The sequence below is a fragment of the Pinus tabuliformis genome, chromosome 3_2, assembly GCF_031772625.1.
Source record: "Pinus tabuliformis cultivar Carrire ecotype Pingquan chromosome 3_2, CPIR1, whole genome shotgun sequence".
NCBI classification, from domain to species: domain Eukaryota; kingdom Viridiplantae; phylum Streptophyta; class Pinopsida; order Pinales; family Pinaceae; genus Pinus; species Pinus tabuliformis.
In genome coordinates this window covers 829,296,081-829,440,259 of record NC_142302.1, presented here as the reverse complement: position 1 = coordinate 829,440,259, position 144,179 = coordinate 829,296,081, and the positions used below count along the sequence as shown (strand labels likewise).

Sequence of the window (144,179 nt, the reverse complement as noted above, 5' to 3'; positions counted from 1 at the left end):
GTTTGGCTTCTCTTGGCTTGCAGAAAAGATAAAATAATAATAACAGGGCATCAGGGGAATTGTTGTCAAGGTGGAGATTGTTTAGATTTTCTGTTTGGAGCAAAATAGGAAAAAATCTCAGCTGATGACAACAATAGAATTCAGCTCCTAGATTAGCTCCAGGTTGTTGGGAGGGAGTTAATTCCTCCTATATTTGATGTGAGGGAGTTAATGAGGCTGTTAGATTCTCTATACTATATAACAGGCAACCATTCGGATGGTTTGCTGAGAGGGTGAGAGTTTTATGAGGTTTTCATTATGTAATCTCCAATTTGATTAATAAATTCCTGATGCTATGTTTGGTGGACGTAGCCCAGATTGGTTGGGTGAACCACGTTAAAAACTGTGTTTACTGTGCATGATTAATTCTACTGTGTGTTTATTTTGTTTGATGTGCCTCTGGATTCCAACACCTCGAAACTGTTTATGTCATCCCCGATGTTGAATTGACTTAAACCGATGAGAAAACAAAGCTTCAAGATAAATACATAGAAATATATTCTGAGATGTACAGAAATTAGGAAGCTAATGCAGAGGTAATGTAAATGTACATGACTGTGTGGCAAGGTATTAAATCTTGCCCATAAATTTTGTTCTCAAATCTCGATTCACATTAATCCCTGATTTTGTACTTAGAAGATTTCGGGAATACTTTCGGTTGATATGAATTCGTGTTTTCGTATTGAAGACGAGCTCCATAAGAAATCGGAAACATTTTCAAAATACATCCCTTTTTTTTTTTAAATACAAAATATTGTAACCTGGCCAGATAAATATGTAAACCAAAAAAAATATAACTTTTTTTTGTATGTTAATAATAATATTATTATTTATAATGAGTAACTCATTGATAATATAGGTAAGTAATTCAATTAAAAGAGTTTTTAAAATTTAGGAACTGATCATGATAGTATGGGAGAGTAGCTTGCAGAGTTTATATGTAGGCTATCTATTGACATACTTTTATGAACCTTTTATAGTGTTTTATATTTAAATCATTCATAGATATTATTTATTTTAAAAAGTATTATTTAATATTATAATAATAATCACAAATATACATGAAATAACATGTTTTAGTGTAGTTAATTTTTTTTGAAATTTAGATTCGCGTTATGATATCGTAGACTTGAAAAATGGCAAGTTGTTTAAATTAGTTTACATTGTATTTATACCATTTAAATTTTAATATGGTTCAAAAATGAATGATGTAATATTTATTATGTAATTATAATTATGCCGTAAGGCGTTCCCTCTGAGATAAACTTTCCTCCTTGCCCTCGTGTCATCTCTCTGCTTCGTCCGATGAAGTGTTAGACGATACGAGTGTCTCCAGCCGTTGATTCAATAATCGAGTTTAGAGGTGTGGCCGTTGGTGTATGCGTTGGGCATGCATCTTATCACGCGTTTATGGTGGCTAACTCATCCAGCGGTAACTTCATCACCAGGTTCCAGATCAACGGACAATAGAACCGAAGGATGGTGAAAAGTCGAGCCAAGGCCACCTCCATCTCACGCCTCTGGGCCATCCAGGAAGACCTCTGGAAGAACCTTTATTTTTCATACAAAGTGGCCTTCGTTGGACTTTCAGGCAGTGGTTTCAGGTAGAACCGAAGGCTGCACAGGTCGGGCGAAGAGGCGGAGAGATGAGGGGCCGAGGCCGGGCAATGGAACACAGCGCAGGATCTGATAAAATGGCTTCAAGTAAAAGACGCGAGGAGGCGCCTCGGCTTGGTCCGTGGAGCCACCAATATCAAGAAACACCCCTTGATTTCAAGAACATTAATTGGGCGAAACCCTGCTTTTCTCTACACATATTCAATGTTTGCAGTTGCAGTTTCCTGTGCACACCATAAATACACAATTCCACTGCCATCCTCCATTTTATTCAAATGCCATATCTGAGATTATCAAGCAATATTTGATTTAAAAATCATGTTACTGCACAAAGAGAAACTAGACTCTGCCCCTTTCAGATGGCCTAGGGTTTGTAAGTCAGTGCAGACAGAAGAAGAATCAAGGGGTCATGTGCCTGCAAGCGCCCACAGTGCTTTAACTTTGCCTCCCTGGATTTCCACTAGAAGTTCATCAGCATCCCCCAAAGAAATTGGGGGCTATTTCAGTTGGAATCTTTCTCATTTAAACAGAGAATCGATTGAAGTCTTTGAGGGTTCTCTGCAGCGAGAAAATATGAATGACTACCAGGATGAGGATATAATTGAATTGAATGCACACGAAGCTGAATTCTTTCCTATAATTCTGGCAACCAAATCCAATAGCCTTGATCAATTAGCCCATCATTCATTGACAGCCCCCAATCCCATGTGGTTCCTGAGCTGAAGGTTTCGGCTCCATCCAACTCGTTTCCCGGGCTTTGTATAGAGAAAAACTCTGACAATAATGTTATCGATTCGGCAGAAGATGAAGATCATTCAATTGAGAATGGCAATGTCGAAATTACACCGATGCCTTTCGGTCCTGCAAAAATGGCCTGGACAAATTCACTTTGGGGTGTATTTTCTTGTAGTTGCCTGGGCAAATGTTTTGCGGCAAATCGTTGAAACAACAGATGGAAAAGGTCAAGCAACCAGTGCCGGCAATTATGCGACAGAGCAAAGATGAGAAACTATGCTATAACATTCTCAATCATATTCAGATGTAACATTCTCAATCAAATATGTATGAATTGAACCAATTTGCGAGCCAATTTAAATTGATGTTGTTAGATTTAGCAATCTAGATATGTACGATTAGTTGAAGATATGCAATGTTGCCAACATGTCTCTGTTTATTGAGGTAGAATGGTCAAGCAAGCAAAGCTGAAGGAAAAAGAGGCAATTAAGAAGAAAGAAAGAAATGAACAGAAGAGATGGAACAGAAATGGCTGGAACAGGAACTAAAAAGGGAGAAGATGAAACAGGTTAGTTGAATTCTTATAAAAGAATGCAAGCTTTAAAAGATAATGTTTGGAGCTTTTACTAACATTTCTTATTGCAATTTTAAGAAAACGAACAAGCTCATGCTCAGAATGAAGCTATTATTCAAGTAAGATTTTCAGGCCACACTGCTTTCTTTGATTGCTTGTCAAAATAGATTTGCATCATTTTTAATCCAAAAGTTTGTTGTTCTTCACACTTGGAAAACTTTTGTGCCTTACTAATTGTAGGAAAATTAGGAGAATGTCTCTTACAATCTCCTTGCCATTTCAAAAGATCATTAAGCTTTCACTTTGTTTCATCATAATCGTTCTCGATATAATCAAATCATTTATGAAAACATCAACCTATTTCTTTGTAGCTTGCACTTTGTCCAAATGATCACAAAGTAATTGTTGTGCGTGCTATAGCAGCTATTAGCATGCAATCTTTTGCTGGTTTTGTTTCTTCGGTGGTTGAATGATCTTGTATCAAAGTTGGACAAGGAGGTTATGTATTTGTTTCTATTCTAGTTTGGGATGATCCGGATAATCTGTCTCTACATTTAGTATCACTTTCTGGACTTTTCTTCTACCCTCAAATCATGTTATGTATTGAGAATCTTTATATTTTCTTAATATAAATCTATGATGGTTTTTTCTTCTGAAAAAAATAGCAGCTGATTGATGTTTTGGGCTTCATGCTTAAATTTGGTGAGATCAATTACATTAGCCTCAAACAATTTTATTCGCTCCATCAAATCTTTCATCTCTGTCTCCTTCTGTTTCATTTCAAGTTGGAACTGACTCTTAATCTAATTGATTTCAACTTTAGTCTGTTCACAATCCCATTCTAGATGATGACTTTTATCATATTTTTGTTTGATCAATTGCTTGACCATTACTTCCTTGTATATGTTAGCATTAGCATAAGCTCCTATATATTGAGCCAATTATTCAAATTCTTCCTCAGGTGTGGATGATCCTTTCAAAACTACTTCTAAGGATATTGTTGAAGCACTAGTTATTGACAATCCTTGTGTTTCAATTATCTTTCTCTTTTTTCTGCTTCTTTTCACTACAAATTTTTGTTTAAGGCTATAGAAGACTTCAATTGGATGCATTTCCTGTATCTCAAATTGAGACACATGAGAAAGTTCTGGAATCTTTTTAGAAGAAGGAAATACACTGATAAGTGTCTTAGCAATCAAATTAGGATCAGAGAGAGAAGTTTCTGAAGTGTTCACTAGAGATAACTCCATCTGCCACATCTTGGTATCCTTGTTAGGAAAATTTGTCTCAGCTTGTTCATTGCCTATCTATTTAATAGGTTCTAAAGTTATGCTTTCAAATATGTGGGAATACTCAATAGTTTCACTACCCGTAGTCTTCTCAGAAATTATGTTTTTAGGAGGATCTTGCTTAGGAAGATCAAAAGGAACTTTTTTGCTTTTCTTTATAAGTGATTAATTTTGTAAAGGAACTATTTGTTTTGAGGTTTTTTGTGAAGTAGTTCCCTGTACTAGTAGGTTTTTAGGAGAAGTTATTGTACATTTGATTTTTCAGGGGAGATGCCTTAAGCTGAAGGGCTGAAGGATTTTGTCATAATTGGTTCTCCTGTTGTTTGTTGTAGACTTGATGGTAATGAAAAACCTCTATTATCTCTCAAAACTATAAAATTTGAATAATAACTTGGAGATTTCTCCTTCACCCTTCTTGACACTTCTTGATAACTAGAAGCTCCTTTAAATATATCATCATACATGGAATCCTCATGCAAATATTTCTTAATACCAACATTAGTAATAACCTTTTCAATCACTCTATGCGGATCATGAAGTTTCAAAGGAATGGTGGATAAATTCAAAGCATTAAAATGAATATTTTCCTTTTAGCGTGTTGAAAATTCACACGAGAATAAATGCCAATATAAATTTGGAATTCAAGACATACTCTTTTTGATGACCTTTTTAACTCAAGAGTAATCTCGGTTCCTACTCTCTGATAATCCACCTCTCTCCATAGAAGTCGGCCTGATATATAAAGGGGTAAAATGTGAGGTAGGCTGAGACAACCAATTACTCTTATATAGGTGAAGTTTTCCTCAATATACCAATAGCTAATTCTTTCGAGAAAATCCATGGTGACTTGTGACATTCTAGATGGTTTCCTGTCAAATAGGGACTAATAAAACCAAATGATGACGTTATGGAATATTTGGTAGAAATGCTCATAATAATTTTCCTCCCATAATTGGCTATGGTAATTTGAATAAGAAGAGGCTTTACAGGTGTCCATTTCCAACCCATTGTTTAAAAAGAAGTAGTAAGACATATGGCATCCATTATATATCCAGACATATAGAAAGGGGAGTTATGTGTAGTGGTTTGGCCTTTTCAAAAATTGAGGACATGTTGTGCAGTATTATTTGATAAAATTTTGACCCAATTGAAAATCATACCTTTTGCATTTCTCTGGATGAGAGGGACCTAGTCTAGGGGAAAATGTGAGGCATTCTTTAAGCCATAGAGTCTACAAAATATGACAAAATATAGTTAAAAGCGAATTTAGAGAGGCAATGGTATACTAGAAAATAGACTCTTCCTTTTCTTTACTAGGGTCTCTTCTCCATTCCTTTATCAAACCAGACAAAGATTTGTGTGCCTCTATGCATTCTTCTTTAACAAAACTCTGAACGAAAACATGATCGTACTTAATTTGGGGATTTGATAGTTTATGCATACCATGAATATATGTTAATAAGGCAGGGGAATTGACATTGAAAGAGTTAGATTGTTATCAACTATGACATGCCTGAGTTTGCAGATACTTATTTGCACAGGGTTGGAAGGACTGGACGGTTTGGCACAAAGGGTCTTGCAATTACCTTTGTTTCTTCTGCTTCTTCATCAGAGGAGGATGTGCTGAAGCAGGTTCAAGAACGTTTTGCAGTTGATATCAAGGCACTCCCAGCACATATAGAAGCATCAACATACATGCCATCATGGCCATCGAAATCTGCTCTGGTGTCTGCAATAATTATCCTTCTCATTCATCTCCCTATGCGGATCATGAAGTTTCAAAGAAATGGTGGATAAATTCAAAGCATTAAAATGAATATTTTCCTTTTAGCGTGTTGAAAATTCACATGAGAATAAATGCCAATATAAATTTGGAATTCAAGACATACTCTTTTTGATGACCTTTTTAACTCAAGAGTAATCTCGGTTCCTACTCTCTGATAATCCACCTCTCTCCATAGAAGTCGGCCTGATATATAAAGGGGTAAAATGTGAGGTAGGCTGAGACAACCAATTACTCTTATATAAGTGAAGTTTTCCTCAATATACCAATAGCTAATTCTTTCGAGAAAATCCATGGTGACTTGTGACATTCTAGATGGTTTCCTGTCAAATAGGGACTAATAAAACCAAATGATGACGTTATGGAATATTTGGTAGAAATGCTCATAATAATTTTCCTCCCATAATTGGCTATGGTAATTTGAATAAGAAGAGGCTGGTCCTCTCCTGCTGTAAGTAGTAGATCTGCACTTGGGCTTATGTGCATGTGTCGTGAATAAATCTGCCTAATAGTTCTATAAATGAGTTATTGAAATTTGAAATCAAAATATCAACCATGGTTTTCTGCTGGAGCCCTAAGCTTTGAAACGCAAAATTAAAATCAAACTAATAGCCAACACATAAAGAAAAACAGTGGTCTAAGTTGCATGGAAATGATGGATCTGTCAGAGTTTTTGAAAAGTCAGGATCTGGATGTGGGGAAATGGGGTGTGTGTGAGAGAGAGAGTGAATCATAAACATAGAAAATTCAGATCTCTGAAAACATTATGTTCGAAATTGATTATTGTTCTCAAATATATATATATATATATATATATATATATATATATATATATATCACTATGATAAACATAGAAAATTCAGAATCTTTGAAAACGTTATGCTCTGGATTTTTCTCACAAACTCAGAAATGCAGACTGCTACAAAATCTCAGATTTGTATGTTCTAGGATGGGAGGATGGTCTATTTTGTAGGGAGAAATTATGGTTTTAGGGTGTGAGTCTAATGGAGTTTCTTGCAAAGGAAGTCTGTTGATTTTTGACCGTGCTCATTTACTATTTGATTTCCATCAAACTATTGATGAGAGAAGCAGAACTTGCAGGGTCGTTAATTGGAATGAAAAAAAAGAGGGATTGGTCCTTGCTATGCAAGCAAGGCAATCCGGAATGGTATTCGGGTAAGTGATTTGAGGCGGGAAGAAGATTTTGGTTGAAGGCGGCCAGGCGACCATGTTAGATGTCGATTTTGGAACTTATCCATTTGTCACTTCTTCTAATCCATCTGCCGGTGGAATCTGTACTGGACTTGGTATTGCTCCAAAACATATTGGTGATATGATTGGTGTGGTATGTGAGATGATTTTTTATTAACTTGCATATGCAAATTCATGCAAGTTAAAGTTCTAATGAAAATTGGATTCATCAAGAAAGTTTTAAAAATTTACTGATGATTAACCACGGTTTTGATCTGCAGGCTAAAGCGTACACAACAAGAGTTGGTTCAGGTCCTTACTTGACAGAACTCTTGGATGAAGCGGGTGAAGATCTTCGATCAGCTGGACATGAATATGGCACCACAACTGGCCGGCCTCGTCGTTGTGGTTGGCTAGATCTGGTTGCACTTAAATATTCTTATCAAATCAATGGTTTCTCAGCACTTAATCTGACAAAGCTTGACATACTTTCTGGGTTATCTCGAATTAGGCTTGGGATAGCCTATAAAGGGCCTGATGGAAATGTGTTGAAATCTTTTCCTGCGGACCTTGACCTTCTACAAAAAGTAGAGGTACTTTCCTTTTAATTCAGAGCCATGGATCTCAATTACTTAACGGGCAACTTAAAATAGTATGCTTCTATAATTATTATGTATGAGTATTGCAAGTATCTTGAAAAACATTTTGTGATGCATAACAGTTGAAAAAGGGGAACGTCAGGCATAATAAGTGAAAAAATACTGTGATTAGATGTCAGGCCGGCATCTACAAGCCTGTGTTTTGATCTTTAGATTATACGAATACATATATGGTTCAAATCCATAATCAGCAATTGGAGAATCCGAAGACACAATTGAGCAGTGACATCCATAATAACAAAAGAAAATGCCTCCTGTTGTGAGGTTGATGGTGACACAAGGATATATGTAATCAGCACCTTTTCAAAACAAATACGAAAGAAGTGACCATGTTGCAGATTCAGAAAAGCGCATTGGAGCAGTCTGAGCATCCCTATCTGATGTTGTCTGTTTAAGCTTCACATCCTTGTGAGGTTTAATCAGACAGCTTCATTTACGATGATCATTATATCGAGTGCTATGCTGCAATTTCTACCTTTAAAAAATCAGAAATCCACTATTTTAGTACTCTACATTGTATATGTATGAATTAAGGCTTTGGCTCCATAATTTTTGCCTCTTGAACCTTTGACCCTCAATTTGTTCTTGACAACACATTTTTGCATTCTTTTGACTAATAAATTTCATGGATCTAACTGTTAATTTTATACCAGTTTGAGTCTCTCTCAATATATAGTTTTATTTGTATCTTTGTAGATAATATTCTGCATATGTCATATTCCTTTTCCTTGCAGTTTGTTTCTAACATTATGTCATGTCAAGGTTATTTGAAATCTTGTTTCCTTGAGAAAGTTTCTCATTTCAAACTCAAATTTTGATAAAAGCATTTTTCTCTTCTCTGGTACCCAATTCTAATATAACTTGGTCACATGCAGGTTATTTATGAAGATCTGCCTGGATGGCAGGCTAATATATCTAAAGTGAGAAGCTATCAAGACTTACCATCTACTGCTTGCCTCTATGTGGAAAGGATCGAGAGTTTACTTCGAATACTAATCGATTATATTGGTGTTGGGCCAGGCCGTGATGCTTTAATAGTGAAGTAATAGGATCAACAGATTTTAAAGTCATCCCATGGAGTTTGCTCTCCAAGAAGCAGGTCAAAAACACTTTTAATGGCGTAACATTCCCTGGGTCATTTTTGGCTTTTTGTGACTTTTTTATATCAGTCCCTTGTCCAGAACACTTTGGTTAGCCTAAGCAGGAATAAATTCAAGAAATTATAGGCTCTTGTTTTCTACAATGCATGAGCGTTTGATGACAGAGAGGTATTACTAACTTGTCACTGCAAAACTGAAAAAGGGTATGTAACCAACAAATCATACTACCATATCTGAAGAAAAAGCAGCAGCTAAAAAGAGAAATTATACTAATGCATATATAGTTTACTGGCATGATAATGATGTGTTTTCAGATATAAAACACCGTTTGCAGTGGCTGGTAAAATTCAGCTAGTGCAATTGTGTTGGATAATGAAATTTTATATCCTCTCCTAATTTTATGCCACTATTTCACCACTAACTCACAATGTTTCTAGCTGATATTTTCAAGATTCTTGGAATTAGTGTCCAATTAATGCCCAAGGGTCGTAAAAAGGAATGTCAAGCATGTATTAAAAGGTTCATGATGATAATGGGTTCCATGACCAGTGAAGGTATCATCCGAAGATCTTTCTGTCTTTTTCTTTCTGATTTCAAATAGGGAAGAAATCAAATTGCATTGTGGTGAAAATTAGCTTGTGCAAAAGTATTCTATTTTAGGTAAAAGATGTGTTGATCGTCTGAATGGTCAATTTTTGGTTTGGAATGAGGAAGTACAATTTGATGAGGGGCTTGGAAACATTTTAGACACTACAAGAAATTTTTAATGATATTTTGATTATATCAAAACTAGATTTACCGTTCACTTAACTGCCAGAAAATTGTTATTATTTTGACGGAGTATCTGATTTGACAGATGGGAATTGTAAGTGTTTTTAGACCTTTCAACAAAAAAACCAAATTCTTGGAGACCCTTGAACGAAAAGTATTTTTGGTTCTCAACCTTGGAGACCCTTGAACTAAGAGTAGGGTTTCATTATTGGGTACATCTCTAGGTTTGGGGTTATTAACATGTTTCCTCATGTCCTAGAAATACAAATTCTTAGATAAGATGAAGTAATTTTAGTTAATACTTTCAAGGTATTTTTGGTTCTGGACCTTGGAGACCCTTGAACTAAGATTAGGGTTTCATTATTGGTACATCTCTAGGTTTGGGGTTATTAACATGTTTCCTCATGTCCAAGAAATACAAATTCTTAGATAAGATAAAGTAATTTTAGTTAATACGTTGGAACCAAGTAAAGTGGTAAATCTTTATTATTATTATTGTATTTTTAATTTATTTTTCTTATAAATTTATATATTCAAGAGAAATTTTAAAATTTTGTTATATATGTAGTGTAATTAGTTAATATTTTGTTTTTAAAGTTTTATAGGTTTAATTTTTTATTTTTTTATTTCAATTTTTATCATCTCTTTTTTTTAACTCTTTAATTTCTGTTTGATATGATAATGTGATTTAATGATGATATTTTAATGACTTTTTGCTGCTTCTTTCTTCTTTTTTCTTTTTACTTGCCCTTTATATTATTTCGAATTAAATATTTATTTTCTTTTAAATATTTTATAATGTGATTTAATGATGATATTTTAATGACTTTTTGCTTCTTCTTTTTTCTTTTTACTTTCCCTTTATATTATTTCGAAGACAATATTTAGATATTTACGCCGTAAGGTGTTTCCCTCTAAAGTGAACTTCCCTAAAATCCACTTGTCATTCCTGTGTCCCATTAGATTATGTGTAAGACATATGGCATCCATTATATATCCAGACATATAGAAAGGGGAGTTATGTGTAGTGGTTTGGCCTTTTCAAAAATTGAGGACATGTTGTGCAGTATTATTTGATAAAATTTTGACCCAATTGAAAATCATACCTTTTGCATTTCTCTGGATGAGAGGGACCTAGTCTAGGGGAAAATGTGAGGCATTCTTTAAGCCATAGAGTCTACAAAATATGACAAAATATAGTTAAAAGCGAATTTAGAGAGGCAATGGTATACTAGAAAATAGACTCTTCCTTTTCTTTACTAGGGTCTCTTCTCCATTCCTTTATCAAACCAGACAAAGATTTGTGTGCCTCTATGCATTCTTCTTTAACAAAACTCTGAACGAAAACATGATCGTACTTAATTTGGGGATTTGATAGTTTATACATACCATGAATATATGTTAATAAGGCAGGGGAATTGACATTGAAAGAGTTAGATTGTTATCAACTATGACATGCCTGAGTCTGCAGATACTTATTTGCACAGGGTTGGAAGGACTAGACGGTTTGGCACAAAGGGTCTTGCAATTACCTTTGTTTCTTCTGCTTCTTCATCAGAGGAGGATGTGTTGAAGCAGGTTCAAGAACGTTTTGCAGTTGATATCAAGGCACTCCCAGCACATATAGAAGCATCAACATACATGCCATCATGGCCATCGAAATCTGCTCTGGTGTCTGCAATAATTATCCTTCTCATTCATCTCTCTATGCGGATCATGAAGTTTCAAAGGAATGGTGGATAAATTCAAAGCATTAAAATGAATATTTTCCTTTTAGCGTGTTGAAAATTCACACGAGAATAAATGCCAATATAAATTTGGAATTCAAGACATACTCTTTTTGATGACCTTTTTAACTTAAGAGTAATCTCGGTTCCTACTCTCTGATAATCCACCTCTCTCCATAGAAGTCGGCCTGATATATAAAGGGGTAAAATGTGAGGTAGGCTGAGACAACCAATTACTCTTATATAAGTGAAGTTTTCCTCAATATACCAATAGCTAATTCTTTCGAGAAAATCCATGGTGACTTGTGACATTCTAGATGGTTTCCTGTCAAATAGGGACTAATAAAACCAAATGATGACGTTATGGAATATTTGGTAGAAATGCTCATAATAATTTTCCTCCCATAATTGGCTATGGTCATTTGAATAAGAAGAGGCTTTACAGGTGTCCATTTCCAACCCATTGTTTAAAAATAAGTAGTAAGACATATGGCATCCATTATATATCCAGACATATAGAAAGGGGAGTTATGTGTAGTGGTTTGGCCTTTTCAAAAATTGAGGACATGTTGTGCAGTATTATTTGATAAAATTTTGACCCAATTGAAAATCATACCTTTTGCATTTCTCTGGATGAGAGGGACCTAGTCTAGGGGAAAATGTGAGGCATTCTTTAAGCCATAGAGTCTACAAAATATGACAAAATATAGTTAAAAGCGAATTTAGAGAGGCAATGGTATACTAGAAAATAGACTCTTCCTTTTCTTTACTAGGGTCTCTTCTCCATTCCTTTATCAAACCAGACAAAGATTTGTGTGCCTCTATGCATTCTTCTTTAACAAAACTCTGAACGAAAACATGATCGTACTTAATTTGGGGATTTGATAGTTTATACATACCATGAATATATGTTAATAAGGCAGGGGAATTGACATTGAAAGAGTTAGATTATTATCAACTATGACATGCCTGAGTCTGCAGATACTTATTTGCACAGGGTTGGAAGGACTGGACGGTTTGGCACAAAGGGTCTTGCAATTACCTTTGTTTCTTCTGCTTCTTCATCAGAGGAGGATGTGCTGAAGCAGGTTCAAGAACGTTTTGCAGTTGATATCAAGGCACTCCCAGCACATATAGAAGCATCAACATACATGCCATCATGGCCATCGAAATTTGCTCTGGTGTCTGCAATAAATATCCTTCTCATTCATCTCTCTATGCGGATCATGAAGTTTCAAAGGAATGGTGGATAAATTCAAAGCATTAAAATGAATATTTTCCTTTTAGCGTGTTGAAAATTCACACGAGAATAAATGCCAATATAAATTTGGAATTCAAGACATACTCTTTTTGATGACCTTTTTAACTCAAGAGTAATCTTAGTTCCTACTCTCTGATAATCCACCTCTCTCCATAGAAGTCGGCCTGATATATAAAGGGGTAAAATGTGAGGTAGGCTGAGACAACCAATTACTCTTATATAAGTGAAGTTTTCCTCAATATACCAATAGCTAATTCTTTCGAGAAAATCCATGGTGACTTGTGACATTCTAGATGGTTTCCTGTCAAATAGGGACTAATAAAACCAAATGATGACGTTATGGAATATTTGGTAGAAATGCTCATAATAATTTTCCTCCCATAATTGGCTAGGGTAATTTGAATAAGAAGAGGCTTTACAGGTGTCCATTTCCAACCCATTGTTTAAAAAGAAGTAGTAAGACATATGGCATCCATTATATATCCAGACATATAGAAAGGGGAGTTATGTGTAGTGGTTTGGCCTTTTCAAAAATTGAGGACATGTTGTGCAGTATTATTTGATAAAATTTTGACCCAATTGAAAATCATACCTTTTGCATTTCTCTGGATGAGAGGGACCTAGTCTAGGGGAAAATGTGAGGCATTCTTTAAGCCATAGAGTCTACAAAATATGACAAAATATAGTTAAAAGTGAATTTAGAGAGGCAATGGTATACTAGAAAATAGACTCTTCCTTTTCTTTACTAGGGTCTCTTCTCCATTCCTTTATCAAACCAGAAAAAGATTTGTGTGCCTCTATGCATTCTTCTTTAACAAAACTCTGAACGAAAACATGATTGTACTTAATTTGGGGATTTGATAGTTTGTACATACCATGAATATATGTTAATAAGGCAGGGGAATTGACATTGAAAGAGTTAGATTGTTATCAACTATGACATGCCTGAGTCTGCAGATACTTATTTGCACAGGGTTGGAAGGACTGGACGGTTTGGCACAAAGGGTCTTGCAATTACCTTTGTTTCTTCTGCTTCTTCATCAGAGGAGGATGTGCTGAAGCAGGTTCAAGAACGTTTTGCAGTTGATATCAAGGCACTCCCAGCACATATAGAAGCATCAACATACATGCCATCATGGCCATCGAAATCTGCTCTGGTGTCTGCAATAATTATCCTTCTCATTCATCTCAGTTTTGGCATGGTCTGGTTTTGTTTTCTGTTCATAAAAACACAGCAGATTCATAAAATTGAAAGGAACAATGGCCATCAAGGCATTTGTAATAGACCATCACAATTTCAGTCTTATCCACGACTAAGACATATTTGGTTTTTCTATGAGAGCCATGCATGTTTTCTTCTATTTGTCCTAATTATACAAAAACCCATGTTTTGAGCTCCAAATTTTACAACAAATTTGGATTTAGTGCGATTAAAAAGAAATCGATGGGAAAAATGATATATTATCGAGTCATCAAGTCAAGAATGGCCATATCGTCATTTGGTTCTTTTCAATATTCACCAATATTTGGCTTGTTTGTCCTTATGAGAGCCACAGACGTTTTCTATAACAGCTTGTGAATGCTAGGGTTGTATCACAATTGGAGAGTCAGCCCAAAAACGTAGCCCAACAAGGTTTACTCTTTATCCTAGCTAGAATTTCAAGTTTCTACTTATTATTGAGGGTTCATCATGTTGTAGTGTTGCTGGAATTTACCTCAAAATAATGTTTTTATGGAAGTTGGTATATAAGTTGAGTGCAACCATAGTTTCTTTGGGGATGTATAGAGTTGAAGATAATTTTGTTGGCCTTGATCGTGCCATATGCTGTCCTAGTGTTATGACTGTCTTATATTTTAAATGTAGTCAAGAATGGTCATATCATCATTTGGTTCTTTTCAATGTTAACCAATATTTGGTTTGTTTTTCCTTACCAGAGCCACTGACATTTTCTGTAGCAGCCTGTGAATGCTAGGGTTGTATCACAATTGGAGAGTCAGCGCACAAACATAGTTCAACAAGGTTTACTCTTTATTCTAGCCAGAATTTTAAGTTTCTATTTATTCTTTTTAGATGGAATTTATGCATTTCGTTACTGTTGTTCATGTAAGCATATGTACATGTGTAGGTTGTGACCCTGGTGATGAATCTGTTGATGTTGGTGGGGATGAGATGCCTGCAACAAACTTAGCTAGTGTTGATATTGAGAAAGAGATGACAACAGTTAGCATCGAATGTAGTAGCTCACGCAGTGATTATGGATCTTTCTCTAGTGGTATTGTCTTTGGACAGGAATTGAGCCTTTTGATGTTTCTCAAGTGGTGTTCTGTTTTTGAGTTCATTCATTTACTTTGGTCATTCTTTTTTATCAGATTCTATTCTATTTATGACTGTCTTATATTTTAAATGTAGTCAAGAATGGCCATATCGTCATTTGGTTCTTTTCAATATTCACCAATATTTGGCTTGTTTGTCCTTATGAGAGCCACAGACATTTTCTATAACAGCCTGTGAATGCTAGGGTTGTATCACAATTGGAGAGTCAGCCCAAAAACGTAGCCCAACAAGGTTTACTCTTTATTCTAGCTAGAATTTCAAGTTTCTACTTATTCTTTTTAGATGGAATTTCTGCATTTTGTTACTGTTGTTCATGTTAAGATGTACATGTGTAGGTTGTGACCATGGCTCTGTGTTCAAATATGGAATTCGCTACCCAGTTTATGATAAAAAAGAAACACTAGTAAAGAAACAAAATTACACAAAACGCTGACCTATTTCTTCTATATTATTATTTCTTATACCATTGCCTTACGGCGTTTTCTTTGCAACATGTGGTGCAAATGCTAGTTTTAATATTGTTAAAAAATGGTTTATGTAATATTTATGTTTAATTAGTATTTAGGTATTTAGATTATCTTACTAGCTCATTGTTCTAGAAATTCTGATTTTTAGTAGTAATTTTTTTTTGTTGAATTTCAGCACAAGATAAGGAAGCACTTGAGTTGATTTAACTTGGATTGAATCCTAAGAACATTGAAATTAATAACAAAATTTACGGTGCCATGTTTTTCTTTGATTAGCTTGGGAATTTGATAGGTTAACTCGAGAAACATGCATCTTGTAGCAATCTTGTAGCAACTTGTAGCAGTTTGTTTTCAACTTCTTATTCACTCCAAATTCATCGTAGAATAATATTTATAACCTATGAATGGTCGTAGGCCAATTTGTTTGATTTGATACTTGGTAAGGTCGACATTTAGCTTTTACATTGCTCTCTTCTTGAATGTTGATTTCTGCAATTAGTTTGGATTGTCTTTCCACAATTTACATTAAGCAAAGTGCGATTTCCTTCCTGCAAAAGTAATCTAATAATTTCCTTTCCTGAAAAATACAATATATTTTTTTAATGGCATTTCCTTTCTAGCATGAACGATTAAACTTGCTTGTTATCATTTTTCTTTACACTTTTATAAATGTAATAGATTTTATTTATGTCGTTTACTTTCTAGAAAAAGTAGAATAGATTTGCTTATTTTTATTTACCTTTTACAACTTAGGATTGGCATCTTACCTAGATCTTTACTCATTTGAAGTTGTTTCATTTCCTTCTTTTACCTACATCAAAGGGAGTCAGGCTAGGAAGAGGAATGTGTTTGTTGCACATACAATGTTGACCCCTTTTAAGTTTGTTGGAACCCTGGGTTGATAATTGAAGGTTGTAGTCTTAGGATTTGCAGAATTCATGTTGCAATACTCGGGCTCATGACATTCTGGCATCGTTGTCAAGGAAGGTGTCAAGGAAAGAACTCTCTTGTTCTATGAACGATTCCTTCTTTCTTTTATGCATCCATATTTTCTACAAAATAAAAAAAAAAAATTACGTTAGGCACCTTTCATTGCATTTGTATTCCCACTCAAGTTTTTTATATATAAAAAAAAATCTTCAATACCACAAACCCCTCCGCTTAATCATGTGGTCTAATCAGAAGCACATCCCCATCCATTGTTGCAGGTAGAAGGAGAAGAGGTGGCTGAGAAATTGGAAGGAGGCGTGGGGGAGCCTACTTTGTTAACTCATATCAACAAGATATGAACTACCCCTCCTCTTTCAATACAAGCTATAACTCACAAATTCAACCTTGCTATCCACCTAACACCTCACTTTAGTCTCCATGGTCTTATCCTTCCCAATGGGGTTATCCATATTTCCCTCAATATTCATGGTCTTGTCCTCCCCAATATGTCATTCCTCCTTTTCAACCATATCAACACCAATGTCCTTAATGGGTTGATCCATATTTTTCTCAACATCCTCAATATCCTCCATACAAAACTCAATTATACCCATACCATCCACCTCCACAACAATCATAACCATTTGAGAGATCCATTCCCACTCCACTACCTCCACGGCCATTGTCAAACCTAAACAATAAATGAAACCCACTTACAATGTTGACGTACAAAATTTCTAAACAGATCCTCTTGATCTTCATCTTAGATTTTGAAGAATGTTGGAAAAAAAAAAATTCCTGCTACAATTGAAGACCAACATTAAGAAGATGAAGCTACAAAAGAATCATGGACCACATTTGATGGAGAGTAACTATTGGAGCTTAAGATTGAAGTATTCCCAATATTCTTATCATCAAATCCTTTATGTGTTCAAGGGACTAATAGAAAAATAATAGAATTTTTGAATGGCATGGAAGAAAAAGAGATACAAAATGATACATACAAGAACATGAATCAAGGGCATCAAAACTATATTGAACTTTGGTTCCTGACAATCACTAAGTAGGAGCACCACTCTCTTCAATAGCATTTGGCATCATCAAAGTCAAAGCAACTGATCTCTCATATTCTAGTATATATCAAAGCATATATTTCAAACCTACATATGAGTTTATTTTCCATCCTGGTATGTACATGGCTACATTGGAAGTATATATATATATATATATATATATATATATATATATATATATATATATATATATATATATATATATATATATATATATATATATATATATATTTCAACTAAAGTGGGATAGGGAAAAAAAGAAATAAAAGGAAAAAAATTAGGTGAAAACCCCCTTTGAGGCGTTTGATATTGGCTCATTGATTGAAAACCTCTATGAGGCAGTCAATGTGTTGGAAAGAAGAGGAAAAAAAGTGAAAAAGAAGAAGAAGCAAAAAAGTAGGAAATAACACCCTTGGTGAAAGCTTCCTCTGAGGCCCATATGTACACCTACTAGTTAGAAACCTCATTGAGGTAGTTAGTAGGCCTAGGAAAAAAAAATTGAAAAAAATAAAAAAAATATTATTTTCTCCATGTAGGTTCTCTCCAACTTGTGCAATCAACAATAATAAGTTAGCACCATAAGAAGAAGATGATCAGAAATCTAGTCAAGGGAGGTCAAACTTGAGTTTTCACCTCCTTTGACCAGATGCTCCAGTAGGGCCAAGGTTGTGTTAATTCTTCACTTGCATCCATTTCCAACATTCACCCATCATTCCCATGTATTTCTCATTCATTTTCCTCACTGTCCTATAGCTGCTACACGAAAGTTTTGCGTTGCTATAGGATATTCTAGAATTGTAGAAAGACACAGGGCAAAAATTGTTTTAACCACATCTCAAAAACCATGGATCCATTGTCCAAGTTGTTGTATTGGGAGATGCAAAAGGATTATGATAACATGTTTAAAATGTTTCAGCAAATTCCAGTGAATATTTTTTGAGAATTTGTGAGCCATCACCTATGACTCTTCTTCATTTTCTTCAAGATTCAACATCCACTAGCCAAGATGTTTTATGGGGATATGCATAAGGATGATGGAAACATGCTCAAAATTATCTAGGTGAATCCAAACTAATTTTTGAGAGATATGTGTTAAACAAATATCTTACAAGATTATCTCACAACTGTTACATGATTAACACAAAGTGCTACATGGATTTTCTGGATTTTCTACAAGATTGTGATGAGTGGAAAAAGAAGGTAAAATTTGTGTGCTTTCCACTTAGGAACAAGGGTGGGGGGCCACCGTAGCCTCATAATTTATTTTACACACCACCTAACATCTTCTCCACCTTTAGTCCCACTTATGTCCATAAAAAACACTCATTTTCGCACCTTCTTCCACCTCTTCCACCATTGAAAAGGAATTTGACCACTATCAATAGTTTATTCATGAATTACTAATGTTTTTTGAGGAAACACCTAAAGGAAATTTTGATCCTAGAAGGTTTTGTGTGACTGCTAAATGAAGACATAAAGTCTTGTAGCACTCTACACAAATCCTCTAGGACCTTGGCTAGAGCACCAGATTCAAAAGGAAACCGTCATGGAAACACTAGAGGACTACACCTTTTATCTTAAGTTTCTAAAGGATTCCTGTTCTCCAACAAGAAACAACTTCTGATCCACAATAATACCTTAGTCTTGAAGAACCTGAATTATGAAGCCTCAATCAACAAGGAACATCTAAAAAAAATTCTAGCAAAGAAATGCATGGACAAATGGAAATAAGAAGATGACATCTTAGAAGACATCCAAATTAGGCTCATGCCTATTCAAAAATTCCATGCAAGCATCAACTAGTCAATCATTAGCTACAACACTCACATCGAGATCATCTCAGTAGAAGTTTTTCCGCCATCTGAACAAGAGATGTGAAGCAACAACAACAACAACAAAAAGACCTATAATACCTCTAGAAACAAGGCTATCCCAACTAGGACCTCTAGAAAATTATCACATGCAACTTCAGGATCATCAAAGGAATCTTCCACATTTACAACAACATCTTGCACAAAAAAACACTCATGGTAAGGCACGGGTATGCAACTCTTTAACCTCATTGTTCAAACGTATTCTAGCTTGAGAAATTAAAAGTGTGAGAAGGAAAGGTATATTATAGCCAAAATTAATAGCAAGAAGCCTCCTCCTTATCTAGCAGGTCACTTAACCTTTCTCGAAAGGACACCCACACGTGTGGGAGATAAAAGAGAAAAGTAAAAAAAGACTTAAGAAGGTGGGATGTTATCGTGGAGTGAAAAAAGTAGGTGGGGACAACTCAGTTAACTCAAAGTGCTCCAAGTTTATTTTGCATGCAATATCATTAAGGGAAAAAAGATTAAAAAATATAGGTGGGGCCAGCTCACTTAACTCAAAATTTTGCATGCAATGTAGTTTAAAAAAATGTGAAGAATATTTAAAAGAATATGTAAAAATAAAAGTAAAATGGAAGACCCACCACCTCTTAGCATGCAAACCAACTGCTACAATATCCTACAAGCACTGCTGCAGGATACAGATAGGCTTCTATAGGATATAGATAGGCTATTACACGATCCTACAAGTTGCTATAAAAAGCTGGTGAAGTGCTACGGGAAGGAAAATTTCGCTCACAATAGCTATAAGAGCCTCGTCAAGAAAGGAAATAAGAAATAGTTCACTGCATAAGAAGCTATAAAGTCTATAAACCAGTATTGTAGTAATGTTATAGGCTTCTATAGGAAAGTTACAGGGTGTTATACGAAGCTTGGCACTGGAAAAAATTGCTCTCAAGCCCTAAGAAGGAGGAAGGAATCATTGGGGAAATGGTAAGAACAAATTTTCTCACAAATAATTAGCATGAAAACGTGAAGAAATCTCTCAATTCTAAAAAGTATATTGTGTAGATGCCACATTTTTAAATCTGAGTAAGAAAGATCAGTGAATTTATGTCATGAACATGTTATAGTTAAGGATAAAGTGTTTTTTTCTGTAAGGTGAAATATCCCTTCTCCTTAGCATGATGAAAAGAACATTTATTATTCCTCTAAACACTATTACACAAGAAACTTCAAATTTTGTAGCAAATAAAAGGAATTGAGGAAAGGAACATAATGAAAGATGGAAAAAGGCATAAATACTTCTTGAGCCAAAGGTAAAGAAAGAAATGGAAGAGAATGCAAGCTTTCATTCAACATGGAAAACTACATTAGCATGGGATTTCTGAAAATACATTATAGGCATACATTAAGAACAACAAGAAATGGATATGAGTAGGTTTCTCACAGTATGAGAAACATTTTCAGCAGGGGGCATATGATGGGCCTCAAAATTGGATACAAATTAAGGTCGATATAACCTTTCCTAGGCACCTAAAGGGTATATTCAATACCTCCTTCTGCACTTAATAATGTTTTATTAGCTTTAATGAGTTCTTAGGGAGGTTTAGAGATAATTTCTTATTATGTGCCTAATATTATTTATTTTTGTATAATATTGTGAGAATATTGGGAAAATCTTAAGATTTGGAAGATGACATAATATAGGGACTTGTTCCCTACCACAAGATGGACAAATAAATGAATTAAATATCATGAAATCATTGACAAATTTTGGAGCTCCACTAATTGAGAAAATCTAGAGATGTGTTCGCTACTATAGGAGAAGCCAGAACTGAGTGTTCTCTGCTATAGGAGAAGTGAGAACTCATTCTTTAATGAAGATTCGTATTGTTGGGAACCAAATCCACTTTTTGAGGGATTTTAGAGGGGAAATCTACCTCCTTCTGAGGATGGTTCCCCGTCAACTTTTTATAAGTACCAATTCGAATTATCCTCTAGGCGAATATATTTTTTAGTCTTTTTGTGAAGAAACCTTGTTATTTAGCAGTTCTAATTTCATTTCTAGTAGGGATGTACTTGCATTGACTCTAATGATGAAGTTTGATGCCATTTTCTGCTTCTAAGGTTTGGTTTCCTTCATAGGAATCTAAGTATCCTTTGGTTTGAATATTGCAAGAGCCTCAAAGCCTTGCTATACAAATTATTTATCTTCTTTGAATGTTTTGTTCACTTGCATTTCTTATTCTTACATTTCCTATTTATGCAGTTAATATTCATGCTTCATTTTCTATATGTTTGATTGGTTAAATGTTTAAAATATATGGCTTTTTGTGTCATTTATGCAATTACAGGTATGATACATCCTTATAATAGTTATGCAAAGTCATATGCATCATTGAGCTACTTGGATTGGTTAACTAGTTCACAATTTTGGACTTTATGGAAGTATCCTGTAGCAAAATAGTAATAATTTCTACTATGTTAATGAACTTCATTGAAGTTTTTTCCACTAGGATTGAAGCCTAAAAAAATCCAACCTACTAAAAAAATTCACCCCATATCATTTTCACGTGATTAGCTTAAGTATTTGGGTACTTAGATCATCTCACTACATCATTGTTTTAGAATTTCTGGTTTTTAGTAGTTGCTCTGATACCACTTGTTGGGAATCATGATTTCCATTAGACCAACACTCGCAAGTGTTAGTCAACAATTGCATATCCAAAGATAAGGATCCATGAGAGGTGGTTATTCCATGTTGCGAAACACACAGGGAGAATTGGTTTATCGAATGTCCAACAATGTTTATCCCCCTTAAGTTTGTATGAACCCCAGGTTGATAATTAAAATTTGTAGCCTTCGTATTTACATCATTCTTGTTTTAATATTGAGGCTCATCACCATTACCTTCTATCTCTTGTCCATCCTAGCTATTTCAATCTCCTACAACCATGGTATTCCACCCATAATCTTAAAAGATATTTAGGATCTTGAATGGGCCTTTCATTGTGGGTGGAGGGAGTTGCAAAAAGGATTGAAAATAGGGTTTATTTGCATGGTACATGCTCCACAATCCCAAAAGAGATAGGTAGCATGGTTTCATATATCACGTATTCATCAGCAAATCGCTTATTGCAAAAGCCTTGTGGGATTAGATCAAAAATGAAAAATAATCACTAGAGTACAATATGGGAAGTCAAAGATGTTCTTATCATCCATCCAAAATATTTTATTATGTTTGATGGAACAATATTAAATTCATTAATATGGAATAATTCCTAGATAAATGGAACCTTGGTTCCACAACATTAACTTTGGCAAATTAGATGAGGAGAGAAAACTTGGTATTGGGAAGATGCACAGAAATAAGAGCCAAAATTTCAAAAAATTCTCCACCTTCATCAAATCAAACTCAAGCCACTCAAATTGTGGTGGCAAGAAGGTTTCATAGTGTTGGCTCACTTCCCCTTAAAATAATATTTGAATATTCAAAACTCATATCAAAGGCACAACCTAGCATACATCTCTCTCATTCGAGAAATCAATTCTCTTCAATGATATTTTACAAGTTTGGAAAAACCACAACTAATAACATATTTATATTTTAAAGTGGGGATATTAACAATATCGAAAATTTTAGAAGCACGACATGATGACTTATGAGCCCGATTATTTCAACACAAATGTTGCAATCCCGAGGCTATCGATTTAAATTATCAACTCCGTGTTCGTACAAAATTAAGAGGTGTCAACACTATATGTGCAACATGCAATGTGTCCTTCTTTCATTAATCTGATGCAATGAAAGTATGGGGGTTTACGCAGTGCATTATATTAGATATCATTTTGGAATTCAACCGCGTTAAGTAATTCATTCACATATGACCATTTCCATGAGAGGTAGTCGTAACTGACTAATTTCTCATGATTTTTGAATAGTTCACTTAGCACTCATTGCATCGGGTGATGCTCACAGGGGTGAAGAAGTGTTGGGTCCCTATAATACTAGTAATTACCCCATTAATATTGTAGTTGTACCCCTTATTAATATTGTTGTGCCCCTATTATCCCCATATTGTTATTATTGTGCCCCATATAATCCCTCTATTGTTATTTTGTGGCTTTATATTATTATTGTTAGGTCGGTTGGGTTATATTGTGACTCCTTAGACTCCTATATATAGAAAGGAGGTTTTGTTATTTGAATCATCCAAGAATTGTTCATTTATGTAATGTAAAGGAGGTTTCCCCCTCAAAGGGGCTCAATTCTAAGGCGTTGATCTATCTTTTCTAACTTTTTCTTGAGCTGGTTTCATAACATTTGGTATCAGAGCTTTGGATTCTAGGGTTTCGCTACTCCAAACAGGTCATCGTGGAATTTTCGCTATAAATTTTTTTCTGCAATGTTTCAGAAGTTGCAAAAAAAACTCATTTGAGAATAAATCGTGCTGAACCTCGGCTCCAAATTTTAGAGCTGTTCGCACTATATTTGCGGAGATATGATCTGAGGAAGTTGGTCTTTTTGCAGACTCCTGAATTACATTTCAAACAGGTGACCTGGGCAAAAGTGTCATAACTTTATCTCTGGGGATCAGATTGAAATTTCGTCAGAAGGTACAGAAAGAGGACGGACTGTAGTTTCTTGTATGCATTTTTCAGATCCAAAGGTCGAAACAGTGACTCATGGCACGTCGTACAAGTTCGCTCTACTGAACTAGTCTATAATCAAGTCACTGTGGGAGATTTCTCATAACTCTTCCTGGGAGAATCCAATTTGGGTCAGACTTGTGGCATTGGAAAGAGGACACAGAGGGCTACTGCAGTTCACAAATTCAGATCTAGATGATTGGAAAGTACAGTGATACATCAGAGGCAATATCGAGCTCCTACAAAATGAAAAAAGGTGTGTCGATTTTCTTAAATTTTTGCTTAAGCTTGGTTTGAAAATTTATTTTGAAGGAATTCAAAGGGCATAGTAGAGCATTATTATCGGTAACTGATGCCCCGAGGAAAGAAAATGCAAACACCTAGTAAGGAACCTGAAAGCTCTAGCATGACTCATGAAGAAGAGGAAGAAATGCAACATGATATATCAAAATTACAAGACCAAGTGCAACAACTGTCCCTTGCACAAAAAGGAACGGAATCTAAGATGGATGGTTTAAAGAAAGGCGTAGAAGCTAAGATGGATTGTTTAAAGAAAGGTGTAGAAGCTGAGATGAATGACATGGAAGCTAAGATGGATGATTTGAAGATAGATTTGAAGATAGACATGGAAGAATTGAAGATAAATATGAATAAGTTGCTACAAGAAAGGGTCACTAATGGTGAAAGGGTAGTAAAGGAAACTCATGATGAGAACAAAAGAAATGTTAATCATGATTCTATAGACTCTAAAGTTGGATCAAAGACCCATCATATTCCAAAAATCTATATAAGGAAGTTTGATGGCAACGATTCCACAACATGGATATTACAGATGGAGCAATTTCTTGATCTCAATAATGTGCAAAACTCACAAAAGGTACATATTGCAACTTTATATTTGGAACCAAATCAGTTTGTATGGTATCAATGGCTTTGCTCTCGTAAACAATTTATCACTTGGGCAATTTTTACGGAAGAATTGATAGCACATTATGAGGATACAAAAAGCAACACTTTTTTTAGCCAATTGATAAGTCTCAAACAAAAGGGTTCAATAATGGAGCACACTGAGGAGTTCCAAAAATTGAACATAAGGGTAAAATATATTCCAGAGGAGCATAGGATTGATGTGTTCATAGTGTCTTTAAAGGATAATATCCAACATGATGTTCGCCTTTGGGAACCTGATCCATTAGAGAAGGCATTCAGGTTAGCAAGAAAAATGGAAAGCAAAATTATGGCAACCAGGAAGCATACCACTCACAACTATAAAGACGGAAGTGTTGTTGTCGCTAGTCTTCCACAACCTATAAGGTTGACACCACAACAATTGGAAGAAAAAGGAACAAAAGGGCTTTGTTACAGTTGTGATAACAAATACACTAAAGGTCATAAGTGTGCTAAGAAGAAATTATTCTACATAGATTGTGAAGAGGAAGAAGAAACTGAGTAAGAAAGGTCAAAAGAAGAGGATATACTCTAGGAACAAAGCCTAGATAAAGAAGAAATGAATCTGACCATATCTTGTAATGCATTGGTGGGAATTACCACTCCTCAAACCATCAAGATAGAAGGACAAATCAAGAAGAAAAAGGTAATAGTGTTGATTGATTCAGGAAGTACCCACAATTTTATTCATTGTAAGGTAGCAAGAGAATTGAATTGCTTCTTATATCCAGCACCAGAGTGTCAAGTGATGGTTGCAAATGGAGGAACAATAAATTGCTCGAGAAAGTGCCATAATATCAAGCTATCCATGGGAGAATATGTATTGACTAGCTCAATGCTTTCCATTCCAATGGGAGGTGCTGATGTTGTACTAGGAGTCCAATGGGTACAATCCTTGGGTACAATAGCTTTTAATTTTCAAGAACTTTTCATGAAATTTTCTATGGAAGGAAAGGAAGTTGAATTAAGGGGTATTACAAGGAAACCGAGAAAGATAATCAGCTCTAACGGTATGACAAAGCTTCTAAAAAGGGAACGAAGAGGTGTAATTTCACAATTATGTTCGCTAGATGTGTCCACAGTGGAATCATCTATTTCTCCAGATCTCCAAAAAGTCTTGGACAATCATTCCAAGGCATTTGAGACTCCCAAAGGTCTCCCACCTATTCGTGATCATGATCATGCTATTCATCTGATTCCAAGAAGTGTTCCTCCAAACATCAGGCCATACAGATATCCCTATGCCCAAAAGAGTGAAATTGAATGTATGGTTGCAGAAATGCTAGAGGCTGGTATAATTCAACCAAGTCAAAGTTCTTTCTCTGATCCAGTCGTATTGGTGCACAAGAAGGATGGATCATGGCGCATGTGTCCAGATTATATGGAGCTCAACAAGCTCAATATTAAAGATAAGTTTCCCATTCCTGTGATTGATGAATTACTAGATGAATTGCATCGATCAATTTACTTCACCAAGTTGGATATTCGTTTAGGATATCATCAAATCAGAATGAAGATTGAAGACATTCCGAAAACAGCATTTAGAACTCATGAGGGTCATCATGAAGTTTTGGTCATGACTTTTGGCCTTACCAATGCACCTTCAACATTTCAAGGTTTGATGAATTCAATTTTCAAACCATTCCTTAGAAAATTTGTGTTAGTATTTTTTGATGATATACTAATCTACAACAAGTCTTGGAAGGATCATGTTGAACATGTTGACAAGGTGCTACAATGATTGGAGGAGAAACAATTATATGCAAAAAGATCCAAATGTTTCTTTGGAGTACAAGAGGTGGAATATCTGGGTCATATTGTATCTCATGAAGGACTTAAGGTAGACCCTAGCAAAATTAAAGCCACTAAGGAATGGAAAATTCCCACATCCATAGAGCATCTGCGAGGATTTCTCGGGTTGATAGGGTATTATCGCAAGTTTTTTAAGAATTATGGGAGAATAGTAGCACCTCTAACAACATTATTGAAGAAAGATGCATTTTCGTGGACTCCAGAAGCAACAAAGGCATTCGAACATCTTAAAGAGGCAATGTGCCAAGCACCAGTCTTAGCTACACCGGACTTCGCAAAAACCTTTATTGTGGAATGTGATGCTTCAGGAAATGGAATTGGTGCTGTTTTAATGCAAGATGAAAGACCCATTGCTTTTGAAAGTCGTCCAATCAAGGGAAAGTTTTTACATAAAGCTATTTATGATAAGGAAATGTTGGCAATACTCCATGCACTTAAGAAATGGTGACCCTACCTAATGGGAAGACACTTCGAGGTAAAAACGGATCATGATAGCCTTAAATACTTTTTAGAACAAAGATTATCCTCTGAAGAGCAACAAAAGTGGGTCACAAAGATGTTGGGTTATGACTTTGAAATCATCCACAAAAAAGGGAAGCAAAATGTGGTGGCAGATGCACTCTCAAGAAAGGATGAGGATGTGGAAGCATTGTTGTGCGCCATTTCTATTATCCAACCATATTGGATAAACGAAGCAAGGGAGGAATGGAAGAATGACGAAGAAGTTTGGGCACTTATTCGAAAGTTACAACAAGATTCCAGTATGTCTGATACATTTAGCTGGCAAAATGATTCATTATGGTACAAAGATCGCTTATACCTCTCTAAGAATTCCCAGCTAAAACAAAAGATTCTAATGGAATTTCACACTTCTCCCTTAGGAGAGCACTCAGGATTTTTAAAAACTTACCATAGGGTTAAGAAGGAATTTATTTGGGATGGCCTTAAATCATATATTCAAAAGTTTGTGGCGGAATGTTTGGTTTACCAACAAAATAAAGTTGAAACAATTAAGACACCCAGTCTATTACAACCTTTATCCATTCCAATCCAACGTTGGGAGGAGGTTTCAATGGATTTTATCACAGGTTTACCCAAGTCTGAGGGAAAGTGTGTCATCATGGCGGTAGTTGACAGACTTACCAAGTATGCACACTTTTGTGCATTATCACATCCATTTAAAGCCAGTACAGTTTCTACTGCATTTATGGAAACAATTCAAAAGCTACATGGAAACCCAAAGATTATTGTAAGTGACAGAGATCCCATTTTCACTGGAAATTTTTGGACAGAATTATTTTCTTGTCTTGGTACACAGTTAGCTCATAGCTCATCTTATCATCCTCAATCTGATGGGCAAACTGAGATAGTAAACAAATGTTTGGAAGCATATCTTCATTGCTTTGTATCTGATAAACAGACACAATGGGTCAAATGGTTGCCTTTGGTTGAATGGTGGTATAACACTTCCTTCCATACAGCGACAAAAATGTCCCCATTTATGGCACTTTATGGGTATCATCCACCATCCATCACATCATATTTAAGAGAAAATTCTAAGGTTCAAGCAGTGGAACATCACATTGAACATCAACAACAAGTCCTCCAACTCTTAAAGGATAACCTCATGTTGGCACAGAATAGAATGAAACAATAGGCAGATCAACATCGTAGTGAAAGAAATTTTGATGTAGGTGAATGGGTATTCCTACAGCTACAACCATTTAAGAAAATGTCCCTTAAGCAAGCTAAGAAGGATAATAAATTATCACCAAAGTGTTATGGTCCATACAAGGTGTTGCAAAAGATTGGTACTATGGCATACAAATTGGAGCTTCCTGCAGCTTCTCGATTGCACCCAGTTTTCCATGTTTCATGTTTAAAGAAGGTTATAGGCGACAAGCTCTCAGTTCAAGCAATATTGCTAGACCTTGACGAGGAAGGAAAAATTATATTAGAACCGAAAGCAGTCACAGAGACAAGAACTCGACATGTACGAAATTGATCAATTTCGGAGTATCCTATCAAGTGGAAGAACTTATCCGCTAAAGATTCCACATGGGAGGATAAGAATTTTATACAGAAGCATCCAGAACTTCTCAAGCGTTGAGGACAACACTTTTGTGAAGGAGAGGGGCATGTTGGGTCCCTATAATACTAGTAATTACCCCATTACTATTGTAGTTTTACCCCTTATTAATATTGTTGTGCCCCTATTATCCCCATATTGTTATTATTGTGCCCCATAGAATCCCTCTATTGTTATTTTTGTGGCTTTATATTATTATTGTTAGGTTGGCTGGGTTATATTGTGACTCCTTAGACTCCTATATATAGAAAGGAGGTTTTGTCATTTGAATCATCCAAGAATTGTTCATTTATGTAATGTAAAGGAGGTTGGAGGTTTTGTCATTTCAATCATCCAAGAATTGTTCATTTATGTAATGTAAAGGAGGTTTCCCCCTCGAAGAGGCTGAATTCTAAGGCGTTGATCTATCTTTTCTATCTTTTTCTTGAGCTGGTTTCATAACAAGAAGTGGGATTCGAACTAGTGAAATGAATCACATAGTGTCAATCATCACTTCTGGGGCTTTCACCCGGTAACCAGGACTTCCCAGGAGGTCACCCATCCCAGATCGCCTCTGGCTCAAGCGTGCTTAATTGTGGAGTTTTCCCCACAATCAAGCCCACTTCGCTTGCTACCCCATTTGCAAAACCTTAGCAAGTATTGTGCCTCATGAACCATTCAATTAGAGATCCCTTCACTCTTTTTGAATTTAAGTATGGGGGTTTATGCAGTGCATTATATTAGATATCATTTTGGGATTCAACTGCGTTAAGTAAGTCATTCACGTATGACCATTTCCATGACAGGTAGCCATAACTGACTAATTTCTCATGATTTTTGAATAGTCCACTTAGCACTCATTTCATCGGGTGATGCTCACCATAGAAAATTTTAGGGGCGAATGTTCGCCCTTTGGCAAAATTAAGGGGTTTTAAATTTTTAGTGGGCGAATATTTTGTATCATAGTACACTTTTACAAATCACCTCAAATAGTCCACCTTATTTTAAGGGAGAGGGTAAAAAAGGTAAATTTAGCCCTTGAAATTAGGAGTTACAACCTTCCATTCGCCCATTTTCAAGAATAGGTTTTATTTAAGTGAATCCATTCACCCATTTTCGAGAATAGGTTTTATTTAAGTGAATCCTATGGGCCAAAGGCCCAAATACCATATTTATAAAAGAGGCATGGTAAATTAATAAAAATATAAATAAATGAGAGGTATGGTAAATAAATAAAACATTTTTTATATTTACTCCATAAGTCACCTTATATACATGCAAGGGTGTAAACAAATAAAAATATAAGTAAAGTGAAGTTATGGTAAATAAATAAAACGTCTCTTTATACTTACTCAAAAGGTATGGTAAATAAATAAAAATATAAATAAATTAGATGCATGGTAAATAAATAAAAATATAAATAAACTAGACGCATGGTAAATAAATAAAACCTCTTTTTATATTTAGTCCATAACCCTCGTTCTTTTTATGAAGGCTCAAGAAAGAGGTTTTATTTAAGTGAATCCTATGGGCCAAATACCATATTTGTAAAAGAGGTATAGTGAATTAATAAAAATATAAATAAACGAGAGGTATGGTAAACAAATAAAACATTTTTTTATATTTACTCCATAAGTCACCTTATATTTACGAACACTCAAAAAATGTGTTATATTTAGGTGAAACCTATGGGTAAAATACTATGGGACAAATACCATGGACTAGATTGTTATTAATACCATACAAAAAAACATTATTAACCCTGTTAGTATTAATAAAAATAAAAATGGCACATGGTATTGACCCATGGTATTCACCTAGATTGTAGCCTATTTAAATGTGGGAATTAAACCAGCATAGATTCATCTTTACTCTGGATCTACTAACCCCCGAGAGGTATCAAATATCGTGATTCTGATCAAGAGTAAAAATGGATGTTGTAATTTAATGTATGTTAAACATTTTAGCTTGGTTAAAATAAAAAATAAAATAAAAATCAACTATTAATTTTATTAATTTTTATAAATTACTAATAGTAATTTTTAAGCTCCAGGTTTATGATAACCCATGGTATTGACCCATGGTAATACCATGATATTCATGTGAGCATAGACTATTTAAAGGGGAAATTCTATCATCTTAGATCCATCTTAATTCTGGGTCTACCAAGTGCTAAGAGGGATAAATAGATTTCATCCCCCTAAGAGTGGTAGGTGTGGAGTTAAGATGGATATAGGTTGGTTTTTATGATAATCAAGATATTAAATAGACTTAGGAAATTATATTCTAAAAACATCTTAAGGTGAATGGTTAAAGCATAGACATTGGACAAGTATATTTGTATACTTCTGTTTTAAACTGAAACAAATCCAGGGCTAAAAGGAATGGATTGATTACACTAGTCATCCTTCTATAACTTTCCAACATATGCTGGAGTAAACAGATTGTAATTTGGGTAATTTTTCTAATTGCAAACAGGAACATACTTGTGTATTGGCAGGGTGGTTACGAGGTCCCTAGAAGTGATGAATTTGAATTTTTCTTGGTTTTATATATAGTATTAGGTTTTTTCTTATGCTTTCTGTGAATGGCACGGGTGAATTTTATCCTACACCCACTAGGTTATCGATATGTAATTTCAGTCATTTTGATTTGAAAAGATATTTTAAAGAAATGCAATGATTTCATTTTTGTATTCAATAAACACAAGATTTTATAATTGAGTAAAATATTCGCCATGCCTGGTGAGAGATTCGCCAAAAAATTATATATACATATCATATTATTGATAAAATTGCCTTCCATTTTTCCTATATACCATGGAGATTCGCCCATTTATTATACATGTAAATTTAGGGGGGGTTCTTAAAATTTTCCCTGATGCTCACACGGGTGAAGAAGTGGGATTGAAACTAGTGAAATGAATCACATAGCATCAATCATCACTTCCGGGGCTTGCACCCGGTAACCAAGACTTCCCAGGAGGTCACCCATCCCAGATCGCCTCTGGCTCAAGTGCGCTTAACTGTGGAGTTTTCCCCACAATCAAGCCCACTTAGCTTGCTACCCCATTTGCAAAACCTTAGCAAGTATTGTGCCTCATGAAGCCACCCACCACCTATGTATTCCCCTTATACACCCATTCGCCCACTCCTCATAATTCTCACCCTCCTTTGTTACAACTTTACATGTTGCATGTGTTAGGGAATTAGCTGCACTAATTTGTTCTATGGTGACTGAGACTATTGGCCACCTTATTCCTACAAAACCTTCTCTCTTTTGCATTGACACAAATTTATAGCCATAATATGCTCAAGGTAAGAGGTGAAGAATGTTCCATACCTATGCCTACATGATGGTGTGTGGTTTCCTTGATGTCTGCATGCTACTTAAGAAATTGTGGTCGATCTGCTGATTGTTTGGAGGTTCCATTTTCTAGGCTATCTGCTTCATGCTATGACCTTGATTTGAAAAAAACAATTGTATTTTTTTTATAGGCTTCTGACTAAGTGAAATCTGTTGATGCAAGTTCTTCATATGGTGCATCAATCTACTAATTTTAGAGATTAATAGTGATCCTATATCAGTTCCTTAAGAGTTGTGTAGTTGTCGAGGATTAGAAATATGGTCCTTAAATACTTTAGGAACGCTAATTCTTCACTTTGGTGCTGTCAAGTGTCTCCAATTGTGGTTCTGTACGGTTTGAGGAGGATGCTATAGGATTTGATTCTTTCTTGTAGTAGTCACATAGACCCCTCTAATATCATGATAATATTCATGCAATTCATTCAAAATCTTTGATAATTAATGGTGAGCTCATGGGTTGGGACTAGAAGTTTCAGTGGTGGTGAAAACTGTGGAAGAAGGGGTGAAATGGGATTTTTCATGAACAAAGATGATTTTTTGGGTGGAAAAGTGACTAAATGGTGTGGAGGATGGATGATGAAGGTGTGGTAGAATGATATTTTCATTCCCCTAAGGAAAACATAGGATCTGACCTTTCTCTCTATGTTGATCATAATCATGCTTATCTTACAAGAAAAATTTAGACCTTCAATTTCTTTTCACTTTTGGGAGTTTGCTACAAGATGCTTTTGCAGAAAAAATGTGAATAATTCCACATGTTCTTTGTGCATAGGAGGTGAGGATAATTGGTTACTTATACTTCCCTTGGCAGCGCCTTCAAAATTATAGGGTTTTGTGGAAACTAATGCTCAAGACAGGACCTCGTTTTTATCTCTTGGGACAATCCTGTAGCAGATAGAGTGTCTCCTGTAGCACCTATTATGTCTCTTGTAGTAGTTGGTCCTAATCCTATAGCACTTTCTTTTCAACCTTGCAACACCTTTGTAGCATCCTAGGGAACCCCTGATGGTGGCTAGCTTGGCTCTTAATGATGTTGTGGGACCCTCTTTCCATTTTGGGAACAAAATCTTGGTACAAATGAAGTTCAGGCTTGTCCTTTTATTCTTCTTATGGTAGTGGGCTTAGTGTGCTGGTTGAGATGGACACCACCAACCACCTATGTATTCCCCTTATAGACCTGTTGTCCCACTCCTCATAATTCTCACGCTCCTTTCTTGAACTTTTCCATGTTGCATTAGTGAGGGAGTTAGTTTCACTTAAATGTTCTGGGGTGGCTGAGATTGTTGTCCACCTTATTCCTACAAAACCTTCTGTGTTGTGCATTGACAACAAAATTCTAATCATAATATGCTCAAGAGAAGAGGTGAAGAATATTCCATACCTGTGCCTACTTGATGGTATCTGGTTGCCTTGATGTTTGCATGATACTTTAGAAATGGTAGTTGATCTGCTGACGTTTTGGAGGTTCCATTTTCCATGCTAGCTGCTTCATGGTTTGGCCTTGATCTGAATAAAGACATTTTTGTATTTTTTTGATAGGCATGTGACTGAGCGAAATTTGTTGATGCAGGCTCTTCATATGGTGGATCGATCTACTGATGTTAGAGATGAATAGTGACCCTATAGCAGTTTCTTAAGAGTTATGTAACTGCCCAAGGTCACAAAGATGGTCCTTAAATGCTTTAGGATGGCTAAGTCTTCACTTTGGTGTTGTCAAGTGTCTCCCACTGTGGTTCCGTATGGTTTCTGTAAGATTCTACAGGATTGGATTCTTTCTTGTAGTAGTCATATATACCCCTCCAAGACCACAATAATGTTCATGCAATGCATTCAAAATATTTGATAATTCATGGTGAGCTCATGGGTTGCAACTAGAGGTTTCAGTGGTGATGAAAATTGTGGAAGAAGGGGTGAAATGGGATTTTTCATGAAAAAAGATGAATTTTTGAATGGAAAAGTGACTAAATGGTGTGGACGATGGATGAAAGGTGTGGTAGTCTCATATTTTCATTCCCCTAAGGAACACATAGGATCTAATGTCTCTCTCTATGTTGATCACAATCCCGTAGAAATTATGATCGGTCTTGTAGCACTACAAGACAATCTTGTAGCAGACTTGTTTAATCCATATCTCTCAAATGGTAGATTGGATTAACCTAAATGTTTTTGATCATGTTTCTATCATTCTTATGCATCTCCTCGTAAAAAATCATGGCTAATGGATTCATGAATATCGAGAAATTTTATAAATATTAGTAGGTGATGGTGACCAATTTCTCGAAAAGTGTGCACTAGAATATGCTAAAATTTCTTGAGCATGTTACCATCATATTTATACATCTTCCCATGAAATAGCTCAGAAAAATTATGCCTGGTCTTTTAGATATGGTCAAAACAATTTATGCCCTGTGTATTTTGACAGTCATGTAGCAAAACAAAACTTTCTTGTAGCACTTTAGGACAACAAGGAAAATGAATCAGAAAGGCTTGGAAATGATGGTAAATTTCATGGAAATGGATGTGGGTGATGGATTAACATGGCCTTGTTCCCATTGAAGCATTTGGGCAAAGGGGGAGAAAGTCCAATTTTGACTTCCGTTTACTAGCTTTTTTACCAATGTTTTTTTCTTTTGGTGTTAAATTTCTCTTATTGCATGCAAAGGTTGGAGAGAACCCACATTCATTAGAGATAGATACATGGAGAAAATAAATTTTTTATTTTCATTTTTCTTTTGTTCTTTTTTTTTTCCACAGGCCTATTATTTGTCTCAATGAGGTTTTCGACTAGTCGGTCTGCCTAAGCACCTCAGGAGAGGTTTTCACCTAAGATCTTATTTATTTTCTTTTTTAATCCTTTTTTTCCAACCCATTGACCAACTCATGGAGGATTTCAATAAATGAGCCAATATTAGGTGCCTCAAAAGAGGTTTTCACCTGATATTTTATTCTTTTTGTCTTATTTTTCCTTTTTCCATTTTTTATTTCCTTTTTCTATCCTACTCTACTTGAAAGAACAAAACCTATTTCAAGTGTAGGAATAATTACAATGGAGGCATGTGCAAATCAAGATGACAGATAAAATCGTGTGTAGGATCGAAAGATATTCTTTGACATGTACTTGAATATGAGAGACCTACTGCTTTTACTGATATGAGATCAAAAATTGTTGAAGAAGAGCATGTTGCTGCAACTTAATAATTGTCTATAACCATATTTCAACATAGTTGTGATGCCCATAGTCCACTTGCACATTTGGATCTCTTTATGTGTCCTATTATACCATGACATTCAAATATTCCTCTTTTTTCGATTATTCTCTTGAACACATCGAGGGTTTGATAGTAAACACAAGGGACCTTTCTCAATCTTTGATTCTGATGTCTGCTCTTCATCAAGTGTAGCCTATGATTCTTTGGTCTCCTCATTTGAATCTTCTTTTTTTGAATGTTGTCCTTCAATGTAATCAAGAGAATATATTTTTTGCAATACTCTTTCTAACCTAATATTAATTCCATTTAGATCAAAAGGAGTTGTTTGGTTGTTTTGTACCTAAACATTGTAAGTAGGTTGAGTTACTAGAGTGTTTGGGTTTGGAAATGGTGGTACAGGTAGTTGAGTCGGAGTGGATGTTTGAGATGGATGTGGTTGAGGTTGTGGTTGTGGTGGGTGTGTATGGTAGGGATATCATGGAGTTGGGTATGGATTATATCGAGAAGGATATTGTATATTTCTCCCATAAGGTCCTTGCCAACATAGTTTCCAAGATTGGTTTTGGGGTTGAGATGGAGGTTGAAAAGGAAAGGGTGTGTTCCAATTACTTTGAGATGGATGTGCATAACCTTGAAATTGTGAATTAGGTTCTTGCATCATACCAAGTTGACTAGGCTATCATGTTCCTCTTGGAGATACATAATAGAGCTGCTTTGTTGATTGACTTGCTCCACTGTCTTCTTGGTAAAATTCTTTCAACCTTGGTAACGATGGGAAATATTTAGTAGGATGTGATTCTGCATGGATAACACAAATATCAACATCTTCATTTTTATATTTTTGCATTCTTAACACTTCTACTTGTTCAATTAGATAATTGCTAAAAATTTATGTTTTAAAGTTATCAAGTAAATTTCCAAGTTCAGCTTGACTTACTAATGTTGATGTTGATTTACTTAATCTTGTCCTTCCTCTTGATATGTGCTTTCATATTTCACAAATTTCTTCAAATGATAACTGATATACATCACATTTACTCATGAGATCAAGGATATCAATCCACTCATCCCTAATTTTTCTAAGTAAGAGGGTTTTTAGTGTGTCAAATCCTAAATGATGTAATCTTTTGCTCTTAAAATTATACATAAATTTGTCTATTAGATCCTCAAGGCTCTCATCTTATTTTTGATTCATTATAAATATTTATTCTTTAAGATCGTGACCTTTATATTTTTCTAGAAATATATTTTTCATATAATTCCATGATCTTATACAATTAGTACCTAAACTCATGAAATATTTAAGAGTTCTATCCTTCAATGTTGCCAGAAATAATCTCAATTTTTGAGTGTTTAGTAACTAACCATAAGATCTACAAAGGATTTTAAATTCAAAGAGAAAGGTTTCTGGATCCTCTGACCTCATACCATGGAAGTTGGTAAGGAAAGATGGAGGGATGTTATTTAGATGAACATTGATATATGTATATTAAATGTAAAATCCAAGATGATTTTCCTCATTGTCGTCATTTTCATCCATTTCTTCTACCTTCTCTACTGCGTCTTCTTCTTCTACATACAAAAGTGGATGGTGATGTGGTTCTTACTGCACCACGTGATATAATGGTGGGGTTGGTGTTGGAAAAGTATTTTTATTTTTTATTTTGAATAATAATGCTAATGCAATGCAATTTTATGTTTTTCAAATGAAATATGCCTAATGCAATTTTTTGTTTTGTTTTTGCAGAAAGTAAAACAAATGAATCAACTAGGGAAGAAATGAGCCACAATATTGCAACAAGAATGTTGAAATTCCCGAGGCTATCAACTTAAATTATCAACTCGTGGTTCATACAAACTGAAGAGGTGTCGACACTATATGTGCAACATGCAATTTGTCCTTCTTTCATTGATATGATGCATTGAAGTGAATGTCATAAAATCAAAGCCTCAACTAATTGTGGAAATAGAAATGCTGCTCTATTTGTAATAAATGGTAATGATGCTTGCTTAAATGTAAATTCTAATTGTAATTGAAAAAATGTAAACATTAAGATAGAAAAATGTAAATGTTGCATTGAAAGGAAACCTAGTATATGGAATGGAAATAACAATGATTGAAATAGAAGCCATAACTTAAGAATAAAGAAAAAAACTAATCTAACTTGCATGAAGGAAATATCATGTAATCAATCACTACATTCCAAAGAGTTTAGATCCATTGACATAGTTCATTAGATGTGGCAATCAAGAAAAACATTATCGTGCTATCCAATTCATAAATCTCTCCACTAACTGAAATTGCATAGATGAATTGCAATGGAGAAGAGGAAATGCTTAAGAAGTATTTCGTATTACTCAATCATGTATTCAAAGCCTAGGGGTAATTATTCAGGCCTAAGAGGAAAAAACCAAGCTTTTAGAGTGAATATAGTCAAGTTTACATGTGCTACATGACTACTACTCCTCGAGATAACTTGTTGAATCCGCAAGAAAAACAATTTCAAATGAGATGGGAATTTTTTTTTGATAAATTAGAATTTCCTAGGACTCCATTCTGAGTGGAATTACACAAAAATGCCGCTATTAACATGTGCAAAAAAAAATATCAGAAAACTACTACTCTAAAAACTAGAAATTCAAGGATTAGTGAGCTAGTTAGCCTATCAAATTCCTAACCTAATCAAGTGAAAATGATATGGGATAAATTTTCTTATTAAATTGATTTTTTTTATGAATAAATATAAGTATAATCAACTCAAATTAACCTCATTAAAATGTTCCAAAAAATAGCAGGAAATTATTATTATTTTGCTACAAGAGACTTCCAGAAATTCTAGATTTGTGAATTAGTAAATGAGTCCAAGTATCTCAATGATGAATATGAATTTTCAAAGATATTTTAAGTATGAATCATACTTGTTTTTTTTTAAATAACCCACAAAACAACTTCAATCATTTAACCAATGTCACCTACAACAAAGAAGTATGAATAGTAAATGCAGAAATAAGAGATGCCCATAAAAAATACATTCAAAAGAAATAAAGAGATTATACAAGAGGGCTTTGAGGATCCTATGATGGCCAGTCCCAAGGATACTCAGAGTACTGTGAAGGAAATCAAGCTTTAGAAGCTAAAAATGGCACCAAACTTCATTATTTGAATCAATCCAAGTATAGCCCTGTTAGAAATCAAAGTCGAGTTGCTAAATAACAAGTTTTATCCACAAAGAGACTAAAAAATATATGCCTCTAGAGGAAAATTTAAATTGGTAGTTAATTAAAGTGGCGAGGAAGAATTCTCCTTGAAAGGAGACAACTTTCCCCTTTCAAAATCCCTCAAAAAGTGGATCTAGTTTCCAACACTAGGAGTTTGCATTAAATGATAGGGAGCACATTCCTAGATTTTATCAATTATTGGAGCTCCAGAATCTGTTCAATAATTTCATAATATCTTGTTCATTTATTATCCAATATTGGAGCATTCTGTAGCAAGGAGCAAGTCCCTAAATTATTTGAGCCTCAAAATATTCATAATTTGACCAATATTCTCACAATATTCTACAAAAATAAGTAATATTAGGAACACATATGCAATTTTCTCTAAACGTTCCTAATAAGCATATTAAAGCTAAAAATATTCCATCTAATGGAAAAAGAGAGGATTAATATGTTGAAGGATGGTAAGGTGGGCCTTAATTTATGTATAATTTAGAGGCCCATCATACCCCCTGACTAAAAGTGTTGCTCATCCTCTTAGACACTTATTGACCTAAATGTGCCTCACTCATGGCCCTGGTGGCATCCCTGATCTGTCTCATAATTGTCCAACAATTTCCTGTAGCAATATCCTATCTTCCTATAGTATCTTTCTGCCTTCCTCGAGCATCTGTTTTTTCTCCTATAGCATCTTTGTTTCTCATGTATCAGGTCTATTTCTCATGTACCACACCACACAATCTATTATATCTTGACCAAAATTGCACCTCATGTCTAATTTTTTCCTCATACCTTTTTGTAACATCTTCTGAGCCATGGACGCAAGCTAGAAGAGATCAAATATCCCTTGGAAAGCCTCTTTTCATCACTATGGTTTGTGTTCTATTTGATGGTGAATGCCTTCTATTTTGATGGGAAATTTTATAGCATCATTTCATCTCATTCAGGAGGAAGTCTAACGGTATGATAGATCATGTGGTTGGCTTAGGCATGGATTCCATAGATCAACATTCAGTTATCCATTTGGATTCTCTTAATAATTCCATACTTCTAGAAGAATGACTTAGTACCAACCATAGTGATAAGACTCAACTAGGTGAGATGTTAAGGACACTTCCAAAACCAATCCTAACCATGTGATGAGCATACTAGGGCACTTAATGCATGTTAGTTCATTGCAGATGCCTCCATCCTTGGTGAGCATGAGTAGATGTGTTTTGCGGGAGATATGTTTGCTCTCTGTGAATTGATCATGGAGGGATGGTTTGATAATGTATCATTGATTAGTTCAAAACCTAATGATATTTGATCTTTATGAATGGTTGATTTATGTTGATGTGATGCACAAGGATTAGTAATTCTTACTTCCCTTATCCTCAATATAAATATATTGACATAAAATGTTTTCCCTAAATATTTAAAAAACCCATCTTTTTCTTGGTGCCACTTTGGAGGAAATCCCTTTTTAGCAAAAGGTCTAAGAAGTTTTTCTCTTAAAATTTGATAAAAAAAAACATTCTTACTAGACATTTAGATCTCTCAACCTTTCAAGTAGACTCTTATTTTGAAATTTACCTTTCAAGCTCTTACTCTCTACTTACTATCATCTTTGTCTACCTCCAAGGTTATTTTTTAGAAATTTAGGAATATTGAGAGAACCTTTCCCCAGGATAGGGATGGTAAAGAAAGGAAATGGGCTTTCATGGCTTGGGACAATACTTGCAAAACCAAATTTCTTGGTGGATTAGCTTTGAGGGACATTGGAATTCCTAGGAAACCCCTTGGAGAAAAATCTTGGTGGACTTGAGTTTGAAAATAAAAATATGCATTGAATATAGAGGAAACACAACCTATACACATGGAAGGAAATATTAGTGGTTTACTTATTTGTAATACAACTTGGAGAAACATGTTTCTTATCCAAAATTGTAACTTTTGGGAAGTTATAGATGGAAACTTATCTCTTTTTAGGGAAGAGTTGTGGCATGAATGGCCCAAGCTAGGGAAAATATGGGAAACCTAAAATATAAAAAAAATATTCACTCAAGAGAAAGTCATTATGGGTCAATACTAGACTCACTCCTAGGAATAGGGACAATAAAAGAAATGGAAACATTGCTCTCTCTAGCCAATATACCTAAACTAAAATAACAAGAGAATTGAAAGAGAGGAAAATACAAACCAAATAAGGGCCAAATATTCTAAGATGGCGTCATGGTAATTCAAGGAGTTTTGATATGAATAAATCCTATAAAATTCTTTCATGCATGATAGAATAAGATGCCCAAAATGGATCGAAGAAGCTTTGGAGTCTTAAGCTATGGCATAAGATAACTTTATTTCTCTAGTTTCTTATGCTTAACAAAACATTAAGCTTACATAAGCTTCATAGAAAATACTTTCAAGGACCCTCTATATGCCACCTTTATTCTGCCAACCTTGAGACTTCTAAATAGATGTTAGTTTCCTTCTGAGTTATGTGATTGTATTTCTATTGTCTTTCAATAATTAGATCAAAATATAATTAACATTTTATCAACCATAGAGGAATGAATATCTTCCCATTTCTCGAACCCAATACTAAATGTATCTTGAAAATTATTTCTATGGTTTATCTTATGGGAAACATGGAAAGAAAGGAATTGCAAAAAAATTAAAAAAAAATAACTCCCATGGATTTCATTTGGCATTCTATCTTGAATAAAGATTAGAGAAACTATTTTTCTAATCCCCTAGACCATCGAATATTGGGATTGTAATAATGAGGAAAAGTACATTCATTGTCGATTAAATCTCAATCAAAACATGAATTTTCTTCAAGCTCCTTTGTCCCCTCCAACCTCTTCGAACTCCCAACTATTAGCATCTTCAACTCACTGGTGTCCTAAAGCTAAACTTTGATTGGGTCCAAAGGGTAATAGAGGACCGACCATTTTTGGGGGCGCTTTTAGAACAAGTCTTGGTCACATAATCCATATGTACTCATGAGATATCAAGATAGACAATAACAATGTTGTTGAATTATATGCTTTGGAATAAGGATTATTCATTGCTAGAAGAAGCAATTTTCAAAAATTTGTAATAGAAGGGGACCTCAAAAACAATAATTCAGATGACTAGAAATCTCTAATATGACAGACACACTTATAAAGCCTTAAGAATTTGGAGAATTCATTGTAGCTAAGTAAGCATAGCATAAATTTTGGAAGGAATTATAGATGTCATTCTATCCCATGTTTAGAGAAATGGAAATAGAATTGTAAATATATCAGCCAACAAAGGAATCATTCTAAAATTGATACCATGGAGTCAAGCTCGAATAAATACATTCTAGACTACCTGAAAGTATATGTCAAGATATTATAAATTAGAGTCTCATTCCCTAAATTGGGTGCCTGAATGTGGGATCTACATCAAAATCAAAATAAACTAGAGAACATGGATAATCGTTTCAATATTGGCAAGAATATGGAAAGCATCATGTTCACTCCATTCGATGAAGAAAAAGACTCACGACAACCAATCCAAGTAGACTCTATATCTAGATAACATGATCATACCAACTTGCATTTTTGCTATAAGTTTTTACAGTGGAAATGGGATTGGAAATGTGTTTTTTTTAGTTATGTTTATTCTTTAAATGATAGACTTATGGTGTTGGAAATATACAATGTTAAAAATTTGTGACTCTGCTAAAATTTCATTTTCCCTTGAGATGTCGACCTCTCTTAGCTCTATGGCAAGAGTGAGGTTGTTAGTAGAAAGGTAGCCTAGTTATAGTCACTTATAAGGCATGTATTAAAGCTAATCATGTCACTAGTGGAGATTAGAACTTAGGTGGGGAGGATAACAATCATTGTGGCCCTCTCTTAGCTCTATGGCAAGAGTGAGGTTGTTAGTAGTAAGGTAGCCTGGTTATAGTCACTTATAAGGCATGTAGCAAAGCTAATCATGTTAGTAGTGGAGACTAGAACTTATGTGGGGAAGATAACAATCATTGTGGCCAACCATCTGATATCCCAATCAAAAAGTACACTTTTATATATCTTCTCACATTATAAGGAAAACATTAAGCACCATACACTTAACCAATGATCAACTTAGTGCCTTCTCATCTTAACACTTAACTTTCACTAAAATGACATTCAATAAACAACACAAAAGAATCACCAAATCAATCATTAACTCGGTGCATAATGCTTAACATTCGAATGCATTACAGGAAAAACGGCATACTAATATTTTATATGAATTATAATCATAAACTTACATGAATTTATTTCTTGAAATTTTTAAATTACATGTTTATGTTTTTCGTTTTTAATTGCTTACCGTACATTGACTTCTTTGGATGTTTCACGAGTCTGTGGAAATGAAATTAGTAAAATGCCCAGATGGGAGATTCCTATTCTTTCTTCTCTTCTGGAAGGCACTCCTTCGCTGAATACGACTAGTCAGCAAATGAAAAGTTTCCCTTTTTCAATGACCGTGTATCATACGACGCTGGACTTTCTCCGAACGCGTGAATGGACAGCGCAATCGTCGGGAGCTGATAGTGATGTGAACTCTATCCGCTGATCGAAATCATGTTTAGATATTTTCACCAACAGGTAAGGCAGGTTGGAGTAACGTGATTTCTTAAAACCCTAAATACAAAAATTTGTTGAAACGGTTTTTACGTGGATTTTAATCTTTTAATAAAGGCAAGATTTATTCTAACATTAATCATAGTTAGAATCAGATACTATTTACTTACATAATTTGAAAAATTATAATCGTATCCATTTGATGATCTAATAAAGTTTTTTTTTTTACAAAAATAATTTTTAAATTTGAATGTTGTGCTAGATTTTCATAGTTATTTTGTTGGGAATATAGATTAAATAGGCTAAAGTCATTTTGAAATTACTTAAGAAAAAATAAAATAATGATAATGGTTAAAAAATTTACTAATAATAACCAATTTTGTTATAATAAAAAACATAACATGATATCAGAACTAGATTTTCAACCTACCCTACCCTACCCTAGTTACCAAGTCCTTTCGATTTACCCTAGTTACCAAGTCCATTCGATTCACGGATATCCACTGATTTATTAAAGGTCCATGCATAGCGCCGCGTCCTCTAAACCCAAAATTCAACCCAAAATAAATGGCAGTGGAGATGGGATCGGAACTATAACTCGGTAAGATGGGATCCGAATTAAAAATCTTTCATTCGAATTTTTATCTTATATCGGAATTTGAAATCAAACCGGGTAACTATGACCCAGAGCAAATGATTTAAATAATGATAATGATCTTTACTTCAATTTCAAATAAAATAAACTAAGACGATTTCAAGACGGTCAAGACCCGTCGTTCTCGTCGAGCAGAAAAATTAAAAGAGAAAAATCAACTCTTGACTTTGGACTTTTCACCATATAGTTTCTCCACATCTTCGACTCACATGGAGTCCCACCATATGTTGACAATGTGGGAAGGAAGGAATGTGATGCGTGGTAGTAAATAGGCGATAAATATCGATAATGGCTTACATGCTTTTGACAGAGCAAACGGAATGGGCAGAGAGTGATCCTCTTTTTTTCTGTATTTGGCGTTAGGGTTTAAAGGGTTAGGGTTTTCACTATGAAGTGGTTATTCCAAAATGTTTTTTCCCTGCTATTAACATGGTATTGCTTGCAATTTTCGGTTTTCGCCCAAGGCACAACTATTCAGCAGCAATTCTTATCTCCTCACAATGACGCGCGAGCCCGAGTGGGTGTGGAAGCTCTTGTATGGAATAAGACGGTCGCGGCTTACGCACTGGATTATGCAAACCATCGAATAGCAGACTGCGCTCTGCAGCACTCTGGGGGTGAATATGGAGAAAATCTTTACGAAAGCTTCGGAATATCAGACCCCATCGGAAGCGCCGTGTCGGCTTGGGTTAACGAGGGGCAAGACTATAATTACTCTTCCAATTCCTGCGCTGAAGGCAAAGTGTGCGGGCACTATACTCAGGTTGTGTGGAGAAATACGCGGAGGCTGGGCTGCGCTAAAGTAAAATGTACCAACGATTGGAATTTCGTTATCTGCAATTATGACCCACCTGGTAATATTGTTGTTGGACTGCGGCCATATGAAGAAGGTAAGTAAATAAATCGTCATGTCGACCGCCTTCCACGCACGTTTTATTATGAATGCATAAATCGTATGCATTTGGTTGCTAGAGTATAGAAAAATTCGATATCATTGTCTCTGGTTAAAGTAGTATGCTGTAAAATATTTAATGCCGGCTAAACTCGACAAGGGAAAATGTCAAAAAACACTTGGATTAATCTATGTATCTTCAATATGTTCGTCCATATTATATGTCAAGCATATCTTCATGATAAATGATTAAAGGCCAGGGATAGGCGCTTATTCCTTACCTTTTCCGAAGCTGTGCACCTTATCCTTTGCCAAACAGTTTGAAAGGCCAGGGATGAGATTTTATCTCTGGCCTTATTCCCCTCAAGGTCAATGGCTTTGGCAATGTTGTTGACCCGAATTTCCTAGGTTTATTTTTTAAATGGTGCTATTATTAATGTTAGATAATAGAATAATTTATTATAATTTTGTTATTAGACAGGGAAAAATTTATTATAATTTAATTATTAATTAGTAGTGGAGAGATTTATTTCTAATTGTAATTTTCTAATGTAAGCATACATTCTTGTTTTAGAATTATTTGTTGGTGGTCTATAAGTGATAACTTTCACTGGTACTAAATATCTCTAAATTTTAGATGGTAAATCCGTTTTTAATATCTTAAACAGGGGAACTCTTTTCCCATCAAAACTAATTTTAAAACATATTCCAACTATTGAAATTACCCTATTATACCTTTATCATAAAATTTTATTAAATAATTATTTATTTTAAAATAATTGAAATTATTTATATAATTTTATTTGACAAATTTCTAAATATTATAACTTTACTTTCATTTATTTTATTTTATTTTTCGACTTATGAATTCATTTTCACAGTTCTTATAATCTTTAAATGAGCACAGCCCTAGCCCAGTTTTGAAAAAAAATTAACAACTAACCCTCAAGTTTGCACAATTTCTTTATGTCACTGAAAATGAGAATATAAAACTTAGGCCATTTAACTGTCGCCCGCAGAGTTCTTTTAACTGCCAACTATTACTCACAAAAGAGGAAGCGGATAGAATTAACAGCATACTTTCCGCGAAAGAAATAAAAGCATACTGTCAGCGTTATAATGGTACTGGGATTCTTCTGCACGCTGTTTCCTACGACATAAGATCTCTAGATTTTATGTTTAGAGAGTGGGTGTGGGTTTTCCTCTGGCTATTGTTCATTCCTTTACAAATAACAGCAATCCACACGATATCTCTTGAAAACCCAAGGCTGTTTTTTTTCATCCTAAAAAGGCATATATATAATCTTGTCCAAAATTAGATCACAAAACTAGAAAGGTTCAAACCTCACCACTTAACCTCACTACTTAACCATTGAAACATCCTAGGACTGAAAAACCAGGACCTTACCCTTACAAATACTAACGGACGCTTCTGCTAATATCGGTTATGCCGATGGCTTCATATATGGTCTCGATCAGTATTAGCCTTATCTAATCCTTAGTGATTGCTGACGACACTTGAAAGGGGCTCGGAATAAATTTCATAACTGTTCATGTCAATTATACGATTTGAATTTATTCTGATCTGATAAATTATTAAAGCTCGGATAAAAATTAACTCTCAATAAATTAAACAATTTGATATTTAAAAATTAACTTAGAATAAATTACATAATTTGATAAATTACATAATTTGATATTTAATGGGGTTGAGTTATATATATTTATATTTATATATTTCTTAGATTTTTTGGTATCTGAATCTGGTTGAAAATTTTGAGATAAAATCTTGATTTGTGTTATTTAAACTAGTTTTTAAAATATATATAAATTCAACACCCTAAAAAATGTTGAGACACTTAGATTATGCAACAGTAACTCATTAAACTTGTTATTTCAAAAAAAATCTTTAAAAAAAAAGAATTAAAAAAAAAAAAAATTAAAATTCCCCAAAAAAAAATCACACTAAAAACAATGAGACTTAAATTTAAACAAGTATAAATCTAAATCTAATGGTAAACCTACTCCATTAAATATGCTTTTTTAACAGGCTCTACATACCTTGCTTTCGTACCAAACTTTGTTATTACCTAGAATAGTAAATAAGCTTTGCCTTCCGTGAAGGCCACCGTGTCTAGGTGGGAGTTGTCTATAATGCGACTTTTTGGAGATTCCGGTGACGGAATCCGGCTGAAGAAATTGAGGTTAAATCTTCATTTGTTGCAGTTAAAATGGTTTTTTAACTGCATATTTGGATTCAGCACCCTGAAAAGCCCCTGGGACGCTTTCATTGTGCAGAAACTAGCTATCAAACTTGCGATTCCAATAAATTCCCGCCGGATTTCGACCGAAAAAACCCGCCGAAAAAACTTTCAAAAAATCGCGTTATAGACAACTGCGTCTAGGTCGGCCTGTTTTATTCGCTACTCAAATTATTCGCGTTTCACTGATAGAGAATCTAGTTGAAGTTTGTTTTTTTTTCATATATATATCATAAATACTTGTGTTTACCGTTTCGTCATGATATAAAATGTATGTTTGTTGACTCTTTTAGATTTGTTTGAATGGTAATTTGACAGCGCCACCCGGATCAAGAAATTTGACAGCGCCGCCGGCGAATTTGACCAAGCCGCCCAAATCGACGAATTTTCCACGCCCTTTGACACCGTTATCTGGGAATTCGACACATCCTTCCGGTAAAACAACATCGAAAACAGTGTCTATAGTATTGGGAAGCGTCGTCGGAACAGCTCTAATTGTGATGCTGTGCTTGGTATTCCATCGATGTGTACTGTGGAAGAGCTCTGTTAGAACAGGTCAGTATATATGATTGCCTTATATCCTGCCGTTTTATTTTTTTGTTTTTAACAACTTAGTCGGATTCGATCGTCCTGAATAAAACTGTTGTTGTGAATTTAGATGCAAGGAGACATTTTGGGCAAGTCTCTTTTGATTACAAGGTTCTCAGAGATTCGACTGGGAACTTTGACAGAAACAACATGCTTGGCAAAGGAGGCTTCGGTGAAGTTTATAAGGTATAATGTCATAGGTGATTTTGATGCCTTTGTTCAATTATATGATATGTTCATAGATTAATTGTAATGAGTCTGACAATCTGCAGGGAAGACTTCCGGATGGGAGTTATGTTGCCGTTAAAAAATTGAATGGAAAGCAGACTACTCAAGCTGCCGAGGAATTTCTGACGGAAGTGAAGCTCATCAGCAGCGTCCGTCACCGAAATCTTGTTCGTTTACTAGGATGTTGCCAGCGAGGGCACAAACGCTTGCTGGTTTACGAATTTATGCCAAATAACAGTCTGGACAAACATTTGTTCGGTACGTATTTGGTACTAATGCCACTATCTTCAGAATTCATTTCAGAAATCGTGTAACTAGTACTGAGGCTTTGAAATACTATTACTGGTGGTCTGCAGGTGAGATAATAAATGCTTTGAGTTGGGAAATCCGTTTAAATATCATAGCGGGCACAGCTCGAGGCCTTGCATATCTGCACGGGGAATCCGACGTGCGCATTATACACAGAGACATCAAATGCGCAAATATACTTCTCGATGACAACCTTGATCCTAAAATTGCAGATTTTGGATTAGCTAAATTTTTCCCAGAAAGCCAAACACATGTTTCTACAAGAGTCGGAGGAACAATGTAAGTTCAGCAGTTCATTTATTACTTATTTGCAGATGACTTCTGTAAACTATCAAAGCCGGGCATTAATTTGTGTTTTTCACGGATTTGGTATAAGTCAGAGGTTACACTGCACCAGAATACGCTGTTCACGGGCAATTAACTGAAAAAGCTGACGTTTATAGTTATGGGATCATGGTTCTTGAGATCGTGAGTGGGAGAAAATGCGTGGACGCAAGACTACCCGCCCCTCTTCAACTTCTTCTGGAATGGGTGAGTGTCTATTTCAAATAAGTTTTTTATAATTAGGCCGATAGGCCTTTCCTATGCATCAACTTTTACTCAATACAAAAAAGCTCAGAAAAGCAAAGATTTTTGAGGATTTTTATTTTTATTTTTATTTTTTAAATGCAATGTATTATTAATTTATTTTTATAATTTAATTGAAATATAAATTTAAAATTTAAAATTTAGAAATTAGTTTAGATTTATTTTTAGTTGTAAGTTTATTATGTGTTAAGAGGGATTTTTTTTTTGAGGTATTGATTTTTTAAGAGTGAAAAGAGATTTGATTTTTTTTGGCATTTGGTAGATGTAGAGTTAAAATGAATTTAGATTAGTTTAAATATTAACCTTTAAATAACTCACATTACAGAAAAATACCATGGGAAAAAACCATAGATTAAAAATATAATAAGGAAAAACCATGGGTTGGAAAATTTTATATTTTATATTTTAATTTTAATTTGACTAAGTCGAAATGTTAAACATTGTAACATCTCTCTAAAATAATTAAATTCAATTTAAGTCCATGCTAGCTCCCATCATTTTCCTGCTCAAAAGATAGGCGTTCTCAACACCTTAGATACTTCGGCGGGCGTTGCAAGTTTATGACGAAAATCACCTTGAAGATGAGAAAACTGACCTCTTGGAAGTTTTTAATAAGAATGGTTATAGTAGGTCTCAAGGTCTTAAGGCTTTTCAAAATGCTGAAAAGGGTCCTAAGAGTAAGTTGACCCCAAGGATTGGTCTTCCGGTGTTCATCTTCCCTTTATTCAAGGGACAATGGATAAAATCGCTAGGATCTTGAGGAAGCATAAGATTCATTCTTCTTTTAGACCTCTTAACACTATATGAAGTTCTCTTCATTTTGTTAAGGACCCGATTAACCCCAAGGATTAGAAGGGTGTTTATATCATTCCCTGTTCTTGTCGAGCTCCTTATATTGGTGAGACCGGTCGATCCATTAACCAAAGCATTTGTGAACATGCTGCCGACATCAGGCATGGAAGGTCTCGCTCCTCCGCTTTTGTAGAGCATGCAGAAAAAACCAATCATCACATCTCCATTGAAGAGGCTAAGGTCATTGCGAGGATTGACCATTTTCATTATCGTAAATTTAGAGAGGCCTTAGAAATTGAAAAAAAAGACTTGTTAATTTAAATAGAGATGATGGCTGGAGTATCAACAAATGCTAGATTCCTGCGCTTTCTTCCTAAAAAATTATTTTTATTTATTTATAGATTAATTAATTACTTTTTTTTGTTAATCCCCATATTGCTTAGTTTATGACTCTCTTAAATTATTTTTGGTAATATGAATAGGATTAAACCTTAATATTAATATAATATTATATATAATAATATTCATTAATAAGATTATATAGGGTTATGAATCCTTTCTCACCTGAGGGGGGACGTGAAAAAGAGAGTGATGAGGGTTTCGTCGGCAGGAGGACTCGAACCAGGGCAGCCTAAGCCATCGGCCTAGGGTGCTGCAGACTAGACCTCATTTTGGATGACGAAGACTAGGAGGGACGGGGTGGGTCAACAGGTTTTCTGTGGAGATGGTCCATACAATGGCCATGTAGGTTGTGGGTTGGATCCAGGGTGCTCAATCTGCAAGGATCCCAAGGAATATGTTTATTGGGACAAATTTCATCCAACTGAGAGGGTACAGTGGATGATTGCAGAGGAGGTTTTGGGTGGGGATTCTTCCTTCGTTTCTCCCATGAATCTCAGAGGTTTGATCCAGTACAGAAACCCCACCCCTTCCCCCTTTGATCCTTTGTTTACGTAATAGATTATACCCTAAATTATTCATTAATCGAGCATGTCCAAAGGTATGAATCAACAACCCAACTGTATATATTTGTGATGCTTACTGGTGCAAATTTTCATTTTTTCACAAACGCGTAATAGCCAATAGATTTACCTTAAATTATTCAACGTCCAAAGATATCAATCAACAATCCAGCTGTATAGGTATATGTGTGACGTTTACTGGTGCAAATTTTAATTTTTCACAGAAACAGAATCGTTGTATTTTTCACAAAAGCAGAATCGTTGTCAGAGTTTACCAGGAAGAGTTGTTGCAGTGTAAGCCAATATCTCTTCTAAAAAAATTCAACAATTCCAATTTAATAATCCTATCGGCCTCTCTTTGTACCTTTTGGGACAATTGCTAATTTTATTTTCTATAAACTAGCAATGGTCTCAAAATGCGTAAAGAAAAGTTTATAAGTTTTTTAAATGGCATGAGGAACCCATTTGTACATCTTTATGTCATATACCTTATATATTTTAATTTATATAAATATTGTAAAAGATCTTTATCATATATAATATATATATATTATTTCTAAGCTTATATTAAATATATTAATTTAATATATTTTTAATAAAATATTAAAAATAGAGAATGATCACTGTAACAAATTATTATTTAAATTTAATTAAAGTGATTAGATTATAAATTTATAATAGAATTATTATGTTCACAATAAAAATATTATTTTTATATTATAATGTGAGCAAATCTCTTTTTTCAAAATCTCCAAAATTTGACGTAGAAACATCTGTGGGTAAATCTCGTTCCTCCAAAATCTCCAAAATTTGAGGCAGAAATATCAGTGTAAAACAATTTGTATAGTTTGAGTTTGTTGGCTTTAGTGTGAATGGTTTTTAGAATTGAAAAATGGTTGAGAGGGTTGATATGAAAGATACTGTAAGTTGATGATATCACATTATTAATAAGATATAGTTTTATGGGGTTGATAATAGATTATTTTGGTGATTGAAGAGTTATAAAAATATTTTTACAAATTATGATAATGAATAATAAATAGCATTTTCATATTCATACACATTAAAAAAATGATGTACAATATAGTTATGAAAATAAAAATAATAGAGTCTATAGCAATAATTCAATTAGCTATAACAATACTATAAAATTATATATAAATTATGAAATTTAATGTTTAAATTCTCATAGGTTAAGCAAAAAAAATTATCAGTTCAAGGTCGCTTAATAGTCGATGAACCTATTTCAGTTTAAGCAGCACCTAAAGCATCCGAGCCGACACCTGAGCGCGCATCCTTTCTAGTGCCAGAGTAGGGGCCATAGAAGGAGGGTCTGTGACCATAGGGTTGAACTGGACAGTGAGAGCTATAGGTTTTTCCATCCCTCCGTCCTCTATATCTAGTGGTTGAATCGCCAAAACTCATTCTTTTTTGTTCTCCCGCTCCTTCCCTCGTTGAAGTGCACAGTGAGACAACTCCGTTTCACTAACATATCGCTCAGGGAAGGCTGCTCTGCGTAAGGTCCTGGCCCTCACCCTCCTTACAGTCGGGTGAGCGATAAATCGACAGCAGAGTTACAGCATCAGTCGCCTCAAAAAAATTAAACAGAAGTATTGACCAATTTGAAATTAAAATAATGAATATTTGTATATTTAAATTGTCTTCAAGGGCTCTCTGCCAATTAAACTCCGATTTCATTGAAATCTTCAAATCATGTTAATTTAAGTACGAAACCATGCGAACTTCCTGCAAATATAAATTCTGGTATTGTATTCCTTGTTTTGTCACTTATTTATGGAAACTTGCAATGGTATTGTATTTCTTGTTTGGAAATATAAATTCTCGTATTGTATTCTTTGTTCCGTCACTAAGTATTGTATTGTAAACCCTTGATTCTACTAGCATGTTCATCAAATATAACCAAAGTGTTCTATCATCAAGAGCTTCAAAGCTTAAAATTTCACTTTCATTTAACTTAAACACAGCAACAAATCAAAAGTCTTTAATATTGTCTTGGGTGATATCTTATTAGATTTACTATCTATGTTATTGGAAGGGTTAGATCTAAGTGTTATAATAATCTGGGAAAAGGAGAGAGAGTCATCTCCAATCAAAGAAGGATGCTTTAGTATGATGTGATGATAATGATTATTTAGTGAAGTCATATCATTCATTTAAAAATCTATGGATATTATATCCTAGTAAAATGTTCATAAATAAATTCAAATAGAAAAGTAAAACTATTTCTTAAACCAATATAAGTATTTTCCAAATCTTTAACTTTAAAGAGGACAATCTTCTTTATTTCCAACTGCACATTTTGTTATTATATCATATGTCATAAAAATTAAAACTCCATAACTAATAAAGAAATCTAAATTTACCATCATGAAAATCAACTGATTTACTTTTTAATTTAAATATTTAATAACAAAATTACATATAATAATGACAAATATAAGGAAATGAAAATAATTTATTTTTCATATAAAACTAAAATAAAAAATAATTTAAAAATAAAATAAATATCATAATTTTTTTTTAAATATTTTAGAAATAAAAAATAAAAAATATAAATATAAATTTTAATAAAAAAATACTCTATAAAACATATTAATTAAAATTAAAAAAAAAAATGTATAACATTTGCGCTGACTTTAGGTATCAAACAGAGTGAAAATATCCCTTGCAACCCAAGTTAGTAGTGACTCTATTTTTCGCTATGCAATATTTTATTTGAGTCAAACATTTATGGATAACTTTTAGCAATGACGCATCCCTCTCATGGATATTCTATAATATTGAATTTCCTCACTTTCTGAAAAGTAAATATATTGAATTGAACTGAATTGAATCGTATCGTATTGTATTGAATTGTGTTTTATGTAACATTGGTTTTCTTTATACGTGTATCTTAATTAAAAAAATCTCTTAATTTGAAATGGTTTTATTTTAGTTTTGAATTTAATGCAAATTGATGTTCAGTGGGTCAGCGTCTTTAGGTAAAAATTTATCTTCTTTTAGGTTAGAAATAGTTTCATTCTAATTTTAAATTCGTGTAATTTTTTTTTTTTTTTTTTACAAAGTATGAAAATTCAACCTAATAAAATGAATGATTCATGAGTGGGATGTGTCATTCCTAAATGTATAGATTTTTAATTTCATATATATGTATATATAAAATTGTACTGTGCTTTTGTGTATTTATGGGTGGCTCAATAGTAAATATTGGTTTTCCTTACACGTGTATCTTAATTAAAAAAACTATCATTTAGTTTGAAATGGTTTCATTCTAATTTTGAATTTAATGCAAATTGATGTTCAGTTGGTCTATATACCAAATTAAAAATCCATACATTTATGGATAAAGCTTAGGAATGACACATATATTGAATTTTCGCACTTTGTAAAAAAATAAATTACACGAAATTCAAAATTAAAATGAAACCATTTCCAACCTAATTTTTTTTTTTTACCTAATTACACGAATTCAAAACTAAAATAAACCATTTTCAACTTCCAAAAATAAATTTTTACCTAAAGACGCAGACCAACTGAACATCAATTTGCATTAAATTCAAAACTAAAATGAAACCATTTCAAACCAAAAGGTTTTTTTTTTTAATTAAAATACACATATAAGGAAAACCAATGTTTACTATTGAGCACCGTAAATATTCGTTGCCCAGACCAATCATTACGTCAATCGGCATTTGCATTTATTATGGACCATTTGCGGATAGCCGGCTCCGCTGGTTGGGTTGCTTGCGTTCAATGAAAAATCAAATCCAAAAGCGCTCACTGTCTGCGAGTGTCGGATATTCTCCCTTTTTTTTAATTGCATCATGTGTCCCGCTTCTGAATGTCGAATGGTTTTGAACGATATTCTCTCTTTTTCTTAATTGCATCATGTGTCCCGCTTCTGAATCTCCAATGGTTTTGAACGATGCTTCCAAGCTCACGGCAGTGCTCCCAATGGTTCTCATCGTCTTCAGAACTGTTCGGAAGAACAAATTTCTTGATTTTGTAGGTCTGTATTCATTCATCACTTTATTTGCTGCAAGAAATTTCGCATTCGTGCGCTCCATAATGATCTCAGAGAACTTAAATTCTCACTTCTTGAGCTCCCCAATTTTCACTACTCGTGCTCCCCCCTCTTTGAAGGAGGACCCAATTCAATATTTTTCCAAATTTCAATATACTGCATGCCTTTCATTAGTGGAGAAAATTGAAGCTAGAATAATAATTAGCATGGAACGTCCTACGTGGAGGAGAATACCACCTTGATTAAATAGTAAAATGTGGAGCGGTCCCAGTAATTGTACCGAGAGTTGCAGGCATAGAGCTGATGTTAGATAGCTTTGAACACTTTCACGGGGTCCTGCTTTGTGAAGGAGAGGACATTGATCCCTCTTTATAAGGACAAAAATGAGAAGTGCATTGAGGCGTAATAAGCTCCATGTATCATATTCATGGAGTGTGTGATATTTTAATATTTACATATTTGAATGACTATCGCTGTGATGTGATACAAATTGAAATTACTAAATATGTTCAATACTAGTCAATACTCCGACCGAAAGGTGTAAAGAGGGATGGAATTTTTAAATGGAAAAATTTGTACACGAAATTCTATAATCAATGAATATACAAATTATTTAAGATAAACAAATAAAATTATGTTTATAAAAATAGTTATTTTTTTCCAAAATTTTATATTGGAGTAAAAATTTACATAAAATAATATGAAAATCACATAAGTAACAATATAGAAAATACATAAAAGGAATGTTTATATAAACATTAAAATTATTTAAGAAATTGGATGTATCAATTAAATTTGATATTTTTAATACATTAAGTAAATTTGATGAAATTATTAGTATTTTTCATATTAATAAAAATTCATTTAGTTAGTAAGGAATTGAGAAAAAAGAAATACAAAAAGGGATAATATACAACGCCAGTATAGATAATATTGCTTTTGAATTTACTCTGACCCCACATTGCAGGAAATGTGTTGATTGTTGGTCATGGAATTAGCAAGGGGTTAATTGTGAACCAAAATAGTTGGTCATGCAATCGTGTGCCATGAAACTCGATGGCAGAGTCCTGGAGCTACCTTTCGAAAACTAAGTGAGTGGAAACAACGAGTATATCGATGTAATACAATGCTTAGAATAAGGCGAAACAAAAGTCTAACTTCCTTTCAACCCTATTTTTTTTCATAAATCCAACATTCTCCATTGATTAAGAGGCTATCAAAACCCCCTTCACACGGAAAGGAAATATGCCCTCGAACTTTGACATGCCTGTCACCTTATATTTGTTATTGAAATGGAAACCTGGAGTGGATCTTCTAAAATCCTTATACTTCCTCCATGATATTTCCTTCCTAGATCTCAACCTCCATGTTATATCACATTCAATCAGTTTGGACCCTTGAGCATGCAATTAATAGCTAGGGTTGGTGCAATAGAAATAATATCCTCACCAGTGGGCAGTATGGAGTCATGTTGTTTAAATGTGGCATGTTCTACAACAGAGAAAACATTGGACATTATGTTTGATGACTCGAGTCTTGTTGTTTAAATGTGGCATGTTCTACAACAGATAAAACATTGGACATTTTGTTTGATGATTCGAGCTAAGGATGTGGTGGTTGATAAGTTATTGCAATCACTTTGATACCAATACAACAAGCACAAAAAATTAAAGTTAATTTTTGTGACCACTTGAGAATAAAGATATCTCAAGGTATATGTTTTACTTGTCAATAAATATATTCAATTTTTTTCTTAAAGAAAGGCTATTATTTGTTGGTATTTGGAGCCTATAAAAATTAATTAAATCAGAAAGAAAAATACACAATGAGAAAGATGTAGGACATACAAAACTGGAAACCAAATCAAATGTATATTAATTGATCAATCAATGATGTCTAATGTGTACATATTAATACATACAGGAAACAATTGAATTAGTTTCCGGGAGTTTTTGGACTCCAATAACTACCCAAACTGACGCAAGGTTAATCCCGAGGATTAGCTATTTAAAATTCCCCCCTTAATCCAAAGGGAGATACTAAATTCTAAGAACGAGAGCTCAAAATGAAAAAATGCATCTCATCCAAGAGCCGAATGTCTCTCAAAAATGGTTTTTAAGGATACCCATAAACCAAGGTGGGAGAACTCAAAGTCTCAACCAACACAAACTCTAGAACCTCCATAGCGGTTCTCAGAACAACAAAAATGTGGTTTTAAAATAACCACAAACTGTAGAACTATCATAGAAGTTTCTCGAATAATTCCAAACATGGAATTGCTCAATAAACTCGATCAATTCAACTCTGACTCAGGCTCGCTTGACATCTCAAACTCGAACATGTTGTAGACCATCAACCATGGAAGTGCTCAATCAACTCGATCAATTCAACACTAACTCTGGTTCGCTTGGCATATCGAACTTGAACCTGTAATAGACCATCAACCATTCACCCCTTATCGGATATAAGGTGAGAAGTACTCTTTATCACTACAAGTCTGGTCATCGCTTTGGAGCATATTCTTCAGTATGACCTGTAAATCTTCTTGGTTGTTTTCGTCTAATCCCAAGAAGCAATCCATCTGAAATTTACCTTCTCTCTTATTGTAGCCTTCCTCTTCGAACATCTATTTGTATGATGATTTCTCTTTCCATAATTCTCACATGGGTGAAGATGAAAACACCGATCTTTCACATGTCCAACTCCGTTACACTGTTGGCATCAATCAACTTGTTTTGGAACAACACCGTCAAGAAATCCAACACTTCAGAATTGTATAGGTTTAGAAAAATCTGGAATGTGAAAATATACATCCAGAATATCCTCGTTGTAACCCAAACAAATTTTGTGTTTATTGTGTCTAATCTCTTTCCATTGCCTTATGAAAGATTTAGGAATAACAGACTTCTCATAAGAACATTCAGTTGCATTTGCTTTTGAAACCACTGCATTACTTTGATAATTTTCTAACTGATGATTGGGCTCAAACAAACTATTATTCTGAACAAGAACAGGTTCAGAATTCTTCTTTTGTATTTCTTCTCATTGAAACTGTGACTCTAACTCCAAGAATTCAATTTTGCTTTTCGCATTTTTCAAACATGACTGCATGTCAGAGAGTGTGTCCTTCCTGACTTGGACATTGTTATGAATACTGGATGACATTAAATTGTGTAATAACTCCAACAAATCATCGACTTTGGCCATTTTCTTTAGAAATCAACTTTGAAAAAAAGGGTGTCAGCTACCACTGAAAATGCACCCAATATAAAAAAAATTACGATGAATTAACCGAGTTTTGGGTTTAATCGAAAATGCACTCATTTACAAAGAAGATTCAAGAATAAAGAGATTATATAGTTGTAACTACACAAATAGGAACTTTTATCTTTGCTCCATACAATGAATACAATGAAAACTCAAGTTTGTTGTGAGTTATATCCAATATGCATGAGTTGCAAATTTATAAAATAGTGACATGCTCAGGGTTGCCAACTCATGTAAACAAAAATCATGTTCATAACCTCTAAAATACCGAAATCATGTTCACAACCTCCAAAAATATATCCCAAAATTAGTTTTAAAAAAAATATCTTTCAAAATCGCCTCTATAAAAATTTGAACTTGAGACCTTCAATATACCAAATAACTATATAAACTTCACCAACCATAGTTTCATTTCCCCTTCTTGATTTTATATCCATAAAGTCCAAAAACATCTCACTAAATTAGCTTTGAAAAAATATCTTTCAAAATTATCTCTATAAATATTTGAACTTGAGACCTTCAATAAATCAAATAACTATATAATCTTCACTAACCACAATGTCATTTTTCCTTCTTGATTTTATATTCATAAACTCTGTTATTTAAACTTCAACAAAGACAAAATCAAAACTTGATGACATTCCCCAAAAGCTCATTTTCTCCACCTGACGCCAATCAAAATTACTCCATTTAATGAAAATAAAAGAAGGAAGGAGCAAGCCTTACCACTTCTTTTATCTCGGCTCCTTTTACGTAAAGGTTTTTTTTTTTTTTTTTTTTAATTTTTTAATTTTTTCCTTCACATAAAAATTACTTTTTATCTTGGCTCCTTTTACGTAAAGTTCGTTGGTTGACTTTAAACTTTTCGATAGTGAATATTACATATGAACATTATGGCGGCATCCTAAGAGTTACTCCTTACTCCTAGGAATTTTTTATCCCTTTCTCAATTTAAAGAAAACTTTCACAACTTTCTTAAAAATTACCATTCACATTAGAAATTATTATTTAAATAATTTTTAAATTTCACCACAATTTAATCTGAATGTCATTTCTTCCATGCTTACTGACTTCTCCTACGCTATACCTATCTCTGTTGCAAGCTTCGCATAGTCAGTTACTCACTGGTCTGAGATTTCGCTGCAAAATTCTTATAGTCCCCTTCACACTCGGCTACAATCTGCGTCTAACTAATATATAAACTGACAAAATCTCTTTTTTTAAATCTAGGACAATGAGAAAATTGATCACTCTTCAATTAAAAATTTAATTCAAACCACCAAAAAATATATATCTTTCATTTTAAGGATCCTTCAAAAATCCTTCAGTAAAAACTTTGTATGCTTCAAAAATCTTTTAGTAAAAACTCTGGTTTATAGTATATGTAAATAAAATCCTTCATAAACTTTACTTACTATGATTAAACTCATGTTTACTGTCTTAAATGCAAATACTATCCTTGAGACATTTTGCTGTGATTAAACTCTTCTTTACTGTAGTAAATGCAAATACTATCCTTCAAAAATTTTACTGTGAATGCAAACAACCTCTTCCTTAAAGAATACAACTCCATTTTTAATGCAAAAGCATCTCATAAATGACTTTCCTTTTAGTATCTCGTGCTTTAATTTTATTAGAATTTTTAATATGTCATGCTTTCATTTTATAATAACTTAATAAACTGTTGAAAGAGGACTACTTCATTATGCGTTGTAAATGTACCTTTCTTTCACAAATGCATACTAGGGGCTTTACAGGGTAGCAATTAATTTGCAAACCTTTCTCCACATGTCCTCAATCGCTTCACTCCAACCCTATCATGCACAATTATGTCTTACACTCTCTCTAGCCACAAAACTAGTGGCTTAATTCAATCAACAGGCCTTATCATCCGCACTTATGTCTTACATTCTCTCTGGCCACAAAAATAGTGCCAAAATTCAATCAACACGTGAATGAACTACCTGCTCTGATACCACTATAGGACACACCAAACTAGAAACCAAATCAAATGTATATTAATTGATCTCAAGCAATGATGTACACTGTGTACATATGAATACATATAGGAAACAATTGAATTATTTTCTTGGACTTCTTGGACTCCAATAACTACCCAAAGTGACCCAAGGTTAGTCACGAGTAATCTCGAGGATTAGCTATCTAACACAAGAAATAAATCACACAAATAAACACAATAATTTTATGTGGTAAAAATTTGACAGTGTCACTATCGAGGAAACCTTCACGGAGCAAAGGATTGGAATTCTTATTATTCTAGGTCAAAAATGGCTCTACAACAATACATCAACTTGAGCAACATCATTATAATATGAGGACTTTGTTATATAACTTCCTATCATTATGTAATTGTTTGAACGGTAAAGTCACGCTTACTAAGATAATTACATTTTAGCAATCGTTGTCATTCCTAACATTATTTTGTCAAACATCTATATATAAAAAGATAAAATTCTCTCTATATAAATTTTTTGATCCAAATATGTACAAAATCCATATTCACGTTTATCTTTACAAAATATTAATTTAAAATGAGCGATCATTTTCTTATGGATGTGTTAAATAATATTTATCAATCAGTTACAAAATATTAATTTAAAATGAGCGAGCATTTTCTTATGGATGTGTTAAATAATATTTATCAATCAGTTTTCACATTTATCAACCCGTTGTCTAAACAAAACAAAACAAGCAAATAATAATTTAAAATATGATTTTTTTACTATATTAATTAAAATATTAAAAAGATATTCTCATAATTAAAATAAGTGAAAAATTATAAATATTTGCACTAGTTTGCTTTACATGTGCAAGAGTATGAAAATAGTGATAAGTATTTAATATAATTAATTGAAAAAAGCATTGGTCCTAGAAGTATTAGGAGAAAAAAACAAAAGTATTAGAAAAAAACAAGTGTCGAATGAAATCCAAGTTGCAAGGAGGCTCGCAACTTTAACCTGGAAGATGCAAGGTCTCTACAAATGTGAAACCTTTAATTTAAGAAAGCCAAAAATAGGAAGTCAAAAAAGCAATCCAAATGCTGCATCCCACATCTATGCAATAGCAGCAAGCTCCTCAAGGAAAGTCTCTAAGACTCCAAAGCAGAAAGCAATGTCACATATTTCTAGCGAAGAGTGCCTCATGTTTCAAACTCACCCAACACCACTTCTCCTCCGCTCCCCCACATCTAAGATTCACTCTCCTGAAGTCCATTTTTCCGATGTCTGGGAACCATAAAAGTCTCTTCCACAAAAGTGCCCCTCAATAAACTGAGTGCAGTTCAGTGTCCATTTTAGGATCAATTTAAAAAAAAAACCCTCAACTTTCCAAAAGTGGTAGAATAAATAAGTTTTTTTACTTAAGTAAACATATTTATTACTTTTTAACTAAATAGATTAAACATATTTACTACTTTTTAAATAAAGTGAAGCAAGTAGAGATTTAGAAGAATATTTTTAGCTTATTTAATAATATCATATTTAATAATTATTAATAAAAAATATAATAAAATAAATTATGCAGGAAAATGATGGTAATTATTAATATCCACTTAAAATTATAATCTTATAATTTAAAAAACCAAAATCCATGTTGATGTGACCACAATAATTTTAATACTTAGGGATGAAACTTTTATACATTTCAAATATCAAAATAAAATTGTTAACAGTATGTCATGCAAGTACAAGACTGAAAGTTTCATCATTACTTGTGGATGAATTTTCAAGATATTCAATAGAAATGGATCCCATGACGTTGAACTTTATTTGCTAACTTTTAACCCCAAAATCTATATTTCGTTGTAGAAAATGATCCAAAAACATTAAACAACTCTACCACTATGGAAAAATGAACCAAATGATACACATTCTTGAGATAGATTGAATGTCCTTCGCCTAGCTGGCATTGCTATAGACAAAATGTTAGGTATGACAATAACGCTTTGATCAACTCTCATCATAAGTGGTATTTCACCCAGAAAACACAACTATATAACACTTGCATCTCAAAACGAAGCTCCAAAATAACAGGGTCAGAATTCAAAGTGTCAGTGCATACTGCATCTGCACCTGTTTGCAATTTTCACTCTATCTTCTCTTCCTGATAACAGGAGAATTCAAGGCAGCGAGATGTTGTTTTGTGAGAACCTGATAAATTTTATCAAGTTTTGTTCCAAGGTTTCCTTTGCCTAGCTAGCGTTTTTACAGACCAAATGTTAGGTATGACAATAATGCTCTTATCAGCTTTGATCATACATGGTGTTTCACCCAAAAAAACACTTATATAACACCAACATCTCAAAGCAAAGCTCAAAAATAACATGGTTGTAATTCAAAGTGTTAGTGCATACTACATCTGTACCTGTTTACGATTTTCACTCTATCTTCTCCTCCTGATCATGGGAGAATTTAGGGCAGCAAGATGTTTTTCTATGAGAACTTGATAACTTTTATCAGGTTTTGTTCAAAGATCTCTCCAGAATTTGGTGTCATCGTTGGTGGAGCGCGGATTGAAGTCTCACCTAAAGCAGTATGGGGGATGCTGGAACCAAGTTTCCACACCTAGAGATGATTATGATGTCGTTTTATGCCCTAAACCTTCCATCGCACAGATCAATAAGCCCTTAAGGCTTATCGACATAACTTCCTGTTACCAACCTCCAGCCCTTCGCAAAGGTCTACGATTGCCTTCTACAGACCCTAAAGAGGGAAATCCACCACTTACGCACCTCTGTAATTACTCTTATTACCCAGATCAACTTAAGTGTCTGATATCTTTAACATGTATTAATATATTCTTCACATAAATACCTATTATTGCTTTTGTTCATATAACAATGTAAACCATGTAGAATCACACATCAATGTATTAAATCATAAACCCAATATTCATCACAACATAAACACATTCATTCATAACATAAGTAAATGGACAAAACACAGATATTTCCAGAATAATCTCTTTATTGATACTTCAGATTTTCTTACAGACTCAAGACTACGTTGCGCACTCAGCTGTAAGGGTCCACGCACACAACTGTAGAGCCTTTCTTCTACTCTAAGACTCTTCGCTCTTCACTTCTAATGACCCATTACATTCATCAATATCAATTATCTACTACATAGACTCTCTAAGGCTCTACTTTTTATACAATCCCATGGTCCGCGGGCCATGGGTAGGTCTATACAAGCCAACACAGTCTTACATAAAAAAAGGGAAAATCACTTTATGACACTTAATATTTACACACTCTGTGGCCACAACTTGCGGAGACTTTACACTTTACATAACAAAACTTGGGATTTCTGCCCTAACACTTGGGCTTTTGCCCAAAAATTGACCGCAAGGGACCCTGTCCCAATGGGCCCCCAATATAAATATCATGACTCACCCCCGAGTCACTCTTCTGGTGGGAGATCTTACTATGAAGACCTCCCAACTCCACTTATGCTACTACTACCTTGGCTGCACTCTACGTGGCTTCCTATTTGAGCTACTCGACTAGATGATCGAAAGCTAGTCCTGTAGTGTCTTCTTTGACCTTATGCTGTGTCCTCTGTAGGCCTGAAACTTCTCTTCAATGGTGGTAGAGATGACATAGGCCTCGTCAAACTAAGGCCCTAATCTGGCCGTAAGGACCGCCTCTTTCCATTGCGCTGCCTCCACCTGTTCGAACAATTGCTTTGCCTTATGCAGCTTAGTGATTCGCTGAGATATAGCAATGGTGCGCACCATCACTCTTGCTTTTTCATATTGTTGCTGCAATTCCTGGGTCTCTGTGTTCAACCTCTGCAGGTTTGGATGCTCCTGCAGATTCGTAACAACCTCCATAAACTGCTCAAAGGGCATAGTGCAATCTACCACCGTGGCATCGAGTCTCGTGATTGCATCCTTTACAGTTGCCTCACGCTGTTCTCTAACCTTTGGTGGATTTGAAGGCTATGAATTCAACTCAAGCTCTGTGATTTAAAGGTTCAGTTAAAAATGAACCTTGGCCATCTCTTTCCTTGCATCGGGCATACCTGTAGCCAATTTTGTAATGTTGGCCTTCACCGATGCTTCTTCTGGGATATGCAGTTTTGGAACAGTTCTGCATGCTTCGGCTACCACGGCTGAGGTTCTATCATTCTTCTCCTAAACCTTCTTCCATGCTTCTAGCATGGCTGTCTTCTCAATAAGTATTTGTTCATCTTTTACTTTCTGCTTGTTGATCATGGTTAATATGCGTTGCTCTTGAGCCTGAAGCTCTGCAATCACACCTGCTTGTAGCATGTGAAGGAATTCACTGGGGAGCATGGCCAAGTTGAGGCCAACATTTCTAAAGGCGCTGATAGTATCCTTATCACCTTCTGCCTCCATGCTCAAAGCTTCATCTGACAGGGCAACTACCCAGAGATCCAAGGATTGAACCAACTCTGCGGCTTGAGTGGTCCGCGGTGCCAAACTGGTTGATGTCGCACTACTCTTCCTTGCACCTACCTGCAGTCTAGCTATTTGGATCTGCAGCTCACACAAAAACGTCTATATGGCACTTAATGCCTACTTTTACTGCTGCTCAAACTACTGCAACAGTTCCACTGTCATATCCCTTAGCTTATCTAAAATATTGTCCAAGTTACCCTCTGTCAAGGTGATTGGATCGAGCGATGATTTGGAGGCTTCGGTCTTATTTTAGTGTCAATCCTTTTCTTGTTCCCTCTGTCACTTTACACAAAAAGTAGTGCTCTCCAGATCTTCACCTTCTTGTTCTGACTATTCTTCATCCTCTCTTTCGACTGAAGGAGACTTCTGACTCTTACCAGAGTTGTGGTCTTCCTACTCTTCTTGTTCTTTTGTAGCACACTTCGCTTCTGTACATGCCTTGTCCTCAATCTCTTGCTTCCTCTTTTCTTCCAACTGTTGCACCTTCAGTCGGGTCACTTCCTTCTTCTGCTTCTCCGCAGACTTGTTAGTCTCGACAACCAAATCTGATGGTGTGTGCCAATCAGCTGGCCATTGCTTGAGTACCTTTATGATGGCATCATCCATAGCCAAGTAGGGGAGATCATACCACTTCTAGTCCAGATCCTTCAGCGCCCAAATGTAAACGCAGCGGAAGTCCACTTTGAACTCTGCATACCTAGATAACTACTCAAAAATGGTTGGTGACAACAACTACTTTCGATTGATGGCCATATGAATGCTCATCTCCATTAATACCGGAAAAACTTTAGTTTCTCGAATGCGCACAACATCCTTTGTGGCCTAGAGCGAAGTAAATTTCGATGCTTCTGGTAAGTCTATCTGAATCGGAGGAAACTGGCTGTCCTCCGGCAACTCCCATGCGACCAGCACAACTGACAGTAATAGCCATGAATAATGGAAAGTTTTGCTTTGGTCATGTGCCTCTCTGCAGTTCGTGAGGAACTCGCTACACAAGTAGCATGCATAGTTAATCTGCATGCACTCCGCGCACTGAGCCGCTAACGAAACTACTGGTGCCAACACCTCGTCCATGCGACACTTCCTCATTAGTTTGCTAGCCAAAATTTGGGTGGACACTTTCATTGCAGCGTCAGTAATACTAGAAATATAATACCTGTGCACTTTCTTGATAAGTTTGAACTTGTCCTTCATCTTCTCAATGAGGTTGCGCTTGCTCGTCTTTCTGCCAAATGTGTTTGAAGGATTCAACCCAAAGTGAGGTAACAATGTGATCCTATGGATCAACATATCAATGATTAGTATGGGCTCAGTCAACCACAAGCACTCGTCATGCACAAGGCACAAAAACTGCTTAATGACTATCAAATTTATAATGGCGTGGTGGTAGTGAGGCACTCATAGCAGGTTCAACAACTCTGCCTTATTTACCCAACAAATCCATTCCAATGGCTCCAGTGCGGTGACACCTAACTCCTTGTAGAATACTCTCTTCATGAAGGTATCGGTGGCCAGGTGGGGAAACCACTTAACATCTACCAAATCTTCGTCTTGAAGTTTCAGGTGTGGCATGCGCACCAAGCGTGGACCTTCAAAAGTGATTTTTTCTGGCAGCAAGGGTGTGCTCAGGAGGAACTGTCCCTCACATGGGTCCCTTGGGACCTTCGCCTTGCCTTGGCTCAGAGGGATGTACTCCAACAGCTTTGAAATGGGGTCTATCCCCTCAACATCTATGTATTATGTGCCCTTATCAACCTCTAGGTCTACCACTTTTCCTTTCTCCTGCACGGTTAGCTTTTCTTTCCGTTGGGCCTGTGTGGTTGCATGCTTCCTTTGGGATTCACGCACCGACAACATCTTCTTTTGTTTATCCTTACTTGGCATGGGAGCCTCTCTTGGTGGTGTAGGCTTCAGCCTAGGTGACCGCGGCACCTTAGGCACTACTATGGGAACCTCCATACTCATGACCTTAGGGGCATCACCCTCAGAGGCAATAACAGGTGCCCTAGTACTAGCGGTCTCAACTAGTGCAGACATGATGCTATTAATGAAGTTCTGATTTGACTCAGACACAAGAACTGCAAGAAAATTTGTAAGGAGTTCACACAACAGACAACAACACTTAGAAATTCTCAGAATGCAAGGTGTTTCTCACTGGATAACCATCTATAATTTATGGGCAATTTTAAATTCGAATTCGACCATTCGCCCCAAAATCTGTTCATAAATGTGAGATTGGTGGCATATTTCCAGATATTTTAGACTTTATTTCAGCCTTAAATAAATGCCTTAAACAACAGCCGCCTTCTCCTCTTAACCGTCTGCTGGCAGTCAAATCATGAACAGTGACAGTAATAGTCACTTTTTTGAAATGTTGCACGGTCTTTAATCTTGTAGCGTAGCTCCCTTTGCATGTTTGTTGACACTGTGACACCCTTCTATTCCATGCAGACCCCTCATCATGCATCTTTACAAACTGGCAGTGTAGTTTATAGTCCCACGCCTCCTTGCAGCTACATGGAGTGCTAAGACTGTGCTACCGTCATATAGTCATCTGGCTGGATCCCTAGTGTATGGCTTCAATCAACTACCATTTACCTTTCCGGGAAATGGATCTCCATTCAATTTCACAAGTTGAACTAGTACAGCATCAGTAATCTCCTTGATAAAATACGGCCCCAGCCAATGCATCTATAATTTTCCTAAAAATTTGTCAAACTTGCTATCATATAATAAAACTAAATCATTTACCTTGAAGGTGCATAGTTTGATGTGCTGATTGTGCCATGGCTTTTTGCGCTCCTTTTGAACTTGTTTATGTAATCCGACCAAGAATATATCTTCCTCCAGCTTTGTCTGATGCACGGGCCACTCTTATAAGGCTCCATAGTCTGGGATTTCTGTTAACGCTGCTATGTGTAGACTAGGCACAATATACTCCATAGGCATCATATTCTCTACGTTATAGACCAGCCTAAACAGTGTCTGCCGAGTCAAATTTTTACAAGTAGTTCTATAAGCCCATAGCACCACTGGTACACGCACATCCCAGTAATTTGTTTTTAATGGCAGAAGTGTCCTCAGACACGTAATTTTATTAATCAGAAAAAAACAATTACATAATTGATTTTGCAAGAGTTTACACCTGAACAACCAAACACTCTTGCAATGAGCTATTTATAAGCTCCATGTCCTAACTACCTCTAATTATGGATCACTTATTAAATAACAAGTGTCCATTTACAATAAATGATATTCAAACCAACTAGCTAACTAATCTCCTAAAATAGAGCCTAAGATACGACACATTTGGAGAGTCATATCTAGGTACAACAATATGCTAATTCTAAAAGTCTCCATTAAATAATTAAACATTCTAGAATAATAATTATTAATTTAATATCTTAAATTAATAATTATTTTATTCTAATTTTATAACCTATGATAAAATTGTATTTTTGGATCATCTAACATTCCCCCTTATGATCCAAAGATACATTACAACAGATACCAAGTTCATCCCTGAACTTAGTAAATTTTATTCTGCCAAGCGGTTTTGTGAAAATGTCGGAGATCTGATCTTCGGAAGGACAATAAACTGGTTTGAGGACATCTTTGGCAATGAGAGACCTGATATGATGATACTTGGTGTCCACATGCTTTGTCTTTGAATGAAAAACTGAGTTCTTGGCAAGTTTGATGGATGACTGGCTGTCAATGAACAATGATGTAGCTTCTCCCTGAGAAATGCCCAAGTCCTGCAAAATTCGACGCAACCAAACAATTTCACATGCTGCTTCCCATGCTGAAATGTACTCTGCTTCTGCTGAAGAAGTGGCCACTGTAGCTTGTTTTTTACAACTCCAAGATATTGCTGCTGACCCCATATTCATTAAATAACCTGATGTTGATGCTCGATCATCAATACTCCCAGCAAAGTCGGCATTAGAATATCCACCAAGTACAAAATTTTTAGTCTTTGTGTAAAGAAGACCAAAATCTTTTGTTCCTTGGATATATCGAAGAACTCTTTTGGTTGCATTCCAGTGGCTGTCTCATGGTTCCTGCATAAAACGTGAAAGAATACTGACTGCATAAGATAGATCAGGACGAGTATTTGTCAAATAAATCAAGCTGCCAATCAACTGTCTGTAAGTTGTACTGTCCACCTTTTCCCCCCCTTCAAATTTTGAAAGTTTCAAGTTTTGCTCCATGGGGGTGAGAACGGGCTTGCAATCTTGCATGCCAAATCGCTGAAGAACCTCTGCGGCATACTTACTCTGAGAAATGAAAATATGATGTGGACGTTGGAAGACTTCAACTCCAAGATAGTAGTGAAGTAATCCCAAATCTATCATCTTAAAACCTGCATGTAACTCCTTTTTCACCTGTGCAATATGATCATCATGATTGCCAGTGATGATCAAATCATCTACATACATAACAAGAATTACCAAATATTTTCCCTGTTGTCGCACATACAAAGTATCATCAGATTCACTTCGTTGAAAACCAACTTTCTTAAGGTATTCATCCATCTTTGCATACCAAGCTCGAGGAGCTTGTTTTAACCCATATAAAGCCTTGATCAATTTGCAGACTTTATGTTCTTGTCCTTCAACTTCAAAACCTAGTGGTTGGGTCATATACACTTCCTCCTGTAAATCCCTGTTGAGAAAAGCACTTTTTACATCCATTTGATGAACTTTCCATCCTTTTTTAGCGGCCAATGCAAGTGTTAATCGGATGGTGTTCCATTTAGCTGTTGGAGCAAAAGTTTCTTCATAATCAATGCCTTCCTACTGCGCAAAACCCTTTGCGACAAGTCGTGCTTTATACTTTTCAAGTTCACCTTTATGATTATACTTAATTCTGTAAACCCATTTGCACCCTATGGGTTTAACATGTGCTGGACAATCAACAAGTTTCCAAGTGTTGTTATCAATTACTACTTGATATTCTTCAACCATAGCCTGTTGCCATTCTTTATGTTTTACTGCCTCTTTGTATGTGGAAGGTTCAGTAAAATCATTTGCGATCAAGGCAAAATTGCCTTCACTTCTATGTGCCCTTCTGGTGCCAGTTTTATTCTGTTCATCAGGATTGACATCTTTCAAAAGTTGAACTGCCCATTTCGGAAGTTGGTGCTCACTTGTTTGTGCTTCTGTAAAGTCCCCATCATTGTAAAGAGGATTAATATAAACTGATGTTCGTCGTTCAGGTGAAGAATGTGGAGAATCACTGTCAGAAGAACTACTGCTGCTTGGAGATGTGGATGAACTGCTAGAAGACCCTGATGATGTTTTTGATGTAGATGGACTGGATGACTCATCGCCAGAGGAAGGAAAATCAAGTTCATACCAATTTGGTGAAGTTGGTTGACTTTGGATTTTTCCATTTCTTTTACTTCCCTTAGTTTCTAATTTTTGAAGAAGATTTTCAATTTCTTCAGCACTCTTACTCTCTGTTTCATCAAAAATGACATCCCTGCTCACAATGAATTTTCCATTGGTCAAAAGACGATACCCTTTCTTCTCATCAAAATAGCTAATCATTGTGCATTTTAAACTTCTTGAGTCAAGCTTAGTTCGTTTTTCTTTCGGAACTAAGGCATAACACACTGACCCAAAAACTCTAAGATGTTTCACTCGAGGTTTGAAACCAAACCAAGCTTCATAAGGTGTGATTCCGTCTAAAGAAGCAGTTGGAGATCTGTTTCTTAAGTAGACAACTGTATGTATTGCTTCCACCCAATATGTTGGACTTAACCTCTTGAAGGTTAACATGGATCTTGCCATTCCTAACAAAGTGCGATTCATTCTTTCGACTACTCCATTTTGCTATGGAGTGTAAACATTAGTGAGATGTCGTCTTATGCCATTTTCACTACAATAAGTTTTGAATTCATTTGAAGTGAACTCTCCCCCATTATCCGTCGTGAGAGTACCTATCTTTTCTTTGACTTCATTTTCAACAAGTTGGCGAAAAATTTTAAACTTATCAAATGCTTCTGACTTGTTCTTCAAGAAGTAAACCCAAGTCATTCTACTGAAATCATAAATCAATAGTAAGAAATATTTGCAACCACCAAATGAAGTTTGTAGTGGACCACAAACATCACTGTGAACTAGTTGTAGCCACCTGTTTGCACGCCATGAACTTGTTGGAAAACTTTCTCGATTTTGTTTGCCATAAATGCAAGCTTCACATTTTGCATTTTCCCTTTTGAATGTGGGAAGTCCTTTAACCATTCCTTGTTTCTGCAATTGAGAAAGACTGTCAAAATTCAAATGTCCATACCTTACATGCCATAGTCTCATAGGTGAAATACCTGTAGTCACTGCCCCTGCAAAATCAGAATGCCTTGGAATAACTGTCCCTTTCATCCGTAACAGTTTTCCATCTTCATAACCTGTCATGACTATTTTCAAGTTCTGTTTCACTGAATTAATCTTGACTAAACCATCTTCCATAATCGCCTGATGTCCTGCTTGTCGAATCGTGACTAAAGAGAGCAAATTTTTCTTGAAATTGGGTACATACCATACATTGGAAATCATTTTTTCTCCAATGTCAGGGAGAAAAACTTTTACTAATCCTTTTCCATAAGGAGTATGTTTTGTATCATCAGCAAGAAAAATGGAATTAAGTTGGCATTCTTGAAAATTCCAGAAAAAATCACGTCGACAAGTCATGTGCTGAGTTGCCCCGGAATCCAAGATCCAGGCATATTCATAATCACTTCTAAGATGGGATGAAATTTGTGATGCTGGTGAGGAAGTAAAAACATATTCTGAGTTATCTTCATCTTGATCATTTGCAAATTGTGCTGAATGCTGTTGAAACTTGGGAATTTTATTAAGTGAAGTTCGACAATCTTCAGCATAATGGCCAACTTTGTTACATCTTCGACACACAATTTGACTTAAGTGTCTTCCTCGTCCTAAAGATTGTCCTCTGCCTCTGCTTTGACCTCTATTTTGAGATTGTCCTCTACCTTGACTATTATATCCTTGTCCTTGGAAATTGCCTCTTCCTTGGTTGTTTCCTCTACCTTGAAAATTATTTCTTCCTCCTCTGTTAAAATTGGTGCCTCTTCTTTGGCTTCGGCCTCGATTATGTGCTACTTGATTCCGATTCCCTCTACCTCTTCCTCGAGAACTATCTACTGATGACTTACTAGTGCTGGCCTCTATGAGAAAAACATCTTCACCAACTTTCTTCTTCTTCCCAAAAGTTTTATCATGTTGACTTAACATTTCACAAAGTTCATCAAACTTTAGTTTTTCTAATTTCCCAGTTACTTGTAAAGTCTCTAAAAAATGCGTATAGGAAGAAGGAAGCCCAGCAATTACAATTGTGACCATAAAACTATCATCAATTGCGGGGAAACTAGCATTAATAATTTCCTGCCTAATATTCTTAAGTCTGGAGAGATATTCAAGAATATCACCATCTTCAGTTAATTTTTGTTGCAACAATTTTAACTGTAGATCAACCTTCTTTGATTCAGGCTGAGTATCAAAGAGGTCTTTAAAAGTTTTCAAGGTAGTCCATGCATCTGTGGCATTTTCTATATGGACATACATTTCATGATTCACAGACGATTTAATAAGAGCTAAGGCTTTAGCATTCTTGATTTCCCATTTTGCCAGTGCATCTGCATCTGTGGGTTTATTCGGCTTAACATCTCCATCACATATTTCCTGCCATAATTCATTGTAAATGAGTGTGCTTTCGATGAGACGATGCCATGTTTTCTAAGATTTGGTGCCTTCTAGTTTGTCAGAATCAGAAAACAAATTAATCAACTTAGACATTTTAGCGTTGTAGCGTCGCACCAAGAATCAGAACAGAAAGGACAAGATAGTCAACACAACACACCACGCAAAAAACATGATCTATCGGGGCTTGGCCTTGACCCTCAAATAGTCGTCAAAACAGGAGAATATTGACTGAGCTTTGCACTTGGCTCTAGTCAATTTCTCAAATTTTTATAGGGCAACTTTCAAAATTTGACTTTTTGCAATGGTGCTTTTGCACAATATGGTAAAAAAAAAATTTACCCCCCCTCAAAGTAAAAAATACTTTGAGTTACAATGTGACGATCCCAAAAAACTTCTTAAAAACAAATTACCCAACACACCTTATCTCCCCAATTTACAAATTACAAATAAAACTCCTTATTACTCCAAATACAAAATAAAACACTTATATCTCCACAAAATATTCTTCAAATTTACAAAATGTGCTTGCCCCTGGCTTCTGGGCATTTTTTTGAACGGTAGGCATGGGACTGGCTGAGGCTGCAGTGGATGATGCATAGCTGCGTGTCCATTGCTGCAAAAGCCTCTCGCTTCTTCGGCACCTGTGCCTGTGACCGGCTGTTAGGAAGAACCTGTAACAGCCCTAGGTGAAAAAACTGCTATTTTAAGACCTGGAGATCTAATGCTATGTTTATACGCTTTATTCGTCCATAATCTATACAGTAGCCCAATGAAATCAACCAGACTTTGTCCAATCCCTTTGCTCAAGTCCCGGAGATCCTCTGCACCTGATCTGTCAGTTCGTAAATTGTCTAATAATTATGGCAAATTGCAAATTCAAAATTTTGGTAAACTCAAGCAACTGACAGGTTGCTCTGCTTCATTGGTTTGGGCATTGACTTATCTGTCTGTCAAAGCATATAATCGGCAGTCGGCCAAGTGTTTTGTTTTTTGAACCTACTGTCTCATGGGATCAGATTTTGTTTAATATTTTCAGTTCTATGAATCTCAAGATGATGAATTTTCAAAACTTGATGCAATGGAAACAAATGAAGCAGAGGGTTCTGCTGTCAAAAATTCATCTCAGACGAAGACCATTGATTTACTCTTCATAGAAGCCGTCGGCCTTGATGAAATAGTGGAGCTTAAACGGCTAGCGTTGGATGTTGAAGGCATGAGCGATCTTCCACCAGAAGAACAGGTCAAAAAATTGAAGAGTAAACTCGAATCTCAGTGCGAAATGATTAATAAATTGAGGGAAAATATAGATGATTTGGAGAAGAAAATAAAGAAACTCAAATGAAAGCACGCATCGCAGGTAAAAACAAAAAATCAGAAGTTTCCAAGTTTTGTTGAGTCCGAGAAAGGTCCAATTGATAACAATACCGAGGGTGCGCCTAGTCTCACTTCCATTTTCTCTAAAGAACAGAAGAAAATTGAAAGCTCAATTTATAATAAAACCGAGGAGGTTCCTAGTCTCACTTCCATTTTCTCTAAAGAGCAGAAGAAAAGTGTGAAGGCTGAGCAGAGGCAATTTTTTATAATAATAAAAAAAAATGAATTTTAGATTTTAAAAAATCTAAAATCAATGATAAAATTTATTTTCCTTTTAAACAAAACTGTACAATTTCTATACCAATGATTTGCTGGCCAACTGAATGGAATTTTCCAGGACTTTGTTGAGTTGGAAGATCCTCCTCACATCCACTGCAACATTACTGGAGCTCTGATACCACAATAATGGCAGAAGTGTTCTCAGACACGTAATTTTATTAATCAGAAAAAAACAATTACATAATTGATTTTGCAAGAGTTTACACCCGAACAACCAAACACTCTTGCAATGAGCTATTTATAAGCTCCATGTCCTAACTACCTCTAATTATGGATCACTTATTAAATAACAAGTGTCCATTTACAATAAATGCTATTCAAACCAACTAGCTAACTAATCTCCTAAAATAGAGTCTAAGATACGACACATTTGGAGAGTCATATCTAGTTACAACAATATGCTAATTCTAAAAGTCTCCATTAAATAATTAAACATTCTAGAATAATAATTATTAATTTAATATCTTAAATTAATAATTATTTTATTCTAATTTTATAACCTATGATAAAATTGTATTTTTGGATCATCTAACAGTTTTACGCATTACAGACTTTTGTCATCACATTCTCCAATATCTGGTTAAATGCTTCCACTGTCCCATTGTCCTAAGGATGATATGGCGTGCTCTTTTGATGATAAACTTGGAACTCTTCCATCAATGCGCTGATTGTTTCATTAAGGAAGTGCATCCCGTGATCACTCATAAAAACCTTTGACCAATCAAACCTGGTCAACACAAACTCAAATAGGAACTTCGTTGTTGTTTCCTCTATACAATCCTTCATAGGTTGCGCCTCCACCGATCTGGTCAAATAATCGGTCACGATGATGGTGTAACGTGCACCTGTCTTCTTTCTTGGAGGTTGAATCAGTCCAACAAAATCAATCGCCTATTTCTCAAATGGTTGTAATGACACTTGTGGATTCAGAGGCAACTCATCCCTCTGTGATGGCATAACTATCCTATGACATGCATCACACGCCATACAATCTGCTTTGGAATCTCTATGCAATGTCGTCCACCACAATCCAATGCATAAAATCTTTTGTGCTGTTGTTTTTCCTGCAAAATTGCCTCCCACAGCTCCTCCATGAGCTTCAGGTAGGATACTACTACGTCCAAAATCATGCACATATCATCGTAATATCTCATCCAATCCCATCTTATACAAGTGACCTACAATAAGAGTAAAATCTGCCACGCGTACCACCAATTCCTTCTTATGTTGACTTGTGTATCCTTCTAGAGCCATTCCCATCGTCAGGAACTAGATGATGTCTGCAAAATGATTGTCTGCCATGCGCACCACAAAGAGTTGCATGTCAGGCATCCCTTCCACCAAATTAGTAGGCTCCTCTCTCGTTTCAATGCACGATAGATGATCTAGTTTGACAATCAATCTCCCTATCTTCATAGTGACCTCAAAATCATACTCTTGAAATAGCAGCAACCATATGCATATTTTCTCCCTCGACATAGGCTTGTTGACCAGGTACTTTAATGCATAATGGTCTGTATACATCTTAAAATGTCCACCTAGCATGTAATGCCTAAACTTTTGGAGCGCGAACACCATAGCCAACCCTCCATGCTCCATCATCGAATAGTTCTTTTCAGCCTTTGAAAACTTCCTGCTTGCAAAGGAGATCGGGTGATCCAATTCTCCTTCACTGGCCTATGTCAGCACTGCTCCCAATGCGATACATGATGCATCGACATGCACATGAAATTCCTTCTTCCAATCCGGGAAGATTAGGATCGGTGTGGTGACCATCTTCTCCTTTAACACATCCAGGCTCTATTGACATTCCTCATTCCAACAAAATGCGGCGTGCTTCTTCAACACTTTTTCCATCTGCGTGGTAATCTGAGCATAGAAATTTATGAACTTTTGATAATAAATGGTATGACCCAGTGTTGCGTGCAACTGTTTAACACTTCTTTGCACCTCCAAATTAATTATAACTGTGATCTTCGCTGGGTCCACCATTAATCCCTGTCTTCACACTACACGACCCAACAAGATTATGAAAGGGACACAAAATAGACACTTCTTCAATTTTAGCACGATCTGATACCTCCGGCATGTATCCAACATCAAGCGCAAACTAGCTACATGGCGCTTGACCAATCCAAACACCATCAAGTCATCAAAGTATACCTCCAAAACCTTGTGAATGAACTCTTTGAACGTCGTAATGACTATGCACGAAAAGGTTTTGGGCGCATTCTTAAGTCCAAAATGCATTATTGTATACTAAAAGCATCCCCACTTGGTTGCAAAGGTCATCTTACTCCTATCCTCTGGTGTGATCTTGATCTGATGGTACCTCGAGAACCCATCAATGATTGAATATGCTTCTCATCCTCCTGCATTATCTAGCACTTCATCGGTGAACAGAGTTTTTAAAGGGTCATGTATGCAAGCATCATTCAGCTTCCTGAGATCTATGAATATCCTTATCTCATCCTTCTACTTCTTTTCCTAAACTACCATGGAGCTTACCCAATCGGACTCCTCCACTAGTCCAATAATCCTTGCTGCAAGCATTTTATCCAACTCTAAGCAAACATTTTCCTTGTACTTAGGATTAAGGTGATATGGCCTCTGTTTCATAGGCTTCATGCTTGGTTTCAATGTTATCTTCATCACTCATAAATTTCTTATTATCCCCTTCAAATATGAAAACTTTGTAGGGAACAAATCCTGGTACTTGTGGAGCAACTCAGTGACCTTATTGACCGTAGCATCATCCCAATAGTCCCCTATCTTTGTAGACTCCGGCTCCACCTCTGTTTCAATGTTCACTTGTCTTGTTTTCAGCAACGTGGTGATATCTAGATTCTCTATCTGCAGCCCCTCAACTTCATGGTGACCCTCTGCCTCTGGGATATTAATGTTCCTTGGATCCTCCTCTTCTTCCTCCATAGTCACACTGTAGCACTCCTGCGCATGGCATAGCTGGGTGGTCCAATCTAGTTGAATCAAATCCAAGGGATCCTGTAGGATTCTAAATATCGATGCCTTGACCTCTTGCAATGGTTCATCAATACACTTGAATCCATCTTCAAAGTTGAATGTCATTGAGAATCCCTGTCTCAAAATATCCCATTCATCCACATCGTGGCGAAGCCCTGTTTCCATGTACTAATTCATTGATATCACATCCAAATTGTTACAGAACAAATGCACCGACTTCAATTACGGTTCTGCTCCATAAGCATTAATCCATTTTGCTAAGTGATCACGCGGATCACTCCTCCCATCATATTTCTTTGTCAATCATATTTTTGGGCGACCAAACCCCACCCTCATTATTCTTCTGTATTTGCACCATCCATCAAAATTGTCCTTATGCGTACCCCACCATCTTGTAGGTGTAGCACACAGTGCCAAGTCCAAGGCTTGGAAGTGATGCTTTTCTGGCACTTCCCTTTCAAATGCATCCAAAAAATTATCAATGTCCATTAAAACATCATAATAAGGCAAACTTCTTACCTCTGACGATACACAATGCAGCGATTTGGTCATCATGTTACATCATAACATAGAAACTTCGTGTAATCAATTATGCATTGCTCCAATTCCTCATCTGAATCTGATGTGCAGGAGCTTTTCCGGTCCCATGCAATACGTCCATCAGCTGTCGGATTCAACCAATCTTGATCACAGACTGTTATCTTATAAATTTGGTCCAAATCATCGTCACTTTCATAGTCGTGGATCAATTCAGTATAGCGTGGTCCTTCTGCATGGTCCAAAGGAACTACTACGCAGAGCGATTTTCTTTCAAATGACATCGCCCACTTCTTCAAATTGATCAGCCCATTCATGTCAATAGCCCCGTCAATCCCAAGGAGCATGTGGTAGGATTGATGTCATCGACAATCTCTATTACTTTGAAATCCACCAATGCACTTGCGCCTTCAATATCTACTGTCACTCCCTGTAATCTTCCCATGGGGATAATCTTTTGCTAATTTTCCATCCTCAATTGAATAGGAGACCACTGCAGTTCAAGTCTCCCCATTCTCTCCCATGTTTGTTTCAGCAAAACACTCACATCTGACCCAAGATCCAGAATAACTTGGTGCATTTCATATTCACCTATTTGTGAGGTGAGCCTCATCACATGCCCTATTCTTGCCTTATGCTTACCAATTTTCCTGACCACACACGGTCTCTTCAGAGTATTTTATTTACCAGTGCATTTATTGATCAACTCCTGTAATCCTTTTATGGCCTCTCTATTGCATAACAGCTTCATACATGCCTCCAAAAAGGTAGTAAGCATGGATGGGTCCATTTCTTCGGACTACTTATCTTGACTTCCTAAGGTAGAAGTCGTAGCGAATCTTTTCTTCGCTTCCATGAATGTCTCTTTTGCATGTTCTAGATCAAAGCGAACCTCCTTATCTAGAGCTTTGCATACCCATTCACTTTCCTTTTGTTGCTTTCCCTTATGTTTGCTAGTAATTATCCCACTTTGCAGCACGATATTTACATTAGGATCCTCTTCATGGGGTTCATCCCTCATCATTGGTAGGTTCTGGGTAGGTTGTTGAGGTTGCGTCCCCTTTTCGTGCATCTTAGCTATTAATATAGGACAATCTTCAGGAAGCTCAAGCAAGGTCTAGTACAGGGCCTACGCTGTGGTGTGCTATCTGTCATGCCCTTAACCCTTACATTTCAAACACCAAACTTCTTTGCACCTTAGGCCGAGCCGCTCTATCTTTCTTCAAACTTTAGAACTCTAGGTAAAGATTCTGCAACTCCACGTGAATTTGCTGACCTCCCAAAGCAGCATCCTAAATTGGTGTCTCATGCAATCTCATTGCAATCTCCAAGGCTTCTGCCTGGGTCCCAATCTTTTGTTGTGATAAAGCAACCGTTAAATGAGGTAAAAGAGAACCCACAAACCATTCATGGTGCTTCCCATCTATAAGATTCATGTTAGAAATGTGGATCTTGCACTTCAATCTCTGATCCAGCTCCGAGGGTGTCTCGCTAGGCTTCATCATGATTTCCTTGAATCCTACGATTAATTACACTTCAGACTTGGGTCTACTAAATTCCTTATTCAACGTAGTCTGAATGTATTCCAATGCAGTTGTCAGGTTAGTGGTGCAGTACTTGATGTACCATGTTAGCGCGTGATCCTATAAATCAGTAACCAACATTCCTTTCCTCATCTAATCATCTATAATGTTCTGGGCTTGCCACACAACCTTTGCAACAAACCAAAACTTGTCTGGTCCTCATTTCCCAAGCCCTTGAAAATAGGAAACTTCACTGTATTCGCCATATTGAATGGTGGCGGAGGTGGTGGCAATGTGGACAAAGGTGTATGCGGTGGAGGTGAAGATGAAGGTGGTGTGGGTGGATGGGGTATTCATGGGAGCCCTTGCCTTATTAGTTGGACAACACTATGCGATGAAGCCTGTGTTGCTCCTTCTTCATCACTCAGAGGGGGCTCAATCAACAGGCTATATTCAGGACTTGTTCTCCTTTTATCCCTAAATAAATTTCAAATTTGCATAGCTCCAAACATCAAGGTAATTGCATAATCTACTTTTCACATAAGATCATTTTAATCCAAGTTAAAAAACCTTAAATACTTACCTCGTGGTCCCTTGAAGAAGCGTTGCTCTACTTCGCTATAGCTGACTGATGTATTGACCACGAATTCTATCACAAACAATCTGATGACATGATCAAACCAGTGATTGATGATGCACGTGATCTTATCTTCAGAGGCTTCCAATCTTCGCACTAACTCTGGGGTCCACACTATTGGACCGTCAAGCCTCCACCTTCCCTATCCGTCTGCTAATTTAGTGATCCACTCGTATAGCTTGATTAGGAAGGAACATAAGAAAATTTCATGGATCTCTGTGTACAAGTACCTTTCCAACCACTGTTCTTTGGTCAATCGTGGATTTTTGTTTTCTTGCACTGCGAATTCGTGGATCTTTCTATCCATCTAGTCTTCAATTTATTTCTTAGTTGGATTCCAGTGATGTGACATCACACATTTCTTTATGTAGATCCTAGTTCTGGCAACAAAACCATTTTTTGGCTTAGTGGGTCCTGATCTAGGTTCAAAGTTAAGCTTTCCAAACAAATCCCTACACTACTAGCCCTTTCGGCATCAATCCACAGAGCGCGGGCTAAAGTCTCACCCGAAGCAGTATGGGGGGATGCTGGAACCAAATTTCTGCACCCAGAGATGACTATGATGTCATTTTATGCCCTAAACCTTCCTTTGTGCAGATCGATAAGCCCTTAAGGCTTATCGATTTAACTTCCTGTTATCAACCTCCATCCCCTTGTGAAGGTCTACGACTGTCTTTCGCAGACTCTAAACACATAAATCCACCACTTATATGCCTATGTAATTACTCCTAAGTCTACTATTACCCAGATCGGCTTAAGTGTCCGATATCTTTAACATGTATTAATATATTCTTCACATAAACAGATATTATTACTTGCATTCATATAAAAATGTAAACCATGCAAAATTGTGCATCAATATAGTGCTAAATCATAAACACAATATTCATCACAACATAAACACATTCATTCATAACAAAAGTAAATGGAAAAAACACAAATATTTCCAGAATAATCTCTTTATTGATACTTCAGATTTGCTTACAGACTCAAGACTACCCTACACACTTAGCTTCAGGTGTCTGCACACACAGATGTAAACTCTACTCTAGGCCTCTGCACACACAGTTGAAGAGCCTTTCTTCTACTCTAAGACTCTTCGCTCCTCACTTTTAATGACCCATTACATTCATCAAAATCAACTATCTACTACTTAGTCTCTCTAAGACTCTCCTTTTTATACAATCCCATGGTCCGCGGACCATAGGTAGGTCTATTCAAGCCAACACAATCTTACGTAATATAAGGGAAAATCCCTTTATGACACTTACTATTTGTGTGCTCTGTGACCACATCTTGTGGAGACTTTACACTTTACATAACAAAACTAGGTCTTTCTGCCCCAAAACTTGGGCTTTTGCCCCAAAATTGACCGAAGGGGACCCTGTCCCATCGAAGGTCATATTGTGCATGAATGTGAGGTTGAGATTAAAAGTGTGGATGAAAATGGGAGGTCAACTGATTCAAAAGAAGGCTTATTTGTATAATTATCACAACCACATCAATAAATGTGGTTGATATGTTCCACCATATATGAATCACATATACAATGACATTAATAAATTTGGTAATATATACCAATAAGCATCAATAATGAAATCTATACGAAGCTTCTTCTATATTTAATAACTTCTTCCAAACAAATAAAAACAGAAATTATATTGTTGTAAAAATATAATTAAAAATAATAATTTTCAAAAATATATTTTTAAATTTTATAAATGAGAAATTTACTATTTAATAAATATGTAACACAGTTAACCTTACTCTATTTTCATCCATTAGATACATAAATCTACTGTATACATAAAATATACCATAAAATTAAAAAAAAAAACTGTCATAAAAGATATATTATATTATATTATTATAGTTGCCATGTTTAGAGAGGTTTAGTCCATAGCCAATGAACCATCAATTCTAACAGAGCCAAAGAAGAGATCAAGGTTGATTGTTGTATTGTGGATCTGCTACAACCTTGTTGTAGTGGCTACAACCACCTCCAAAACTTTGGCTTGCATGCAAATTTTGGAGCATACCTTGGATCCTACGATAGATCGTTCTTTGGTCACTTCTTGGTAAGTTGATGATCTCAAGCTCCCCTCCTTGATATTAAGAGTTGTTCATGTTCTCATATTTATGCATCATGTGTCATCTTTGTACATAGGTATTTTTGTTTTCAAGCAAATGGAATGTTGTTTTGCTTCAAGGGAAATTTTGTGCATACGAGTTTTTTTCATTACATAGACATGTTTCACACTCACTTCACACACTCTTGTCACGAAGGTTGCTGCATCAAGCATAATATATTTTATAAATTTTAGATGGTCTACATTGTATCAATAAGTGTTCGTGTGTGATCATAGTTGAGTCCTATCAATGTTTACATTTGTTCCCTGATCTCACACTTAGCCAATTTCTCGAGCAACCTAGCCTCATCCAACTTCCCATAAATGTTCACTTTTCTTATGAAACCCTCAATATTTTCCCCTTGCATGGTTGAACTATGTAGTACGCAAAGATCCCAACCTCCTGTGGCATCCAAAATTATGCAGTGGTTTCCTCTAGTGTCATTCCCCTAGCTGAAACCCACTATTATTAGAAACTGAACAATAGTGTCCCTCAGCTACTCAGTCCGTCTTTCAACATGAAACTACAAAGATGTGTCCTCCCAGAACCCATCCCACAACAGTGCCTTGCATCTAGAAACTGCGTAGTATTGCCTCTCATATGCCTGGGCTATGCTGCACTCAGAAACTATGCAGAGCTGTCCTCCCAGGACCCCATCCTGTAGTAGGGTCATTTGCCTCAAAATTGCACAGTGTTGTCTAAGTTGTCATGTTTTTCTTGCATGCAGAAACTGTGCAGATGGGCCTCCCAGGGCCTCATTTTGACAATAGTCACTACCTGCTAAAACTATGATGATTTATCTTTCAGTGACTACAAAAAAACGTGACAAGATAAGATAACTCCTAAGGAGTTGAGGAGAAGGACCAAGAGACTAAGTGATGGAAAAATATCAGGACCGCATGAAAACTCTTTTGGATGCATGATCATCTTGAGGGTAAGTATGGTAAGTAAAGAACATCTTTCAAAGTACATCTCTTAGTTGAGTTTGCAGGACTGCTTGTCATTGTCATATCATCCTGTCTTCAGTAACATGCATGTGTGCAAACACAAAATTCATTTCATGCATTTCCTCTACATGTCTTGCTTCCTTTTCACTTGTTTGACCAACTGTCATCTTTGGCATGCTGATTGCTATGTCATGCTTGCGAACTTGTTCTGGTGATATCGAAGGTTTGTCTTTGTGTGCATGAGTTGTTCCAACTATGTAAAAATGTATCGTACTCACACAAAAAGTTGTAGACACTACCGTGTAAGTGTCATCACGATCGTTCAATGACCCATCTTAACTGTTGCACTTGTCGCTCTCACCTTTAGATGATTGCAATGATCACATGTTGTCTTATTGGTTTGAGGTGTCTTGTCGTTGAGTCATGTTAAGTGTCTATTCACAAGGTCATATATACACGAGTTCAATTGCTCCAACACTTAACCATTTTTCTCGAAAATTTGTCGATTGGACAACCTTCCATCAACCAGAGCTCCACTGAGCTGCACTACGTAGTCTCAGTCCTCGGTGACCCTACATTTTTTCCCAGAACTATGCAGTGCTTGAGGTTGTCCTCCCATGTAGCCCGCATAGCAAAATTCTCGAAATAAGCCAACTAACTATCTCCCAGAAGTATGAAAAAGTTGTCTAAGAATCCATTCTAGTATGCGCTTCCCGTAAGACCATCCACCAAGCCTCCCTCTAGTCAACCAACAGATCTAACTTGAGTTGTGATCCAAGGATGCACTCATCCCCAATAATGCACAGTAGTGGTCCAACTTGTCTATCTACACTGCCTACACAAACTGCGTATACATGAGGAACAAACCTTTATTGTCTCTCACTACAATGTCCCAAGAAATTTCGCAGTTTTGCTAGGAATTACCCCCACTAGACAGCTTTGCTCTCTTGCTAAAAACTGCATAGTTTTCACTGAGAGTCCTTTTGTTGCTCGATACTCCACTCAGCCCAAAAACTATGCAGTCATGTCCTACTTCACTGTCTCCTAGAACTATGTAGTACTGACCAGCAACCCCCACAACCTAATCCCGACCTCCTCTAGAAAACTACATAGTTTTCATGGCTAGTGCTTCCCGATGCTTGCATTTCCTTCCCGTAAAAACTGTGCAATTCTACCTCCCAGCTCAGCCCTCTCCTGCAAATGTCATTTTTGTCTCGGACTGCTCAAATTAGCCTCCTAGTGACCTCTACTAGTCTTTCTTGGCTATGCCTCGGAGTCACACATCCAGGCTTGAGCTATGCTCTGCATAGTCTCAGTACCTTGTCCTCCCTCCTGGTCACCCAGACTAATCACGAAAAATAATGCATCATGGTAGATTAGTATATTTCTGGATTTGATGTTGTCTCCTCATGAGTGATTGTAGAAGAAAGTACATGAATGGAACATGGCACTACAATGAATGAGATGAAGAAGGAGTGCATTCTCGAAGATTTGCTAGTGATTGGACGAACACGAGAAGCATACCAAGTAGAAGGTGAAGGAGATACATGCACATGCATGAACCATCAAGAGAATATAAAGACCATCAAAGACCCCACACTCTTTGTCATGTGAAGGTGAGATATGATACACCAAGAGCATACTCATCACCCAACGACATAAGAGCTCGACATGGACACCAGAGTCAACATGTTCATCTCAGCACTGTCATGTCGAGTTGTTTCATGAGTTGTCTCGGCCACATCACTACTTTGGGCCATACTTGTTGTAATCAATGTAATGTAACGTGGAAGTCCAAGAGACCCATGGATGAAGTTGAGGAGTCATGTAAGTCGAACAGTCATGAGGGAAGTTGAAGAGTCACAAGGGTCAGTTTCACCCTTGGCTATATATACTTCCTCATTTGTACATGCAAAGAAATTTTAACCTTGGCTCCCCCCACATAGCCTGGAGAGTCTATAATCTTTTCTTTGAGGAGCGAGAAGTGGCTCCAACGCTCCACTACTGGGGCTAGTGATGTATGGTGTATGAACATCTCTTGGAAATTTATATTAATTCAGAATCCTATCATGGGCTAGCACGTTCTCATGCATGTGTTATATTCGTTTATAAGGCTATTATTTAAACTCTTGTAGTGCATGTTTGCTTAACTTGTACTAGGATAGTTGAACTACTTCGATTATTCTAGTGCATATATTGTTGAAGATGTGTTGTAATGGTTGCGATTGTTGTCTTATCAATGTGGACTACTCCTTTAGACACTAGATAGATTAATTCTTGTATTTGTTATAATGACCATCACATCCGTGTGGACTACTCTGGTTAGTGTTGTACGTGTTATTCATTTACCTTATCATTTGTGACTACCACATCTGTGTGGACTACTCCGTCAGAGGCTACACAGATCCTATTGTGTTGTGCTAGTATCTACCTAAGTTTGGACTACTACCTCTCAACCAGAGACTCACTTTCACCCTCCCCCTCTACAATGAAGGATGTTAGACACAAGTTACACTAAGCATTCACCAGGCACACATACCTCACTTCTTAAAGGCTAAGTTTATCACTCTCATGTGATGACAAGCAAGAGCTGAGACATATTTGTAAGATAATGGAAACTGGGAAATCACACCAGATGGGGCTATTACACCAAATGGTGTGAGGTCTAGTTGGGAATTCGTACTGGGGAGATCCACTGAATGTTGGTAGATCTAACACCGTCAACAAACCTACCATGTTTTCTGGTAAGAACTTTGAAATATGGTTTGTTAAAATGGAAAATTTTCTATGTTGCAAATATTTGTAGTATGGTATTATGAAGAATGATAACCCCCATGATGAAGAAAAAGATGCGTAAGCTTTTAGTTTCATTCAACAAGAAATGGATGAAACAATTTTGTGTAAGGGGGAAAAGCTGCATCTTCCAAGAAAGCATGGAAGATCCTTGAAGAATAATTTGGTTGAAGGTGGGTGACATGCAACAAGATGTTATGTCATAGGCAAAGAAGTCTGTAATAGTAGCAGAAGAGAGTGAAGGCATTGATGGATTCCACTTTGTAGATGCACAGGTGGAAGATGAAGAATTTTTAGGAAAAGGTTGTAGAGGTGGTTGAAGCTGCCATTGTAGCAACAAGAAATGAAACTAAAGATGAAACTACAGATGAAGCAGTATGTGATCCAACAATACTTGATGATTTCAAAGAAGATGAAAATGAAGTGAATCAATGGTTTTTGATGAGTATAAAAACTAACAACATTATAGTGGAGGATAGTCTCATTCCAGTAGCAAAGGTAGAGAAGAAGGAAGAAAACAAAAAAACTCTCTCAGTAGAGAAAATGAAAAGAACCAATATGGTTCATGTTGTGACCTTTCATGTAAACTTAACCATGTTTTCTAGTATGCATGTGTTCAAAATAAGATGGAAGGGTAAGTTGAAAACAAATTTGTTGATATTTTTGATGCATATCTAAAGCAATGAATAATGGATTGAGAAGCCAATTAAACTAATTGATGATAGTATTAAAGCAACTGTTGGGATAAAAGAATAGAATGAAATGGAGAACGAGAAAAAGGGGAGTAATTATGGTTTTGATTATGATTTTACATGTAATATTAATGATGATATTGAGTGTGAAAATTATAGGAAAAAGTAAACAATACCTGATGATGAAAGTGAAAGGAAAGACATCAAAATGTTTGGAGAAGAGGAAGAAAAAGTTGAGGAAATATTTCAATTTTGGAGTTTTGAAGAAATTAAATTTTACTATGGGATAATGATATGGCATCAATCGAGTGATCAGGTGTATGATAATGATAAATTGAATTTCAATTATCAGCTTCATGATAGTGTGCCTAAATGGAAGTAGTCCACAAGTAAGAAAAATATTGAAAAAGAAAGTGGTGAGAACATGCTCAAGAAGCTTGAATTAATTTTCAAAATGTTAACAAGCAAAGTCAAGAAGAAATTGTAGCAATAGAAGGTGAACAAGCATGGAAATTTAATAAGAAATCAAAGCTAAAAATGAAGTTGAAGCTAAAACAATTTAGAGGCTATAGCAATTGGAAGAAATGGAAGAGAAAATCCAACATTTTAAAAGTTTTTTGTCATGTAAAATCCTAAGCCTAGTTAAGACTTAGACTAGCAGGCATGTTTAAGATATTATGAATCATGTTTAATTTAGCGGGAGTAATTAAGGGGGAGTGTTAGAATAAGTAATTACTCATGCATGCAGAAAAATCTAGAAATATCCAAGTCTAGTGTGAGTTTGCATGAAGTAGTTAGACAAAAAAAAAGTCAGTTCTAGTGTGAGTTTGTATGAAATCGTTAGTTGGAGTTAGCTTTGGTTAAGGAGATAGTTAGAAACTATAAATAAAACCCATTGGGTTTAATTGTATTAATCGAGTTTGTCATTAATCAAATATTAGAGCCACAAATCCTAATTTACTCTGCCTTTCTAACATCAACCTCTATGGTGGTATTTTTCTTTTTCAGGTCAAGTGTTTTGAAAAGATTTGGTATTTTGTTTCGATGTTCAATTTAATAAGTTTTCATGTTGATTGTTTGATGAAATATTTGTTTATGATTGAACATATGTTTGATAAGGTGTCCAGGTTAATATTTAACCTGTAGGCTATGAAACTTATTATATGGGTGGGCATGACTTGTTGCCATCTCTTTCTAGTGCTTTGGTGGTAGGTTTACTTTTTATGTTGTGTTTGTTGAAAAATTTGATATTTTATCTTGGTGTTCTATTTGACAGTCTTGTAAGTCGATTCCTTTAGGAAATATTAATTTACTATAAATATTTGAAAATTTGTTGGCATTTTAAAGTTATATTTAATTTATAGTAAATTTTTTTGCGTGTTTTTGTAAATGAAAACCTTAAACATGTAGGTGTATTATTTAGATTTTATGGTGGTTGTATGTAACACCCCCCTCCCACATTTAGCCAATTTAACTGGTCTGCCTAGGTAAACATGTGATGGATAGACTATGATATGATTCAACTTCCCAAGTACATTTCAGGAAATGGAACCAACATGACAAGATCAATCTGACCTTCTACACAAGCTCCAAAATGTCGAAGAGTTAACCAACCATTCCATGTGGCCAACCCCTAAGACAAATTGCCTTTTCACTACACTGGAGCCTCAGTCACTCCCATGACAAGGCATGCATGCAACTGGGACCCTCTAGTCCCACACAAAGCAAGGAGTCCATGTAAATATGACCTTTCTCAGGCAGTTTTGTGCCAACTACCCCAGATTTTGTGCCACCTTTCTACATCTAGGACTCAGGCCACTGCCTAAAACTTCATGAAACTTCTAGAAATTGTAAATAACATTGAAAAATGATTAATAATGGAAACATTTGACTAGTGAATTGACTAAAACCCTACTATCCATCACATGAATTTTGTCAAACATATCACAAATATTTAATCTATAGGTCATAACAATAAATATGAACATAGGGGTCTCTTATGTATCTGAGATTCATAAGGATGCATTTATGCCTTATCATAATAGATGCATTATCATCTAATAGGTCATATATTCATTGTTCATTCATTTTCTAATCAGAACATGATGTGATCCATACATCAAGACTACCATAAAACATCCTCATAACCAACATATATTCAACAGAAATAATAAAGATATAAAAATCATAAAAACCACATATGAACAAGTATATTTATGCATCAAATACAATAGGAAAGGATCTCTTATTAACATATGAAAAATGGCACTAGGTCTATGACTTCCACATACCACCCAACCATAAATTAGGTGAACCATATCTTTCTTTCAGCCAATCACCCTCGTTGCATATTCCAAGCATGAATGTGGGATATCATGAAACATCTCATTCGAAACCAAACCAAGTATTCCAGAGTCCAAACCACCTCAACCCTCAACCAGTGGTTCAACGTCATGGTCGGACATCGTTAACCATCTCGAGATTGGTCTCTACCCAAGCTAACTAGGGCTTTAGAGTGTTTGTTCCAACTAGGGCTTCCAGGACTAGTAAATCAACCAAAAAATATTATCAGGCTTCTATAGAATTTGTCGAAACAAGGCTTCCAGGACTAGTAACTCAACCCACCAAGGGCTTCCAGAGCATTTTTCCAACCGAGGCTTCTAGGACTAGTAACTCAATCCAAGTTGTTATAGGGCTTCTAGAGTGTTTGTTCAACCAAGGCTTCCAAGAACTAATAAAACAACCCACACCCAAAGGAACATGACAACCAACCAAAAAAAAATATAAAGCCCACAACACCACGGCTATCTAGGAAATGGAAAGGCTAAGAAAATCCACTGTCAATCCAGAAAATCCTCCATGCCAATGACAAATCATGACCAACAACCCACATGCATGTCTCACGCATGCCAAAACTAGAAAGGGAATCATACATGTAACTTGATACCTCTAAGAAAAACTCATTGTAGATGTTTATCCTGATGTCTGGTTGTGCTTTCCTAATTTTTTTTTTCCTTCGTACTCCAAATCCCAAGTATGACACACTCCTTCAATAGTGCTCTAAGAAACTCTAAGTGTCCCAGAGTATGAGAGAGAGAATAGAATGAGAGCTCTGATACTAAACTGATAAAAGCTAACACTGACAAAAAACTACAAACTGGTCCTCAAAAGACTTTTTATTAATGAGGCCACTATTTTCTTCAATTTTCCATTATTTTCTTTTTTTTTCCTCCTCACATGAAACCTGTCACCTTTCACCTTCCTTTTCTCTTAATTTCCACTATTTTTGTAAATAAATGCCAAATAATGTCTCTTTCCTTTCCAAACCCATTTCCATTGTCTTTGCCAATTTCCTTATCCATAATAAACCAAATGAACACCCATTAGTATGTTTTTCCCACTATTGAGCTTGGAATATGTGTCCAATGTCCTTGGTGTTATATATATATATATATATATATATATATATATATATATATATATATATATAGATATAGATATATTACATGATTTTTGAACTGGGGTTGTTACAGAACCTTCCCCCTTGGAGGAACACCATCCTTGGTGTTCAATGACACCTATAAACCAACAAATTGATGAAAACAAAAAGTATTTCTTACAGAGATTCATAACACAACTCATTGTTGTATATACAATAACGACCATATGTACTTATGAACATTTTCTTCAACCAACAAATAATCATATTGTCTATGGAGCTTTATAAATCCATCTCGATATAGTATTTACAATAATATACACATATACATATATGCACGTTTTCTCAACTAACAAATAAAAGGATATAATTCTTGTATCAACAAAAAGGGAATCCCTTAAAGTAATACCAGGATTCACCTCCTTCTGAGGAAGTCCAGAATCCACTGCCAAAGTCAAATATGCATCCCATGTTGAGCATTACAATCCTGCACTGCATTCCTCTTAGTGGACATTAGTAGCTCAATGTTCCAGGGAACACTCCCAATATGCATATGATTTTATTTGGAAATTCTAATGACCCAAAACAAATCCATGCTCGACCTTCCCTTCTCTGCTACATAGTCCCTCAGGCAATCTGGTCACTCGCTTCTATGCTGTGACACCCTTTCCAAGTTCCATGTGTATTCCCTTCTCTACTACAATGTCCCTCGAGTGACCCCTCCCTTGGCAAGGTTTCCTTGCATCAGAAGGTCCAAAAACTAAGGCATATCCCTGCCTTAGAACCATCATACCGATCATAGCATGCTCATGGAAATAAATGGACACTATTGGGTACAAGTGTCCCACAATCTCCCTGCTCTTGAAGTGTTTTACCATCATATTACTACCTCTTCAAATTTGTTTCACTGATGCTACTAATTCTTGAGGTCGGTTTCAACCACCCAACCACACATTTTCATGCTTTCCTATAGCAAGCACATAACTTCCACTAGATTCAAAATAAATTCAAATAAATTCAAATAATACCTTATCGGTACCTCATCAACAAGGTACACCTTTAATTATTCTTACTTCATATCACAACAAGTAAAACTAGTTGTTTAATCAAATCATCATGTATAAACATGTCACATCTGGTTAGCTCAAACGAAACCATCATAAATCACATGAAATCATCATAAACCATAATCATAAATCACATGTAACCATCATAAACTAGAATAATAGATGACATGCATAATAAAACCAATATAGAATATCGATACTTATCCTTTATCCTTTTTTTATGCACACTGAATTGGTTGCCACACCGGACAAACACCCACTTCCTTCTCTTCACCCACGTACACATACACATAGTGTGCATCACACACATGCAATGACGCATAACATAAAACACCATAAATACATTCACCTACACTTGACATACAACACATACACCTACCCCTGTCTTACAACACAACACATACACTTACATATGTTGTATGACACAACACATACACCTACACTTGGTGTACAACACAACACAAACACCTGTATTCGGTCTACAACACAACACATACACCTACACCTAGTGTACAACACAACACATACACCCACACCCAGTGTACAACACAACACATACACCTGCATGTTGTGTATGACAAAACATATATACCTACACTCGGCGTATAACACAACACAATACATATACATACACAAAGTAAAACACAATGAATACACATGCCACGATGCCATGACTACACAATGTACATACGTAGTACTGCATGTACATAACACAACATGTACGACATGCACAAAATACCACATGTACAACAGTACCACATGTATAACATGTACACAACACCACATGTATATAGTAACACCTGCACAACATGTACATAGCACCACATGGACACGACACCACCTACAAAACATGTACACAACACGACATGTACACAACACCACTTGCACAACATGTACACAACACCACATGCATGACATGTACAGAACACCACTTTCACACAACACCCTATATACTACATGTACATGAGACAACATGCACACAACACGACATGTACAATCATACACATAACACCACATGTACATATCACCAGATGTACAACATGAACATCATGCCACACATACACAACATCGCATATGCAACATGCAAAAAGCACCATATCCAACATGCGCACTACACCATATGTACACAACACCACATATCCAACATGCGCACAACACCATATGTACATAACACTTCATAAAAAACTTTTAAACAACACCATATGTACATAACAACACATATCCAACACACACATAGTACCATATGTACACAGTGCCGCATATGCAACACACACACAACACTATAGGTACAACATGTACAACAGATGCACAACAGTGGTACTACACATCCAAAGATCACACACTCACTTTACCAAGGAACCTTACTTCCAGTGTCTCTCCACTATCCATGCTTATCCCAGCATGTCATAGATCACACTGCTTTCATTCCATTGATGTATCCCTCAACATTACCTATCCATAACATAAACATAGGAATAGTACAATAATATAATATCAATTCATATCCACATGAGATTGACCTTGTATATTTTTCAGGGTTACTCTTCCAACTTGATTCCTCATAAACTAAGAACCTCCTCATGTCATTCACCTACGTAAGAAATCATTCCTTGAGAACAATGATCCCTGACAACCTTGTCAAACAATGACATACATACATATATATATATATATATATATATATATATATATATATATATATATATATATATATATATATATATATATATATATATATATATCTATATCTATATCTATATCTATATCTATATCTATATCTATATCTATATATATATATATATATATATATATATATATATATATAGATAGATATATATATATATATATATATATATATATATATATATATATATATATATATATATATATATATATATGTATACACACACACACACATACACATTAGCATAAAACAATCATAATCCTAGACAACCTTGTCAGACAATCACATACATATATCGACATGAGTAAAATCATGATCACAACATAATTACCACATATCATAAGGTAAAGTCTAAGAGAAATCCCTTTATCTATGTAGTTCATGCAAAACATTAAGAACAACAGTTCCCAACATAGATAAGCATCTGATGCCTCAATTCCAATTACTTTACCTTTCTTTTGACAATCCTTCCACCATGCATTTAACCCAATGGACCCAACCAATCCAACCGACTATCACACTCTTGCCTTCAATTGCCCTTTATTCATGCATCGAGCTCCATCCAGGTCTTACATTACATGTTGGCTTTCATTCATCTCTTCCCAAGCTCCATTAACTTCCTCCTTCCAAGATTACACATTTCAAATTGATTTTAGGATAATTCACAAAACCTAACTTCTAGAGGGCATATCTCCAAACCTGCAGCTAAAAATAAACTAAAATTGTTATGAGATGTGCCATGAGATCGTTGCTTAGTTTCTTCCAAATACCAAGACCACTCATTCCAAATTAACTTTAGGAACATTCATTAATATGGACTTCCATAGGTAGTATCTTCAAAAATATAGTGAACTAGAATCTAAAATTTTTAGTAGATGTGTCGTGATATTGCTCCTCAATCTTATAAATATTTCACATTTTAATATTTCTAGAAAAAAATTATAGTGAAAAATTCATGATGACTCATTTAAAGTAGAAAAATCATAGGTTCGCATGCTCTAGTACCAAATTATCCTTATTTTCAATATTTCCTTGGATCTCATATCCCTTTAGGAAGCCTCTTGAAGAGAATATTTACCTTATTATTCATAGGTTTTTGTATTTTTTCCTCAATTTCATCAATAATTTCTCTTTTAAGTTGTTCTTGAGAACTTGATCAATCCATATTTTTCAACATACTACCATCCATTTCATCAACTTTCTTCTGTAATTGGGAGAACCTAAATTCTAAGTCTTTACTTTCTTCATGAGTCTACGATGAGCCATCAGTGGGTTTAATTGGTGTAGTAGATTTTTTGAAGGCATGTTGGAAAATAAAAATAATTCTACTATTTATCACAAATTTCAGTTACTAAAAGAAATGGGGTCCTTCTAATAAAATGTTAGGTCACTTTTAAGTTTCATACATTTAAAACCTTATTTTGAATAATATTAGAATGGTTGACACTTTTCTTAATATATATATGATATTTGAGCCCTTCTCACTTTGAAACTTTGGTTTGTAATTTTTGACATGTATTACCCACAATTATAGATATTTATCCAAAATTTTGATGTAGCTGTTATCACCCCAAGAAACTCTCCTAGGCTGTATCTCAGAGATGCTCAGGAACATTACAAACTTGACAAAATGTTCGAAATGGATGAATGGAAGGAATGATGCATATTGAAGCCAGATAACTAGCTCTATTATGCTTAACTCCATACATGGGTGAACACCCCTAGACTACAATGCTTTAGACCACCAATTACTCACAGTTTGAGGATTAAGTGAACATGGAGAATACTGACCACACTAGCAGATGCACAAGACCATGTGATGGCCGACTGCAACTAGTAAAGAGGTCTGCAAATCTATTTCCTAATGCACAGACAGGATGACAACTCTCTAGCACTAAGTAAATAGAAACATGCATAGCACATTCATTGATACATACTAGATTCTAACACCGAGGTGGGATGAAATCCCCTCTAATGCTAAACATCAAGAGCACATGAAAAATACAAAGCAGGCACAGCCTAGAACAGAGTAGAAATGGAAAGTGAGCAATTAACAACAAAAGAAGCTTGTATTGGCTGAAAATGAAGACTAGACGCTGCAAGTATCACAGTAGTTACAGTCTCCAGAAGTTGAACCTTACATCAAAACAACAACCATCAACCCAGATTACATCTCTGTTCTGGGTATATATAGAGTTTGTTTACAAAAAATGCTCTGCTATTTTATGTGTGGAGGGGTCATAATCAACCACCAACCACATTAACTGTCTAAGATGGGCCTCTACTACGATCTGCTGCTTTAATAAACGAATTTGACATTCTCTGGTACTTTGTTGTCCTCCTGGAGTAGGTGAAGTGTCATAAAGGACGAAATTCCTTAACTGCTAAATGTAAGTTTCTTCTTTGGCATTATCCTTCTTTCTCTCAGGTGTACAATGCGTTGAATGCAGTAGTTGAAGCTTAACTGCATAGAGAGCTGGTAGATGATCGCCTTCATCCTTCGGCAACACCGCATAGTCGAGGGTGGCACGGACAGTATGGCGGAGGCATGGGCAAGGCTGGAACAAATATCAGCCGTTGGATCTAGGAGATGAGTGGCAGGGATCGGTTTGTGAAAGATATTGGGAGATAAGAGAGCGAGGAGATCGTGGGCTATTGGATATCGGGCGGGGAGATCCAATGGTTGTCGGGTGCGGAAGTTGCGTGGGATTTAACGCGTGGGGGAAGTGGTTTCGGTGGCGGGCGGTATTCCCCGCACCACTTTTCGGAGGTGGGTGGTATTCGTACATAGGGAAGTGATGCGAATAATCGACTGATGCATGGCGGATGTGACAGGTAATAAACTGCTTTCCCTGTGAGATAACGCGTGGGCGGTTCGCGTGGTCGGGAGGTGTGAATGCCGTCAAATCTTATGGCGGATGATCAGGCGGTAGGGCTTTAACACACATTTTTTTTTACAAATGTGACAGGTAGAGATCTTGCGGGTAGCGCTTTTTGAAAAGGCATGCAGTTATATGACAACAGTTATATGATAGTTTAAACTCAGTGCCCGAGAGTTAAACAAAAATGGGTTTATCCCAAATTTTGGAGTAAAACAGGGAAAACAGGCGTTATGGGAGTGTATGAAAAAATGAAGGAGGAGGAGGAAAATAGACTATTGTGGGCTCCCTGCTTGCTAAAAACGCATGACCATGCTAGTATTTTGGTCCTCCAAATACACAAGTACATAGCAGAGCTAACACTGGCTCCTTCCGGGGATGATATCCTCCCTGTGAGGTCTCAAGAACCTACAGATCAATGCCTTTCTGATGAAAACAAATTAGCAAAACTTCCTAGTGTTCCATTGGGCATGGAGTCTGACAGATCCTACACTAAGACTGATGAAATAAAATATTTACAATTTTAAGGCCAAAAGACCTTAAATCACATAAATGTTCAGAAAATGCCCATTAACTGGGCCATCAAAAACTGCCTCTCCTCCCATACTTTCCATTATGAAGGTGTTGTTCCCTTGAATATGAGAAATAATAAAAGGCCCTGTCCAAAAAGCATCAAACTTCCCATGATTACCTTTCTTTTCCTTTAGTGCATCCCACTTCAGAACCAAGTCTCCAACCTGGAAATTATGTGATTTTGTCCTTCTGTCGAAAGCTTCCTTGATCTTTTTCTGATGTGCTACAACTCTTTCAACCAGCTGTTCTCTAATCTAATGTACCTCTGCTAAAATCAGTGATCCTCTTTGCCATGTCTTCTTCGTCATTCTGTTATGTTTGGGGGAACTTTGCCATAGGGAGAGTTAACTAAATTGGGAATACAGCTTCAGTGCCATATACCAGCCTGAATGGATAATTTTCTGTGGATTTCTTAATAGTCACTCTGTTAGCCCACAATGCATACTTGAGCTTAGAATCCCAATTCATTTTTTTGTCCTCCAACAACTTCTTAATTATCCTTATCAGGCTTTTGTTAGAGGATTCTGCTAGACCATTTGCTTGAGGGTAATACGAGGTAGAATGAACCAATTTAATACCCATTGAATCCCACATTTCCACCAATTCTTTTGCCTTGTAGGCGGCTACATTATCTGTGACTAATTTATGTGGATAGCCAAATCTAGTAAAGATATTTTCAATTAAAAACTTCATGACCACATTATGATTAGCCTTCCTTGTAGGGATTGCTTCAATCCACTTAGTGAAATAATCAGTGGCTACTAATATCCATCTGTGCTGGCAACTGAAATGTGGATTGATTTTTCCAAGGAAATCCAAGCCCCACTACTAAAAAGGTCCCTTTGCATGTATTGGTTTTAAGGGCAGGGACTTTAATTGTTGCTTCCCTTCGAATCTTTGGCACTTGTCACAAGATTTAACAAATCAAAATACATTAGAAAATAAAGTGGGCCAATAATACCTAGCTCTAAGGATCTTATGGGTAGTAGTTTTCCAATAATGGTGCCCTCCACACATGCTGGAATGAAATTTCTGCATAACTTCTATTAACTGTTCTTTGTCCAGACATCTCGAAAGCACCCCAGGTGGATCCCTCCAATAGAGCAGATTTTCATTAATGCAATATTTAGCTACTCTAAGCTTAATAGTTCTAGCTTGACTTTGTATAAGGCCTGGAGGAATTTCTAGCTTCAGAAAGAATTTAACTATTGCAGAATACCAATCACAAGAAACTAGATTTTTTGTCATCGACTACTTTCTTTTTGGTTCAACTGCTTCTTCTTCTTCATCTGTCTGACCATTTTCTGCAACTATGCACATGAAATCTATATCCAATGATCTGCAATTTTCTTCAGCTAACAGTCTGGTAAGACCCTAACCTCTGACAAGTTTGGTGGGATTGAGTTCTATATTAAATTCAATTAACTTTGCAATCCATTTAGCCGTTCTTCCATCAACATCAGGTTGTGTTAAGACATCTTTTATTGTAGCAGAGGGAACGTATGAAATTATCTTGGAATGCAAAATGTAAACTCTGAAAGCTTTCAAGGATTTGATAAGAGCATATGCTTGTTTTTCAATAATGTCATACCTCAGTTCAGCATCCATTAAGTTTTTGTTGAAAAATGCCATCGGATGCTTTGAGCCTTCTTCATCTGCTTGCAATAAAACTGCTGCAATGTTGTCTTCAGAGGCAAATGAAAATATATGGAACTCCTTGCTATAATCTAGACTTATTAAAGTGGGAGCCTCCATAATAGCCTTCTTAATAGACTCAAATGATTTTCTTGTTGCATCAGTCCATCTGATTTCTAACCCCTTCTTCAACATGGAGGTAATATGCTTCACCAATTCTAAAAAGTTTGGTATAAACCTCCTCACAAAATTAATCTTGCCTAGAAAGGATTGGATATCTTTCTTTGATCTTGGGAGAGACATGGTCTGTATTTCTCTTACTCTTTCTGGGTCAATTTGGACACCTGCAGCAGATATGACATGTCCTAACAGCTTGCCTTCTTCTAAAGAAAATTGTGAGTTCTCAGGATTGACTGAAATCCCAAACCTTTTGTACTTCAGGAACACTTTCTTTAAATGTCATAAATGGTATTGATGGCTGCTGGAGTATACTGTTATATCATCAAGCTAGAAAAGGACAAATTTATCCTTCTCTCCCACAAATGCTATATCCATAGCTCTCTGAAAGGTAGCTCCATCATTCATTAACCCAAAAGGCATATTGGCATACATAAAAGTGCCCCAAGGAGTGGTGAATGCAGTCTTCTCCTGATCATCTGGATGCACAACAACCTGATTAAACCCTGAAAATCCATCCACGAAAGACATTACTTTGGCTCCTAAGACGTTTTGCAGCAAATGCTCCATCTTGGGTAGAGGATAGTTGTCTTTCTTAGAGCATTTGTTTAAGTTTCTGAAATCAACACACAGTTTGATTTCTCCACTTTTCTTCCTCACTACTACCAAGTTGGCTACCCATTTTGAATATCTGAGAGGGAATATGAATTTGGCGGCCATCAACTTTTTAATTTCTTTTTCAATCAAAGGAAAGAGCAAAGGATTTATTGGTCTCAGCTTCTGCTTGAAAGGAATGGTATCTTTCTCCAGAGGGATTTTATGCTGAATAATCTTTTTGTCATATGCTTTCAGATCACTATACTCCCAGGCAATCACATCAGTAAATTTCTTCATTAGGTTGCAGTATTCAGAACATTGTTCAGCAGATATATGAGAGGACAGATTTATATATCTAAGCTGACCTGGACTCCCTATATCATGCTTACAAACTGAAGATTGGTCTTCTTTTTGGGCAACCTTGTAAGGTACATCATTCTGGTCAAATAGCCTTTCTAGAGGAATTAAACACTTAGGAATATGATTGCTGGGAAGTTGGACAATTCTATCTTTGCCAATTTTGTTTCTAAGAAGGGATTTGGGGCCTTCTTCCAGGGATTCATTTTCTTGGTCAATTTGCATTTCAGAGAACTCATAAATGACTTGTAGAAACCTATTTACTTCATCATCATCATCAAAAACTTTCCAATGCTGGACATTATCAGGCAAGGATGGTCTCTATTTCATTTGGACTTCATAAACTAGTCTAGGAGGCATGGGAGGGATAAACATGCTAGCGGAAATAGAAAGGGAATTAGAAAGCTAATTTTTGGCTCTAGGGATATATGCAATATAGAAATAATCAAAGGAATCTTTGAGTCTCCTCATCTCTATATGCTTTCAGCCTTGGGTGCTTTGCCTGAAATGTTTTATTTACTTGCAGAATGATTAAATCAGCATCTCCAAACACCTTTATGTTCCTGATTCCCCTTTCTTTAGCTGCATTAAGGCCCAATAATAGAGCCTCATACTCTGCTATATTGTTTGTGACTTGAAAAGCTAGCTTAAAAGACAACTATATGCTTTTTTGTTCTAGAGATATCAGCACCACCCCTGCTCTTGCAGTCTCCTTGGAACATGCTCCACCAAAGAACATCTCTCAAACCTAACTTCCTCGCTCTTTGTCAGCCTGAACTATTGGTTTCTTGAGCTGCAATGAGGCCTTCTGAGATTCTTCTATTTGGAGGATACATGCTCCAAAATCAGTGTCCACAACATATATGGGATGATTAGTAGGATTCTTCTCATCACTGATGATGTATGTGTTATGAAACCAGCTCACAAAAAGATAGAAAAGAGAGATCCACGCCTTAGAATTCAGCCTCTTCGATGGGGCAACCTCCTTTACATTACATAAATGAACAATTCTTGGATGATACAAATGAAAATACCTCCTTTCTATATATAGGAGTCTAAGTGGTCCCAATACAATCAAAGCCTACATAACAATAATATTGTAGGGCACAACAATAACAATAGTGGGCTTCTATGGGGCACAATAGTAACAATATGGGCACTACATGTGTACGTCAATATAATAAGTGGGTTATACTAATAACAATAAGGGGTTGCACTAGTAGTATAGGGGCCTAACATGCCCCTCTCCTTCAAAAAGCGTTGTCCTCAACGCTTGAGTAGTTCTTGATGCTTCTGTATAAAATTCTTGTCCTCCCATGTGAAATATTCAGCAGGTAAGTTCTTCCACTTGATGAGATACTCTGAAATTGATCGATTTCGTAGCTGTCGGGTTCTTGTTTCTGTGACTGCTCCAGGTTCCAATATGATTTTTCCTTCCTCTTCAATTTCTAGCAATATTGTTTGAATTGGGATCTTTTGCAACTTTTGAATTAGTGGCCATACTTCTTTGTCCTTCTTCCATTCATCCCTTGCTTCGTTTATCCAATTTGGTTGGATAATATAAATAGCAAAAAACAATGCTTCCACATCCTCATCCTTGAAGAGTCTTCCCATTCGGTAAGGTCGCCATTTTTTAAGTGCATGTAGTATTGCCAACATTTCCTTCTCATAAATAGCTTGCTTGAGATGTAGCAGTAAAAATACCCAATCACCTACATCAAAACATTTTTCACTACGATGTTGATCTGCCTGTTGTTTCGTTTGATTTTGCACCGAAGTGGGGTTATCCTTTAAAAGTTGGAGAACTTGCTGTTGATGCTCGATGTGATCTTTCTTTGCTAGAACCTTTTTCTTCTTGATATGTCCTTCTATCTTTTGAGGAGTGGTAATTTCTTCCAGTCCTTTACAAGATATGGTCGGATTCATTTCTTGATGCTCAATGCGATTTTTCACTTCTTGAACATTTTTCTTCTTGATATGTCCTTCTATCTTCATAGTTTGAGGAGTGGTAATTTCGACCAATGAATTACAAGATATGGTTGGATTCATTTCTTCTTTCTCTGGGATGGGGTCCTGGCGCATATCTTCTTCTTTTGATGTTTCTTGATCCTTTTCTTCCTCCTCTTCATATTCTATGTAAAATAATTTCTTCTCAGCACACTTATGACCTTTAATGCATTTTCTATCACAATTGTAACAAAGCCCTTTTTCTCTTTTTTCTTCCAATTGTTGTGGTGTAACCCTTGTAGGTTGTGGAAGGCTAGGAGAAACAATACTTCCATCTTTATAGTTGTGAGGGGTATGCTTCCTGGTTTCCATAATTTTGCTTTCCACTATGTCACAAAGCCCTTTTACACTTTCCAATTGTTGTGGTGTTGCTCTAAAGAAGGTGTTGCTCTTTGTATCCTCATAATGTGCTATCATTTCCTCCATGAAAATTGACCACGTAACAAGTTTTTTACGAGAACAAAGCCCTTTGTACCGTAAAAATTGATCTGGTTCTAAATATGAAGATGCAATACATACCTTTTGTAACAATTGTACACCATGTATATCAAAATATTGCTCCATCTGAAGTATCCAATTTACCGGATCCTTGCCATCAAACTTCCTCATCTTACTTTTTCTTGATTTTAGGAGCTCTACCTTGAAACGACTGTAACTCTATCCTTGAAGATCTTTAAGTTCTGAAATTCTGGTCTGTAGTAGCCCTCTATGTCCTCTTTCCAATGCCACCAATCTGATCCAAATTGGATTCTCCAAGAAAGAGTTATGCACAATCTCCCAAGATGACCTGATTATAGACTAGTTCAGTAGAGCGAACTTGTACGACATACCACGAGTCACTGTTTCAACCTTTGACTCTGAAAAATATAAAAACGAAAACTACAGTCCGTCCTCTTTCTGTACCTTCTTACTAAATTTCAATCCGATGCTCAGAAAGAAAGTTATGACGATTTTCCCCAGGTCACCTGTTTTGAGTGTAATTCAGGAGTCTGCAAAATGACCAACTTCCTCAGATCATATCTCCGCAAATATCACGCGAAAAGCTCTGAATTTTGGATACAAGGTTCAGCGCGCTTTCTTCTCAAATGGGTTTTTTTTGTGACTTCTGAAACATCACAGAAAAAAAGTTATAGCGAAAATGCCACGATGACCTATTTGGAGCAACGAAACCCTAGAATCCAAAGCTCTGATACCAAATGTTATGAAACCAGCTCACAAAAAGATAGAAAAGAGAGATCCACGCCTTAGAATTCAGCCTCTTTGAGGGGGCAACCTCCTTTACATTACATAAATGAACAATTCTTGGATGATACAAATGAAAATACCTCCTTTCTATATATAGGAGTCTAAGTGGTCCCAATAGAATCAAAGCCTACATAACAATAATATTGTAGGGCACAACAATAACAATAGTGGGCTTCTATGGGGCACAATAGTAACAATATGGGCACTACATGTGTACGTCAATATAATAAGTGGGTTATACTAATAACAATAAGGGGTTACACTAGTAGTATAGGGGCCTAACAGTATGCCAGCTGTGCTTCTCTATACAATCTCTTGCTTTCTCCTCCAAAAACTGGGACAGTGGCATAAGATAGATCACTCTATAATGTGCCACCTAGTCTCTTAATCCACCCTCTAGACAACAACATGCCAAACTTAGGAGGAACATCTGCTACCACAATATCCATCATCATACTCTTCATGGGCAGCTGAGTTAGGTTAATGGCTAAGTCTTTAATCAACCCCAGACATTTCACCTTTCTTGAATCAAATGAGAATAAATCATGATATGGTCTGGTGACTTCAAGGCCTAACTCTTCCATGATAGCTTTAGGCATCAAATTATGGCTGGCCCCTGTGTCTAGCAGACAATTGTGGAGGATTTTTTCATGAATGGTCAAGGAGACATAAAAATATGGACAATTATTATCAACAAGTTCAATCATATGGCTAAGCACAATGGCAGGCTTGTCATCTTGCAAATTGATAGAGTTGGTGGAGGTTTGTGTGGTTTCCAGCTCAAGAGCTTCAAGGATAAGCTTTCTAAATACTTCACTCTTTATCAGCTCTACCAGAGGCACATATATTTTTAACTTTTGGACTTCTGACTCAAAGATGAAAGAGGAAGGTAGCTTCTCAGAACCTCTTACCTATTGAATTGGAGCTTTGAGGATGACTAGGTCAGCTGTTGGTCTTCTATGTCTGATATTATGTGCCTCTGTTTGGACAGCAGCTCTTTGGGTAGGATTCTCCTTGACAATTTTTGCATGTGACCTCAGATTATACCTTCGCTACTCCTCAGTTTGTAGAACAACTTCTCTGTCCCACTCCTGATTGTCTTGTTCCTGTAGCAATGATTCTTCATATGTAGTCAATGTTAAAAAGGCAACACTGCCTTTATCTTCCATGCAGTGAATTTCATCCTCATTTTCAAATTGTTCTTCCTGCATGACTACATTCTGGAAAGGAGCTTTAACTTTCTATTCTTCTTTTGGTTCTTCACCCATTTGAATTATTTGTAATTGCTCATTTGCTCTTCTAAAAGGATTTGGGTTTCTTGGAGAAAATGTGTTCTGCTGCCTTGTCTTTCCTGAGTTCTGCTCAACCTCTAGCTTAGATATCTTAGCAGCCAATGACTCTATCATTCTAGTCATTTTATCAAATTTGGGATCGGAAGATGATGCAGAGGAAGTAGAAGCCTGACCTCTCTGCCTCCTTCTATCAGCTTGACTTTTGAGCTTTTCTGTAGCCATGATATTAGACTCTACTTCTAGGGCTACATCTTGCATGTCTACCAGAGTAGCACATCTTCTTTCTCTTAATAATAGGCAGAAATCAGAGTCAAAATCATTGGCATAAGTGAGTTTGGCAGAGGTGGTGTTGGTACCATTCCTTGACCTCCTTTTTCCTCTTGAAACACATCATTTTCCTACCTTTTTCCTTCATACATCTCTTAGACCCCTTGAAATTGATTAGTTAATAGTATTATAGTTGTTAAATGCATTAGAATTGATTTATGAGTTTTATGTTAAAGAATTAGGGATTTTCGATAAAAAGACTAAAGGAAGTTGCAACATCCTGTAATTGGTTTATTGTTTGACATATGGCATGACAGCTAAGCTAGAGCAAAGGGTAGGGATGAAAAATAGAATGTACAAGCATGGACGAACACCTATCCTCCAGCAGAACCAACGCTCCTGAATGCGTGGTCAATGATGGTCAAAGCACAGCATGTTGGCGACAAAAGCAGCAACATCATAGGGTTCTAAACTGATTTAGTTTTGTTCCTTTTTGGAATCGGTTCAGAATGAAAACAACTTAAAAACTATGCCATAGCAAAAGTGGCAACAGCCGCATAACGAATGTACATTCATTCTGAAATGTAAACGTTGAAAACATATGTAAACACAGTTATGTGTTGTTAGTTAAGGGTTATCATTGTATCGTTTTGAAAACAGAGCTTTTGAACTTAATACCAAGAACACGGTTGCAGTCACGATTTCGTCATTGCGTTGATTTTATAGTTGCTTGAACACAGTCCAGTATACCTTTGAAACGCTGATGGGCCCTGCGTGGAACGGGTATACTGCCATTTCATTTCATTTGCAACTTCTGAATATTCAATAGTATGCACAGTGATTAGAGTTTGGTTTATGCTTTCATTGATTTAATTAGAAATTTATATGAGTAATGTTTATGATGATAGCTTGAAGGATTCATCACTGAGATCGTTGAATTGTATCCTGTAAGGGATCTGATCTTTCGTTAATTTTAAAAGCATATTCATGAACCCTTTGAATTTCAAGTGTGCTTATGATTTTAGTATGTTTCAATATTTCATGAATGATAAACATTGAATGCTGAGTGTTCACTGAACAGGGGTTTTATGCACAGCATCCTCGTAAGGGGATTGAAATCTTGGTTTAAGTAATACACAATGTTTTTAAAATAGGTAGATGAATTGAGTGACCTGAGTGTCCAGGTGATAGGGAGCATACCTCAACCTTCCGTAAGGAAGTTCTGTAACCTACCATCACGAACACTTAGTTAGGAATCCTTTATGTCTATAGATTGTAGACGCATGCCTCGAAGTTTACTGAACCTGGTCGATAATAAATATAGCCTAATCTAGCACCCTAGATAGGACATTACATTTTGGCGCCGTTGTCGGGGAGGCGTAGTTAAAGGATTTAAAAAGAAAAAAAATTCAATAAACAAAAACGAGCAAAAACATAGATTTAGAAATCATGTTCATTTATGCCTAGATCTAGAGATAATCAAGGTAGATTCATAAAAACCCCCCATCCAAAAACTAACCTATCATCAGGAGCAGACTCTTTAGGAAATACAACACCAGCTGAGGAAGTCACCATACAAGCATTAGAGTATAAACAAAAGTCAGGGCAAAGACTTACTCTCATCGAAAGGAAAACTTTATTAGCACATAAATCGCAGAAGAAACACTTTCCTAGATCCTCTATACAAGGAGAAAGTAGCACAGTGACTGAACAATCTTTCTTTAATCTTCTCTTTAAAACAAGTGACACTGATAGAGAGGAACCTATTAAAATGGCTGAGTAAGGAGATGGATCAGTACCAAATCAAGGACGAAGAGATGAAGAAGAGTCAACCTTTAAGTTTCCTATACATGAACCACAAGAAGATGATGAGATCAAAATGAAAAACATACCTCCATCCGTGCTACCAAACTTTTATGGTATGGCTTCGGAAGACCCAGACTCATTCTTGTTTGAGTTTGACATTGTATGTCGAACATACGGTTACATAGATGATGCCCATAGGCTTAGACTCTTCCCAGCAACATTAAAGGCATCAGCCTTAAGATGGTTCATGAGGCTTGGTGAGCATGCGATAATTGATTGGGATGGCATGAGAAGGATATTTCTAAAGAAATATCAACCTTATTGTAGATCCAAAGATTCCAAAGATGATATCTTTAGAATGAGCCAACAAGAGGATGCAACCTTAGAGGAATACTTAGAACGGTTTGTCTACAACTTACAAAAATCCAAACACCGAACTATGCCTCTTGATTTGATTCGCACAATATTCTTGAAAGGCATCCAAGAGGAATACATGGATTATCTTAATTTGATGGGCAAAGGTGACATTTCTACCTTACCTTTTGAAGAAATCGCTGAATTATGCGAAAATTATTCAAGAAGTAAAGCTAAAATTGGAAAAATAACCCTGTCATCCAAAGTCACAAAATCTGCTTCAGCAAGTGTCACAAAGGCTGAAATAGGGAATCTGTTAGAAGAATTTAAAACAGATCTGTTAAGCACCTTAGGGAACCAAATTGACACTCTAAAAGTTAAGAAAAAACAAGAAGATGAAGATCAGATAATGGCTATCTTCTGCCCAAATGCCGGAAGAAACATGCCTTAAAAGACTGCCCATTAGAAAACATCCAAGTTTGTGCCTTCTGTACTGAAAATCATGATATATTTAATTGTCCTAAAGTTAAGGCTTTGCAGAACTGTAATATGGCAGCTAATGCAGAGATGGAAAATGTGTATTACATGGGCACAAAGAGACCATGGCAGCCAAGGCCAAAACCTCAAGGTATGTTTCCAAATCAAAATTTGCAATTTCCTGTAAATGATCAAATGTATGCTCAGAATTCATGGAATGTACCCATGCCATGGCAGCACCAAAATCACCCACAACAACAATGGAGACCATTTCAACAGTACTCTCAATCATATCATACATATCCTCAATCATACCAACCATATTCGCAGCCATATCAACAATATCACCAGCCATACTCATCACACCCTCAACCATATCAGCAGTATCCTCAGCAGCAAGTTGTTTACCAACCTCAACCTACTCAACAAGCACTACCTGCTCCTCCATCAATAAATCCACCACAACTGCAATTTCCATCTAACTCACAACCTCCCAGACCAACTCAAATTCCTGCTCAAACTGTCCCAAATCCAAATAACGGAGCAGAGAGGCCAGCCTACAATGTAGAAGAGGGAACCTCATATCCCACACTACCCTTGCAAAATATCAACTTGAGGTCTGGTAAGGTACTCCACAAAGATTCTCCAATAACTGATAAACAATAAGAAAACACAGAAAATGAAAATGAAACGAAAAATCAAAGAAAACTAAACGATGATACCAAAGATAAGCAAATGCAACCATTGCATCCACCTTTTCCAGACCGATTGGTCCAAATGAAACTTCCAATGTCTATACCACAGTTTGATGTTTTAGATGAGCTCAAAAATGTCTATATAAAAATTCCGCTACCGCAAGCCATAAAAGACATTCCCATATATACTAAAGCAATCGGAGAAATGTGCCTTAAGAAACCCACTAGGAAAAGGATTGATCCACAAACCATTCATGTTATAGGACATTTAGCTGGCCTTATGACAAATACCATCTCAATGGAGAAGTATGTTGATCCTGGTATCCCCAGAGTTACTACAATCATTAACAACATACAGATCCCAAACACTTTAATAGATCTTGGGGCCGCAATAAATGTCATGACTCTTGAAACCATGAGAACACTCCAACTTATAAATTTTCAACACACAACGATTGTTCTAGAACTAGCTGATAGGTCTAAAGTGATTCCTGAAGGGATTTTGGAGGACATAATTGTTTCACTAGACTCTTGGGAGTACCCAGTGGACTTCTTAGTTCTTCAACCCAAATCCAATTTAGGAGGGCGCCCTATCATTCTTGGTTGACCATGGTTAGTGACTGCTGATGCATTCATAGGATGTCGATCGGGCAACATGATCATTTCACGAGGAACTGAAAGAAAACAACTCACTCTTTATCCATCGGCACAATCACCAACAGTAACACAAAATTTATGGCTCGATGAAAAATACAATGATAAAGAAGAAGTACAATCTGTTTTTAGCATCGACCAAATCTATGATTTCCAAGAACAAAATAATAATGATTTGGTAGAATTGTTCCTTTCTCAACCTGATATTTCTAAAAATTTGAGAAACGAACAATATCATGCTGCAGATGTGCTTTTAGCCCAAAATTTTCAAGAAACATGCACCATTCAATCTTTGCAAACCACATTTCACGATATTTTTCCAATTCAATCCATCACAAACACACAAAGTCAGATCGTAAAGATTAGTCTAGGGAAAACTCTGAACATTGGCAATCACCTAGACTCATCCCAGCAAGAGAAATTGACTCAACTATTGAGAAAATACCAGAAAGCATTTTCTTGGGACTTCACCGATATGCATGGGATTCACCCCAACACATGCACTCACCATATTTATACAGATAGTACTATCAAACCAGTGAGGCAACCACAAAGAAGAATGAACCCCATGCTCCAGGATATTGTCAGAGAAGAATTGCAAAAACTGTTGAGAGTTAATTTTATATATCCTATTTCTGATAGTCAGTGGGTATCCCCATTGGTTATAGTGCCCAAGAAAAATGGTAAGTGGCGCATTTGTGTTGATTACAGACAATTGAACAAAGCAATGCTCAAAGATTACTTCCCACTACCATTTATTGACCAAGTGTTAGACACATTAGCTGGGAAATCATCATTCTCTTTTCTTGATGGTTTCAGTGACTACAACCAGATCAGGATAACCTCAGAAGACCAGGACAAAACCACATTCACCTGTCCTTGGGGCACTTATGCTTATAATGTTTTTCCATTTGGACTTTGCAATGCTCCAGCTACATTTCAGAGAGCTGTATTAGCTATTTTCGGTGATTTAGTTCATGATTGTGTTGAAGTTTACATGGATGATTTTTCAATGTACGGCAATTCATTTGAACATGCATTAGAGAACCTTGAAAGAGTTTTGAAAAGATGTATTGAAGATAATCTGTCTCTGAGCAATGAAAAGTGCTTTATGATGTTAAACGAAGGGATAGTATTAGGCCACTATATTTCTTTTCAAGGCATCAAAGTTGACCCAGCAAAAATCCAGATCATTGTTGATTTGCCAATTCCAAAGAATCAAAGAGAGGTAAGAAGTTTCCTTGGGTATGCAAGCTATTACAAAAGGTTTATTGAACATTTTAATAAAATAGCTTTACCTTTGTTTAAGCTTCTAACAAAAGATGTACTTTTCAAATGGAATGAGAACTGCCAGCAAGCATTTGAAGCACTCAAAAAGAAGTTATCAACTGCACCCGTCTTAAGGGGGCCTAACTGGAGCCTACCATTTCATATCTTTACAGATGCATCTGACACTGCAGTAGGTGCCTCATTAGGCCAAAAAAAGGAATCTTGTAATTATGCCATTTATTTCATTAGCAAAAATCTAACACCTATAGAATCAAACTACACAGTCACATAAAAGGAAACACTTTCCATCATATATGCTGTGAATAAATTCCGACATTATATAACTGGTTATGAAGTCTTTGTACATACTGATCATTTTTCCATTAGACATTTAATGAATAAACCAATAACTAGTGGCAGAGTTACCAGATGGTTATTATTGTTACAGGAACTTAACATCACAGTGTTAGATAGACTAGGTAAAGAGAATCAGGTGGCAGATTTTCCTTCTAGACTGCAAAATCCAGGTGAGGTTGTTCCGGTTGAAGATTCTTTCCCAGATGAAAATTTATTTGCAATTTCCATAGTGAATCCTTGGTATGCTGACTTGGCCAATTATTTGTCTACAGGAAGGACACCTCCATACTTTACTCCAAAGGAAAAGAAGAGACTAGTCAAACAAAGTGCTCGATACTCATGGATTAATGGCGATTTATTTTACATTGGTTATGATATGATTATTAGACGATGTGTAAGAAATGATGAGATAATTGATATTTTAAAATCTTGCCATGATGAACTGTGTGGTGGGCATTTTGCAGCTAAGCGAACAGCATTCAAAATTCTCAGTCTTGGATACTACTGGCCATCCATTTTTAAGGATTCCAAGAGGTACGTGAAGAGTTGTGATAGCTGCCAAAGAATGGGCAGGCCAACAGCTATAGATGAGATGCCACTTCAGCCTCAAGTTCACCTAGAGCCATTTGAAAAATGGGCTCTAGAATTTATAGGACCCATTCACCCAACCTCCAATGGTAAGAAGTACATCTTAGTATGTACTGATTACGTCACAAAGTGGGCTGAAGCAAAAGCACTAGTTAGAGCCACCGAACAAACAGTGGTAAATTTCCTTTTTGAAGAGATTTTTGTAAGGTATGGAGTACCAAGGGAAATAGTGACTGATCAAGGTACTCAATTTACTTCAAAGTTAGTGAAGGACATCATAGACAAATACCAAATCAAGCGCAGAAGAAGTACACCTTACCATCCACAGGCCAATGGGCAGGTGGAATAGAAAAAATAGAAAGAATTGGGAAGAGAAGCTCAAAGATGCACTCTGGGCTTACAGAATTACGTGGAAGAATACTACAGGATTTACACCATATCAGTTGGTGTATGGCAAAGAGGTAATGCTTCCTATTGAGTTTCAAATACATACTTCTAAACTGGCTGCAGATTTGCAAATTGACCTGGACCAAGCACAACAAGAAAGAATTCAGCAGTTGAACCAGCTGGATGAAATGAGGCAGCAAGCAAAGGAAACCACAATCCTCATGCAAAAACAAAGGAAGCAGTGGCATGATGCACATATCAAGAAGAAGTAGTTCAAGGAAGGAGACTGGGCTTTACTTTTTGACTCTAAATTCAGAGATCATAAAGCCAAGTTTACCACACATTGGATGGGCCCATACCAAATTATTCAGGCTTACGACAATGGTTCAGTCAAGCTCAAAACTATTGATGGAGAAGGTCATTCCTTTACTGTCAACGGTCATCGCCTGAAACTTTACACTAAGCCCATCAGCAAGCAAAATTTTCTCCAAACAGTATCTCAACAAAGAGAGGTTGAGATATTGCAGCCTTCAGCTGCAGTATCCCTGCCTTAGTTCATTTCATTTCAATTTAGAAATTCGAAAGAAATTAAAAAAAAAGAAAAAAACACAACAAAAAAATAATAAAAATGGGTTAGATGTGAAAACCAGACTCTGGCACACTCTAACCCCGAATTCTTACTTGAAAACCAATTCATTGGCGGGTGAGAATTCCTTTTCTTTTGTTTCTTGTTTGATTTATCAACTGAATAATGACTTGAGGACAAGTCAAAACTTTAGTGGGGGAGAGAAGCATCAGCATTTTGTCTCCCCATTGTAAATTCTTAAATATTTCTTATCTCATCTCCTCACTGTAAATTTCCAAAGAAGTTTGTTTCAGCACTCCAGATTTCAATAAAGAAGTTGTTTTGTCATTGTTTTATCTCAAAGGGACCTGGTTAAAAACATTATGCAGGGGGACCTGTTCTGTCCAGAAGACCATGTTACCAACACCAGCAGTAATGGGACCTGTTTAAGACACATAAAAGGGACCTGTTAAGAGACTGTTATTTCAAGATTCCTTCAACAAAGCTTCATCAAGTTTCAACAAGGATCCACATGTTGCTGGGCACCAAGACTTCATCAAATACCAAAGATCAAGGAACCTGTATACATATAATTCTTTTTCCGGATTTCAAGGAAGCTGCATGAACATTTTCCAGATCTCAGAGGGACCTGTTGCATTCGAATCTATCTCAGGGGACCTGTTATGAACAGCAAAGAATAGTCAAAAGAGACTAGTCCTACCTAGCATGCCAATGCAATGCTTGAACAACCAACAAAAGTGTAATGTATTCCTTATTCTTAACATTTAAATTCTTAGATTAATTTTTAATGTTAAATTTAATAACTGTGACTGCTACGATCAATTTCAGAGACACCTCCATACCTATCACTCCTTATCCTGTTGTTAATCCCTATCATCCTCCAATACTCCAACCCATCTCATACTTCTATGATTTTGTTAATCCCCTCTCATCTCACCTTTTCAATCTCTGTTACCAACCAATTAGACCCTCTAGCCATCCCAACATTTCTATTTGGCTGGGTACCGACAGAAGCAGGACACGTGGTGAATTGTTTGGAAACCAAATGTTATGCGGGCTTGTTCATTATGTTTGAAACAACCGAATTATGATTTAACCACCCGACGAAGCCAAATGATGCAAACGACTACCCGAAATCATATCCTAGTACTTCATATATGCTTCTAGCGCTTCTATGATGGCATCCATACGACCATTACAACCATTCCTCTGTTTCAAAAGATGAATATGTTATGAATTGATTTAAGCCAGTTATTTCATTATCATTTTCAGTTGTTCTATGTTAGCATTTGACTCCTGTGACTTCAACAGTAAAGACTGAAAGTAGCAAGCACCACGAAAGGAAAATGTAGTTAATTGGGTTCGACCTCCATTACAAGACAGTCAATCGAGCATCGCTTGGGTTACTAAAGGAGCTAGTGTTAAAGAGCCGAGGACGCCACCAGGTCAGCAGTATTGGGGCAGAAGACAAAAGGTAACAAATCAAAACTTCTTTGTTGAATTTTCAAAACATAAACCAAGAAGAGTTAGAGCACAACTCTCTGCCAAAATGACCAATAGGGTCGAACCAAGCATATTCAACAGTTCCCAGTATCACGAAGATTGCATTTCAATTCTTAAAGAAATACAGTGGCTGCCCTTTTTAGAGAAATTTCGTGGAAGTAATGAAGAGGTCACCAAACGGTTCGCTTTTACATTCAACGGAGAGAAAGCTCTGATAGGAAATTTTTCATTCAGAGTTTCGGAAGACACCATAGCTCAGTCCCTAGGGATTAGCCCAGAAGGGGAGAAGTACTTCAAGACAAAGCAATTTAAAGAGAAATCATGGACTCAATTTATGTCCAGATCGAGGGTTTCATCCGTTAATTGGAAGAAAGGCGCCCCAAGGAGTTGGCTGGTGCATCCCTGGGACGAGATGGTCTATATCATCCAAAAGTTTGTAACTTGTGAAGGCCGCTACAATATTGTTTACTTGTACCATATCAAGTTACTGTTACATTTGAAAGGGCAGTGTGTTATCAGTCTACCATACTTCCTCTTGCAAAGCCTAACCAAAATGTCGAAGACCATCCAAAAGCAGAAAGGTAACGAAGACAAGAGCTTATATCACTTTGGGCTAATTAAAATTCTTATTGAGTATGAATTACAAAGAAGAGGGAAAACATGGAAGGAGTTCTTGGCTGCTAACCAAATTAAAGACAAAGAGGACAAGGAAGAACCACAGGAAAACTCAGGATTTATGAATGATATCGATGAAGAAATTCCTATACACAAAGCAAGCAAGGTGCCTCCACCTGTTAGAAGTATAAGGACGAGGAAAATGAGAAAAGAGGATGCTCAGAAAGCAGAGCAAGATAAAATTTTTACCACCTATTCAAGAATAACCAGGAGAACATCAAAGGCCCAGCTACAAGAAGACCAGCCGGAATCAAATGCACCTATGCCGATGGATATTGAAAGTAGCGCCCACTCACAACCTGGACCAGGAGCTGAGATGGAGGTTGAAAGCAATAACAGGCAAGAAAAAGATTCACCACCTACCGTAAAGAAAGAGAAGAAACTGGAGAAGCAAATTGAGAAGTTAAAGGAAGAACTAATGGAGGCCAATATGCTGGAAAAAGTTATCAAGAAAGAAAATGAAATGCTCAGAGCACAGAGTAAAGAGACTCAACAGAAAAATGAAAAGTTAAGGGAACAAATTAAGGAACTTGAAGCTGAACAAACAGATATTTGTAAGTGGACCACTAAATGGTACAACCAAAAGAAGGTCCTCAAGGAAAAGTACAAAAGTTTAAAGCATGAGCTCCATGGTCAGAAAGATGCCCAGGCAAAGAAGAATGTGGATACATTGTTGAAGGCAACAGAGGTACAGGCAGGGACAGAGTTTAGAGGAAGCACATCGGGGTTAACATGAGGTCATGCTAATTCATTAAGTCGGGGAGAGATGTTGGTACCATTCCTTGACCTCCTTTTTCCTCTTGAAACACATCGTTTGCCTACCTTTTTCCTTCATACATCTCTTCGACCCCTTGAAATTGATTAGTTAACAATATTATAGTTGTTAAATGCATTAGAATTGATTTATGAGTTTTATGTTAAAGAATTAGGGATTTTCGATAAAAAGACTAAAGGAAGTTGCAACATCCTGTAATTGGTTTATTGTTTGACATATGGCATGACAGCTAAGCTAGAGCAAAGGGTAGGGATGAAAAATAGAATGTACAAGCATGGACGAACACCTATCCTCCAGCAGAACCAACGCTCCTGAATGCGTGGTAAATGATGGTCAAAGCACAGCATGTTGGCGACAAAAGCAGCAACAGCATAGGGTTCTAAACCGATTTAGTTTTGTTCCTTTTTGGAATCGGTTCAAAATGAAAACAACTTAAAAACTATGCCATAGCAAAAGTGGCAACAGCCGCATAACGAATGTACATTCATTCCGAAATGTAAACGTTGAAAACATATGTAAACATAGTTATGTGTTGTTAGTTAAGGGTTATCATTGTATCGTTTTGAAAACAGAGCTTTTGAACTTAATACCAAGAACACGGTTGCAGTCACGATTTCGTTATTGCGTTGATTCTATAGTTGCTTGAGCACAGTCCAGTATACCTTTGAAACGCGGACGAGCCCTGCGTGGAACGGGTATACTGCCATTTCATTTCATTTGCAACTTCTGAATATTCAATAGTATGCACAGTGATTAGAGTTTGGTTTATGCTTTCATTGATTTAATTAGAAATTTGTATGAGTAATGTTTATGATGATAGCTTGAAGGATTCATCGCTGAGATCGTTGAATTGTATCCTGTAAGGGATCTGATCTTTCGTTATTTTTAAAAGCATATTCATGAACCCTGTTTCTCATATATTTGAATTTTAAGTGTGCTTATGATTTTAGTATGTTTCAATCTTTCATGAATGATAAACATTGAATGCTGAGTGTTCACTGAACAGGGGTTTTATGCACAACATCCTCGTAAGGGGATTGAAATCTTGGTTTAAGTAATACACAGTGTTTTTAAAATAGGTAGATGAATTGAGTGACCTGAGTGTCCAGGTGATAGGGAGCATACCTCAACCTTCCGTAAGGAAGTTCTGTAACCTACCATCACGAACACTTAGTTAGGAATCCTTTATGTCTATAGATTGTAGACGCATGCCTCGAAGTTTACTAACCCTAGTCAATAATAAATATAGCTTAATATAGCACCTTAGATAGGACACTACAGGTGGGGGTAGGATTTACCTCTGCTGGTATCTTACTATACATACGATTGAATCTTTTATTAAAATTAGACAATGATTCCCCATTTTCCCTCTTCAGGTTACCAAACTCAGTATGGTAATATAGCAAGTCTTTTTTATCTCCCCAGTGCTTCAAAAATGCATCATCTAAGGCTTCAATATCAGTAATAGATCTAGGGGCTAGTTCTCTAAACCACTTTCTGGCCTCTCCATCAAGGCTGTGGACAAAAACTCTCATCCAGACATCGTTTTCACTTATATCTAAGTTATCAGGATAACTATAAAAAGCCTCAAGGTGTTCTTCAGTTGTTACTCCCACTGTGCCAGTGAACTTGGGCATATATTTGTGATATTCTCCCACAAGCATAGCATTCGAAAGAATGGGCAAGACCAGAGGTCCATACCTGGCAGCTACAATTATTTCTATCTTCGTAGGTGCTTGCTGTCCTGCCATGACTGGGGTATGTGGAAGGACACTGGCAGCTTGAGCAGTATGAAACAATGAAATGGACAACAGAGACAAAGGGATGCTATGGACTGTATGGGAATCTTTCTTTGGACTGAGATTCAAAGGGGAACTAACTAAACAAGGGGATATATTAATATCTAAAGGAATTTCGTTACTAACAGTGTTGGGCTCTAAATCTTCAAACTGTATGTCTTTAGCTATAACCTTTATCTTTCAAAGATGCATGAGTTTTCTTAGGCTTACCTGATCTTGATGCCCCTTTCCGTGATGTTTTCTTTGGTTTAACAATATTCTAAGGGTCAGGCACTGGTTCAGCTGGTGATTTCTGAGGGTTCCTTTGAGTATGTCTCACGAGTTGAGCCAAGACTATAATGTGGAGTCACCAAAGGTTCGTCTTCCTCCAATGGAGTCGCTAGATAGATGATTAAAACTAGAAATGTGTCCAGACCTTGTCTATCATCAAAATCTGGAACTGTGTCGTCTCCCAGGGAAGCTTATCTTCAATCTCCTATCCCTGGCAATGGCACCAATTAATGTTATCACCCCAAGAAACTCTCCTAGGTTGTATCTCAGAGATGCTCGGGAACATTACAAACTCAACAAAATGTTGGAAATGGATGAATGGAAGGAATGATGCATATTCAAGCTAGATAACCAGCTCTACTATGCTTAACTCCAGACATGGGTGAACATCCCCGGACTACAAGGCTTTAGACCACCAATTACTCACAGTTTGAGGATTAATTGAACATGGAGAATACTAACCACACCAGCAGATTCACAAGACCATGTGATGGCTGGCTGCAACCAGTAAAGTGGTCTGCAAATCTATTTCCTAATGCACAGATAGGATGACAACTCTCTAGCACTACGTAAACAGAAACCTGCATAGCACATTCAATGATACATACTAGATTTTGACACAGAGGTGGGATGATAGCCCCTCTAATGCTAAACATCAAGAGCACATGAAAAATACAAAACAGGCACAACCTAGAACGGAGTAGAAATGGAAAGTGAGCAATTAACAACAAAAGAAGCTTTTATTAGCTAAAAATGAAGACCAGACGCTGCAAGTGTCACAATAGTTACAGTCTCCAGAAGTTGAACCTTACATCAAAACAACGACCATCAACCCAAATTACATCTATGTTTTGGGTATATATAGAGTTTGTTTACAAAAATGCTCTGCTATTCTATGTGTGGAGGGGTCATAATCGACCACCAACCACATTAACTGTCTAAGATGGGCCTCTGCTATGATTTGCTACTTCAATAAATGAATTTGACATTCTCTGGTACTTTGTTGTCCTCCTCGAGCAGGTGAAGTGTCATAAAGGACATAATTCCTTAACTGCTGAATATAAGTTTCTTTTATGGCGTTGTCCTTCTTTCTCTTGGGCGTACAATGTGTTGAATGCAATAGTCGAAGCTTAACTGCACAGAGAGCTGGTATATGATCGCCTTCATCCTTCGGCAGCCCTGCACAGTGAAGGGTGGCACGGATAGTATGGCGGAGGCATGGGCAAGACCGGAACAAATATCAGTTTTTGGATCCAGGAGATGAGCGGTGGGGATTGGTTTGCAGAAGATATCGAGAGATAGGAGAGTGGGGAGATCGTGGTCCATTGGATGTCAGGCAGGGAGATCCAACGGTCATCGGGTGTGGAAGTTTCATGGGATTTAACACACGGGGGAGGTGGTTTTGGTGGCGAGCGGTATTCCCCGCACCGCTTTTCGGAGGTGGGTGGTATTCGTACATGGGGAAGCGATACGAATAATCGGTTGACGCGTGGCAGATGTGACAGGTAATAAACCGCTTTCCCCACGAGTTAACGCGCGGGCAGTTCGCGTGGTTGGGAGGTGCGAATTCCGTCAGATCTTACGGCAGACGATCAGACAACAGGGCTTTAACGCACATGTTTTTTGACTGATGTGACAGGTAGAGACCTTGCGGGTAGCAGTTTTTGCAAAGGCACGTGGTTATATGACAATGGTTATATGACAGTTTAAACTCGGCATCCGCGAGTTAAACAAGAATGGGTTTATGCCGAATTTTGGAGTAAAACAGGGATAACAGGGGTTACGGGAGTGTAGGAAAAAATGAAGGAGGAGGAGGAAAATGGATTGCTGTGGGCTCCCTTCTTGCTAAAAACACATGACCATGCTAGTATTTTGGTCCTCCAAATGCACAAGTACATAGCAGAGCTAATAGTGGCAACTAAAAAATGTGGTCAACTTTCCCAAATCTTGATAATTATTGGTGTCTTCACATGAAAAACTTGTGTATTATGCCACATGTCCAATTATTTAAATATAAGCATGAAATTTGTACCCAACATACATTTATATATTTCTTAAAATACCTAAATATTTCAAATTATTAAATGTCCATGAAGATAAGATATAGGAAATACAAAAATCTAACATGTTTGAAATATATTTTAGGATCCTTCACAAACCTTAACTTCCATAGACTATAGCTCCAAATTTATATCAAACCAAACATTGAAATTTAAAGTATGTGTACCATGAGATATTTCCTCGACATGTTCCAAGTATTTCCATCTGAAACCTTCTAGAAATAAAATTTCTAATGAAAATGCCAAAATTACATGTTTGAAACTCATTTCAATAGCATTTAAAAACCCTAACTTCCTGTTGAAGCCCCGAAAATTGGGTCGACAACAAGGGGGATACCCGCCCGGTCTGGACCTTGGTTGGCAACTCCTTATCCATTTGGTATAGCAGGTCCGACTGGGGATAATGGGACCAGTTTCCCAATCTATGTGTGTGTGTCTGTGTAGAATTTGATGTTGCTGATCTAACAGTTCCTATTTAAGATATTCTAATTCTATCTTTAATCTAATTATATGCTATTGTAATCTAATAAGCAGTAACATCTAAGTCTATACTATCCCAGGATGTAATTCTTCTATTATGTGATCTAAAGAGATTTCAAATAACAACTGGTAATAAAGATCATTCAACGATTATAAGAAAGGAAATCAATCAAGATGAACCACTTTGCATAAAAAGTTATACGAAACAGTTGTGAAAAACATATCGCATAATGAGCTATTCATACATTAAGCATAATAAATAGCTATCACCGTACAAAAGTGCCAAATGATAACTCATGCATTCATGCAATAATACATAAACAACTAAAAACAATATATCACTTTAACATATAAGAAGAAATGGTCAAGAGATAAAAGTACCATTTATGACTAGTCCTACTCATAAGCTTCAAGCGACAATGATTTATCTCTCCTTGCTCTAACATCCACTAAAAGTACAGAAGTGCAACATCAGTAGCAGATATCAAATGCAAACATCAACAAATCTTGATCCATTCATTCACCAAAACCTCCTCTGAGGGTGCAAAAGTGCATGTTCTGAGGACAAGCTTTTGATAAATTTCTGGACCCTTCTCTAAATGCATGAGAAGATTTTAAATACTACTTACTAAATCTAATAATAACTTATTTACAAAAATTTAGGATGCGGTTTAAATGACCGCCCTTTTTCTAAGCAAAATTAAAGCGAAAATTGAATCCAGAACTAAACTACTTATGTATTTGGTCTTTAAAACTGCATGTATGCAGCATCGGTTTAAGGAGAGTCGGTTGGTTGACTTCTTCTTTTAACTGTGCTGAGAAAACGGAATTGATGAGAGCTCGTACCATCTTTTTGGCTGCATTTATGATACACTTAACAGTCATCCACTGGCTATGCGGCTTCACCAAGTATGCCCATTAATATTCCCAATTTAACCTGTTCAGCCCTTGAATTGCTTTTGCCTTTTCTTACGCTCTTTGTTTCCATTCAGCCTCTAGTTGTAGTTTGTTCGGTAAATATTTTGGGGTGGTTTCTGTGATCAAATTTGCCTTGTGAAAATTCTCATTTACAGAATCAATAAGACTGCTTTCTGCCATGGCTGCTGTTTCAGCCGCTTGTTCTGCCTCCCTGATTTGATCGTCCCATTTGTTAAAGAGCAGTTCTTTATGGTTATCATTTATTATTGGTTCGCCTGCCCTTTTTCCCTCATCTTCATCTTGCCAAGCCAAGTACTCAGTCACCCATTTATCAATCAGATCATAGTCACTTCGTAAATCAACCACTTGATTAGTGATCTTATCACTAATTTCACAATAATAACTCCATTGTGATATCTTTTGGCCCAACACTTCTTACTGCTGTAGTAATTGTCCATTCAAGGAAATGGATTCCGAAATAAACTCTATAAGCTTAGGGTCATCTTTGTGCATCTCTTGTAAATCCTGTAACTTCTTTCCTTTCTCAGCCAAACTTTTCTGATATCCTATCTACATTTGCTGGAAGTCCTGCTGCAACCTTTCAAGCTATTTTTGTGCTTCATTATTGGTGTTGGCTTGTTGCGATTGTTGTTGCAGTACTTGTATCTGATCTTCCTGTTCTCTTAAAAACTTCTGTACTTCATATGCTTTATCAATAGTCACAGAGGCATATGCTCCTGCGATTTGAGATAGTTTGGTGAGATTTTCAGTAGGATTGCTAGTGGGATCTTTCCACAAGACATCTAATTGTTTTGCGTCTTCAGAGAGTGTATTTTCCAATTTCATTTTCTTTCTCTATCTTCTTACAACTGCTTTATGATGTGGGCTATAAAATATATCCAGAGGGGGAATTTCTTCAATGTTGAGTATAAGCTCAGAAGATAGGGCAACAGGAATATGCTCCGTATCTGAGACATCGCTGACTATTGTTGTGACTACTTCTTGTGCTACTTGTGTATTGCTCACAGGTGTTTTTAGGGATTTTCCTTCAATATTGATCAGTTCGTTGAAGGTTTCCCATTCTTTATCTAATTCGGTTGTGACTGGTGGTGCTTGAATGATGAGAGGAGGAGGCTCTCTTTGTAGGCAGGCAATAACCTGTTGTTGTAGAAGTTTCATTGACTGAGCAGTATGCTTAGCTAACTTTTCGCTCCTATCCTGGTCATTTCCGAATTTTTTAGAGTGTTTGGGCATTTCTTGTTCAGGCTTGGATTTATATCCGTTAGTGCTTGAACTCCCACTGAGACTAATGCTTGGGGTTGGTTCTCTTGTGGATAGTCGTAGTTTCTCGAGAGGAATACTGGCTAATCTTCTTTCTGTGTATATCATGAACTTTTGAAAATCCTTTGGAGACAATTGCAATTGGGCTTCACGCAAAATCTCTTGGAGTGTGATTTTCTATTGGAATATATCATCAAATAAATCCTTTTTCCCAACGAACACCTTTATCTTGACTGTAGTTGTAAAATTCTAGGAAACCTCATTCGGGTCAAATAGTCTTCCCAGGAATTTGAATAGTTATAAACACGTCATATTCTGTACTTCAGTGAGCATGTGACCTACATCAAATAGCGAAAAGGCCCCACGGGCTACAGGAAACTGTGGCCATATAGCCTTCTTTTTGTCCTTTAAGTCTTTAGTTAGGCCACCTTCTCCACATGTTTGATATGCAATCTCTCGAGCTAGGAGTTTATCAGGGATATACAAAGGTAGAACATGATGGGGTGCAGTACTTCCAAATACCCTGACATAAGTGAAGAATTCCTCTCCGAACCATCTTGCAACGGGGAGGATGTCTACCTCTGCTTTGGGCAAGCACCTCGGGGGGTATTTATCATACAACATTCTATACAAGGGCAACATAATTCCATGACAAATTTGGTAAGAGTATGGAGTGAACTGAGAGTCCCACAATTCCTTATGACAGACACGGATGGGTAAGGGGTCTTGAGTCGTCCACTTCCAACCCATAACAGGAAACTTAGAAACATAACATATTGAATCTATAATATATGCAGATAGGTAAAAAGGAGGATAAATTCTTTGAGACGTAGCTCTTTTGGACCGGTAACTTACAATAGCCGTGACTAGGTTATCAGATAAAATTTTGGCCCAATCTACAATAGTGGCATTTATGGCAGCATCTAGTAATGATAACCATTCGGATGAAAACTTATTGATATCTGGCATTCCAAATATTCTACAGAGCATGGCAGCAGCAAAACAATATGGGGAGGTAAGGGAACTAGTACTGTACATACCGTGTTTATCTTTCTTGAGCGGTTCTTCTTTCCTGGACCAATCTTTGGTTGTTTCTGATAGGTTCTGGTTCTCCTTTACTAATTTCTCTATGAATTGTGTGTTATAAGTTGCCTGTGGCTCGGGCAGATGATACATGAGCTTTAAATCCTGCGCAGCGAATGAACCAATGAGTCCTTGACCATGAACCTTGAACTTTCTATTTTTGATTTATGCGCTATCAAGTACCACTTGACCATATCTGTGTATGGGAGGATTTTTGGCCTCGCTGCTATCCGATGTAGGAATGAGCAAGCTAGCTCTATTAGGGTTGCTTTAGAAGAACTCTGTGAGCCTGCAACACCAGTAATTTCCATTACTCTGGGGTTCTCCTCTTCGAGTAGCCTATACATGCCTTCCCACGTAGCTATTCCCGCGTCTCTGTTACAAGTTGTGTCTGTATACAAAGGTGCCATTTCCTTTTATTCGGAGCTCGGGGCTTTGTTTTTCTTTCCCATTTCAATCCGCGTATTGCTTTGTATCATCCTCCGTTCTCCATTCTTGCAATTCAAAAGTAAAGTAGAAATGAATGATCATGGAGGGTGATGGGACAGTTTTAAATGCCGCAGATATACCAAATACACCACCTTACGTGAAGTGGTTCTTCGAAAAGCACGCGTTCATATTCTATTAATAACTAACAACTAACTCCTTTATTAGCATTTAAAGCGCATAATCATGTGTCAGCTTATAGAAAATATCTTTTCTTTAATATCGTGCCTGAAAGATCTGCGATGGAGCGATTTTACGATTTTCTTTGCAACATCGCAGATCGCACCATCGCATATCGCACTATCGCATATCGCAACATTGAAGCATCGCAGCATCGCAACATTGCTATGTTGATCTGGCCTGATATCGCAATCATTGCTTTATCGTGAGATCGCAATATCGCAATATCGGAGATCGCAGGAGTTTTATATATAACAAATTTTGTTAACCTGTTTCCTGCGATATGCGATATTGCGATCGGCGTCATCGCAAATCGGTAAATTTTGAAGTATTTCATATAAGTTTTGCTGAATGCGACGCGATATTTGCTTAATGCCACGATCTTGCAAATTCCGGGATTGCACTTGAATGGTGGCATCCTACTACCCTTTTTACGATGCGGTTTTAAAGATTTTTCCCTTATCATAAACTTAGATTTTGAGTGTTCAAAGGAGTTTCCTAAGCTTATGATGGTAACTTTATTTGCGGAAAAGGAATTTAAGCACTACTTTTGCTTTTCCTAGATTTTAACTAAGGGTCCCCACACATTTAGCATTTCGAATGATACTTAAATGAGAGTGGGGGTGTTGCTGGTCACAACAATTGGCGATTCACTTGGAAGAACCAGTTATCTCTGTCTTTCTATTGAATTTCCTAAACTTCCAAAACATAAAAATTTTCAGAAAGTTAAACTTTGTTATGGAAAGATAAAGTACATTATGCTCTAACCTATTAATGACATTTTGTTTTGACTATTTTCAATTTTGATTATTTTCTTCCTCAGGCTAGTTCCTGTATTTACATCAGTCATTACCTGGTCTTGTAAAGATAAAACAAAGTCTCCTCTGTAAAAAGTTTTAAATATGCTCATTTTTCGTAGGTAGAGCCTCTGCTGCCAGCAGGCGTTTATAGCCTCGACAGGGTTACTTGTTACCCAGCAATGATCCTGTATCCTTCTTAATGCAGCCTACAAGTTTCAAAGAACAATCCACATCCACACTTATCGCTTTGATTTTGTTTTCTACTCTTAAAGAACAATGTCTTGGTTTGGTAGCCAGATTATGACACAGTCATTCACTTGATTTATAACTTTGTTGAACAAGCTGGCTCGTGATGAGACCCCTTGTCTTTTGATTGCAACAATCTTGAGTCATTGCCCTGTTGTGGTGTACAATATTGGCAAAGTCAGCAAGTTATAATATCTATGATTATGATAAGCTGGCTCGTGATGAGACCTCTTATTCTTCAAGATAAAGTGTATCCTTGGGTTGTTACTCTGAAATTTGTGATCTCTTTAGCAGGGAGGAAATCATTGTTTCCTTAAGATAGCTCTGGACGACAATAATAGAGTTTTTGGAAACAACTATTCCATAGAGAATCTTTATTTTGTTATCGATACCTTTCATTGTACTGAGATAAAACAATTTCTTCACTAAAGGTTGCTTTCATCAAACTTTATGAAGTTGAAACTAGTATCATATCTAGGCTAGAGTCTTTAACTGTATCTATCAATAATAAAGATCAGTTTTCTAGAAGATTTGCTATTTATACAAGTGAAAAGTTCAAAATCTGCAAGAGAATTGGTGTCTTTTCGTAAATGCCAAGTGCAGTTAACGATAGCAGATTTTATTATGGAAAAACATATTTAAGAAAATGAGAGGTAACTATTCCCTTGGATTATTTATATGATATGAAGAGGGCTAATTACTTCTTTTATTTTGCCTGCAAACTGTTAAAAATAAACTATCAACCTAACAAACTAACTAAATTAATTCTACTCCTATTTTAACTATACACATAAAATTGACTAGGTATAATGATATTTCCAGTGTAACCATTTTCTCATTTTTATTCCTGCACGTATATACATTTCAAATATTAGTACTAGCAATGGAACTTTTTCTGAACTGAGAAGATTAAATGTGAAGTTAGAATGCGCAACTATTGTTAGAATTTTACTCGAAATCTTCTTCTTATGAAATTTTCTTTCCAATTGAACACCTATTGGATCATAAAAATCAGGATGGGTTTCCATTATGGATTGGTAAGCGTTCAATTGGAAAGATGACAGGCCAGATTGAGAATATGAATTTTTGGATTTAATAGCCTGTAACGTATTATCAATGTTATGCGTGAAAGTTAAGCTTTTGAAAATTTCTAGTGAAGGAAAAGTTTCCAAATATATCTCTTTGAATGGATCAATGAAGAATGGATGGAAATCTCTCAAAGGAAAATTATCAATTAACTTGAATTGTTGGCAATTTTCTAAAAATACATTCTTTTGTTGACATTGTTTTGGATAAGATAGAAGCTTTTCAAAAAACCTTGATATTGATTGGAATTGAAATTGAAATAGTTCTACATTCTTTCGAAAAACTTTAATTTTCCAAAATGGTAAAACATCGCTCGAATGTTTGACAGTAAGGTGCTCGGTATGCCAGAGTAATCTGTCAAGAGTCTGAAAATTAAAATCTAAAGCAAAATCTGGTTTTATACAAAATGAGTGCAAATGGAAAAGAATGCAATGACTATCTGTACAACTAGTGTTATAGCACAATTGGGATCGTTTTGAAATATTTTCTCTTTTACAAGGATTGGCCAGAATTATGGGATTCGAGTAATTTCGAATTCCATCTTGTGAATTAGAAAACCAATTATGATTGTGAACAGGCGTGAAGGTTTGTTCATGATGTGAATCATAGATTAGAATACTCTCTTGGGTAGTGAAATCATGCAGATGATTTGCTACTTAAGAATGAGGATCGGTTGAAATGATTTTTGATTTAAAATATCTGTCATTCTCAAATATTATTTGAAGTTTTTGATGATTCTCTCGAGATAAATCAACATCTTCCATATCAAAGTAATTATCATAAATGACTTCACAGGATTCCCTAGATTCCTCTTTTTCATCCAGTATATTCAAACAAGGAGGGACAAGCCATTCATGTTTGTTAATGGCAAAAGGTTGTTCTATAGCTGCTTCTCTATCTTGAAAACCTAATGGTGATTCATTTAGATCAGCCTCTGTATTTTTTGAAATATCGTTAATACTGGGGGGGAAATTACCATCATTAAAAATATCAGGATAAAGAGAAAAATGTGACTCTGAAATAATGCTTTTAAAAATATCTTTCTGTGAGAACTCTTGTGCATTACGTCCATCGTAGATTTCAGGTTTTAGATCATACCTTTGTGTGCTCATGTTTTTTGGAAGAAGATTATTTTGTTGTTCTAACCTTGGCATTTGCATTTGTCGAGTTGCGATCATATTTTCTGAATTTGTCTCAAAGTTGCTTTCTGATTCCAAGGCGGCCTTTCTTCCAAAATTGCCGCTTTTGTCTTCTTGTATTGGATCAGACATATCCTCTAAGCTTTGGGAAACTTCTTCATCATGATTTATTTGCACATCCAAATTGGATTTCTTATTTATATTAGAAGAAAATGGAACAAAGCTTGGACTAATTTCCACTGGATTGGGGATAGGAGGCAGAGAATAATTATGATCAACACAATCTAATGATTCTTCACTCATGGGTTCATTTTCAACATCATATTTCAAACAATTAAGATGAAATCGAATATTAAAATCTCTAACAGACTCATCTTCTTTGCGTAGATATTCAATTTCATCATATACCTGGTCATAATTATAGCAATCAAATTTACAAACAAAAACCATGACAAATTGATCCCAGCTGTGAATTGAGGCAACCGAAAGGGTTCTACACCAGTTTCTAGCTTCCGCTACAAATGTGAGAGTAAAAATTCTGCATAAAATGCCTTCATCAATTCCTTGAAAATTTGAGGATATGAGTATGACCCTAAGTATTTTCACAACTTCAATGGTAAGAGAAATTCAATGGTAATTATTTTAAGCATGTGACTATGTTATTAGAGGATATGAGTATGACTCTAAGTATTTTCACAACTTCTACAACTAACATGGAACCAAAAGACAATTCACAATAAGGTACAAAATTCAAAGAAGAGAGACATTGTGAATATTAGTAGAAGCATGTTGATGGATAACATCTCTCAAATGATTTTTTGGATAAGTAATAGCTTTCTTAGATACTAGTTTAAGCATACATTCCACTAGAAGTGTGAAGGATAAAGTTCCACAAGAAGCATTGATAGGTATGAGTTGTATCATGACACAGTTAAGGGTATTTGATTATGCACCTAAAGGGTTGAGAAGGAAGTTAGATTAATAATGTGAAAAATCAATCTTTATTGGGTACAATTTCCAAGGCATAAATATTGTCTGACCAAGTTACAAAGAAGTTGACAATCAAAGGAGATGTCAAGTATAAATAAGATGAAGCATAGGATGAAAGGATTAAAAAGTTTATAGCTATTAGAGAAACGATACCTCAAGTAGAAGATGAATTATCACAACAAATTTTACAAGGATTAAAGAAAGGCTTGAAAGCCCAATTTTCAATTAGAGATTCCCTAATAAGAACTCAAAGAAATTTTATTCAAGGTCAATCATCTAATGCAATAACTTATTCTTCTCCTACCACTCAATTAGGTAGTTGTTAAGGGCTAGAAAGACTAAATGTATGAAATAAATATATGGCATTTGGATGTGAGTTCAAATTTTTCATTATTTACTTATCAACCCACTTGTTTAAAAAATAAAGATAAAGGAAGCAAATTACGTCAAAAGAATGGACAATGAAATGGATTTCATAGATAAGAATGATAGATGGAATGTATTAGAGATAACAGAAGGTAAACATTCTTTTGGCATAAAATGTTTTTTCAAAAAGAATCTTAATGACATAGACAACGCGTCTCTCCTAATGAAACACATTAAATTCAAGGCTGCTTCTTCTTCAGAGCTCAGACATTTCTCCAACTCGACCTTGCTTACCATTGTTGCAGACATGACAACTTAAAATAACATAGTCACATGCTTCACTCCATGTGTCTCCTCGTAGAATATAATGTTATGATGGTATTACCTTGATGTTCAACCATTCACTTCTTCAACCTTGATTATTCATAGTTGGTGTTTAGTACAAAGGTGCTTAGACCTTACACTCCACCTATAACCCTATTCTGGTGATAATTGGGTGTTTCTATTGTGAGGTGGCCCCCCAAATGATTTTTTTCGATCCCACAAGATAATTTTCAATGTTGGTGAATCATGGAGGGGTTGGACTAGTGATATCAGCAAAGTGGAGTGTATGCACTTGTAGTTACATTGCAAGTTCCACTCTATCAATCAAACAATTAGGATTTTGTGGTGGAGGGTCAATGACCCTCATTGACTATGGGGTGGGGGGCATGACCCATAATTGCAGCCCACTAGAACCTTGTAGAGGATTTTTCACACTAATACATAAGTGTACCTTCCTAAACCACAAAACATACTTTGAACTTTTCCCAAGTTCTTAGTCAATGTGTGGCTAGAAAGAAACTATGTTTCGTGTCAAGGTGTGGCTCTCAACATTCCCTTATCTTGAACTCTGTGAGGAGAAAATATACATTCCCCATAGGATCAACTCCATGTGGAATGTATACTCATGTATAGTCAAACAAAAATCCCTCATTTTTGAGCACTCGTGGTGGTATGAAGTTCTGATTAGGGTAAGAAGGAGAAAGCAGACATGAGATGTTAATATTTGTGTCCCTATTTAATTATCAATCAATGCCAAACGATACTACTCCTCCTATAGTTCCATTCCATACTGCAAATTCCAAGTGAAAAGATAAGCATTCCCATGTATCTTCTTACTACAATACATTACACTTAACACAATGATTAGTTGAAACCAAGCTACACATGACGTAACACAGCTACGTAGAATATAAACATTGGTTCTATAGTGATCAAAACATGCCATGCATGTATAATAACTCAATCATTTGATTTCTTCCAACAATATATTTTCAAAGATTTCCTTATATGAGCTACTAGCTCTCACACTCCCATTCAAGCTATCTTTTCTTAAACTACTTGAGCTCTGCTTACTAGATGTAAGATCTAACATCCCTTCACTAAATCAAGGCCTATTTCTACATATATATCTTCCTATAATCAAGAAATATTCTAAAATATCAAGAAAATTGGTACATCTATCCTAACAACCTAAAACTGACTAACACTTTAACCTCAAATTTGTCATTATTATAAAGGGCCATTTGGTTAAAACACCATCTTAACAAAATAGTGAAACCAAAAAAAACATTCTAAGTTCTGGACACTTGTATTACATCAAAAATCCTAATTTTATACAAATTACAATTGAGGAAATTTCTTCCCCTTCAGATAATTTCATGATCCTCTTAGGTCTACACAAAAATGGATTTCCTAGGTTTGGTGCTCCTACATCAAACTCCCTAGGAAGAAATTCCATGACCTCTTGGTCATAGGTTTTCAAGTTTCTCACTGTTCTTCAGTCCCATATATATTATTTCTTTTGTCCAGATGTTTAGTTGTATTGTTGCTTCACTACTGACCTTAGTCTTACATGATACCAAGCTTGATTTCACAGTACCCCATGAGACTTGTTAACATAAACTCACATAGTTAGTTGTATTCTTTTGTTGGCTACCCTTCTCTTCTTATTAAATCTTCTCTTGGACATCCTTTTCGTCAACATCCACATCATGTCAATCTCGTCATTTAACTATATCCTCCTTTTAAATTTGTTGCTTCCATATCTCGTGTCATACGTTGGAAAATTATTCTTCTTTTCATCTTCCTGTTTTGGTATATGGAATATAATTTTATCTCCATGAGACATTATCATCCTCACCTCTTCTCCTTTGGAAACAACAAACACATAATCACTTTGGAAATGAAAAAATCTCTCTTCTCTAGTCCACTATTCTAGGAATTTAACCTTTCAAAGTTCATGATAACTGCATCGAAATGTTGTTGCTAATAATTTATTTTAAGCTTATTTTGGCTATCAATATAAGGAAAAGTTGGCGTACTCATTGGTTCTTATAATCATACTCCATTTACTACATTGGTTGTCTATGTATGGATTTCTTAATGATTCACTTTATGAGACTGTGTTGTTTCATCTTCCATTTTAACAAGATTTAAATTCTTTCCTCCCCCAATGCATTAAGGATGTATTCCTTCATCTTATCCTATCATTATGATAGTTGTAGGTAATTGTCCTCCTTCATCACTTTTGGGTCCCACATCCATACACAACATATGATATTTAAAAATACAAGGCTCTCTAGCCTCATTCGAGATCTCTAATCCCAGATCTCCAAGTTCGTCTGAACTATCCTCCTAGTACATGAGACTCTCATTCAGTCTCTTATCATTCTCTTCCACTTTCCTAAAAGTCACAAAACATTTATTCAACACTAGTTCACATGTTTCATCTTCTTCCAATTCCAATTTTTCATGTTGAATACACGCCTTTAGGTATACTATCCTTTCTTCTAGGAAATTTAACTATTTATCTAAATCAACAAAATTGACTAGAACTGGATTTGTAGACTCTATGAATTTTTCATCCCTTATCTACCATTCCTCTAAGAGGCTCGTCTCTTCCTCAAGATCTATGATCATTTCCTATAAATGTTGACGTTGAACTTCACCTCCATTTTTAGGAAATGAAACAGATTCTATCTCCTTAATCATAGCTTCACGTTCATTATCTCACTTTGTATCTACAAGAAAATGATCAACTTGACAATCAAAGTTTATTTCTATGCCTTTAGATGCTATGGGTATTTATCCTTTACTAGATACTTGTTAAAATTCCTCATCATTGGTTGTAATTTCTCCATATTCCTCAATTTGTAGCTACAACTCTTCCAACAACTTAATTTTTTCATTATGATCCGTCAGAATTGTATCTGAACATTGTTTAACATCTAACTTGTCCACTTGTAGAGATTCATTTTTTGAAACTATGTCGTTATCTATATACCCTAAGGACAATTCTGCATTTTCCTCTTCCTTTATGACAATTTTTAACCATTATATAACTTCATGATCTATATGACCTTCACATGAACACATTTGATTATTTTAAAAACATGCGGCTATTGAGCCTTTTCTAATTCTCCCAGCATCATCTATTTTTGGTATCAACATTCCACACATTTCTTGGGACTTCCATGAAGCCTCACATCATCAGCCTCGTCATCATTTTATCAAAGGAGTGATCCTTGTTTTGGTTCATAGAGGTAAATTTTATCCCCTTCATACTCAATTTACCAAAGTTCTTTCTTCTCCAATGATGCACTCAAACCATGTTTCAACTTTTTTTTATAGTATAGTCCATTTGACCATTTTCCTCCTTAACACCCAACCATGTCTTTGGTCTCTTTCATTTTCTTGTACTAGTTGCATTAGTATGTTGAAAATTTCCTTTCACTCAACAAACTCTTTCCCATATTCCTTTTGAAGCATCCTTCTCATTCACCTTGGAATATTCATTTCCTTTGTTTCAACTTGCACTTGAACCTTTATAATTAATATCAGTAGTCACATTCCTTTGTACTTTATGAGCTTCATGTGGCTCATTAAGAACTGCAATCAAGCCTTGGTAATAAGTCTTCTCCATTAGTTGGTTACCCCGATACCTCACTAAGCCTTCTCTATATCTTAGCCTTTTGCAATTGCTATGGTTCCCCACTCTATAATATATTGACGACTCCTTGCTCTTGTAGGCTTCTACACCTACTACTCACCTCTCTCAAGAAATTATCTTGTTCTCCTCACTTAACTTTAAGGACTTTCTGTATCCTCTTCTCCTTTCCATCCTCAGTTGGAGAACCTTTGTTCCAACCTCTCTGTTTAGCAAGTGCTCTCTACCACAACTCCTTTTTCTCTCGTTGCTACCTATAACTGTCAACTTATTCTGTAAGTTAAATTAAAACCATAATACCATGTTTACCTCCAAGGTCTCTTCAACACTAAGATATTTTTCATTCACCAGTGCCAATGGTTCCCTCTTCATTCGTGTCCATTTCCACCATTTATTCTTCACTCATTACTCCAATATGTTTGGACTACAATTTTTCCAAATCTGTGTATTGCTTGGTCGATAATCTCCTCAAGATGTTATGTCCCACTTCTTTCTCTAATCTATGTACTAAATTTTTAATTCCTTATTCTACATGTAATGTTCTAATACTTCCAACCACCTCCATTTTCCATAGATCTCCCTTTGTATGTGATTACAAGAAATTCAAAATTCAAATAACCAATAAAATAAAGAATTTCTTGTTGCACTTAAGTACAGTTTAACACACATATTGCATTTTTAGTTATTACTCATGCAAAAAAATATTGTAGGCTGATCACATGATATTATTTAACACACTTAGATTCATTTCGAATATGAACCTTGACTTCATTAAAATGGAGAGCTATGTTCATAATACTTAACAACCTATAACTAAATCTCATAACTCTTACCTTGAAGTACTAAGACTAGCAAATAGGCAAAAAAATCATCAATCATCTCAGTATATGAGTGGATTGACTTTACCCTTTTACTAATTTTAACTATGATTTGGGCGTGATCTCTGACTCACTCCCACCTTCTCTCTCGTTGGATGCAATTTTCTCTTATATTCACTTATAAATACTCAAAGAATGAATATTGTTCTCTAATACCACTCCAGTGTAGCCAACATGCCTCTCATGATGTAACCCACTAAAGTCTGGGTTGCTTCTTTTTAAGTGCTTAGAGATTTATCCAACTAGATCTTGCTTCCTAATGTTACGCACACCAACCTAAATCATCACAATCACTTGCGTGAATCTACGTGCCTCCTTGTGAAATATATCCTTATGTAGGTCTTATCATGATGTTCGGCCTTTCACTCCTTCAACCTTGACTGTCCATAGTTAATCCTTAGCACAAAATCACTTAGACCTTACACTCCAGTCATAAGCTGACTATAGTGATAACCAAGTGCTTCCACTATGAGATGGCCCACGAAATAAGCATTCACTATTAAACAAGAGAATCGACGATGCTAGTGAATTGCAGGGAGGGGAGGAGGTGGGGGCATAGTGTACCTAGTGATGTCAACGAGTGCAAGGGAGGGGAATCTGCACTCAAAGTTCCACTCAAGTTTCCACTCTATCAATCGAACTACTGGGATTTCATGTTAGAGTATCAACAACTCGGGTTGATTGTGGGTGAGGCTAGGGGTTCATGACCCATGATGTTAGGAAGGAGGGGGGAAATCTACAATCATGCTATTTCTCTCACTGGAACCTTTTAGAAGACTTTGTGTGCAAATAGACCAAAATACCTCCCCAAACAATAGAAATTACTTTGACTTTTCCCCAAGTGCTCGGTAAATGTGTAGCTAGAAAGAAAATATTTTTTGCGTCATAGTGTGGTTCTCCAAATTCCCCTATCTTGAACTCTGTCATGAGCTGATATATGTGCTCCACAATATTAACTCCACCCCTTATGTATATACCTGAAATTGGTGAAATACTTAAATGAAAATCCCTCATTTTTGAGCTCTCGTTGTGGGATCAATTTGTGATCAGGCCTAGTAGCTTGACACCAACAGGAGATCTTAATATTTGTTTCCCTATTCAATTTCCAGCCAATAAGAGCCTCTACAATGCCCCTTGTAGTTTGATTCCATTTAACAAATTCTAAGTTCAAATACAAAGATTCATGTGTCTCTACTTACTACAAGACATTACATTGAATATAGGGTTTAGAGAAAACCATGTTACACATGAGATAACAAACATATGGTATGTAGAGATGAAAATACACAAGGCATGTGTTAAACAACTCGATCATCCAATTATTGCTAAGAATCATATATATATATATATATATATATATATATATATATATATATATATATATATATATATATATATGAACTACTGACTCTCATACTCCCAATGGAGCTTTCTTTTCCTAAACTACCCAAGATATGCCCATGAGTTGTAAGCTCTAACCCCCTTTCAGTGAATCAAGTTCTAGTTGTACATATGTATATGTTCCTACAATAAATAAATATACTCACATATCAAGACAAATGGGACATTTATCCTAACAACCTCAAACTTCCTTACACCTTGACTTGACATTTGTCATCATTACCAAAGTCCATTGGCCTAGACACCAACTCAAAAAAACTATATAACCACCTATATTCTTCTACAATCTACACACTTGTATTTATATCAAAAATACTAATTTTATACAAATTACAATTGAGGGAATTTATTCCCTTTGGATAATTTCATGACCCTTTTGGATCTAGACCAAAATGCATTGCCTAGGGTTGATACTCCTAAATCACTTGATGAAAAAAGAAAAATAGAAAAGTACAAAGCTAGGTTGTTAGAAAAATGTTTGTCACAATAATATGGAGTGAATTATGGTGAGACATTGACATTAGTTTCAAGGATAGATACAATAAGAGGCGATTTAGCCATAACAACTCAAAATGGGTGGAATTTTATTAAATGGACGTAAAGTCAATGTTATTAAATGAAATTTTCTAAGAAGAAGTATATGTGGAGGGCCTACTAGGTGACATGATAAAAGATGTGAAGAAAAGTATTCATGTTGAAGAAAGCTCTCTATAGACTTAAGAAATCTCTCTATGGATTTAAGAGAGCTCCCAAAGCTTGGTATAGCAAAATTGGCTCATATTATGTTAACAATAGATTTAACAGAATGAGTTGTGAGACTACACTATTTACAAAGGTGAATAAGTGAAAGCAATTTTTTTTTTTTTTTTTTTTTTATCTTGATGATATGATTTTATGTAGGAATTCTATCACTTGACAAGTTGAAATCAACTATGAAGCAATAATTTGAAATGGTTGATTTGGGGTTAATGAGATTATCTCTTCTTATTGAAGTCATTCAATAAGATTGATGTATATATTTTTTTTATTTCAAGTAGGTTATGCTATGTATATCAAGCTTGAAAGTGATGAATTGCAAACCCACACCAACTCCAATTGCAATAGGAATAAAACTCAACAAAGTAGATATATGATGCAACTTAGATCCAAGACTATTCCAAAGATTGGTTAAAACTATTCCATATATTGGTTAACAATTTTATGTATCTTAGTGTCACTACTTTGGACATTATGGATGGTGTCAGTTTGATTTTCATATTTATGGACTCTTTAAAAGAATGATATTGGAAGGTTGGAAAAAAAAATTGAGATATATTACCCATGCAACAAAATATGTATATTATACTCGAACACTAATAGTCATATTTTGGTTGGATATACTAACAATTCTTCTGAAGTTAACACATATGACATGAAGACTACCTCAAGATATGCTTCCCATGATGATTCATACATGATTGCATGAAAATTGAAGAATTATTCAGAGTCACAATAACATGAATCCGATTACTTAACAACAACAACCTATCAAGCACTTTGGTTAACTAGAATATTTGATGATGTGCAATAACAACAAGAGAGATCAACTCAAGTGCATTGCTACAAAACTTAGTAATAAGTAAATGTAAAAACCTTATTTTCTAAAAAAAAAAGCAAGCATATTGATATGAGAGATCACTTTATTAAAAAGCTTATAAACAATAAAGAAATTTATTTAAAATCTGGTAAATAAAAAACCAATGGACAAAAGACTTATTTGAGTTTCATGGAGAAAAAATAATTGTTATAAGGCTATATAGAACTTAACCAAAAAAGTATTCATGTGATTATTATAAACTCATAAAGACATTTTCAAATAATCGATTACCCAATATCACTATTGTTAACATTACTAAAATCTTTCTAAATACCTCATAAAATTTTATATGCTAATTATATTAAATCAGAGTGACAACTCTTTCTTTTATAAGTCATGTCAACTTTTATCCCATTGTAACTGAGAATTCATTAAGTCCTTCGTAACTGAGTGGTAGTCAGTAAAGATAAAATTGAATCTTTCATTATTATTTTTTTAATTGCAACGTGTTTAATCATGCTTCTTTACCACTAAGAGTCTAGGCTGAGTTTCATTCTCTACCTATCATGTATTGAACGTATACGCGATGGAATATTTATGCATTCACCACACAGTGTGTGTTCTAATATATCCACCTATAGTCACTACTTCATGCGATGTCTATTGTACCAATTCACTTATCTTGACACCATCAAGATTAAGCACTTAACACTTGACCTTTTCTTTCGAATGCAACCTTTCAATTTTGAAATCACAAAGGAGGAAATGCCTAATAGAAATCTAGCCTCTCTCTGGGTACATCAAACTATAAATATGCTTGTAAACATTGTGTTGATTTTTTCTTGGTGATGGTGCAGGCTTGGAATCAATTCGAGCAGAATGAAGTTTTGAATATTGTTGATCCATTGTTAGAGGGGCAGTACCCAAGAGAGCAAGCGCTAAGAGTGATCACTATCGCACTTCTATGCACTCAGGGCTCATGGACGCAGCGTCCGGCAATGTCAAAGGTTGTGTCAATGTTAACCGACAATTCAGATAGAATTGCTCAGCCCACACGACCCGCTTTCATAGATGCCGCTACAGACACACCAGCGAATTTCCTTCCCATACCGGATTCTGCGACCCAAGGTGCTACACAAACTGCTGCTCCGACTCAGGGATCACATGGATCTATCACCGTGTCTCTACTTGCACGTTAGTCTAACGGACCGTTGTTTATCCTTTTACAATCAACTTACTCAGCCTATTAGAACCAACATTTTTAACACAGGCACACCAAGTGGCCTTTGTAACCAGAACGTTTGAGGTCCCTCTCATTGATCAAATTCAGTGAATCCTCACAGCATTCAATGTCTCTTTAACTATTTAATTTTCTCCTGTAATAATATCTAAAATGATAAGCTATATATATGTCCACAAAGGAAGATGTGATTGGGTTTCGAGGTTCATTTTACAGTCCAGTATGAAGAAACTAAAAGAAAAAAAATAAATAGAAATAAAAAAATGTGTGAAATGTTTAAATTTTATACTTTTCAAAAATATGTCACCAAGAGATATAAACTATTTGAAGATTTACCTTAACTTTTGTGTTAATATCTACTTCATAAAAATCTATATATAGAAAACAAATTATTAAAATAAAACTGGTTATATTTTAATAAGAATTAATATTGATATAGACTTAAAAATATATTAATAATAAAAAACCATTTTAATTGTATAAATGTCAAATATGTGATGTAAAATATTTTATATATCCTGAAAAAAATAAATTTTGTATTCTATTTAACATTTAAAAATACAATTTAAACAAATAAAAATAACACACTGTATTTTACATTCTAAAAATTTTTTTACATAAAAGAATTTAATCCCTCTAAAATCATGTTCAATCTATGCTTAAAATAAATCTATATTGATTTATTCAAATTAGTTTTATTCAAATTTATTAGTAAAATAAAATAAAAGGTGTTACATTAACACACATCCAAATATTACTCGTTATATTATCAACGAGGGCATGCAGTTTATTAGCAATCATGAAGCCTGACGAATTGATGAATTGGTTAAGCCTGTCGTGGGATAACATGGTACAACCATTAGAAAAAATCAGGAGGATGGATTTTTGACACAACAGACGATACATCGCATAAAGTTATACATCCAATAGAAAAAAATCAGGGGTATGGATTTTTGACATAAACAGACGATACATCCCAAGAAGATATATACAGTTTCATCCCATTTTTCAATTCAGTGTATCATCACAGCATTCAAGCATCTTTAACGACCATCACAGCATTCAAGCATCTTTAACGATTTAATTTTCTCTAATTCAGTGTATTTTCACAGCATTCCATGTATTTTTAACCATTTAATTTTCTCTAATTCAGTGTATTTTCACAGCATTCCATGTATTTTTAACCATTTAATTTTCTCAGTGTATGCAGCTGAATGCTGTAACTTAATGATCTCGAGATGGAGTGAAATTATATAAAAATAAAATAAAATTAATATAATATAATATAAATTAAATGTTCTGATTTAATAAAAAAATCAAATAAAAATAATTTTATAAAAATAAAATAAAAATTAATTTTGATATTGATATATAGTATATATGTGGAATATAATTTATTTTAAATAAAATAAAATTAATTTAGATTCATTTTAATTTAATATTTATTATATATTAAAAAAACAAAAAAAAATTATTTTAATAAATTCAAAATTGAAATAAACTAAACTAATTATTCATGAAAATCCAGTAAAACCAAAATCGAAAATGACAAATCGCAGGTGAAGTTTTTTAAATAGAAGGGTGAAGTTCTGATTTTAATAAATGCAGTTACGTACAGAATGGATATAGGTTCACCAGATATTCAAATATTACTGGCTTATTACGGGTGAAGTTCTGATTTTAAATATTACTGAAAAATTAATATATATTCAATTTGAACGGTGAGTGGGAATGAATGTGCTTACCTGAGAGAATGTATATAGTGCACCACATATTGAAATATTACTGGCCTATAATGACTTTTGCATGAGTAACACCGTACAAACGGTTGTAATCTTTTGCATGAGTAACACCGTACAAACGGTTTTTATTACAAGTAAGAAAAATAAGTTAATTAAAAAAATATAAAATCATCTTATGTTTTTTAAATAATACTGAAATACTAATATATATTTATTTATATTAATACATCATAGTTATTTTTATAATTAAAATTCTAAAATTATCAACCAATTTTTATACCTCCCTTAAAGAAATATATGTTTCAATATATTAGCTGTATATCACTCAAAACCTAAAGTTAATATAAATAAGATACAGATAAAAAAAAAATGCAATAAATATGATTTGTATGTAATTAAAAACAACTTGGTCAACATAATTGTTGTGGGCATATTTTTTATCAAGTTCTAGTTGATATGATTGATCATATTGATAGGACCATAAAAACAAATACCAAAACCTCATCTTCAATGAAATTAACGAGAAGATTAAATAAACAAGATGAAGAATGCAATCAGGTCTTTTCTTCCCTTAAGGAAAAGGATTTTGTTTTAAGTATCATTGCTTTTTAACTTATATTTAAGGTAAGAATATTGATAGATAATTATATTAGATTTTGTATTATTATATAAAATTATTTTATATTATAATATTTTTATTATAATAATAGATTTGTATATGAATTTTTTTTTTTTACATTTCACTTATATGTGAGAAGCAAAGTATTAAGGGGTGCGTGGCAAGGCTGTAGCTACTCCATGCAATGAATCAAGGGTAAGTTTCATTCCATCCACACACTTAGTACAATACTCCCTCTTAATGATATCTCCTTAATGCTTACTTTAACATTGGGCAACCTATTTATCAGTTTTGACACCATTCTCTTACTCTAATTTATTTTGGAATGTTTCTTTGTTTGTGGCCACTCTTGATTATGGTAGAGATCTCACACTTTTTCTTGGCCTTGACTTACTACATGGATTTTCTAGCCTCTCTTTTATGGAGAGTAGTTTTTCTATTTCATGTTTTCTTGACGAGCTCCATTTTTAACTTTTACTGGGGAGAGTAACATTACCCGCTTCTTCTTGTCATCCTTTCCGTTTCCCTGTTTTCAGCTCCATTACTTTCATCTCTCTATGTCTTATTCACTATCTATCGCCCACTCTAAGTCACCACCTTAATACACCATTGAGATCATGGTAAGAGGGGAATTAGGGCTCAAGGTTCTCAAGGTGGCTAAAATGAATGATAAAGGGTCGAGTATTCAACATGAATGTCTCACAACCAAATCTTGCAGGGTATTTATTATGAGCTATATGAGAATCTCAGGAAGAATTCTTCTAAGAAAGGGACTAAAATTTGAACGCTAGAATCAATACTTTTACGACATTTATTTGTATTGATATTTTAACACCTTATTTGATAAGAATTTTTTTAGAATGCAATGATGGAAAATGATAGGTTTTCTTAAAATGCAATGATACAAAAGGATTAAACACATTTCAGATGAAGGATATGTGAAATTGTCTAGGGCATGAGGGCTTCACTCAATGAATTTCTTACATATGATGTACATGTTGCCAATTTAAAAAACCCTTACTTTTAATAAATATTGTAGGTATACATTTTTTCATTAACATTTTGTATACTCATTTATATTTTTCATTAACGTCCAGCTCCATTTTTTATATTTTCCAATATAAAAAACTTTTACCCTTATTATATGGTCAATATATTATCTTAATTTTTCTTCAATATATATCCCCAATATAAATACACATGGTATGGTATTACTTTCTAATAAAAAATTTATAATCTAAAACAAATTAAAATGGATAATATCATCATTAATATTATTTTTATTCACATTAAAATAAAACCTTTTAATTCCTCCTAATATTTTGAATGATCATAGAGCCACAAGCTAAATTATTTTTGAGTACGGATCTTTTAGAATAAATAAGTCTAGACCCGTTAGACTTTTTAATATTTACTTATTCCGATTAAGTTTCACGGCCATATTTAGTACAATTTTGAATAGCAACTTTCCAATGACAAAAAAAACTTATTGCATTGTTAATGATCCAGTTTGCCAAATTATAGAGTAAATATTTATAGCAAGCTTTTCAACATGTAAATTTATGAATGATTAATAAATTTAATTTTAGCGGTGAAATAATTTATATATTTAGAATTAATTAAGTATAGCTTATTTTAAGTTAAAGGATAAATATTTTCAAATCATTTATAAAAGGTATAAGAATCAATATTTGTAAATATTAAGTTGTTATATTTTTGAAATAATTAGAAAATTTTATATGATTTAACATTGCTTTATGATCATCTTATTTATGTAGATTGGTGTATTTATTTAAGAGTAATGTTTTGAAAAATATAATTTATTTATTATTAAATATATTATAGGGATTTATTTTTTATAGAATTTTCTAAAATATTTATTAGTAATAATTACAAATTAAAGGTTAAGGTTTGTCTAAAAAGGACTTATGCTCTTATGCTCTTTTTCTCTTATGGTTACAATGATTAATTAAAAAAAAATGTAATGTAAACATGTGCTATGTTTTTTTAGACATATAGTGTTAGTAAACCATAAGATTAGTTAATAATATTCTAATCAAAATTATTTATATGTCAAGAATTTCCATGGTAAAGAAAAATAAATCTTCTTAGTAAATTTTTTTATTACATATCATTTTAAATGTATATACATTTAATTCATATACTAATTTTCATATAATATTTTTTTTATAATTAATAATAATCTAAAATAAATTATAAATAACTTAGTTTTTATAAATTTTTAAATTTTAATATTTATAGTATTTATTTACTATTTAATTTAATTATTATCAATATATTAATATTATTTTCTTCAATCTTTCCCTACAACCTTTATTATTATCATTAAACTATATATATAATATATAAAATTTGATGGTATATAATCTAAAATGTGATAATGGATCATTTATAAATATCGTTAAGATATTTGAACCATGTGTACATATTGGGATTGGAATGAGCTGTCCATGGTCGTAAGATTAGGCAAGAGTTAACGAGCCTGCCATAGGGCATTAAATGCCTGGTTACATGCATACTCGATAGCCCGATAACACACACGCGCTGAGGTGACTAGATAAATAAAAAATAATGGCGGTGTGTTATCGGGTTATCGAGTATGCATGTAACCAGGCATTTAATGCCCTATGGCAGGCTCGTTAGCTCTTGCCGTAAGATTATGTATTTCTACAAAGTACTAGTTCACGATTCTTTGTTTACATCAATGATTTGGGAACGTTCATTTTCTTTCCTACAAATATTTGAGAGTTTTCATTCATTGGGTTTATATATAAATTTATGAATTTAATAGAAGCGTTCAAACTTAATACTTGAGTTAAGTCATATATTGTCACATACCCCGGTAACCTCGCAGGTAAAAGTAGGGAGTTAGAATTTTTCTTTACAAATTACCACAAGTAAATAACCAATTCATTACTCCACAATCATCATTACCATTAAACATAGTGTTCATTAAGACATCAAATAAATTGCCACCAAGACAATAAGTTTCATAACCATGGCATGACCTTTAACCATCACTGTAATAACATAAACTGTGTAATGAATCCATGCATTCATTTCTTGACATCCTTAACCATGTTAGATAATCATGTACTAAGACATTATGGTTGTCACATCAATAAAAGAACCATCATCATTAAGGACCATCATTAACAACAGACACATAAGGCAATCACATCATTCACACCATAGAACACGGATATACCCTGGAAACCCCGTAGGGTGAAAACCAGCAAACGTTTAATCTTCTTATTAAACGCTCGTGAGGGTTTTCACCCCTCACTCAATGGTTTATAAGGGATTCCATCCCTTAACCATTGTCGTAGAATCATTACAATAAGTTATCATTGAGTTATCACATAACTAGCTACAAGCTAATACAAGTTACATGTAAATCTTTCACTTACATACTGCCACATGCAATAATCGTTGTGGCATAAATACTGCAATTTGGACTCATCTGCATGGACAAATAATCCTTATCCTGCCAATGGTAAACATCACTTTCCTCTGGCACCAACCGCCATCGTTTACTGTCAATGCTGTTGACAACAAGCTTGGCAACAATATTAGATACATTATCAAAATTCATTAAACAACCTTTAAAAAGGATCTTTTTCATCTACTCATCTGTATGAGCACGCATAACATACTAACTCACTAGTACGTCTATTCAAGTAAATTCTTGTTCTACTTTACACAAAGCTTATTCACACTGGTGCATATCTCTCTCTAAGAGATCTAACCAATAGTTTACAAGTCCATGTTTCTTTTTCTAAACATACAACACAATGGTCAAGATTTATCATAGTTTTGCTAGTCATACAAAGAACACATCTCCATAACACGATGACTGTTCTTTGAGCCATTAGCTTATCCTAATATCCCTTCTTTAGTATATACAATACACATAATCTTTTAATGATTCCAGTATGGGTTCTCACTATAGTAAAAGCACTTGTTATTTATTCTTTTAAAAGAAAGAATCTCTAATTTGTTTCCAAGAAAACCCTTCCTAGAATCCTTCATCATCATACTTGAAGTATGAGTTCTTTTCTAGAAAGAAACCATATTTATTATGTATATAAAACACACTTTCTTCAAGAAAGTTAGTATGATTACTTATGCATCTGGAAGCACATCATTAGAAATTTTCCACCATGCATGCAATGCATATCTATCTCAAGAATTTCAATGTCAGCTAACAACACAAAGAATTTAAGCTTATTAGCAATTTCTTCTATTATGCATGCATGCATATCTATATTTTCCAGAACTTTAAAAATCAGCTAACATACAAGCTTTTAAGCTTATATTCAAACAACCAAACGAAGGCACAAAAGCCCTAACCAAACCTGACAATCGAGCATTTCTTGCAGAAATAACAAGTTTCTCTCTTACAGACTAGCCGTCGCTGCCGCTACAGCTAGGCAATGCTCCTGGAGCCCCGAACCTGTCATTTGAAGTGAATGGATACAGCGCGCCGTCTACTTCATCTCTTCCGATTACTGTCACGATACATCCGGAAGGTTTTCTACGACTCCAGCAGAATGTGCATAATGCTTAATCAATCAAACACGATTGATACTAATAAATGTTACACTATGGTGCGCGCCTGAATGAATATGCTAGGCGTAACCAAACAAGAAGTTTTTCTATGAATATACTAAGCATACCAAACAAGAAGTTTTTCTATCGGCTCACGGTAGAAAAAACGCTGTATCAAATACAATCTGTATTTACACTGTTGTATTTAGAAAGGTCGTCCCCCAACGGGAAACAATAAAAATACCTGGCTTCCTTTTAAATAAAGGATGCGACTATGTATTTCGCATGGCATCGCTGCCTTCCAATAAACCGGGGCATGCCCAATTACAAACCCAAACCAATTCAATTCAGTCATTAAAATTTAAGACGATGCGGTTCAGCACAATTTCGGTGGCAGTCCAACTACTTCTTCGGGAATCAAGCTCGAAATCCCAATACGCCCAAGCACAAACATGTTCATCTATAGCCGACGTGTTTTACATTAAATTGAAGAAAGTATCTATGGCTGCCGACTGAGAAAACATTAATGCAGACATACTCGTCATCAGCGTATGCATTGAATAGATTATTTATTAGCTGGTAGATCGGTGAGGCCCCTCAGATCCCCAATGCGGTTAAAACCCAAAAAATTCAAGAATCAGTTCCGCAGTTTTTGTAATGGAGCCTTCCATATTCGATCTCATCAAGAAACAGTTCCGCATCAAGAAACAGTTTCGAAGTTTAAGGATCAGTTCCGAAATTGACTAACTATTTACAACTGTTAATTATGATGAGTTGCACGAGGGATATGACATACTCCCCCCCTTAACAAGAACACCGTCCTCGGTGTTTTTCCTTCATTGAAAACTTGAGATTTTACTCATTGTATTACCATCTAAACCACACAAAATGTGATCCTTTTCTTTTGAAATCAACGATTCCATTCCAAGAAAAGACGACAAACAAAATAGTAATGATATAGTCATAAGAAAGATCATTAGTTATAAGCATCAATACTTGCAAAAATATGCAACTTCTAATCGCCACCACCTGGCCCTTATTCATTCATAATAAACCATTCTCTGTGTCAACTTACCGTAACTTACCATCTTATGCTTGAAAATCATGAATACTTTCATGTAAGCCTTTTAATAGTGGGTGGAAAACTCTTCATTCCTCCACGGTAAATAATTCCTGTAATATATGACTAACAGTTTCAATCACATTAGTCACTATATTTTGAGTCAAATGTAATATGTTTGACAATCAATCAATTGCTAAATGATCACAGTACTTTTACAAGTACTTAAAGAGCACTAACACTAATCAACCAATGATAAATCACTGCTCACGTGCACACTGCATGAATTTTCATTAGAGACATCCATAATGTACTTCTAGAAGTACCAAAAGAGCACCTAGCTCTCTAACCATCAAAACTGTCAATCACTGCATCCAGCAAAAACTGTCTTAGCTCCCACTAAGATGTTCATAAAATTAATAATACAATAAAGGAATTAAAATTTCCAATTGAACATTAAACTCATTTCCTGTTAAAAGTGCATAACACATTTCGCACAACTATATGTAAAATTTATTTCTAACATAACATATAGCTGATTAGTTAATTCCTTTAGCCATGAAACCACAATGGAATAAAGAATTCCATAACCAAACCGAGTCATTTTCACATCTAGATAGTTTCTTCGATAGAGACCTTACCAGGTCTAACATAGAATCCCACTGGCCAACCAGCTCAAGAATTCTAGGGAGA

At 35.6% G+C, this 144,179-nt stretch overlaps 1 protein-coding gene, 1 long non-coding RNA gene and 1 pseudogene across 3 annotated transcripts; all 3 read left to right on the top strand.

Moving 5' to 3' along the window:
* The first annotated feature begins 1,448 nt into the window (after window positions 1-1,448).
* LOC149183238 (uncharacterized) lies at window positions 1,449-6,755 on the top strand. Its single transcript, XR_016257677.1, has 3 exons — window positions 1,449-2,718; window positions 2,840-2,959; window positions 5,796-6,755. It is a non-coding gene; the product is annotated as an uncharacterized LOC149183238 (long non-coding RNA).
* Window positions 6,756-7,116: 361 nt separating this feature from the next.
* LOC149183237 (adenylosuccinate synthetase 2, chloroplastic-like) lies at window positions 7,117-9,312 on the top strand (annotated as a pseudogene). The gene is made up of 3 exons (XR_016257676.1): window positions 7,117-7,382; window positions 7,510-7,821; window positions 8,763-9,312. The product of XR_016257676.1 is annotated as an adenylosuccinate synthetase 2, chloroplastic-like (transcript).
* Window positions 9,313-44,172: 34,860 nt separating this feature from the next.
* Window positions 44,173-135,636, top strand: LOC149183236 (cold-responsive protein kinase 1-like). Its single transcript, XM_089418692.1, has 7 exons — window positions 44,173-44,771; window positions 47,353-47,589; window positions 47,693-47,808; window positions 47,895-48,108; window positions 48,207-48,438; window positions 48,540-48,690; window positions 135,111-135,636. The coding sequence occupies exons 1-7, from the start codon at window positions 44,270-44,272 to the stop codon at window positions 135,450-135,452; spliced, it is 1,794 nt and encodes a 597-aa protein (XP_089274818.1). The 5' UTR covers window positions 44,173-44,269; the 3' UTR covers window positions 135,453-135,636.
* Window positions 135,637-144,179: the final 8,543 nt, after the last annotated feature.

What these genes read in the sequence shown, in the direction of transcription:
- LOC149183236 (XM_089418692.1), top strand. Translation starts at nt 44,270, where the DNA reads ATGAAGTGGTTATTCCAAAATGTTTTTTCCCTGCTATTAACATGGTAT. An exon ending in TCTGGACAAACATTTGTTCG is followed by an intron (nt 48,109 to 48,206) that starts GTACGTATTTGG and finishes GGTGGTCTGCAG; the next exon opens with GTGAGATAATAAATGCTTTG. An exon ending in TTCAACTTCTTCTGGAATGG is followed by an intron (nt 48,691 to 135,110) that starts GTGAGTGTCTAT and finishes GTGATGGTGCAG; the next exon opens with GCTTGGAATCAATTCGAGCA.